General features: G+C 39.5%; 2 protein-coding genes and 2 non-coding genes across 7 annotated transcripts; 3 read left to right on the top strand and 1 right to left on the bottom strand.

Annotated features, from left to right (window-relative positions):
* Positions 1-6,002: 6,002 nt before the first annotated feature.
* LOC112317907 (U6 spliceosomal RNA) lies at positions 6,003-6,106 on the top strand. Its single transcript, XR_002976157.1, has one exon. It is a non-coding gene; the product is annotated as a U6 spliceosomal RNA (small nuclear RNA).
* Positions 6,107-14,821: 8,715 nt separating this feature from the next.
* Positions 14,822-41,372, bottom strand: HSD17B11 (hydroxysteroid 17-beta dehydrogenase 11). Its single transcript, XM_024574852.4, has 7 exons — positions 40,724-41,372; positions 39,012-39,119; positions 36,103-36,234; positions 34,890-34,996; positions 28,000-28,137; positions 18,217-18,333; positions 14,822-15,705 (listed from the first exon to the last, which is right to left on the bottom strand). Exons 1-7 carry the CDS (start codon positions 40,934-40,936, stop codon positions 15,615-15,617), a joined length of 906 nt encoding a protein of 301 aa, XP_024430620.1. The 5' UTR covers positions 40,937-41,372; the 3' UTR covers positions 14,822-15,614.
* A 21,168-nt stretch (positions 41,373-62,540) lies between these two features.
* LOC112317905 (U6 spliceosomal RNA) lies at positions 62,541-62,642 on the top strand. The gene has a single exon (XR_002976155.1). It is a non-coding gene; the product is annotated as a U6 spliceosomal RNA (small nuclear RNA).
* A 13,438-nt stretch (positions 62,643-76,080) lies between these two features.
* NUDT9 (nudix hydrolase 9) lies at positions 76,081-119,808 on the top strand. 4 transcript variants are annotated; one of them, XM_024574839.3, is made up of 8 exons: positions 76,081-76,494; positions 85,501-85,740; positions 87,991-88,086; positions 90,725-90,811; positions 97,291-97,402; positions 99,026-99,172; positions 100,770-100,854; positions 113,177-119,808. In XM_024574839.3, exons 1-8 carry the CDS (start codon positions 76,388-76,390, stop codon positions 113,353-113,355), a joined length of 1,053 nt encoding a protein of 350 aa, XP_024430607.1. In that variant the 5' UTR covers positions 76,081-76,387; the 3' UTR covers positions 113,356-119,808. The 4 variants fall into 4 exon arrangements, with proteins under 4 accessions (XP_024430607.1, XP_024430608.1, XP_024430609.1 ...); XM_024574840.4 differs by having other exon boundaries at positions 76,081-76,224; XM_024574841.3 differs by having other exon boundaries at positions 76,081-76,157.
* The last annotated feature ends 2,088 nt before the right edge of the window (positions 119,809-121,896 follow it).

The raw sequence follows: 121,896 nt of genomic DNA on the forward strand, positions 1-121,896 counted from the left end.
TTTGCTTTTAACTATTTTCTGATCTCTTCCACTGTGAAAATATTGTGACATCTTTACTCATCTCATCCCCATTTGCCATCCTGTCTTTCATCGTTTCCTGTCAAATTAAGCTACGGTGATTACCTCTACTTTCTGGCTACCCAATTCTTTGGGAGGATAGAAATCTGTTTCCCTTTTACTCTCTACCTGGTATGAAGTGCTATGACATTCCTAAATATAAGCAGCTACATGAACTCACAGGAAGGGCAAATCACCCAGCCCTGAATATGGGGGTGGGAGGCGAGCCATAAATGGGACCTAAAGGGTGAGCCAAGGTTTGCCAGATGATGAAGGGAATAAGAGTGTTCCAGATATAGGAAACTATGTGAGCAGGCACCGGGAAGTGAGAGATTGTGGCACATTCAAGGAATGGGAAGTTCTGTCTTAGAGAACAGAGTGTGGGGCAGAGAGAAAAGACAGGGGGCAGAGCAGAGGCTCAATCACTCAGAATCTTAGCATCAATGATATTGGTTAGTCTAACCAATGAGAGCTAGTAAAAAAAAAATTTAAATTAATTTATTTTTATTCAGTTACAATTGTCTGCATTTTCTCCCCATCCCTCCACCCCACCCCAGCCAGTCCCACCTCCCTCCACCACCTCTACCCTCCCCCTTGATTTTGTCCTTGTGTCCTTTATAGTAGCTCCTATAGACCCTTCTCCCCACTATCCCCTCCTCACTCCCCTGTGGCTATTGTTACACTGTTCTTAATTTCAATGTCTCTGGTTATGTTTTGTTTGCTTTTTTCTTCTGTTGATTATGTTCCAGTTAAAGGTGAGATCATATGGTATTTGTCCCTCACTGCCTGGCTTATTTCACTTAACATAATGCTCTCCAGTTCCATCCATGCCATTGTAAAGGGTATAAGCTCCTTCTTTCTCTCTGCTGCGTAGAATTCTATTGTGTAAATATATCATAATTTTTTGATCCACTCATTTGCTGATGGGCACTTAGGTTGCTTCCAGTACTTGGCTATTGTAAATTGTGCTGCTATGAACATTGGGGTGCACAGGTTCTTTTGGATTGGTGTTTCAGGGTTCTTAGGGTATAATCCCAGCAGTGGAATTGCTGGGTCAAAGGGCAGTTCCATTTTTAGTTTTCTGAGGAAATTCCATACTGTTTTCCATAGTGGCTGCACCAGTCTGCATTCCCACCAACAATGTACTAGGGTTCCCCTTTCTCCGCATCCTCTTCAATATTTGTTTGTGGATTTGTTTATGTTGGCCACTCTGACTAGTGTAAGATGGCACCTCATTGTGGTTTTAATTTGCATCTCCCTGATGGCTAGTGATGCTGAGCATCTTTTCATATGTCTCTGGGCCCTCTGTATGTCTTCCTTGGAGAAGTGTCTGTTCAAGTCTTTTGCCCATTTTTTAATTGGGTTGTTTGTCTTCCTGGAGTAGAGTCGTGTGAGTTCTTTATATATTTTGGAGATCAGGCCCTTGTCTGAGGTATCATTGGCAAATATGTTTTCCCATACTGTTGGTTCTCTTTGTAATTTGGTGCTGTTTTCTTTAGCCATGCAGAAGCTTTTTATTTTGATGAGGTCCCATTTGTTTATTCTTTCCTTTATGTCCCTTGCTCTATGGGACGCGTCTGTGAGGATGTTGCTGCGTGGAATATCTGAGATCTTCCTGCCAATGTTTTCCTCTAGGACTTTTATGGTATTACGACTTATATTTAAGTCTTTTATCCATCTTGAGTTTATTTTTGTGTATGGTGTAAGTTGGTGATAAAGTTTCATTTTTTTGCATGTAGCTGTCCAGGTCTCCCAACACCATTTGTTGAAGAGGCTATTTTTGGAGAGCTAGTAAAAATTTTTGAGCAGGGGATGCTATTACCAGATTGAGAAGTGCTGTCGGATGGAGAATGCATTGGAAAGAGGATGGGAGCTAATAAAGGGAGGCTAGTTATACTTTTTGGGGATCGAGGCCAGAGATGATGGTGGCCTGAATGAGGGTTGTGCAAAGAGATATTTAGGAAATAGAATAATAGAAGAAATGAGCATTTGTTTTGTGTGTGTGTGTGTGTATGTATATATATGTATGTGTGTAGGGCAGTTGGTATGCTTTAGGGACTGTTCCAGGTATTGGGGATATAGCAGGGAACAAAATCCATAAAAAAAAAATCATGAGAACCATCAGAAATTGAGCTGAATGGAAGTCCACAACTAAGGAATTAAAGAAGAAACCACATCCATCCAGACTGGTAGGAAGGGAAGAGATTTGGAGATGTGGAATGGGCAGATACAAATCAAGAGGAATATCTTGGGAGCAAGAGGTTCCAGCCCCACAGCACGTCCCCCAGTCCAGGGGTTCCAGTGTCAGGAAGATAAGTCCCTAAACTTCTGGCTACAAAAGCCACTGGAGGTTGAGTCAGATTCCCAAACAGTTTCTCTTAAAGGGCCCATGCACAGACTTATTCAGACTCACTCCCTCTGAGCTGCAGAACCTGGGCAGCAGCTTGAAAGGCACCAGTGGCATATAGGGAGGAATTGAGGTGTCTGGCATCAGGGCAAGAGCAGGGGACTGCTTTCTCCCAGACAAAACTGCTGGCAGAGGTTATTGTTCCTTTTCTGAGCCTTCCCCCACACAGAGCCACAGAGCAGCAGGCACCACATCTGAGACTCCATCAACCTGGCTCACACTGTTTGCCCCATGCTGGTAATCCCCTGAGGCTCTGCCCCACAAAACTTACAGGCCCACTGAAGCTATTAACAATGGCTTTCCCATAGAATAGCTTGTTTTGGCTCTACCTTTGGACCTTCCTAAATCCTCTCAAACAAGCAGCCTCTGGCTTCAGCAAGCCCTCATACCTCTTGCTAAGTGGCCCCAGGTCCAGCACTAGTATCACCTGGCCTTGGTTCACAGCCTGGCCTTGACTGGGTACTTCCAAACCAGCACAAAGTAGCAGAGATTTGAAGATGGCTTTGTAGCTTATGCCACGTGGCCCCAGAGAGAACACAGGCAATGGTTGACTTTGGCCTATGCCTCCTGGGAAAATGCAGAGTCTGTACACACAGCGGACAGTTCCAGCCCATGTTGGAGACCACCACCCAACCACCTCCACAAACAACACACTCAAAGGACAGAGTCAGTGGGCACCAGAGCCCTGTTGAAGTAAGTCCTGCTCTGTGGAGTGGGCCCGTGCACAGCTGATCCTCCACATAGGGCAGAGGTTGGTGGTCAGTGGTCACAGCCAGTCCTTGCAGTTAACTGGCATAGGCAAATCCCTCCCATTGACCTTCCCACAGTTATCAAAGCTCAACTATAAGAGAAGGGTGTACTCAGCCCACATAGAGGGTACACCTTGAGTACCCAGCTTGGGTGATAGGAGGGGCTGTGCCACTTGACCCTACAGAACACCTACTACATTGGGCCACACTACCAAGACAGGGAGTCAAGCAGCTTTACCAAATTCATAAAAACAAGCACAGGGAGGATGCCAAAATGAAGAGACAAAGCAACATGGCTCAAATGAAAGAACAGAAAAAAACTCCAGAGAAATAACTAAACAAAATGTAGATAAGCAATCTATCAAATGCAGAGTTCAAAACACTGGTTACAAGGAACTCAGTGGGTACTTCAACAGCGTAAAAAAGACCCAGGCAGAAATGAAGGATATACTAATTGAAATAAAGAACAATTTATAGGGAATCAACAATAAAGTAGATGAAGCCAAGAACCAAATCAATTATTTGGAACATAAAGAAGCAAACAAACAAACAATCCCCACCCCCTAAAAAAAAAACCCAACCAATTAGAATAACAAGAAGAAAAGAGAATCCAAAAAAGTGAAGATAGTGTAAAAAACCTGTGGGACAACTTTAAGCAATCCAACATTGCAATCATATGGGTGTCAGAAGGAGAAGAGAAAGACCAAGAAATTGGATATCTATTTAAAAAATAATGAGAGTAAACTTCCCTACTTTGGTGAAAGAAATGACATGCCAGTCCCAAGAACAGAGAACAGAGAGTCCCAAACAAGATGATGCAGAGAAGTCCACTCCAAGACACATCATAACTAAAATGCCAAAGGTTAAAGATAAAGAAAGAATCTTAAAAGCAGTCAGAGAAAAGCAGTTAGTTACCTACAGGGGAATTTCCATGAGGCTGTCTGCTGATTTCTCAAAAGAAACCTTGCAGGCTAGAAGGGATTAGCAAGAAATATTGAAAGTGATGAAAAGCAAGGACCTATGACCAAGATTACTCTACCCAGCAAAGCTATCATTTAGAATCGAAGGGCAGATAAAGAACTTCCCAGATGATGATGAGGAGCTTATCATCACCAAACCGTTACTATATGAAATGTTAAAGGACTTATTTAAGAAAAAGAAGAAGATCAAAACTATGAACAACAAAATGGCAATAAATACAAATCTACCAATAATTCTAACCTAAAAAACAAACTAAGCAAACAAGCAGAACAGAAACTGAAGCACAGATACGGAAAATGTTTTGATGGTTGTCAGAGGGGTGGGGGTGTCTGGGGCTAGGGGGAAAAAGGCAGAGGGATTAAGTACAAATAGGTAGTTACAGAATAGCTATGAGGATGTAAAGTACAGTATAAGAAAGTGAGTAGCCAAAGGACTTACATGCATAACCTGTGGACATGAACAATGGTGTAGGGATTGCCTGAGGGGGGCGGGTTGTTGGGTAGAGGGGAGCAAAGGGAGAGAAAGTTAGGACAACTGTAATAGCATGATCAATTAAATATAATTTAAAGAAAAAAACAAATCTCTTCCCTTGGGAAGCTTATGCTCTAGGTGGAATGAAGACAATAAAGAAGATAAATAACCAAAATATATAGTATGCTCCCTAATGATAATTGCCAAGGGGAATTGTAGAGAACAGATGAAGACATGGAATCTTATAGGATATGGCTGTGTAAACATGGTTGCAATTTTATGTATAAAGTGAGAAATTCTGAAAAGACCTAAGAAAAAGTACTAAACGGAAAGAGTGGGCTAGCCTTGTGACCATCTGGAGGATGAGCATTCTGGAGAAGAAAGAGTTCTTGAGTTGGGAACATGTGTGGTGGCTTGAGGAACATCAAGGGGACCAGTATTGCTGGAGTGAACCGAAAGAGGGTGAGGATGGTGTGGTGGTTACATTTAGCCATCACCATGATGAGGCTATAGTTCCCAGTTTCAATCAAAGGCTAGTTTAGGTGTTACTGCAGATGTGGTTAACATTGCTGTAATCAGTACTCATCAAATAAAAGAAAATAATTCTTGATTATATGGACAGGCCTCATCCAATCTGAAGGCCTTGAAAGCAAAGCTGAGCTTTCACTGTGCTGTAGACTGAATGTTTCTGTCCCCTCCGAGCTTTGTATGCCGAAACTCAACCCTCAGTGTGGTGGTATTTGGAGATAGGGCCATTGAGAGGCGATTAGGTCATGAAGGTGGAACCCTCATGAATGGAATTAAATGTTCTTATAAAAGAGACACCAGAGAGACCCCCTGCCCCTTCTGCCATGTGAGGATAGCAAGAAGACAAACTGGCTGGGCTGTGAACCAGTGAATGGAACAGTCTTTCATCCGCCAGATACCATATCTGTTGGTGGCTGGATCTTGCACTTCCAGCTTCCAGAACTGTGAGGATAAATTTCTGTGGTGCATAAGGCACCCAGTTTTATTGTGTTATAGCAGCCTGAATTGGCTAAGATACTCTGAATCAGAAGAAATTCTGCCTCAAGACTGCAGCATCAACTTCTGCCAAGAATTTCCAGCTTGCCAGTCTCCCCTACATTTCAGACTTGCTAGCCCCCCACAGTCATGTGAGCCAATTCCTCAATTCCTTGAAATAATTTCTCTCATGTATGTATGTAATAAAATCTACTGGGCCTGTTTCTTTGAGGAACACTGACAAATACAGGTAGTAAGGTAGTGGGTAAGAAAATTGGATTTCAAATGGCCTTGTAGGTCATGGTAAGGACTTTAGCTTTAAATTTTAGACGAGAGTGCTCACTTTAGCAGCACATATGCTAAAATTGGAACAATACCGAGATCAGCATGACCCCTGAATAAGAATGAAATGCAAGTTCATGCAGTGTTCCACATTAAATAAAAAAGTTTTAGATGAGAAGCTAGTGGAGGATTCTGAGCTGAAGCATGACATGATCTCATATTTTAAAGAATCATTCTGGCTGCTGTGTTGGGAACAGCACAAAGGGGAACAAGAGGTGACAGTGGCTTAGATCACAGTGCAGGTGGTAAGAGGTCATAGAATCCTGGATTATTTTCTAGGCAGTACAAACAGAATTGTTTGTATCATGGATGTGCAGAGTGAGATAGAGGAATCAAGGATGACACTAATTTTTTTTTGGCCTGAGTAACTGGCATAATGGGGTTTGGAGCAGGTTTGGGGTAACATCAATAGCTTAATTTTGGCAATACTACCTGGAAATGCCTGTTGGCCATAGAAGCAGAGATACCAGAAGGCATTTGCATGTGTCTGATGTTCAGAGGAGAGATTCAGCTGGAAATATAAATGCGGGAATAGTGACTGATACTGCACGTGTGTATGGTAGGGATTAGACAGTTTTGGTGGGTGAGGGATGAGGGTCGGGGGCAGGTACAACCCCAGGTTTTTAGCTTGGACACTTGTTAGAAGTGTCATTCTCTGTTAGGGAACGCAGATGGGGTAGAGAGATGTTTGGTTTTGCATGTGTTGATTATAAACATTTATTTAACTGGAACTGGAGATTACATAGTCTAAATTGATCTTTTTATAGATGAGGAAACTGAGGTTCCAGAACAGCTAGCTTGAATTAGATTGATTAGATTGTCCAGTGTTCTTTTTGCAGTACTGGGGTACTGGCATCTATAGAGAAGACTATAAAAAATAAAAGGTACGTCTCCCTAATTCTGAGGTTGATCAGCCATCCCTAGACCAAAAAAAAAAAAAAAAAAAGAAAAAAGAAAGAAAGAAAGAAAAGAGACTTGAGTGATCAGATAGGCAATAAGGTCAATTGGGAATTCTTTTCCATTTGAGGGAAGGATGTGATGGCCAGTAGATTAAGACTATCCCAATAATTTCAGGCTCAGAATTTCAGTATCAGGAAATTATACTGTGGTGACACTGGGCCAGGCCAGGCTGGACATTTTTTCAAGTGAAATAGTTGAGCATCTCCACTGTAGCACTTTATTTCACCTTAAAATAATTCCTATGTGAAATAGCTTTAATTGCCATTTTTGGCTGATTTAGGAATATTGTTTGAATATCAAGGAAACCTGGGGTAAAAGGAAGTGGAAGGTGTTTAGGGTGATGGTTCATCTCCCCCAAATTCCACTGAGGCTGTATATATAATGGTGAGCAAATAGTCAGCAAATTTGGGTTCAAATCCTCAGTTTGACCTCCAAGTAGCTGTGTGATTTTAGGTATGTTGAAACCCTTTCAGAATTGTCCAAGGGAGTAAATTATTAGCCTGCCTGGAAGAGGAGGTTGTTGATACTTGCTTCCCTTCACTACAGTAAAATCCTTATTAGCCATTTACTCACTAGCCAAGTTGGTATTGAAGATGCATTAAAGGTCAGTTTTAGCCCTTTTCGTCAGCCTGGTTCCCCGCTCTTTCTAATTCTTGTTTCCATTAAAAAGGGTAGATTTTTGGCAAGTGAGAATGGTGGCATGGGGAGGGGCAGGGAAGAGTGTTTCTGGAAGCAAGCATGGAAGGATTGTCAGCAGGAATAGAAGAGATGTCAGTGAGTCCTAGCAGTCCTGTGTCAGAGCTCCAGGGTGAGAGCAAGGGCTCAGAGGAATGCTGTATAGTGTCTCCCTGGAGGCAGGTTTCTTGCCACAGTCAGGATTTCTGTAACCCACAATAGAGAGAGCCATCTGTCGTTAGGGCCACAGAGTACCATGATAGCTGACATAGCACTCTCCCCCATTTATCCCAAGACAACATAAGCCTCTGATTTTGTTGTGACCTTCCAAAGTAGCCCTATTGATTGCTGACATGGATTTTTTTACTAACATGTTGGAAGGTGGGTTCAGAGTTAAGATTAACTTCATTCAAATGACAATTAAAAGTCTTCCAACGCAGTCACAGCAGTAATTGCTGATGTTGGTGAATTGAAGTAATTTTTTAAAAGCAAATAAAAATATAAGTTGTGACACCACAAAAGTCCTAGCAGAGAACATAGGCAGGAAAATTTCAGATATTCCATGCAGCAATATTTTCACTGGTATGTCCCCTACAGCAAGGGACATAAAGGAAAGAATAAACAAATAGGACTACGTCAAATTAAAAAGGTTCTGCACGGCTAAAGAAAACATCAACAAAATGAAAAGGGAACCAACAGAATGGGAAAATATATTTGCCCATGATACCTCGGAAAAGAGTTTGATCTCCAAAATATAGAAAGAATTCACACAACTCTACTCAAGGAGGACAAACAATCCAATTAAAACATCAGCAAAGGACCTGAACAGATACTTCTCCAAGGAGGACATACAGAGGGCCCAGAGACATATGAAAGAATGCTCAGCATCATTAGCCATCAGAGAGATGCAAATTAAAACCACAATGAGGTACCATCTCACACCAGTCAGAGTGGCCATCATAAACAAATCAACAAACAAGTGCTGGTGAGATTGTGGAGAAAAGGGAACCCTAGTGCACTGTTGGTGGGAATGCAGACTGGTGAGGCCACTGTGGAAAACAGTATGGAATTTCCTCAGAAAACTAAAAATGGAACTGTCTTTTGACCCAGCAATTCCACTGCTGGGATTACACCCTAAGAATACTGAAATGCCAATTCAAAAGAACCTGTGCACCCCAATGTTCATAGCAGCATAATTTACAATAGTCAAGAGCTGGCAGCAACCTAAGTGCCCATCAGTAAATGAGTGGATCAAACATCTATGGTACATTACATGATGGAATACTACAAAGCAGAAAGAAAGAACTCCTACCCTTTTCAACCACATGGATGGATCTCGAGAGTATTGTACTAAGTGAAATAAGCCACACAGTGAAAGACAAATATCATATGATCTCACCTATAAGTGGAACCTAATCAACAAAACAAACAAGCAAATAATATATATAACCAGATAAGTGAATAAAAATATAACCAGAGACACAGAAATAAAGAACTGACAGTGACCAGAGGGGTGGGGAAGGGGGCTAATGGGGGAAAGAAGGGGAGGGGTCAAGTCAAGGAACGTGTATAAAGGACCCATGAACAAAGACAATGGGGGCTGAGAACTGAATGTGGGAGGTGGGAGGTGGGTAGGGCAGGGAAGAGTAATGGGGAAAAATGGGGACAACTAATTGAACAACAATAAAATTTTTTTTTAAAAGCGAACAGCTAAATTCAGAACCTCTTCAGCATTCATTCCATCATCCATCATCCACCTTCCAGAAGAGTAGGGCTTCAGTCTCTAAGGTTCCTCTGGGTTTCTGCTTACTACAGTTGTGTTCACAGCTGTTTCAAGTCCTTCAACATTGCCTATTACACAGGATTGCTGGGGGATTAAATGGCAAACTGTACCTAGCATGTGGTTAGCACTGAATGAAAAGAACTGATTACCATTCTGTCAGCATAATATCCAACTTGTACTTAACCATAATGGTTAAGGCCAAAGTTCATACAAGTGCTGAACCAAGTGTTGAACCTCAGTTATCTTACTGAACTTTCATTATCAGCTTTCCCTTAGCTTTTCTCCTCACGGTTCCACTTGGCAAGTTGTAGCAGGTATAACTTAATTAAAAGAATAATCAATTACATCTATTTTAAAATGAGTTAGAAACCGACTGTACAGAGTTCCAGCCATGATGGAGGTGTAGGTAGAAACCCTTCACTTCCTCGCACAACCAAAAGGAGAATAACAACCAATATAAAATCAATAACCAGAAGTGCCAGAAAATCAAACTGCACGGAACTCCAACAACCAAGGAATTAAACATTCACCCAGACGGGTAGGAGGGACTGAATTGGGCAGCCAGGTGGGCAGGGAGGACCCGCATGACCACACAGGTGAGGCAGGGATGGCTGAGAGAACTGGGGGCAAGGTGGCAGACTAGGCAGGTGAGGTGAGGCTGGCTGAATGGGAAACTAAGCAAGCTGTAAACTACTGCAGAGGTTGCTATGGAGGGAGAAACTCCCAGTCTCACACGACACAACTAATTGGAAAGTGGGGTAGAGCTGAGCAAGCCAGCTGCATTGTTCCCTCTCTGACCCCTCCCTCACAGACAGTGCCACAATGCAGCAAAGAGGGTTGCCTTGCCTTGGTGAATACCTAAGGCCCTGCCTCCCTACAACATAACAGGTGCACTGACATGCTTGCTGAGACAAAGAAATATGGCCCAAATGAAAGAACAGATCAAAACTCCTGGTAAAGAGATAGACAACGTATCTGATGCAGAGTTCAAAACACTGGTTATCAGGATGCTCACAGAAATTATTGAGTTCACTTGCAAGATGAAGGATGAAGTCTACCCAAAGTGAAATAAAGCAAAATATACAGGGAACCAACAGTGAAGGGAATGAAACTAGGACTCAAATTAATTATTTGGAACAGAAGGAAGAAATTAACATCCAACTGGAATAAAATAAAGAAACGAGAATTCAAAAAAATGAGGAGAGGCTTAGGAACCTCTGGGACAACTTTAAACATTCCAACATCTGAATCATAGGGGTGTTAGAAGGAGAAGAACAAGAGCAAGAAGATGAAAACTTATTTGAACAAATAATGAAGGAAAACTTCCCCAATTTGACAAAGGAAATAGACTTCCAGGAAGTCCAGGAAGCTCAGAGAGTCCCAAAGAAATTGGACCCAAAGAGGAACACACCAAGGCACATCATAATTACATAACCCAAGATTAAAGATAAGGAGAGAATATCAAAAGCAGACAGAGGAAAGGAAAGAGTTATCTACAAAGGAGTGCTCATGAGACTGGTCAGCTGATTTCTCAAAAGAAAACTTATAGGCATGAAGGGGCTGGAAAGAAGTATTCCAAGTCATGAAAGGCAAGGACCTCCATCCAAGATTACTCTATCCAGCAGAGCTTTCATTTAGAATGGAAGGGCAGATCAAGTGCTTCCCAGATAAGGTCATGTTAAAGGAGTTCATCATCACTAAGCCCTTATTACATGAAATGTTAAAGGGATTTATCTAAGAAAAAGAAGAAAATCAAAACTACGAACAGTAAAATGACAACAAACTCACAACTATCAACAACTGAACCTAAAAAGCAAAAACAAAATAAGCAAACAACTAGAACAGGAACAGAATCACAGAAATGGAGATCCCATGGAGGGTTATCAGTGGGGAGTTGGAGGGGAAGAATGAGAGGAGGGAAAGGCACAGGGAATAAGAAGCATAACTGGTAAGCATAAAACACATGGGGAGAGGTTAAGCATGGTGTAAGAAACAGAGAAGTCAAAGCACTTGTACAACCCATGGACATGCACTAAGGGGGGCAATGTTGGAGGGTTGGGGGTGCAGGACAAGGGGGTAAAGAGGGGAAAGTTGGGAAAACTGTAATAGCATAATCAATAAAATATACTTTAAAAAGAGAAAAAGAAACTATACAAACTTCTATAGAGTGCCACTACAGTATGGCTAATGTACAGAGAGGGACTGAAGTTACAGTTTTCAAATGGAATGATGTTTGGAAAGTAGGCATTTTTACTGATATCTGTCTTTTTTTCCCCATTTATTTTATTTTTTTAATATATTTATTGATTATGCTGTTACAGTTGTCTTATTCCCCGCCCCCCCGTCACTCCACTCCATCCTGCCCACCCCCTCCCTCCCACATTCCCCCCCTATAGTTCATGTCCTTGGGTCATACTTATAAGTTCTTTGGCTTCTACATTTCCTACACTATTCTTACCCTCCCCCTGTCTATTTTCCACCTATCATCTATACTACTTATTCTCTGTACCTTTCCCTCCCTCTCCCCCTCCCACTCCCCTATTGACAACCCTCCATGTGATCTCCATCTCTATGGTTCTGTTCCTGTTCTAGTTGTTTGCCTAGTTTGCTCTTGTTTTTGTTTTAGGTGTGGTCGTTAATAACTGTGAGTTTGCTGTCATTTTTACTGTTCATATTTTTTATCTTCTTTTTCTTAGGTAACTCCCTTTAACATTTCATTTAATAAGGGCTTGGTGATGATGAACTTCTTTAACTTGACCTTATCTGAGAAGCACTTTATCTTCCCTTCCATTCTAAATGATAGCTTTGCGGGATACAGTAACCTTGGATGTAGGTCCTTGCGTTTAATCTTGGGGAATGTAATTATGATGTGCCTTGGTGTGTTCCTCCTTGGCTCCAGCTTCTTTGGGACTCTCTGAGCTTCCTGGACTTCCTGGAAGTCTATTTCCTTTACCAGACTGGGGAAGTTCTCCTTCATTATTTGTTCAAATAAGTTTTCAATTTTTTGTTCTTCCTCTTCTCCTTCTGGCACCGCTATGATTCGGATGTTAGAACGTTTCAAGATGTCCTGGAGGTTCCTAAGCCTCTCCTCATTTTTCCAAATTCTTGTTTCTTCATTCTTTTCTGGTTGGATGTTTCTTTCTTCCTTCTGGCCCACACCGTTGATTTGAGTCCCAGTTTCCTTCACATCACTATTGGTTCCCTGTACATTTTCCTTTGTTTCTGTTAGCATAGGCTTCATTTTTTCATCTGGTTTTCGAACAGATTCAACCAATTCTGTGAGCATCTTGGTAACCAGTGTTTTGAACTGTGCATCCGATAGGTTGGCTATCTCTTCCTTGCTTAGTTGTATTTTTTCTGGAGCTTTGAAGTGTTCTGTCATTTGGGCTTTTTTTTTTTTTTTTTTTTTTTTTTTTTTTTTGTCTTGGCACGTCTGTTACTTAAAGGGGCCGAGCCTTAGGTGTTCACTGGGGCGGGGTAACGCTGGTCGCTGCACTGTGACGCTGTACGTGGGGGAGGGGCCGAGAGGGAACAATGGCCCCCACTCCACTCTCCACCAGATCTCAGTCACTCCCTCTGCTACCCACAATTAAACTGGGCCCCTCTGGTGCTGGTTCCCAAGTGGGTGAGCTTGTGCACGCCCTAGGCCCCTGTGGGTCTCTCCAACGACCTGTCCTGTGAGGCTGGGAGCCTCTCCTGCTGCCGCCCCAACCCCCACGGGCATTTTCAATCAGAGGTTTGCGGCTTCATTTCCCTGTGCTGGAGCCCTGGGTTGTGCGGTCTGCTTTGATCCCTGCTGTTTGTCTGGTTTATCTGTGTGCACATGTGGGGCCTCGGGGTGCTACCCGCTGCTCTGCCTGCCCTGTTCTCCGCCACTCTGAGTCAGGTCCTCTCGGTTTATCTGTGCGCGAATGTGGGGCCACAGGGTCTGCTAGTGGTTGGACTGCCTGCGCCATTTGTCCCACACTCCGCCAGTCTCGGTCCCGCCACGGCCACGCGAGTCCTCTCTGCCCCGGTGCCCGTCTCCGCCCCTCCTAGCGGTCTGGATGTATGTTTCTTTTTTATCTACTTGGTGTCGGACTTCCTTGTCATTTGATTTTCTGTCAGTTCTGGTTGTGCGAGGAGGCGCGGTGTGTCTACCTACGCCGCCATCTTGGTTCTCCCTGATATCTGTCTTTACATCAACTAGATGTTCAGTACAGTCCAACAGCAATTCTATTTTGATTCTCTATATTAGAAGAAAGTATTGGGTTGGCCAAAAAGTTCATTTGTTTTTTTCCCAAAAGATGGCACTAGTAGCGCTTAGTTGTCTTTAACTTCATTTGAAACAATTTTGTTAGATTGTATTGTGACAGCTGTCATGTCAGCATGCATTTAAAAAAACATCAAAGTGGTGAATTTTTGTGTAGTCATTTTAATGTTGAAGATGAAAGAAAATATGCAACATTTTCAGCATATTATGGTATATTATTTCAAGAAAGCTAAAAATGCAACCAAAACACACACACACACACACACACAAAGATTTGTGTGGTGTATGGAGAAGGAGCTGTGACTGATAGAATGTGTCAAAAGCAGTTTGTGAAATTTCGTGCTAGAGGTTTCTCACTGGACGATGCTCTACCATTGGGTAGATCAGTTGAAATTGATAGCAATCAAAACAAGACGTTAATTGAGAACAGTCAATGTTATACCACACAGGAGATAGCCAATGTACTCAAAATATCCAAATCAATAATGTTATTGGTGAAAATGAAAAATATGTCTTTTACTTTATGGAAAAAATCATACAGACTTTTTGGCCAACCCAATAGTTGATGGAAAAGAGGGAAAAATTTATTGCAAGAATAATGGCTCCTGAACCTTTCTTTGCTATAGAACCTGTAGTATAACCTTCCTTAAACCGGCTGCAGTGGCATTATGAGATTACTTAAGTGGTTCAATAAGTCAAGTGTTTAGGGTAGCACCCAACACATGTTAAAATATAATTTCCTGCTTATAAAATGGATCAAAATCTTTTATCATGAAGTGTCTGTGCCTAAATGTGGCCCATTTGCTACATTTCACAGGGGCCAGTGACTCTGATTTATATGTTTATTGAGTATGAACTTTCTGATATAAGGACCAAAGTCCTTTACTTTATATGTATGTCCTTCATGTGTCTCGCAGAGTCTTGAAAATATTTTTCTTTAATAGAAATCCAACAAACCTACTTAGATTTTCATTGTATAGGTCTGAACTTCTATTACCATCTCAGTAAGTCTCACATCTGAGAAATTTCCAGACACTAAATAAATGAAAAAAATAAAGACCTTTGGGTACGTAATCCATTTTCCTTTAACTTGAAGGTTAAGCCATGTTCTGTTCAAAACAAAAATATGGAAACACCACAAGTTTAAGTCTGATCCATTTATTATTGTTGCCATCTATAGGCACACATTCCCAGATCTCTGCCTTACACCCCAATCACGCTTGTTCACCTGCAACACGAGTCCACTCCAGTTTCCTGTGCTGAACTGTTTGCACTGAAATGTGGGGTATCTCTCAGGAACAGCGGTAATGTGCAGGACAAAATGTTTGAATGACATTTCCTACATCATGTGAAATTAGGAAACATGTGAATTATATAAAATTTAAATGCAATTAAACATAAAAATGTATCTTAATCATTTATAGTACAAATCTGCAACACCTTCAGATGAGCCATGAAACCTTAAAAATTATTGTAAAACTTTTTATTCTTTTTCTCCATTTTCCATAAGGCAATTTCTCTCTTTGTATTATATGAAATTAGCTTTCAGCTAGAAAACAATGGTAATAAATGAGGATTGCAAGAGCCTCAAAAAGCGATATTGAAGAAAAAAAGATAATTAGAAAAAGCAGAAGTCCAAACATTAAAATTATGTTTAATATAAGATGAAATCAACTTAAACCTGAGAAATCAATTTTCAAAAACAACAAGCACTTATTGTTCTTTACCTTACAATTTTTTAAAAAATTTATGAATCTTAGAGAAAGAGAAAGGAGGGAAGATGGGAAGAGAGAGACAGAGAGAAACATAGATATTGCTGTTCCACCCATTGATGAATTCATTGGGTGATTCTTGCATGTGCCCTGACCGGGGATCAAACCAGCAGCCTTGGCGTATGGGGACAGCACTCTCACCAACTGAGCTACTGGGCCAGAGCTATTGTCCTTTGTTTTTATATCCAACAACTGCATCAAACTTAACATTGATCTTTTGTTTTAAAACTTCCATGAAATGCTCAGGAAAGATCCTAAAAGAAAGATACATGAACATAATTAGTAAATTAATATTAAGTGCATTTTAAGATATCTTCTCTTAAAATACTTATGTTTATCAGGTATCATGTCCATGTTCATTTTAAACACGATTAAGAATTTTAACACATAGTCACCACTATATGCTCTTTCCAATTAAATCCATTTCCTTTTCAAAAGGAAAAGGAAGGCTTAATTCTTTAGAATAGAATTGACTTGAAATATTTAGTTTTTAAATAAATGTACTCCATATTTTTTAAAAGATCTATGAGAGGATGTGTACAGAACTGAGCAGTTGAGATGCTAAAAGGCTTTAAAAAACAAAAACAAAAACAAAAGCTGACATTGGAAAGAAAGTGAGAATAGGAACTAATTTTATACTTTATAATCCGGTATATTATTAAAGTGTTCCACTTCGAGACTGGGGAAGCAGAATTGCTCGATGGAGATGCAGACAATACACTTGTTTTTGAGCATAATGCTGAACAAGTAATTTAACTTTGGAGTTTAAATTCCTCACATGTACACAAAAAATTATCACCTACCCCACAGTGCTATTTGAAGAATCAGTGTTAATATAAAATGCCTTAAATAGTGATAGGCATCTGGTAGGTCTAATTTTTTTTTCCCCACTCTATACTTAGGAATATTGAGGAACTCGTCACATTCCAACGAGTCTGAGAGAAATGAAACAGACTATGTAAGTCAGTGTAACTACATACAGACATCTGCCTAGATGGCATTAAAATAAAGTTTGGAAATTGAGCGCTGAACATTCATAGTCAGAGGAACATCAGGGCAATGTTAATGAGTGGTAATTATAAAAATAATAGTGTATATAACATTTATTGAGTATTTATAGTATACTAAATATTTTAAGTGCATTATTTTATTTATTCCTCATAGCCCTATAAAGTCTTATTGTTGTCTCCATGTGACAGATGAAGAAATTAAGCTTCAAAGAAGTTAAGTAACTCATCCATGTTCACATTGAAAGCCAGTCACACAAACATGGCTTCACCTAACTCCAGAGCACAAACATTTGGTCTCCATGTTAAAGGTCTAGGAAACAGAATTAATTTATTCAATCAGCAAACATTTTGATGCCTCAAATGTGTCTATCAGTTCTTCAAAGTGCAGGGGATATAGTGAGGAGAACAGGCAAAATTCCTTCTCTCACTGAGTTACCTGTAATCAGTGAGTGCTTACTTAGGTGACGTGACAAGTAAAATGCTACAGACCTGAGGTTTTAACTCATTTACTCACCAAAGAGATCCTTGAACTTTGCTACCTGAACTCAAAGTATGCCCAACCATAGTTCCTAGCAGAAGAGGCTAAAAAAACCTGACACAGGCTCTTATGTTTTTGGTTTTTCCTTTTTTTTTTTTTTTTTCAGTCTCTAGGTCAGTAGTTCTCAAAGTATAATCTTTGACCCAACCGCTTGTGGCAATTGTCTGTTAAAATTCAGATTTCTGGGTTTCAACTCAGACATCCTATACTAACATGTCAAGAGGTGATATCCTGGAATCTATTTTTTTAAATCAGCTTCCCCAGTAATCCTGATACCCTACCATGTTGGAGAAGCTTGATTCTAGGGACAGAAAGAAGCTTTTTTTTCTTTTTAACCTGAAGAGCCTCTTCAGTTTCCCCTCATTCACTCACTGGCTCGCCTCACTGCCACACAGCTTCCCGGGTGAGTGATGAGACAGTGTGTTATGATAGGCATTTTCTAAAGTAGGAGCTTCCCATCTTGGCCATACATGAGAGTCACTGGGGAAGTCTCTGTGTGACCAGCCCACACTCCGGACCAAATCAAAACCCTGGGGAGTGGGTCTGAGATATTAGCATTTTAAAACTCCCAGGTGAATTCCAATGTGCACTCAAGTTGACTGCTGCTCTAAAGAAATTATTCTAAATCTAAATATGCACACAAATCACCTGTGGATCTTGTCAAAATGCAAATTCTGACTCAGGAGGACAGGAGATTCTGTATTTCCAACAATCTCCCAGGTGGTGCTGATGCTGCTGGCCGTGACCACATCTGAAGTAGCAAGGCTCAAGGGTCTCTAAACATATCTCTGTGCTTCAGTATGATTTTGCACAAAATAAGAGCTCAGTGATTATCTGTTGTATATTTAAATGAATATATGAAACTTAACTATGGTCTCCTCCAATATTATTATCCTATGACTCCACTATGTACTAATAATGTTTAAAAACTGTCCTTCATATTCATTCATTTATAAGACAAGATTTCCAAAAATATACCAGTTTCTTTCTTTAAAAAAAACTTGTGGAAATGATTCAGTTCATTTGCCCAACTGCAACACCAATCTTGCTTCAGTCACTAACAAAGGTAGTTTAAAAATTGATGGATTCTTTAAGGCTATTATTTTTATTAACTTCATTCCATTTAATAGTACTTTACAAAAATTTGGTCTTAAATCTGAGTAAAAACATATAATAGATAAATATTTACAATACTGGCAAACTTAACTGTTGCTTACCTTTCCAACATTGTTAAAAAGCTTAAAGAAGATGGAATAAAAATCATTTTTTGGTCAGTCAGGATTCCCTTCATCAGCTTGTTTACCACCTCCTCAGGCTCCAGGGTGGGTCCCAAACTGGAATCAGAAGCAGTCTTTAGAAACAAATCATTTCACTGAGGCTTCAGCTTTAGTTCAGTTCCAAACAAATAAGTGAAATTACCATAGGAACCACAACATGACTGACCTGTAGCATCTAGCCCATCATAGATGCTCAAAAATGACAGCTGTTTTAGCATTAATAATATTAACAACCACCACCATTTGCTTAGTGCTGATCATGGGCTGCCCACCGTGCTAAACATTTCACACAGGTTATCTCCCTGAAGCCTTACAACAACCCTATTATGCAAATGAGTATAAAAATAACTAAGAATCAAAAATAATTTAGCTAGATTAACACATAAACTCACTTTTAAATCTTTAGAAGCTTTGAAAAAGAAGACAGGTACTATTATACAAGTGTTACTATATACTAAGATGTTTTAAGTGAACAATTTCTAGTGTCAGAGGAATTAAAATATAGGAATGTGCCTGGCTCTAGGTCCTTGATCTCTACATGGAACCCTAATATTATCTTTGATTATCTACCTTTACCACTTCATTAGGTCTTCATTTAATTTTCAGCTTTATTATTTAGTTTCATTTTACACCTGCACTGTGTAATCTCCCTGGTATATGCACTACAGAGTAGAAGGTAGTCCCTAAAATGTGACCTTTTTTATATGGGTGTTAGAATAAATGCACTTAGCGCAGAGTTGCTCAAGAGTTGGTCCTGAGTTTTTAATATTTTACTAATGATTTGGAAAAAAGATACATAATTAATTACATTTCTCAAATTTGCCAGTGTCACCAAACTGTTTGGGTGACTAACATTTTGGAGAGGCAGATTGAATATGTTGCGACTAGTTGAGAAAAGTGAGACAAAAAGAATTAAGGTGAGATTTCTTAGGAACAAATATAGAATAGTTCACTCAGAAAGAGAAAATATGCTGTAAAAGTAGAAGTGGGATGAATGAGAAAAGTGGTATTGTACTTTAAAGTGAGCATGCTAATTGGATACATGAAGGAGATCAGAGCTCAAATACAAAGACTGACTGGAAAAAGTCCAGCCATTTTTAATAGAGAACGGTTTGCCTGACATAATGGAACCTGGCAGCCAAGGAGAGTGGACTGGAATGCGCATGTGTGAACAATAAAACTTCACTGCACTGGTTAGTGGGGGCGGTAGATGCCAGTGAGTGAGCATGTGTACTGTGCAGCCATCACATTCAAAATGACTGAGTGAGTGGAGCCATGAATCTGCATCAAATTTTGTTAAGCTTGAATGTTCCTCTCTGGAAATTACTCCGATGATTCAGAAGGCTTTGCAATGCAATGGATGTAGCACAAATAAAAGTGTAACAAATGCTTCAAAGATGGTCAAGAATCTGTTGAAAGTGATCCACGTTCTGAAAGGCCTGCAATAAGCAGAACGTGTGTGGGCTGCAATCAGCCAAGATCGGTGACTGACAGTGTGAGAACTAGAAGTTGATCTGGGGATTCCAAAATCTATGGCGTCCAAGATTTATTTTTAAATATATTTATTGATTATGCTATTATAGTTGTCCCATTTCCCCCCCTTCACTCAACTCCATCCTGCCCACACCCTCCCTCCCACATTCCCCTCCTATAGTTCATGTCCATGGGTCATACTTATAAGTTCTTTGGCTTCTACATTTCCTACACTATTTTTACCCTCCCCCTGTCTATTTTCCACCTATCATCTATGCTACTTATTCTCTGTACCTTTCCCCCCCTCTCCCCCTCCCACTCCCCTATTGACAACCCTCCATGTGATCTCCATCTCTATGGTTCTGTTCCTGATCTAGTTGTTTGCCTACTTTGCTCTTGTTTTGGTTTTAGGTGTGGTCATTAATAACAGTGAGTTTGCTGTCATTTTTACTGTTCCTATTTTTGATCTTCTTTTTCTTAGGTAAGTCCCTTTAACATTTCATATAATAAGGGCTTGGTGATGATGAACTTCTTTAACTTGACCTTATCTGAGAAGCACTTTATCTTCCCTTCCATTCTAAATGATAGCTTTGCTGGATAGAGTAATCTTGGATGTAGGTCCTTGCCTTTCATGATTTGGAATACTTCTTGCCAGCCACTTCTTGCCTGTAAGGTCTTTTGGGAGAAATCAGCTGACAGTCTTATGGGAAGTCCTTTGTAGGTAACTGTCTCCTTTTCTTTTGCTGCTTCTAAGATTCTCTCCTGTTTAATCTTAGGTAATGTAATTATGATGTGCCTTGGTGTGTTCCTCCTTGGGTCCAGCTTCTTTGGGACTCTCTGAGCTTCCTGGACTTCCTGGAAGTCTATTTCCTTTACCAGACTGGGGAAGTTCTTCATTATTTGTTCAAATAAGTTTTCAATTTTTTGTTCTTCCTCTTCTCCTTCTGGCACCCCTATAATTCGGATGTTGGAATGTTTCAAGATGTCCTGGAGGTTCCTAAGCCTCTCCTCATTTTTCCAAATTCTTGTTTCTTCATTCTTTTCTGGTTGGATGTTTCTTTCTTCCTTCTGGTCCACACTGCTGATTTGAGTCCCAGTTTCCTTCACATCACTATTGGTTCCCTGTACATTTTCCTTTGTTTCTGTTAGCATAGGCTTCATTTTTTCATCTGGTTTTCGAACAGATTCAACCAATTCTGTGAGCATATTGATAACCAGTGTTTTGAACTGTGCATCTGATAGGTTGGCTATCTCTTCCTCGCTTAGTTGTATTTTTTCTGGAGCTTTGAGGTGTTCTGTCATTTGGGCCTTTTTTTTTTTTTTTTTTTTTTGTCTTGGCGCGTCTGTTACTTTAAGGGGCGGAGCCTTAGGTGTTCCCGGGGCGGGGTAACGCTGGTCGCTGCACTGTGAAGCTGTACGTGGGGGAGGGGCCGAGAGGAAGCAATGGCGCCCGCTTCACTCTCCTCCAGATTTCAATCTTTCACTCTGCTACCCACAATCAAACTGGGCCCCTCTGGTACTGGTTCCCGAGTGGCTGGGCTTGCGCACGTCCCAGGCCCCTGTGGGTCTCTCCAAGAACCTCTCCTGTGAGGCTGGGAGTCTCTCCTGCTGCCGCCCCAACCCCCACGGGCGTTTTCAATCAGAGGTTTGAGGCTTTATTTCCCAGCGCTGGAGCCCTGGGTTGTGTGGTCTGCTTTGCTCCCCACCGTTTGTCCGGTTTATCTGTGCGCGAATGTGGGGCCATGGGTTGCTACCCGCCGCTCTGAGTCTGGCCCTCTCAGTTTATCTGCGTGAATGTGGGGCTGCAGGGTCTGCCAGTGGTCAGACTGCCTGCCCCATTCGTCCCACACTCCACCAGTCTCGGTCCCTCCATGGCCACATGAGTCCTCTCCGCCCCTTCTGCCCGTCTCCACCCCTCCTACCGGTCTGGATGAATGTTTATTTTTTATTTCCTTGGTGTCAGACCCCCTTGCTGTTCGATTCTCTGTCAGTTCTGGTTGTGCGAGGAGGTGCAGTGTGTCCACCTATGCCGCCATCTTGGTTCTCTCGGCGTCCAAGATTTTGACACAGGATCTTGGCATGAAATGTGTTGGGTCAAAATTCATTCCTAGGCTTCTGCTACAGTTGCTAATGACTTGATTCAAACCACTACTCATGAGCCAGGTTTCTTCAAGAAGGTCATAAACCGGAGATGAATCGTGGGTCTATGGCTATGATCTGGTAGTGAAGACCCAGTCATCCCAATGGATGTCACCTGGTTCTATGCCCAAATAAGGTGCAGCAAAGTCACAGAAAGATCAAGACCACATTAACTGTTTTTTGATTGGGAAGGTGTTTTCCAAAACATCCCTCAAAGCCAAACAATTAATAAGGAGTACCACCTCAATGTTCTTTATGGGTTGAGAGATACAATATGATGAAAACAGCCACAGCTATGGGCAACTGGTGATTGGCAGCTTCCTCAGGACAGCGCACCCGCCCACACATCACATCTTGTGCAGCATTTTTTGGTGAAACATCAAATCACCCAGGTGACTTAGCATCCCTACAGCCTAGATTTGGTGCCCTGCCCTGTGACTTCTAGCTTTTACCAAAACAAAAGTCACCTTTGAAAGGGAAGAGATTTCAGGCCATCAATGAGATTCAGGAGAATACGATGGGGCAGCTGATGGTGATTCCAACAAAGGATTTTGCAGAGTGGTTTAAACAGTGGAAGAGATGCTGGGAGAACTGTGTGAGGTCCCAAGGTGCCTAGTTTGAAGGGGACTGAGCCGTCATTGTCCTATGTGCGTTTCTTTTATCTTGTGTCTTCAATAAATGTCTCTATTTTTCATAGAGACATTTACATGGCTGAATACTTTCTGGACAGACCTCATAGACAGGGTTGGGCAGAAGTAATGCCTGCTTGAGTGTGCTTGGTAGGGTAATAATATGGGTGTAATAATTTATAGTTTTAATTTGAACATTTCATCTAAAATGTCATATGGTGTGCTTGAGCATGATATTGTTATGTTACAGAATTACATGCTTATGATTTTGTAATAAAAATGGGTCATTATTTATACTGGACCTTGTATATGATCTTTCCTTTTTTATGACAAATTGGATATTTTGGTCAGGTAAATATGTCAAGGGACAGTTTACTGTCAATCTGAACCACATAAACAATTTTTTTCCTTTTTATTGAATTTATTTGTGTGACATCGGTTAATAAAATTATATAGGTTTCAGGTATGCAATTCTACATCATCTGTACATTGTATTGTGTGTTCAGCACCCCAAATCAAGTCTCCTTCCATCACCATTTATCCCCCTATACTCTCTTCCACCTCCCCTCCCCCAGGCAATCACCACACTATTGTCTCTGTCCATGATTTTTTTCTCCTTTTTTCTTCTTTTTTGCTCACTCTCTCCCAGCTTCCAACTCTGCCTCCCTCTAACAGCTGTCAGCCTGCTCTCGGTCTGTCTCTATTTTCCTTATTAGTTCATTTTGTTCATTAGATTCCACATATGAATGAAATCATATGGTATTTGTCCTTCTCTGACTGGTTTATTTCACTCAGCAATATGTTCTCCAGGTCCATCCATGCAGTCACAAATGGTAAAGCTTTCTTCTTTTTTACAGCCAAGTAGTATTCCATTGTGTAAATATACCATAGTTGTTTTATCCACTCATCTACTAATGGGCACTTGGGCTGCTTCCATATCTTGGCCATTGTAAATAATGCAACAACAGCATATTATCAAGTCAGAAGGGCAGCTTACAGAATAGTATGTATGTTTCCATGTACCAAAAAAAGAAACACATTAAATTAAGAAGTGTGGCCTCCTAAATTGGGAAGCTATAATTGGAAATATAATTTTCAAAAAGTGGTTATCTCTGGAAGAGCAATACCTTTGAAGGGGCTTTTCTCTATATTACTTAAATTTTGTTTATAATCATAACACGTTATTAGAAAACAAATAAAGGTATTTCCAATGAAATATTTAATATACATTTTTAAATGATTATTTTCAGAAAAAACTTTGGTTAAAATTTTGTTAAAAAAAGAAAGCTAGGAATAGTAAGGCATTTGGAATCCAGGACCTACGGAGGAATTTCAAGTCTGCCCCTTCAGGGCTGTATGACTTTGGGCAATTTTGTTAACTCCTCCAACTTTCTGTTTGTCAATAAAATGGGCATAGTAATACTTATCTTGCAGAATTTTTAGAAGGATTAGGGCAGGGGTAGGCAAACTGTGGCCTGGGGCCAAATCTAACCCTCCTAGATTAGACGTAATTTATGTAAGGTACCCAGACCTAGTAAGGTACCTAGTATTTGGTAGACTTTCAATAAATGCTTGAAAAAATGATTTCTTGAGAGCCAAGTTTACATAACAAAAATAATTCTTAACAGCCAAAAAATTATTAGAACACTTATCACACTTAATTCCAATAAAATCAGATTGTGCTATGTTATAAACTTTATAGTAAACTAGTTTCTTTGCAGTGTGTTACATGTGTAAATATAAAAGTCAATAAATTACACCCTTGTTGTGCCTTAAACAGAATATAAATTCCAGTATGAGTAAGACACAGATTATTTTGGATCAATCACTTAGAAGCTGGTTCAGTTTCCTTCTTTCAGAAAGGCTGCTGTCTGTGCAAAAAGGAAAAAACTTGGTCTGAATCTCAGTTCTGCTACTTACAGGCAAGTGACTTGATCTTTCTAAGCAAAGTACTGTTGCGAGGTTTTAAAAAATTGCAGATTTTATTTAGTGTCCGGAATACAAACAAGTAAGGTCTCTCTGCCCTCTAATTAGAAGAACTAAGTTTCTAGATTAAAACCAACTTCACTTTTGGCATCCACTCTAGTATCAGCTTATCTTCAAAGGGATTCATGTGGCAGGACCAACCCCAGACCCTTCCTTAGCCTGGTCATATTCCTGTGACTAGGCTAGAATCCTGTCAGCTTCTATTTACACTCCACCCATCCCACAGCAAGCTTCCCAGTTACTTTTCAATTGTAGTAGAAGAGCTTTGCCAGGAGAGGGCACCCCTGCCCACATGAAGGGTAGCTTTGGGCAACATCCTCTTGTGGGGAAGGGTAAAACATTCAATTATAATTAAAAAAATATGCTGTCTGATTTTAACTGCTGAAAGACAGTCTAAGTGAAAGAAATTGACTCAAATATATTATTTTAGTATCTAAATTCTGAAAATATGGAAAAATCGACAAATTCTATTTCTGGGGTTGGTACCTCTTTCTTTGACACCCCCTTTCAGTTTTAGTGAACTTTTAATTGACTAATTAATTTCTTTTAAGTATATTTTATTGATTATGCTGTTACATTTTTTTCTCCCCTTTATCCCCCTCTGCCCAGCACCCCTCCTCCCACCCCCATTTCCCACCACGCCCTTAGTTCATGTCCATGGGTCATGCATATAAGTTCTTTGGCTTCTCCATTTCCTATACTGTTCTTAACTGCTCCCCTCCCCCTGTCTATTTTGTACCTACCATTTATGCTTCTTATTCCCTGGACCTTTTATCCCTCTCTCCCCCTTCACCCTCCCTCCTGATAACCCTCCTTGTGATCTCCATTTCTGTGATTCTGTTCGTTTTATTTGCTTAGTTTGTTTTTGTTTTTAGGTTCAGTTGTTGATAGTTGTGACTTTGTTGTCATTTTACTGTTCATAGTTTTGATTTTCTTCTTTTTCTTAGATAATTTCCTTTAACATTTCATGTAATAAGGGCTTGGTGATGATGAACTCCTTTCACTTGATCTTAGCTGGGAAGCACTTTATCTGACCTTCTGTTCTAAATGATAGCTTTGCTGGATAGAGTAATCTTGGATGGAGATCCTTGCCTTTCATGACTTGGAATACTTCTTTCCAGCCCCTTCATGCCTGCAAGTTTTCTTTTGAGAAATCAGCTGACCAGTCTCATGAGCACTCCTTTGTAGATAACTCCTTCCTTTCCTCTGTCTGCTTTTAAGATTCTCTCCTTATCTTTAATCTTGGGTTATGTAATTATGATGTGCCTTGGTGTGTTCCTCTTTGGGTCCAATTTCTTTGGGACTCTCTGAGCTTCCTGGACTTCCTGGAAGTCTATTCCTTCATCAAATTGGGGAATTTTTCCTTCATTATTTGTTCAAATAAGTTTTCAACTTCTTGCTCTTGTTCTTCTCCATCTGACACCCCTATGATTTGGATGTTGGAATGTTTAAAGTTGTCCCTGAGGTTCCTAAGCCTCTCCTCATTTTTTTGAATTCCTGTGTCTTCATTATGTTCTGGCTAAATGTTTATTTCTTCCTTCTGTTCCAAATAATTGATCTGAGTCCCAGTTTCCTTCCCTTCACTGTTGGTTCCCTGTATATTTTTCTTTATTTCACTTTGGGTAACCTTCATTTCTTCCTTCATCTTGCAAGTGAGCTCAATCATTTCTGTGAGCGTCCTGATGACCAATGTTTTGAATTCTACATCAGATAGGTTGGCTATCTCCTCATCGTTTATTCTTTTTTCTGGAGTTTTGATCTGTTTTTTCATTTGGGACATATTTCTCTCTCTCAGCATACATATTATGTTATAAGGGGCAGAGCCTTAGGTGTTCACCAGGATGGGGCAACCCACCTCTCTGTGTTGTGGGGCTGTATGATGGAGAGGGGTCTGAGAGGGAACAATGCTGCTTGTTCTGCTCTTGGCCAGCTTTCAGTCACTTCCCCCACTACCCACAAGCAAATTGGGCCCTTCTGGTGCTGATTCCCAGGTGGGTGGGTTTGTGTACATTCTAGGACCCTGTGAAACTCTCCTGTGAGGCTGGGAGTTTCTCCTACTGCCACAATCCCCACAGATTTTTACAGCCAGAGGTTTTGAGGCTTTGGTTTCCCACGCTGGAACCCTGGGTTGCACAATGTGTCTTGCTCCCCAGTTGTTCCTCCTGGTTTATCCGCACATGAATGTGGGAGTGCTCAGTCCACCAGCAGCTGCTTTGCCCACCCAGTCCACCAACTTGCCACTCATCCTCTCCGCCCCAGCTGTCCCTCTCTGCCCCTCCTACCAGTCAGGATGAGTTTCCTTAACTTCTTGGTTGTCAGACTTCCATACAGTTCGATTTTCTGGCATTTCTGTTGTTTTTTGTTTTCAAATTTGTTGTCCTTCTTTGGTTGTACAAGGAAGCAAGACATTTCTACCTATGCCTCCAACTTGGCTGGAAGTCTCCTAATTAATTTTTATTGAGACATAATTGATATATCACATTGAGTAAATTTAAGGTGTACGACGTGTTGATATGGTACACTTACATACTGCAATATGATTACCACTGTAGCATGAGCTAACACTTCTATCACACCACATAATTATTATTTCTTTTTTGTGGTGGGAACAGTTAAAATGTAACTTCTTAGCAACTTCAAAGTTTTTAATACTGTATTGTCTATAAACATAATGCTGAAGAAAGTGAGTAGTTTACTTATTGTTTCCAGAACCCCATTGTGTAATGTATGTCAGTTACATAAAATTTAGATATTTAATCTGTACATAGGGAGATGTCTAGAAAGATGTTCATCAAAATATCAAGAGCAGTTTCCACTGGATAGAGGGTTTTAAGAAATTTTAAAAAGAACCTTTTTATATGTATGCATTGGAATTTTTTTAAAAGTATATAATATGTTTACAAATATATTAAAGCTATTCCCAAACAGAAGAAACATTAAAATTAACCTCAGAGCAGATCCTTACAATTTTATGTGCTAACCAAGGAAAGACCATGGTCTTGTACTCAGTTTGGAAGATAATCTCTAGATTACCGATGGAAAGTGTTTTTCACATTGTGGTTCTGATTTATGTCTATCAGAATTACCTATGATGGTTGTTAGACTTATGCATATATAGTTCCAAGTCCCTATACTAACTACCCTCTCCCAACCAAACCCAATAAAAACCAACATCCCTGGGGGTGGGTCCCCTATATGGTTCCTAAACTCTGCTGGTGAAATGTATATATACTTAAGTCTAAAAACCACGGCTTAGGGGAAGAGGAAAAGGGAGGATTAGCAAGTTCACCTGTCTCATTCATATTTACATTTATATACATTCTCTCCCTCTGTCTCTCCACCTGTTTTCCCACAATCTACAGAAGCTGAAACTGAGATGAGCTCAGGGCATTGCATATTAGGTGTTTTAAGGATTAAAATGCTGCAGAAAAGCCACAGAATGGTTCGTATTCATGCAGTCACTGACCCTTTTATCTCCATTTCTGTCTCAACTTACGCGGTACTTGGGTTTTTGATGAAGCCAGTGTTTATGAAATTAGGGCAGAGACATGATGTTTTGACTCCAGTACTTTTCAAAGCAGCCAGTTCGTCAGTCAAAGCTCTATGAAATCCAACAGCAGCAAACTTGCTTGAACTGAAAATAAACAGAGAGAGGTCACAAAATAATTCAAGAAAATTACTACATCTATTTAATTTGGACGGCTGTTTTCCTTAGTTAAGTGTGGTCCTCAGCTGAGAAACACGGGCAGCAGCTGAATCTCAATGCCCCGCCCAGGCCCACTGAATCGGAATCTGCATTCTAGGAGATCCTCAGGTAAATTTATAGGCGCGTTAAAGCTGAAGAAGCACTGACGGAGAACACTTACTGCATCACAACATCGTTTATTAGAGTGACAAATGAATACGTTTAAATGTATTGTTAGAAAAAATCGGTAGGGTGTTTATTTCGTTGTTTCTCTTTCCATAAAATTTTACAACATTGTAGACGGCTCATTATTTACTTGAATATGTTCAATGAATTCATTGGAAAATTCTCCTGCATAAAACCAATTCTTCCTTTAAGTCTCCGGGCGACTTTCTCAAAGAGGACTTTCCTGACCCCCAGTCTAAATTATTTCCCCATTATATAGTAATCTTCAGTTTTCTGTGACTGCACATTTTAGATTTGTAATTTAATATTCATCAGGGTGAATTTTTTGAATGTCTGTCCCTCATACCTTTGCTACAAGCTGCATGACTGTTGTGGTCTCCAGTGAATCCCCAGGGCCTGACACAATGCCTGGTCCATAACAGGTGCTCGGTAAATACTTGTCAAATGAATGAATCTAAATGCAAAGCTGTTCTTATTGTCCTCATTCCCTCATTTGGAAAGAGAAGGGAAATCAATCATATTTTAAGTGAACATCACACTTTCAGTTAGGTGTTTTAAAAAGCAACTTTATTGAGATATAATATTACATTATTAACTTTCAAAATTATGTGAAAGTATATGTAAGAAAATTTGAAATTTGAAATTGTGCAATTCAGTGACATTACCAGATAGATTGTTCTTCTATAAATCTGTATGGACTAGCAATTATGTACAGAGTACCTGTACATTCTTGCCAATGAACCTGTGCTTTGGAAGATACAAAGTTGTGAAAAGGAAAGTTCTCTTTCACCCCCTCCATTCTTTTTTTTTATATCTCCGGCGTATAATGAAGACTTAAAAAGAAAGATTGCGAGTTTCAATTATATAAAATGTAAATCTTTTATACCTTGAAAAAGTAAAATAAACAAAGATAATCATACCTAAGAAGGATTACTACATGCCAGACACAGTCCTCAGTTACTCAGACGCATTATGGCATTTAACCTGCACATCAACTCCATGAAATAGGTACCACAATGATCCCCACTTATTCAAAAGGAAACTGAGGCCCCGGGGTGGGAACAGAAGTTGCCCCAAAACACAAAGAGAGTGGTAGAATCAGAATTTAAATCTAGGCAATAACCAGGCCTCTATATGATACACTCTGAACTTTACCAGCTCCCAATCAAGTTCAGAGGCAAATAAACTGGTAAAGCATTTGCAACATGTAAGATCAGGATAAGGGTTACTGTATGGCAACTTTTATAAATGAGTAAGACAATACATACTCTAATGGATAAATGGCTAAAGGACATTAGCAGGAAATGTACAAAATAATACCAGCAGGCTTATGCATATTAAAATATTTTACTTCAAGAGTAGTTAATATTAATTGAAAAGAAAATAATTTTTGCTTAGCAGTAAGTGGTAAGGATATGAGGACATTTTTATTTGTTTAAGTCGTTTTTTAAAGTACATAATATTTTTAATTTTATATAATTGAATGAGGAATCTTTTCTTTTTAAGGCTTCAATGTATGTCTACGCTTAAAAAGATAAACCAAGAGAGAACTTTCCACAGTTTTCTATCTTCCAAAATACAGGTTAATTGGCAGCCTTTTGGGAAGGCAATTTAGCAAAAGGTATCAAATTCATTAAAATATGTCATGCCATAAATCCAGTAATTTCCCTTTTAAGTATTTATCCTAAGGACATCATCACTCATGTTTCCACAGATTTATTTAAGGATAGATAGTTCCTGAGGTACATAGTGCATAAAGGCAAATAGAAACAATATTCAATTAATTAAATTAATTCATTGAGGTAACATTGGTTTATAATGTACTATATAAGTTTAGGTGTGCAACATTATAATTCATTATCTGTATAGACAGCATCGTGTTCACCATCAAAAATCTAGTTTCCATCTGTCGCCATGGACCCTCCCTGCACCCACTCCTTCTCTGTTAACCACCAACCTGTTGTCTGCCTCCAGGAATTTGTTTTGTAGGTTGTTGTTTGTGGAGATGATTTTAAATATCTATAGTGAGCAGCTCTTGTTTTTGCTCATTGGCATTCATATTCCCTTATTCTGGCAACATCACTCTGATTTTGCCAGCTAACGCCCCTTCTCCCCCTACCCCTTCACGGGTTGGACCCAAGTTGGTCCAGTTAGAATGAACTCTAGAAGTAGAACAGTTGAACACATTACTGGGAAGTCATGGCTTTCCCCAATCTGCGGGACTTGGAGTTGAATGGATGTTACTCTGGAACTGCTGGCAGCTATCTTTTCTAAGAAAGAGAGCCTACATAAGACTTTAATCAGAGGCAAGAAAATTCCTCTTTTGGCCTGAGTCAGTTTAAGTTTTGTGTCCCTTGCAACTGAAAGAGTCCAGACAAACACATTTACCCAAAAATAATGGGTAAATTACATAAACAGTGGCATATATGTACAGTGGCATACCATGCAGGAATTGAAAATGATGTTGCATATACACTGAGGTCTGTCCAGGAAAAGTCCAGCTATTGTTAATAGCGAGAATGGTTTGTGTCATATCAATGTAACCAGGCAGCCATGGAGAGTGGACTGGAATGCGCATGTGTGAACAATGAGGACTTCACTAGTCCTCATTGTCAGTACTAGTCAGTGGGGATGGTAGACACTGTCGAGTGAGCCTGCATAGTGTGTGGCCATCCCATTCAAATGGCAGAATGAGTAGGGCAACAAATCTGAATCAGATTTTGAGTTAAACATTTCTCCACAGAAACTATTTGAATACTTCAGAAGGCCACAGCTATGGGCAACTGGTGACTGGCAGCTTCGTTATGACAAAGCACCTGCTCATGCATCACATCTTGTGCTGAAGTTTTTTGGCAAAACGTCAAATCACTCAGGTGACTCAGCACTCCTGCAGCCCAGGTTTGGTGCCCTGTACTGCTGGCTTTTCCCAAAACTCAAATCACTTTTGGAAGGGAAGAGATTCCAGACCATTGATGAGATTCAGGAAAATACAACAGAGCAGCTGATGGTGAGTGGGAGAACTGTGTGAGGTCCCAAGGAGCCTACTTTGAAGAGGACTGAGACGTCATTGTCCCATATACAATATTACTTGTATCTTCTTCAATAAATGTCTTTATTTTTCATATTATAAGGCTGGATACCTTCTGGACAGACCTTGTGTATTTAAAAACTGGCAAAACATTCATTTTAAATTTTAAAAAAGCAAGATTATATATGTAGATTTTTTTCAATGCATGACTATATATCTGCATTTAAAATGTCCTAAAAATTATAAAAAATGTTTGCCAAAGTTATTTCTGCATGGTGAGATTATCAGTAATTTTTTTTCTCCTTTACTAAAGTGTATTTTCTGATATTTTTAAGGGAACCAAAATGCAGCAATATATTTAAACTCAGAATTAATGATCTCGAGCGTGTTAAAAGAATTTTATATATTTTAATTTTAGGGTGACTTTGTTTTGAGATAGATAGATGACAGATAGATATAAGTGTCCAAAATTTGATGCAGATTTGTGGCTCTACTTGTTCAATCATTTTGAATGTGACCGCCACACAGTACACATGCTCACTCAACGGCGTCTACTGCCCCCACTGACTAGTACAGTGAAGTCATCATTGTTCACCCATGTGCATGCCAGTCCACTCTCCTTGGCTGCCAGGTTACATCGATGTTGTGCAAACCATTCCCATTATACTAACAATGGCTGGACTTTTTCTGGACAAAATAATATATATGCTAAAACTGATTTTAGCATATTTTGATTTGCTAAGATTTAGCATAAAGTTGATTTTTTCCTGCACTTTGTAACTTGCCAAAGGTCACAGAAGATTTCAATGGATTAAATCAAGATTCGGAACATCATTACTCATAGTAATAATATATTGTAAACAACTCAAAGGTTTTCATGAGGAGTAGTGTGGATAGTAAATTATTGTGTAGGCATGAAAATGATTAAACCACAGCTACCAACATGGATAAATCTTACAAACATAGTATGATTCCATGTATATAAAGATCAAAAATAGGCAAAATTAATCAATGGTGTAACAAGTCAATATAGGAGTTACCTTTGGGGAGGAAAGAAGGATTGGTGATTGGGAAGAATTCCAAAAGGAACTCCTGGGGTGTTGTGATGTTCTATTTTTTGACTTGAACGGTGGTTACTTAGAGGTGTCCACTTTACAGTAACTCATTGAGCTGTACACTCATGATTTCTGCGTTTTTACAAATGTATGCTATACTTCAATGAAAAGTTTGTTTTAAAAAGCAGCATCTCAGTGTAATTGCCCAATTATTAATAACAACAATGGATAAGCATTGCTTCCTCCTGCGTGAAGTCTTCAGTGTGACTCTGTGGAAGTCCTGCCATTGATCAGGTATGTAACCAGGGTCAACTGAACTGAAGATAATTGTGGCCAGTAAGGATGACAGACACAACAGCTCAGGCCGGTGAGAGCTGAGGGTCCAAACAGGAGTTCTTTGAGGGCTCACAAACCTCAGACCTGTCCCCTAGCAGGACGTGTACAGACCACTTGTGTAGTGGCAGCCCTGCCTTTTAGCCCAAGTAGTGGCTCTTTGTGAATTAGAAAAGGCCACCCCTCTTCTCAAGCTAATTCACTGCCATCTGCTGGAAAATCATTCAAGCCTAAAAGGACCTGAGCGTTGTGACCAGTGCCCCCTGGATCGTGCAGCACACAGTCTACACAACCGTGCATGTTGCTCCTGCTTTGACAACGCTCGGTGAGAATCTGTACTTCTCTTGAAAGCACCATTACTAGTCACCAAAATAAATTTGTTTCTCACACAAACATGTTCTTTCTTGATTTTCACTGTAAACCTCAGTGGGGGAGAATCAAATCAAAATCAAAAGAAGTACAGTATTTACTATATGGCAAGAGAAGGAGGGAGCACAGCAGGGTTGACAGGCCTGTTTAATTTTCTGATCCTCTTTGCTTACCTGGGGACTATGACAGAACTTGTCAGGGCAGTAGAATGTCATATAGCAGCTCAGCAGCAGCACCTGCAGCTATCTCTCATCATGGAAGTAAGAAAATGCAAAACTGTATTAGCCCCTGACAGCTAGGGGCCCACCGCCTAACTTAAAGTGGCTCTGAGGGAGTCAGGACAAATCTGGACACTATAGGTCTGTTCTGTGACTGCTTCAGCAGTCATTTCTTCTTTTGTCAAAACTCAATCCACATCTATATTTATTTTATACTACAAAGAAAATATATGTTCAGAAAGGAAGAACACATAGATGAACAAAAAGAACAAAATAAAAATCATTTTTACTGCTATTACCTAAAAATAGCCACATATATATATAAACAAGTTACCTGCCCATGCCTATATCTATACATTCGGTTGGCCTTAAAATTTTTTTTTTTTCTGTTCAATGGCTCTGGTAGTGCTGAGTTGTCTTGAACTTCATTTGGAAAATTTTTTGTTACATTGTATTGTGGCAATTGTCATATCAGCATGCTTTTAAAAAATCTTATCAAACTTGCTGAATTTTTGTGTAGCCATTTTAATATTGAAGATGGAAGAAAATATGAAACACTTTTGGCATGTTATGCTTTATTACTTCAGGAAACGTAAAAACGCAAAAAAAAACCCAGTTTGTGCAGTGTATGGAGAAGGCGCTGTGGCTTGCAAAGATCCCTGCTGGAGATTTCTCACTGGACAATGCTCATGGTCAGGTAGACCAGTTGAACTTGATAGCAATCAAAGATATCAATTGAGAACAATCAACATTCTACTACACAGGAGATAGCCAACATACTCAAAATACTCAAATCAATAAAGTTATTGGTGAAAATGAAAAACATGTCTTTTATGTTATGGACATTTTGGCCAACTGAATATTTAAACACATTATCTATATCTACATATACAATTATATCCACATTGTTTCTAGAATTTAGATAGTTAATTTCATAAGAGCACAATGTTAAAAAAATTATCATTATTTTTATGCATATTTATTTGCACAATCATAACTCAGAATTTTAGGAGTTATTATTTGCTAACGTACAGCCATGGCCAAGAACAGTTGGGGTGTATGCAACCAGCGGGCTCACTGGGGCCACACTGGCCTCACCAGTCAGTTCTTTACAGCGCACAGTGGGGCACACCGTGACTGTGCCCTGCTCGCTACAGTCAGTTCTTCAATTATTAACTATTAGTTATTTTCACAATTCCACTGTTTGCATTCAAAAGCATTCCCAGATTGCACTCTCTCTATCTTTTGAGTTTTACTTCCACATTACTTTATTTAAAATTATTAATATTAACTTGTGTTCATGGTATTGCTCTTGTTTTGTAATTCTTTGTTGCTAAAAAGAGATAAGAAGTGCCTGAAGCAGTTGGCTTCTAATTGGATAATTTCCCTGCACCCACCTCTAAAACAGTCAACAGAGGAGGGTATTAACAGTTGATAATGTTGATGCACAGGAGACTTTGTACAACAAAGCTAAGCATAGAACCAATGAAAAAAAGGTACATGTTCACTTACCAATAAGCCATTAAAAATGGGACTGTGATATGCCCACCTGCTGAAGCCACAGTGACAATATGGCCATGATTATTCTTCATCATTGCTGGAAGAAATGCCTTTGTAGTCTAGAAATAGTTTTTATAAGGCAAAAAAAAATATTTTTATTTCTGATTCACAAACCCATTGGGAACACTTTGAAATAAAATTGTATTTAGTAACATTGTTCCTGGCATAAATAAAAAACCTAGGTTAACTGCCAAACTTGGCGACATAAGGCAACTGGGTAGGGTGCCCAGATTAGAAAAATTAAGGTAAACAACAAACACTGAAAACTTTAAGAATCCATCTCATTTAAATTGTGAATAACTTATGTCCACTGACTCTCCACCTTTTGTCAATGATGTCTTCTATCTTAATGTAAAACTGTTGGAAAAGAATTTGGTTATGTCATCAAAACATTAAAGTGAATAGCAATCTTCCAGTAGTTACCGAATGATTCACACAATAAATATTTATTGAGTACCTACTATGTGATAGGGATTCAGAAACAAATAAGACAATACCCTACATCTCAACAGAGGCAGAAAGATGGGAAAACTCCTAAGTCATAAAAATACAAAGACAGATATGAATAACTTAGGAATGTAAACATAATATTGCATTTTCACCAACTAACTCCTATATTCTTTTGAGATTACTCATCCCAAACTCACATCCAAGAAAACTTTCAGGGACCCTTTTAGGAACTGGCTATGTGGGCAATGTTTCGGCTCCTCAGAAACTCTGGGCGTGTGTAAGTATTTAAGACCTCGAATGGCGAGTTTCATAATAAAGTTTGCATTAGAGGCCAGGATGTCGCAGGCGGCCTGGATCTCATGAGAGTCTGAAAGCAAACTGGGTTCCCCTTTTACAGAATCACAGATGACACAGATGGTCCCTAATCTCTCCTCCATCTCTAAACAGAGATATGCAAATCTAGCTTAGAATTAAGACATATATAACACCTTGTTTATTATTTATTAATATTAATATTTTTAACAGGTGGGAGGAAGAATAACTGATGAGATTTGATTGTAGCATGAAAAATGATCTTTTTGTATGTTATCCCTGGCACCTGGAGAAAACCTTAGTATGGAGTTGATATGTCCTTATGTCTCCCAAAAGCTTCACTTTTAACTTAGTCTTTGAGTCTTACAAAAGGAAATATTTTTGTAAAGGAAATCATACTTACCCAGAAGTGTGCAAGTACATTAACTTCAAAAGTCTTTTCAATCTGCGGGTCTTGTGTAGCAAACAGATCTGATGCATAGACAACACCGGCATTATTTACTAGAATACTAACATCCCCAATTTCTGCCTTCACCTTTAAAAATAAAATAAGAAAAACATCTACATCATGAAGAAGTATGAGGGCAGGCTTGCATGCAGTGACTATTAAAGAAGTGTGTATTTTTTATTTGCTGTGGGGAACAAAAGTAGTGTTGAATCTTTGTGCCAAAATGAAAAAAAGAACCTTTTAATTTTAGGTACTTTATTTCAAAATAGTTCTGCCTGAAAGCTTGCTAGGTAAAAATATTATTTTGCAATTTAGTCTCTTGACTTTGCTCTATTGATTATAGCTCAAGAGGCATTTGGCAAACAAAAACACCACCAGTGACAAACCAGCCAGGGCTATTTTTTAAATACTACTTGATAAGGTAAGCAAAAAAACCCCCAAACAAACCCATAAAACAAGGTTAATTAATTGGCAAATGCAGGGACTGTTATGAGGAGCTATGTAAAACTGATTACACCATTACACTGGATACAGCGTCTATGTATTTTTATGTTCACTCCATTCTATTGCTCCCATATTTTTATTGTTCTTTGAGTAACTAAGCTTCTTGGTTAGGCTACTTTAGGGATGGACCTTAATGTTACAATGCAGTTTGTTATACATTTGTTCCAAATAAAAGCTAGCCTCTACTCACAGAGTTGTCCTTTAGATAGTGCTGCAGTGTGCTTGGGGACTGACAGGGAGCTGGCAACTAGCCTATTAAAAGCTTTCCCACATGTAAGTGCTATGCATTTTACAGAATTTCATTATCTCACTTAACTCTCATAACAATTCTATGAGCTAGCAATTGTTAGTGTGCTCATTTTAACAAGAAATATGAAACATAGAATGGCTAACTTTCTCGCCAAAGGTCACACGGAGTTGGGACTCTCCCAGATTTTCTGACCTCAGAGATCAAGACAAGCCTTAAACCTCGTGTAGAAAGGAAGTCAGGAGGGGGAGGCCCGTCAGCACCCCAGGAGGGCCTCCATGTGCCATTGTGAAGGCTCCCCAGCCAGAACTGAATTTCATTGGGCTGTATGTACATTATTACAGAGACAAGCTAACTTATTTGGCCCTTGATCAACACACAATTTGCACCTGTATCTACATCTCTAACACAACAGGAAAACTGTTGTGCAGAATAATGCCCCTAAATTCTGAGAAAAACAGGACATTTTATGTGGTTAAATTGATGAAGCTTCTGTAATGGCTCCAAAGTAACATGACTCAAAATATAAATTACTGTTTTGTGTTGCCAAAGTATTAGCCCAGACCCTCTTGGCCCTTCCTTCATCCTCGAGCTCCCCATTGTCACCTGTTGTGTCCCCCAGGGGTGAGAATGTCAAATTGCACATTTCTTAATAATGAAAGCAAGCTGAGAGTTTTATTGTTTAGGTGGCATAAAATTGTCCTGATACCAAGATAGCCACATCAAAATAGCTACTTCAAAATATCTGATAATCATATGTAATTGTATAAACTCTGTTTAAGCATATAGTTAGTTCATCTTGGAAAAATTTCAGTAGAAAAAAACTGTTTAAAATACGTGGAATTGTTTCAAATAATAAAGTTATCTCTTCCAGAAAAGAGCCTATTCCCAAATGAATCTGGAAATGAATGTTTTCCATTTAGGTAACTAACATTACTAAATCCTCTTAATAATGGCTAATACAATTCTATAGATAATATCAGTGATTCTATCATAATACTAAGAACTAATTCTTACAGAGTGACTACTAAGCACCAGGTACTATTCTAAGAACTTTACATCATTACTTCACTTACTCCTCGTGACAACCCTATGAGGTAGATACTGCTGTGACCCCATTTTATAATTGAGGAAAGTTAGGCACAGAGAGGTTAGGTAACTTGCCCAAGGTGTTACAGCTAGTATTAACTAGAAGAGCACTCATCTCTATAAAAAGGAATCATTGTTAATTTAAGTAAAGAGTTATTGTGAAATGCAGATGGTTCTTACCCAAAGGCCTTGCTTGATCTTACAGCACCCCCTTCCAGGAAGACCCACCATTGGCCTGGGTAATTTCTACCTACTCTTTTGACTTAGCCTAACCAACAGTAGTAGCATCAGTTTGAAATAAAAGATTATAATTTAAAGCAGAAGTTAAAAATGTCCCCAAATTTAAAATTCCCTAAAATTCAAGAGGTTCTCAAGTCTTAGCTGAATCGGGATCTTTACACTACACTCAATCAGAATATGTAGGGGTGAGGTCCAGGAAGGTGTATTAAGAAATTTGTCCAGGTAATTCTACTGACCTTCCTACCATTACCAAATGTAGATAGCAAGTACATTGATGGAAGTGCTGAGAGGAAACCCCATTACACATAGCACATCTCCGTTGCCCATAGATGAGACAAATAATGCTTTATAAAAACAGGTATGTTTATGATCACAGCCTGACAAATGGTTAGGTTTACTCAATCTTCCTGGGTTCTTTGGACTTCAGAAGACCCTGTCAGTGATGTTGTAGTGCCATCCATGGTGTCACATGTGTCCGAATCGGATGGGTGAGGTGTGTGTGCACACAGTACTAAACATGCAAATTCCTGGGCCCAGACCTCGACCTACTGAAAGAAAAGCTCTCGGGTGCCTGTTTTTTAACAAGCTCCCTGGAAGATTCCAGAACACACTAAAGCCTGGGAACCTCAGTTCTGGGTTTTAGTTCTGGGTTTGCCACGAGCTAGCTGTTCAACCTTGAGCAAATCACAAAACTTCTGTTAGTGTGTCTGCATCGTGACTGGGTCATCTCCAAAATCCCTCCCAGCTCTGACACAATATGACTCTAAACAAATGCAAAATTCACCTTCTTGGCCGAGCTGTAAATATCTTCTCGTTTACTGCAGTCTACCACAAAGGCGTGAGCCTTTGCACCCAGCCTCCTGCACTCATCAGCTGTTTCCTCAATTCCATGCTAGAAAAAACAACACAGGGCGAGGAGAATAAAAATAAATGGTGTGAGCATTTATATCAACAACTGAAAATAATTAAGGGTAGTCAGATTCTTTGAACTAGGATTGGGCAAGAATTCACCAGACACATATTTTTGACGGGGTTATAGGTACACTTTGCTCTCAGTACTTTGAAGAGCTTCTTTTAGTTGGAACTGCATTTAAAGCAAGATTTGAAAAAGAAGACAAAAATTTAAAAATACTATTTTTATTATGAATTTTACATTGTGAATTATATGTATGTGCATGTGTATTCCATATCAGGCTTTAAAAAATTACATTAAACTTTTTTTCTCTGTCACTAAAAGCTACTCACAGACATCAATTTTCTGGCTGCAAAATAAGTAAATAAGGAGTTAACTACAATTCATTCATTCATTCCTCCAACATTTTAATGTGTAGGTCGTATTCAAGGTACATAGAAGAACCATGTGGACACAAATATGAATGCATCAGAGTCCTGACTTCAACGAGCTCACACTTTCTACTACTTTCTATGTAGTAGAAAGAAACATAAAATAATATTTAGGTAGGATCATATGAAATTTTTATCGCTTTAGAATAAAGGATTGAATATTGGCAGTTTCATATGGTTCAAACTGATATGTTGTGGTAAGTATAGTAACAGAACTATACAGAGAGAGTTACGGGAACACAGAGAAGGGGCATGCAGTGCAATTCTAACAGAAGAGGTACCTGAGCTGAATCTTAAGGGCGAGCAGAACAGCAATGCAAAGAGAGGGGCAGGGACGCCAAGCTGGGTGTAAGGAAAGGGACAGACAGACAGGAGAAAGGGACAGATAGGAGAAAGGTACTCCGGGGAAGCACGAGCAGATTGGTGTTGCTGAGTCATAAAGTTTGTGGATTGTTCTCTCAATCACCCATTCACCAGGTTGGTGCTGATCTAACTTAACATCCCATGAATTCCTGTTTACATCATAGGGTGTTGACTAATATGTAACGTATGGCATTTCAGGCCAGTAGGTGCTTTCCAGGAACCTCTCTGTACATTATTTACTGGCCAAATAAAAGGTAAGATTCTAAAGTCCTCTCTTCCTTAAGTCTATACCTATTCTGGAAAAAATTATATTGAAGACTTTTTTCTTTTTTATTGTTTTTAACTCTTGGAAATTACTATGGCATAGCAATTGTTGCTTTCTGTGGGGTATCTTAAACCCACTTACCTCAGTAACTGCGAGTTGGATTTTGTTTTCTTAATAGGTACAGACCTCTTACTCTTAATATACTAGCTAAAACTATTACATTTTCCGTATGATTAAGATCGAGGGATCAGTAAAATCAAGTTCAGGAGTATATTACAAATTATTTTCAGGGGCAATAGTGAGGATAAATTTACAATGTCAAATGGGTTACAACTGAGGTCCATTTACCACGTGATCATAAACACATTAATTAGTCCATGTTTTTCCCCCATCTGTAAAATGGCAATAGTAATTTTTTTCTACGCACTTTACAGCTATGCTGTAAAGGGTTGTTACCTGCAAAATAATGCATACGTGTCCACAAATTAAAGGTACCAGAAAGTAAAACAGTAAAGCAGTATTACCTTATTTATATCCCACAGAACCAGTTTGCATTTAAGTTTGGCAAATTCATACGCAGTCAGTCTCCCGATTCCATGTCCAGCCCCCGTAATCAGGACGATTTCTCCGGTGACTGATTTTCTCTTCTTAGCAATAAAAAGCTTCAGGAGAGATTCCAAGATGCAGAAGATCAGAAAGGGCAGAAGCAGGAGGCAATTCAGGATGAACATCACCATTTTTGCTGCTGCGAGAGTTTGGTATGTTTATCAATCACTCTAAATTGTTTTGAGCGTGGGAGGGTGGCTCCGTCACATCCAACACCAGAGAGAATAAAAGCAAAAGCAAGGACGGGCTCCTTTATCGAAGAGAAACAACTGTGAAACCGTTCCTTCCGCTGGGCTGGGCTTGGCTAGGTCCTTCACAATTGGCTCTGGCTCCAGTGCGGAGCGACTGCTGGCTGAAGAGGAAACCTGGGAGGGACAACGTCGGGAGGAGAGCGAAGGGCCCCGGTTCTGGTTTGCGCAGCCCCCGCGAGCTGCGCAGCCCAAGTCGTGTTTCGCACACTCTTTCGGAGAGTTCGTTGCCGCCTGTTTTCCTAAATTTGATAAATTTCTGTTAAAGTTACAATGATAATTGACAGTGTCCGCAGTCCAGATGCTTCTTTGAAACTTGACGGTCGTCCGTTACTAGTTGTGATGCAAATGTGGTTGCTTGTCCGGGAGACGACCAATTGTTCCGCTCCCTGCTGAGAAATGGTGTTACATCACATTGTAGTTTGAGCGAGGCACGGTTTTTGGAGGACAGAGGAAATTTCGTCCGTTCTGGGACAACGATAATCAAGCCTCAGGAAATATCTGATCGTATTAAAAAAGATTGTTTCCACAAGGAAGAGCAGTATATTTAGATGGCCTTTTCCACCCAACCTATTAGGATTTGTGAAAACCATATATTAGCCTTTAGCTATTGTATATTTATCCAACTTAATAAATCACCGCCTACAGAATGGATAATAAACATTTTTATCTAAAGATGGTAATTTTTGGTTTGTCGAGTGGGTAACTAACGGTTACCCTTTATAGTTAAGAGGCAGGAAAACCACGAGAAATGGAAGTTCACAAGTAATTTATACTCCTTCCTCTTAGCAGCTCTACACTGTTCCAGGGGATGAGGGGATAGTGACAGTCCTGCAAAAGTAGAACTCCACTGTGGCGTTCTGGAAATTTCTGATTCTCATCTGCAAATCTTTCTTATGGTCCCCAAATCTAAGTTTACAAAAGTACAAACACACCTAGAGAAAGTTTCCAGTTTCCACAGCAGTTTTTTCCTCATTTATTATTTCATTTGAATTTCAAAAAGCCTCCTAGGAAATACAGAAAAACAGTTTTCTCTCCTTATTTTATAAATGAATACATCAGGTTGACTTTTTAAAGTCCCCACAGCAAGTAAAAACTTGAAGCTAGACACAGGGTCAGTGTTTGTCAGACTTTTTTTGCCCAATACCTGTAGCAAGAAATCACATTTTCTATGGTGACCTGGTATATGTGCTTGCTTTTGTATATGTCAACTTTAATATATATCGAAGCTCTAACTCTATTTTTTTATTAAAAATTGTACTAAGGAAAAACTGGGTAGTACAGACTCACTACGTTGACTAAGGAAAGAACGCAGTGTTTGGAAGCATTCATACCTGAATCCCATATGTGCATATGGCTTCACCTTCCCGAGCATGTGCTCTAATTTGTAAAATTGGGATGTTTCTAATAATTCTCCTACAGGATTCTTGTGAAGTTCCAATGAGTTAACATAAAGCACCTTACTTTATCTACTATTAAACTCTATATAAATTATAATTAACGGGAATATAATTGCAGTGTGGTTTTGTGAGTGATGATTAGCTAATAATCTGATACAGTGGTGAAGTATGTGATTTTATACAGGGGTGAGCAAAAGTAGGTTTGCGGTTGTTCATACAGAAAGACAGGCAGGTTATGATCATTACAAGAGCTTTGTTAATGCAAAAGAATAAACTTTTGTGTACTTGCAGCTGTAAACCTACTTTTGCCTATTACCACATAGCTCTGGTTTAAAAAAATATCCTTTTCATTAGGAGAATTTAACATGTTTTGTAGGTGGAGCATCCTAATTTCATGCTGCCTTGCCACGTGTTGAAGTGGCATCAAAAGGAAAAACCAATAAGGGGGTCTTCAACAACATTTTGAGCACTTACTGTGTATGGCCAGGCACTGTGCTGAATGCTTCAGGTAACATGCAGGGTTCATTTTACTCTCTCAATAACTTGAAGCAGTAGGCTCAGTTGAGACCTCTATTACATGAATGAAGAAATAAAGGATTAAGAGAGATTTAGCAAATCATCTGAGGTCATAGTATAAATGGTAGAGTTGAATTTAAGCTTAGGCCATTATGACTGTGCTAGATTGCCTGCTTTCTTAAGGCCAAAAGAAAAGCTAAGCCAGTTCTAAATCACCGTGAATATCCACATGGATCAAAACTTCCTCTATTCATAACTGCAACAGCATTCATTACACTCCCCCCTCATATCATTAGATAATTAAGCTAACTAATTAACAGGCAATAGAGTGCAGCTGTTAAAACAATGAGTTTTAATTCCTGCCGCGGTTTTTATGAGCTGTGTGATATCTGGTTAATTATTTACCCTCACTTGAGGTCTTAGTTATTTCATCTGTAAAATGGATATAATAGCAGTTTGGCTGAGGAAATGAGACATTGAAACTGCACAGAGCATGACATCCTCATACAAAGGTACATAATGAATGACAGCGATTACCATGGCTGGACTGGTCATCTGTAAGTCTCTGGCTCTGCAGAATCCTAATAGAGTCAGAACAAAAGGCTCCATACTTAGCAATTACACGAGCTTTTCTTTTCCCCATTACTCTAGAAAATACTGAGGGAGAACATCCAGAATTGACTGCCAGACTGTGCTAAAGGAGATACTTCAAAGAATTCTCCTGTTATTCTGGGGTAGAAGTCTCCACACTTGGCCCTGGAGTCTGAATTTGAGAGCGAGAGGGAGTTGATAGCATGTCCAGCTGCATCTGGTTTTTGTTTTTTGGGTTTTTTTATAGTCTTTGGTGTTTCTTTCATTTTAATTTTTAACACTATTACAGATGTCACCCTTTCCCCCCCTCTCCCCCTTCACCAATGCCCCCCACCCCAGCTTTCACTACGTTGTTGTCTGTGTCTGTGGGAGATATATATATAGATACACACACACACACACACACACACACTCTTCAGCTAATCTCTTTCAGTCCCCCAAACCCCTCCTCTCTGAGATCTATCAGTTATTCCATGTGTCCATACCTCTGGTTGTATTTTGCCAGTTTATTTTGTTAATTAGATTTCATAAATGAGTGAGGTCGTATAGTATTTGTCTTTCTCTGACTGGCTTATTTTGCTTAGTACAATATTCTCCAGGTCCATCCCTGCTGTTGAAAAGGGTAAGAGCTCCTTCTTTTTTTACAGCTGTGTAGTATTCCTGTGTATAAATATACCACAGCTTTTTTATCCACTTATCTACTGATGGGCACTTGGGCTGTTTCCAGATCTTTGCTATTGAAAATAATGCTGCTATGATCACAGGGTTGCATATATTCTTTCTGATTGGTGTTTTGAGATTCTTAGGATACACAAGGGGCAACGCCGCCCAAAAAATGAAATTATGTTCTGGAAGGCGAGCTGCTAATAATACAGGCTTCCTCCAGTAGGTGAGTGTTTTAGAACCCGTCTGTATCAGTGTACCAGCATGTGTTGTGAGGGGCTATGTTTGGCTTCGGTGATTTTTTTTTTGAAGACTCTTTCAACATGATTTTCCATTTCATGATGGGTGAGTTATGAGCACACCTGCCCACACCTTGCTGAGTGTTCAGCAGTTTTTGACCAAAAACAGAATGACCTCCAATGCCCCACATTCCCTACTCACCCAATCTCTCCCTGAGCAAACTTTTTGTTTTCCAGGCTGAAAAAGGTCCTCAAAGGGAAATGTTTTGCCAATGTGGAAGATGTAAAACAAAAAAAAAACAGCAGAGGCACTAAAAGGCATCAAAATTGACAAGTTCAAAAACTGTTTTGAGCAGTGGAAAAAAATGTCTTCATAGGTGTATTGCATCAAATGGAGAGTACTTTGGCAGTGACTAAAGTTTAAACATGTAAGAATACATACATGTTTTTTATGAATAAATTCTGTTTATTTTGGCAATCCTCCCTCATAGTCCCAGAAGTGAAATCACTGGGTCAAATAGCAGTTCCATTTTTAGTTTTCTGAGGAAACGTCATACTTTTTTCCACAGTGGCTGCACCAGCCTGTCTTCCCACCAATAGTGCACTAGGGTTCCTTTGTGTCCACATCCAGCCAGCACTTGTTTTCTTGATTTATTGATGATAGACATTCTGATAGCTGTGAGGTGATATCTTTTTGTAGTTTTAATTTGCATTTCTCTGATGATTAGTGGCATTGAGCAATTTTTCCCATGTGTGTGGGCCCTCTGTATGTCCTCTTTGGAGAAGTGTCTACACAGGTCCTTTGCCCATTTGATAATTGGGTTGTTAGTCTTCCTAGTGTTAGTTGTATAAGCTCTTTATATATGTATTTTGGAAATTAAACCCTTATCAGAGGTATCCTTGGAAAACATGTTCTCCCAGAGGCTGGATTCCCTTTTTATTTTGTTGATGGTTTCCTTTGCTGTACAGAAGCTTTTTAGTTTGATGTAGTCCCATTTGTTTAGTTTTTTCCTTTGTTTCCCTTGCCCTCCTAGGAGATACATAGGCAAAAATATTGCAACATGAGGTGTCTGAGATTTTACTACCTATGTTTTATTCTAGGTTTTTATGGTTTTGTGATTCAATCTTTTATCCATTTTTAGTTTTCTTGTGCATGGTGTAAGTTGGTAGTCCATGTCTTTCTTTCTTTCTTTCTTTCTTTCTTTCTTTCTTTCTTTCTTTCTTTCTTTTCTTTCTTTTCTTTCTTTTCTTTCTTTTCTTTCTTTTCTTTCTTTTCTTTCTTTTCTTTCCTTCTTTCCTTCTTTCCTTCTTTCCTCCCTCCCTTCCTTCCTTCCTCCCTCCCTTCCTTCCTCTCTCTCTCTCTCTCTCTCTCTCTCTCTCTCTCTTTCTTTCTTTCCTCTTCTTTCTTTTTGGCATATACCAGTCCCACATTCCCCACACCATTTATTGAAGAGACTGTTTTTACTTCATCGTATGCTATTGCCTATATTGTCAAATATTAACTGACCATTAAGGTGTGAGCTGATTTCTGGGCTCTCTCTTCTGTTCTTTTGAAGTATATGCCTGTTCTTTTGCCAGTACCAACCTCTTTTGATTACAGTGGCTTTGTAGTATAGTATGATATCTGGTATTGTGATCCCTCCTACTTTGTTCTTCTTTCTCAAAATTGCTGCAGCTATTTGGGGTCATTTATGGTTCCATATAAATTTTTGAAATGTTTGTTCTATATCTGTGGAATATGTCATTGGTACTTTAATAGGGATTGTGTTGAATCTATAAATTGCTTTGGGTAGTATGGACATTTTGATGGTGTTAATTCTTCTAATTGATGAACATGGTACATGCGCTCATTTGTTTGTGTCTTCCTTAATTTCTTTCTTCAGTGTTGTGTAGTTTTCTGAGTACAGGTCTTTGACCTCCTTGGTTAGGTTTATTCCTAGGTACTTTATTTTTCTTGTTGCTATATCAAATGGAATTTTTTTTCCCTGATTTCTGTTTCTGATATTTCATTGTTGGTATACAAAAATGCCTTTGATTTCTGATTATTGACTTTGTATCCAGCTGTTTTGCCAAATTCACTTATTAGGTCAAGCAGTTTTTTTGTGTAATCTATAGGATTTTCTATGTACACTATCATGTCATCTGCAGACAATGACAGTTTTTCTTCCTCCTTTCCAATTTGGATGCCTTTTATTTCTTTTTCTTTTCTTTTTTGTCTGATTGCTGTGGCTAGGGCTTCCAATACTATGTTGAATAGGAGTGGTGAGAGAGGGCATCCTTGTCTTGTTCCTGACCTTAGTGGGAAAGCTTTTAGTTTTTGCCCATTGAGTATGATGTCAGCTGTAGGTCTCTCATATATGGCCTTTATTAGTTGAGGACTGCTCCCTCTATTCCCACTTTGTTGAGTGTTTTTATCATAAATGGGTGCTGTACCTTATCAAACGCTTTTTCTGCATCTATTGATATGATCTTGTGAGTTTTGTCTTTCCTTTTGTTTATATGGTGTATTATGTTTATTGATTTGCAAATATTGTACCATCCTTGCACCCTGGGATGAATCCCACTTGATCATGGTGTATGATCTTTTTAACACATTGCTGGCTGCAGTTTGCCAATATTTTGTTGAGGATTTTAGCATCTAGGTTTATCAGCAATATTGGCCTGAAGTTTTCTTTCTTTGTTATGTCTTTATCTGGTTTTGGGATTAGGATGATGCTGGCTTCATACAAAGAGTTTGGGAGTCTTCCATCTTCTTGGATTTTTTTTGAATAATCTGTGAATAGGGGTTAGCTCTTCCTTAAGTGCTTTGTAAAATTCTATGACACACTGTCTGGTCCAGGGCTTTTGTGTGTTGGGAGTTTTTTGATTGCTGCTTCTATTTCTATGGCTGTTACTGGTCTATTCAGGTTTTCTGCTTCTTCTTCATTCAGTTTTGGAAGATTATATTTTTCTAGAAAAGTGTCCATTTCACCTAGGTTTTCAAATTTCCTGGCATATGGTTCTTCATAGTAATTTCTTACAATCCTTTGTATTTCTGTGGTATCAGTTGTAATTTCTCCTCTTTCATTTCTGATTGTGTTTATTTGGGTCTTTCTCTTTTTTTCTTGAGGAGTCTTCTTCAAGGCTTGTCAATTTTGTTATCTTTTCAAAGAACCAGCTCCTGGATTCATTGATCCTTAGAATTGTGATTTTAGTCTCTAAGTCATTTAATTCTGCTCTAATCTTGGTTATTTCCTTCCTTCTACTTGCTCTGGGCTGTCTTTGTTGTTGTTCCTCCAGTTCTGGTAGGTGTAGGGTTAGGTTGTTTATTTGAAATATTTCTATCTTTTTTAGGTAAGCCTGTATCACTATGAACTTCCCTCTCAGGATTGCCTGAAAGTTTTGGGTTGTTGTGAGTTCATTTTCATTTGTTTCCAGAAAACTTTTGATTTATTCCTTGATCTCATTCTTGACCTATTCATTGTTTAATAGCGTGCTCTCAGTCTCCTTGAGTTTGAGTGTTTTTGAGTATTTTCCTTGAGGTTGGTTTCTAGTTTCAGTCCCTTGTGGTCAGAGAAAATGCTTGATATGATTTCAATTTTCTTGAATTTGTTGAGTCTTGTTTGTGTCCTGTCATGTGGTCTGTCTTTGAAAATGTTACATGTGCATTTGAAAAGAATGTGTATTTTGCTTCTTTGGGGTGAAAGGCTCTCTATATATGTATCAGTTAAGTCCATTTGATCTAGGACATTGTTCAATGCCTCAATATCTTTGTTGAAATTTTGTTTGATATCCATTTTTGACAGTGGGGTCTTAAAATCTCCTACTATAATTGTGTTGCTGTCAATATCTTTCTTGAAGTCCTCCAAGATTTTCTTTATGTATTTGAGTGCTGCTGTGTTGGGTGCCTATATATTTACAATGTTTATGTCTTCTTGATGGATTCTTCCCTTGAGTATTATGAAGTGACCTTCTGGGTCTCTTTGTATGGCCCTCCTTTTGAAGTCTGTTTTGTCTGATATGAGTGTTGCCACCCTGGCTTTTTTCCCCCTACCCATTTGCTTGGCATATTTGCTTCTAGCCCTTCACATTTAGTCTGTGTAGGTCTTTTGTTCTGAGATGGGTCTCTTGTAGGCAGCATATGTGTGGGTCGTGATTTCTTATCCATTCAGCTATTCTATGTCTTTTGATTGGAGCATTTAATCCATTTACATTTAAGGTTACTATTGATAGATACTTATTCATTACCATTTTACTTTCTTCATAGCTGTGTTCCTCTCTCTCTCACTCTTTTTTGTTCCCTTTTCTTAAAGCAGACCCTTTAGCATTTCTTGCAAGGCTGGTTTGGAGGAGGTGTATTCTTTGAGGGTTCTTTTTTCTGGAAAACTCTGTGTTTGGCCTTCCATTTTAATTAAGAGCCTTGCTGGATAGAGTACTCTTGGTTGCAGGCCATTGATTTTCATTACTTGGAATATTCCTTGCCATTCCCTTATGTCCTGGAGCATTTCCATTGAGAAGTCAGCTACTAGTCTTACTGGGGCTCCCTTGTATCTTCCTGTTTCTCCCTTGCGGCCTTCAAGATTCTTTCTTTGTTTTGGAATTTTGCCATTTTAATTATGATGTGTCTTCAAGTGGGCCTCTTTGGGTTCCTCTTGATTGGGACTCTGTGTTTCCTGGATATGTGTGACTTTTTCTCTCATCAAGTTAGGGAAGTTTTCCATTATTACTTTTTCAAGCAGGTTTTCTATTCCTGGCTCTTCTTCTTCTCCTTCTGGTATCCCTATTATATGGATATTATTACGTTTCATGTTTTCCTGTAGTCCCCTTAACACCTCTTCATTCTTTCTGAGTCTTTTTTCCTTTTCCTGCTCTTTCTGGGTGTTTTTTTATACCTTTCCTTCCAGCTCGCTGATTCAATCCTCTGCTTCATCTAGCCTGCTTTTGATTCCTTCTACTGTGTTCTTCAGTTCAGAAATTGTATTCTTCATTGTTGATAGTTTCTATTTCCTTTTTCATGGTGATATAGTTTGCAGTGAGTTCATTGTAGTTTCCCTGTAGTTTTTGGTAAGTCTCAGTGAGCTCATTAAGCTTCCTTTAACCATTGCTTTGAACTTAATATCTGATAGTTGACTTGCCTCCATTTCATTTAGCATTCTTTGTGAGTCTTCCTCCTTTCCTTTCATTTGGGGTTTGTGTCTTTGTCTTCCCATTGTTTGTGAGACTCTCCTTGTTAACCTCTGCTTCTTAAATTGATCTGCTCTGACTCCCTGGGTTTATGGTGTGAACTTCTATGGTAAGGGACCTGTGAGATTCAGTGGTGCAATCTCTTTGATTTCCTGAACTTGCTGCTCTTGGGCTGTCATTTATGTTGGTTCTCTGGATGTATTTGGGTTTTGATTGTTGTTGGGCCTTTCTTTGGTGGGTCCTTCCCTCCAGCTGGTTAACTGAGAGTCCCTCAGCCCACCACATGTTATATGCCTTTGTGCAGATGTGGACAGGTTGTGTTGAAGCTGGTTCTTCTCTCTGTCCAAGGTTTTGAGGCTTCTCTCTCGCTATTGTTCAGTGTTTGTTCTGGGTAATTTCTCCACCATTAAATTGTAATTCCTGATAGGTCCTGGGTGGAGGTTATTGTGGCTTCCACTCATTCCTTCACCATCTTCCTTTATTATCTGTTGGTGGTTCCTTTGTTGGTGGTTTTGAAGCAGGGTGCAGCCAAGAGGAGGGACCCAAGAAGGGATTTGTGATGGGGTCCAGGACTCGGGGTGTCCAGGAAATATTAGAAAAATGTATGTAGGATGTCCTCACCCCCACAGGCCTGAGCCAAGGGGGATGGGACACATGGAACAGGGCCATTCAGAGCTGTTTTGGGTAGCAAGAGCTTTGCAGCCAACCCCTGGCACAGTCATTTAACATATCTATAACCTTTAACTGGTTTCATGGATGTGTTAAGTAGCTGTGGCCATGCTTTGAGCTAGGGGGATGGGACCAAATTCCACCCAGGATGGGACTGGGAAGTAACTCCCCCTGGTTACAGGGCCTGTGAGAGCATGGAGATGATTGGCTCCACGCCATGGGGCCACACCTGCCCAGACTTACTATGGCAGCCCAGTAAAGCTGGAAGAATACAGGGATGCTGGCAGGTGTAGCTGACTGTAGGAGGAGTCAGAAATGGGGCTGCAAAGGAAGATGGGCACTGGGATTTAAAACCTAGGCCCGGCAGCCATAGAATAAGAAGAGACCACGCGGCTCCAAAGTAAATGGGGAGGAGACCATGCGGCTCTGAAGGAAGGAGTAGACCACGCGGCTCTGAAGTAAATGGGAGAACCACGAGGCTCTGAAGCAAGTAGATAGATAGAGGTCCATGTGGTTCTGAAGTGGGGAAAAGGACCACGTGGTTCTGAAGGAGAGTAGAGAGGACCACGAGGTTTTGGACTGCTTCTTCTTGCCACGCGGCTTAGGCAGCAGGAGAGACTTTGCAGCCATAGAGAAAGGGGAGAAAGGACTCTTGCTGCTGGGCCATGAGAAGGTGCCACATGGCTTTGGATTAACTGGAGATTGCAGCAACCACACAGCTGATGGTGCCGGGAGCCTGAATCACGGACTTCTACTTCCTTTCCTGAGACACAGTACTCTGGACTGGGCACAGGGAGAGGGAAGGACTGTGCATCTGTGGGTATTCTAAAGGACTTTAGTATCTTATTGAAGACATTAGGTCATTATTCTAAGTCTGTGTAACTTTTAAATAAACAATTCCTTTCCTTTTCACCAGTCTCTGGCATTGAGAGACGTCTTTCCTCTGGCGGCGGGCATTTCGAACCTGTCAGGTGGGCATGGGGGAAGGAACCTCCAGAGACAGAAAGGGGGAATCCTTTCTGTAATAATTTATCGTGAAGGAACCACCCCCTCCCTTGCTCTGTAACAGTTTCTCTCTTCCAGCAGGTATACTGGTGTTCACAAACCCCACCTACTCTTTTTGTGTGATCGGTTGGAGGGGGAAGGCAAAATGGATTAAATCAGCTTCGGAGTGTATTCCATGGGATTTAAAGTACCAACCCATTGAGAAGAGATAGGAGATCCTTTGGATAAGTATAGTGTTAACCGGGATATTTCACCCAACTAGCCATTTTTTAGAAAGAGTGGAAGAAAGATAAGACTCTTGTTAGAGGGGGGAAGGATTGTGATTTGAATCCAGAAAACAATGAGCTTCTGGGAGGTCAGATTATGAGATATAATGAGATTAAATGATAGAAAATAAGTGTAGTGTGTGAGACAAAAGAGTTAACCACAACAGTAATAAGTTCCAGAAGACAGTGAAATGGGCTAAGGTCCAGGGGTGGGGGGATGCTGTGTAGTATTTACAATCGTATGGAACAACAATTATTTACAATGATACTGGGACAGCAATCATATGACAGAATCTATATGATCTGAATAACGAGACTAGGAAGTGCACGACCTAGCGTAGTGTGCTATTGGAACATAAGTGAAGAAAAAGAAAGAAAATTGAAAATACCCTATGAAAGAGAAAACAAGGAAAACCAGCTAAACAATGCAATTAAACAAACAAGTTAAATGAAGAAAACTAAACAGAAAGAAGATAAATAAAAAAATACTAATAAAATAAAAGTAAAAATAATAAAAACTAATAATACAAATAAACAATAACATGCAAGTTCTCTGGGATAGTAAAGTGAAATTTGTCTCAGTTTCTCAATTGATAGGATTAGCCTTGTAATCTTTCTTTGGGTCTTACTCTGGTCCTTTCACAGCCCCAGGTTTCATTGTCTCACTTGGGGGAAAATGAAAAAAATAAAATAAATAAAAGAAAAAATATATATAGAAAGAAAAGCCTCCTGCTGACTTTAAACTGGCCAAGCGAGTTCTGCTGGTCTTCCTGGCTGCAGCAGTTTGAGGGGGGTTGGGTTTCACTTTTCTCTCTTCCTATGGTTTTGTGAGGATGGGGGCCAGGGGCCGCACTCCTCACAATTACCCAGCCTCCAGCCCAGTTCCTCAGTTTGCTGCGGGGGGGCCCCCCAGTCCTCTTATGCGCCAGGTCAGAGCCTTCAATCCACCAGTTGTGCTGTCCTTGAGGTGCACCAGTTAGTGGCAACTCACACACCACCTTCTCTCTCTTTGCTGTCCTAGGTGCTAGGCACTCTCAAAGTCTCTTCAGGGAAGATCACCTCCCCCACTGATTAAGTCTTTCTGGGGACTGCTAACTCCTTAAGCCCTGCTGTTCTCCTTTTTGGAGGGCGCCTCCTCTTTTCTCTTAGCAAGACAGACCGGCTGCACAGGGCAGGGACACCACTGTGGCTGCAGGGGCAGGGGCGTACCAGCTGCTGTGGTGGGAGCAGGGCCTAGGTGGGGGGGGGGGGCAGTGCAGCTGCTGCAGTGGCAGTGGGGGGTGCAGGGCCAGGCTGTGGCCAGTGAGGACGTGGCCTCTGCCGAGGCAGTGCGGGGGGGAGGGGCTGCAGTGGCTGGGGCAGCCACCCTGGGAGAGTTTCCTAATCAGCCACCTAGAGCCTCTTTTTCAAACAAAATCCTCCTGTTCAAGCCTGCCACTCCCAGCAAGCACCCAGCCTCTCACACAGCCCAACTTTCCAACCAGAGTGGAGACTATCCAGGTCAGGGTCCAACATGGCCCAACTCTTCTCCTTTCTCCAGGCGGCACCTGGCTCCCCAATTTCTCTGGTAATGACCCAGCCAGTGTCCACATTCTTAGTGGGTGAACACTGCCCCTGTGTGTCTGCCACAACATCTTTATTCCCCACAGAGACTTCAAGCATGCAGGTCCATCCTGTTGCTGCTCTGTCCTCTCTGTTTGGCAGGGGAGGGAGCTGTTGACCTGGCTCTCTTCCAAGACCCTTGAGTCAGGCCTGGGAGGCAGCGGGCCTGGGACTGCAGCAGCCCTGGTCCCTGAGCTGTTCAGTTGTTTGTTCTGGGTAATTACCATTTTACCCTGGTTGCCCAATTATTTTGGCATGTAGTTTTTCATAGTATTTTCTTATAATCCTTTGCATTTCTTTGTTGTCAGTTGTTATTTCTCCTCTCTCATTTCTGATTTTATTTATTTGGGGCCTCTCTTTTTTTCTTGATGAGTTTGGCTAAAGTTTCATTAATCTCGTTTATCTTTTCAAAGAACCAGTTCTTGGGTTCATTGATTTTTTGAATTGCTTTCTTTAGTCTTTATGTCATTTATTTGATCTCTGATCTTTATTATTTCCTTCCTTCTACGTACTCTGGGCTTTTCTTATTGTTCTTTTTCTAATTCTTTAAGGTGCAGGTTTGGATTGTTTATTTGAGATTTTTCTTGCTTCTTGAAGTAGGCCTGTAATGCTCTGAACTCTCAGGACTGCTTTCTCTGTGCCCCGAAGATTTTGGATTGTTGTGTGTTCATTTTCATTTATTTCCAGGTAGTTTTTGATTTCCTTCTTAATCTCATTGTTTCCCACTCATTGTTTTCATAACATGCTATTCGTCCTCCATGTGTTGCAATGTTTTTGAATTTTTTTTTTATTGTAGTTGTGTGTTGCAGCCTTTTAAGACTGGGCAGGTTCACACAGGATTCGGTCAGATAGAAGAAAATTCATGAAGCCATAGGAATGTCTGGCATGCCTTTATTCCAGGGTGGGGTGATACACACATGCCACAAGCGAGCCACATGTCATGCCAGCAGGAAGTCCCATCTCCCTTATTACTACATGCACACCAAGCTGGCAGGGTGCCAAGACACTGTACCCCATAACACAGTGTGATGCTGTGCATGCAGGCCCAGTCAAGGCTATAGGAATACTGCTTATTGGGCCCATTCTCAATGCTATGGGAAAACTACTTCTTTTAGTTGCCCAGACATCGGGATGAAGGAGCCTGAGAGACTCCATTTATCCTACAATCAACCCCTTCAGGGTTCCTCACCATACAATCTACTCGAGGGTGTCTTCTGCGAGAGTCCCTTGGCGAGGAGGGCAGAGCCCTGCACCCATATGCCACAGCAGCAGTACAAGCAACAGCAGCAAGCAACAAATAAGGCCACCCCTATGTATAATGGCCAGTCCAATCCCTGTGCAAGTGAGGGCACCCATGTGAGCCACACAGCCAGAGGTCCCCTGTGGGAACCTCAGTGCACACACTATTCCATGCCTCCCAGGAATGTCCAGGAGGATGAGTCTTTGATACAGACTCTCAGGAGTTCAGCTGACCTGGACCCATTCCTTGAGGCTCTTAACACAGAGAGAGGCTGGCCCAGCCAACTCCACTGTCCCAACTGTGAGCCAATCTTGATCCACCCCACATGAAGCAGCTGAACAATGGCCAGGGCCAGTCACACTGCTGCTCTGCCCCGACGCAGATTACAGTCCAGGTTGCATTCCAGAAGGAATATGCACTATTCCACTGGTGCTGTAACCACGTCCAATTGGAAACAGAAGTCAGAGAGATGCACCATGGGAGGCCAGCAGCTATGCTCAGGGAGAGTTCAGTGCAGACCCAGCATGCTGATTGGTAGCCACTGAGGCATAGGTATGTACCCAGTCCAAAGGTGTTACTTTGTGCTCTAGGGGCGAAAAGACAAAGCAGTTATTGGAACTAACAATGGAAAATCATGACCCTCAAGCAATATACAAGCAAATTTCTGGTCAGCCAATAAGACAGTGGCTGGCAGAAGGGGCCTCCCTGGGCACAAATCACCTGGGCACTACTTGCAAGCTTCTCCCAACCCCTTGTCCCCAAGAGACAACAAGAACCACCCAATGTATGTGAGGGGCTTTTATTTCCCATGGCCACGTCCAGGTGGCTGCCTGTCCTTGCTCTAGGCCCTCAGGTGCAGGCAAGAGAATATTTCCTTGTTTTCCCATGTCTGGTTTCAGCGAAACACCCTCAGTCTGTACCTGCAGCTGAATGAGAGCTGCGGCCCAGTGGAGCAGTGCTTCCACTGGAGCTGGGCCCCCTCTCAGACTCCTCTCATTTAGAGTTCAGAGGACAGTTCATAAGCATTTTGCCCACCCCTCTAGCATTGGAATGGCAGCCATGGCTCACAGGCCTTGTTTTAAGAGACCGTTGTACCATTCAATCATCCAACAGCTTGGGGGTGATAGGCCACGTGCAACGTCCAGTCATTCTGCAGGTCTCAGGCCCATTGTTGCACCAAGGCCCCAGTGAAACGCATCCCCTGATCACTTTCAGTGATCAAGGGTCACCCACAGGCAGTGCGTAAATGATCTAGTGCAGTGATTGCCGCATTCTGATCTTGGTGCCGTGCAGGGTATGCTGCTAAAAGTCCAGTAGCCATGTCCACGCGTGTGATTGCATACTTATACTCCTCTAAACTAGGCAGGGGCCCAACCACACCAACCTGCCTTTGGGTCAGCAGTACTCGTCCCCACACCGCCTGCCCAGTAATTTCCACAGGCCTTCAGGGATGCTCTCGTGAGCAGACAACATATGTCTCACAAGCTTCCTGTACTTCTAAGATGACAGGTAACCCCCAAACTTTTATAGAGGAGCACATGGTCTTTTGTCCACCATGTAAGAGGCAACGGTGTAGCCACTGGGCTACTTCCCTTCCTGACGGGTCAGTAGGTACCGTTTCCAAGCATCACACCTTGGTTAATGTATCAGCCTCACCACTCCCAGGAGAAGCAAGGGATGCATGCCTGGTCACATGATGTATCATGATGTGTTTCTGGTGATCTGGTTCCCAGAGGTGTTGCCATAAGGCCTGTCCCCATAATGGCCTACCCATAACCATGCATTTATGTGCATGCCATGTGGAGATCCACAATGTCAGCCCCCAGTACACCACCCAGCTCTCTGTGCAGACAGTCGGACAGGGCTTCGTTAGCAGCCACGAGCCACAAGGCTCTCAGTTCATCTCACTGGCTACTCTGCCCTGCTCCAGTGTCAAACCAGATTGTCTGTTTCTGGATGAATTGCCACAGCAGTCGGCATGGCACGCTGGCCCCTGCTGGGCCCATCAGTGTACCAGGCATCTGTGGGAATAGGTGCCTGCCCTTCATGGAAGAGTCTAGCTTCCAGTTCTTCCACAGGTGCCGGAGCATCTACATTTCATCTACATAGGAGACAGGGCCTCACGCTTCCTGAAACTGGGCCTGTAGGGGCTAGTTGACAGAGTGCTCCTTTGTTGCAGATAAGCCACCACTTAGCCAATGTGGGCATCTGAGCCATCCCACTGGGAGGCTTGGCCATCCAGTCCCAGACCCACGCTGCAACCAGATAAGTGGTCCTTACTGTCACGGGGGCAGCTCCTGTTATGGCCTCTGTGGCCCACAGGGCAGCACACGGTGCAGCCAGTTGCTTTTCAACCAGAGGGTACCGCACCTCTGTTCCTGCCATAGTTGGGACCAGAAACCTAAGGGTTGATGTAGCTGTTTCGATCTCTGCCACAGACCCCACCCAAAGCCTTCCTGTGTGACATGCACATCTAGCTCACAGGGTCTAGCAGGACCCAGGGCGCTCTCCAGTACCCCAGCAGGCCCAAAACATTTGGAGCTGTTTCACAGTGGTCTACAGCCACAATTCTTGGAGCACATTAATGCCCAAGATATACTCAGGAATGGGGGACACATACACAGTATACTCATGGGGGTCAGTCACCACTACCCAGGGCGAGTTTCTTGACCTTCACCTTTTCTAGTCCCTGCCCATCCCTTATAGATGGGGTCTGGCCCTTCCCCCATTCAAATGGCCAAAGGATATTTCCTCCCTCTTCTCAGGAGGTTGACACAGCTAAATGATCCTCCAGACACACAGGATCATCCTCTCTGGGCACACTGCCTGGTTTTTTCCTTCACCTCCAGCCACCTTCTTCTTCTGGGGCCACAAGAAACATTGTTCAGCTCACAATCACATGGGGTTGCTCTTCAATTGCTAGACAGAGGGAACTCAAGACACCATCCCTCCTGACTGCTGCTTCTTTTCCTTGGGCTGCCGCACTGCCACTGCTGCTTCTGTGGCTCCAGTTGCCTCTGTCTGCTCTGCTACCACCATCTGTTCTGATCAGCGGGCTCAGAGCAGAGCTTTCTGGGTGCCAACGCCACTGCCAGAGCACCCAACCTGGGCTGCAGTCTTCTGGCCCAGTTGCTCTCGGCAACTGTGTTCCATATGTGTGTGGGGCTGAGGAGGGGAAGGGGGTACAGAAGTGCCAATTCCCCTCCTCTTCTAACAAATTGTTCACTGCTTTTGGGGAGGGGGATCACTGAGGCTTTGCTCTTCGGAGGTCTTCCTCCAGGGCACAGATTCGAGTCAAGCCTTTGAGGCTTTCTTTCTGCCTTGGTGTTCATGTAACTTTGCTGTATTGCGGAGTGCAGTCTGTCTCAGCTCGCAAAGCTGGAACACTCAGAGCATGGCCTCTGCAGCCACTAGGCACTTGGCTTCTCCAGGGTCTCCCCTACCACCTGCAGGGCCTTCTCTACTATGTTGGGTGCACCACTAACATTGGGCCAATTCTGGGGAGGAAACCCATGCTGACAGGAGACTCACCACCAGATACCACATACTGATGACCATCCACCCTTCCAGACACCCCACCAAGGAGGTCGACAGCTCCTCTGCAGTAATACCATACTATGATGAATCCTGCTGATGGCACCAATTGTGTTGCAGCCTTTCAAGGCCAGGCAGGTTCACACAGGATTTGGTCAGATGGAAGAAAATTCATGGAGCCATAGGAATGTCTGGCATGCCTTTATGCTAGGGTGGTAAGATCCACACACACCACAAGCAAGCCACATGTTGCACTGGCAGGAAGTCCCCACTCCCTTATATACTACATGCACACCAAGCTGGCAGGCTGCCAAGATATTGTATAACACAGTGTGTTTCTGTGCATGTGGGAATACTGCTTCTCTTAGTTGCCCAGACGGCTGGGTGAGGGAGCCTGACTGACTCCATTTACCCAAGTTGATTTCTAATTTCATGCCACTGTGACCTGAGAAGATGCTTGATATGATTTCAATCTTCTTGCGTTTGTTAAGGCTTGTGTTGTGTCCTCACATGTGGTCTATATTTGAAAATGTTCCAAGCGCACTTGAGAAGAATGTATATTCTGCTGCTTTGGGATAAAATGTTCTATAAATATCAATTAAATCCAACAGATCTACAGTGTTGTGTATGGTTGCTATTTCCTTGTTGACATGTTTTGGTCTGGAAGATCTATCCATTGATGTCAGTGGGTTCTTAAAGTTCCCTACTACCACTGTGGTGCTGTCGATCTCTCCCTTCAAGTCCACTGAGAGGTTTTTATAAAAATATGTTTAGGTACTCTTATATTGGGTGCATATATGTTTACCAGGGTTATATCTTCTTGCTGGATCAATCCATTTAGTATTATGTAGTGACCTTTTCTGTCTTTTGTTATGGCCTTTGTTTTGAAGTCTGTTTTGTCAGCTGTAAGTATTGTTACTGAAGGTTTTTTCATCCATTTGCATGGAATATTTTTTTTTTCATTTCTTCATTTTCAGCCTATGTGAATCTTTTGTTTTGAGGGGGGTCTCTTGTAGACAGCATATACATGGGTTATGTTCTCTTTTCCATTTAGCTCTCCTTGTCTTTTGATTGGAGCATTTAATCCATTTACATTTAAGGTTATTACTGGTAAGTATTTATTTACTGCCATTTTGATTCTTTATGCCTATGTTGTCCCCTCTCTCTATTCTTCTTATAGCAGTCCCTTTAATATTTCTTGTAATGCTGGTTTGGTAGTAATGAACTCCTTTAACTGTTTTTTGTTTTTGTTTTTGTTTTTGTTTTTTTTGTCTGAGAACCTGTCTATTTCACCTTTAATTTTAAATGGTAGCCTTGCTGGATAGAGCATTCTTGGTTTCAGATCCTTGCTTTTCATTACTTTGAATACTTCATGTCATTCGCTCCTGGTCTGTAGTGTTTCGGTTGGTAAATCAGCAGACAGCCCTATGGGAACTCTCTTGTAGGAAACTAACTGCCTCTCTCTTGCTGCCTGCAAAATTCTCTCGTCTTTAACATTTGCCATTTTAATTGTGATGTGTGTTGATGTGGGTCTCTTTGGGTTTATCTTCATTGGACACTCTGTGCTTCTTGATCTCGTATGACTTTTTCCTTCACCAGATTAGGGAAGTTTTCTGTCATTTTTTCTTTTTTTTCCCCGATATTTTTAGTTTTTTAAATATATTTGATTGATTATGCTATTATAGTTGTCCCATTTCCCCCCCCCCTTCACTCCTCTCTTCCCTGCACACCCCCTCCTGCCCACATTCCTTCCCTTTAGTTCATGTCCATGGGTCATACATATAAGTTCTTTGGCTTCTACATATCCTATACTATTCTTAACCTCTCCCTGTCTATTTTCTACCTACCATTTATGCTACTCATTCTCTGTACCTTTCCCCCGTCTCTCCACCTCCCATTCCCCCTGCTGATAACCCTCCATGTGATCTCCGTTTCTGTGATTTTGTTCCTGTTCTAGTTGTTTGCTTAGTCTGCTTTTGTTTTTGTTTTAGGTGTGGTTGTTAATAACTGCGAGTTTGCTGTCATTTTACTGTTCATAGTTTTTGATCTTCTTATATTTCTTAGTTAAGTCCCTTTAACATTTCTTATAATAAGGGCTTGGTGATGATGAACTACTTTAGCTTTACCTTGTCTGGGAAGCACTTTATCTGCCTTCCATTCTAAATGATAGCTTTGCTGGATAGAGTAATCTTAGATGTAGGTCCTCGCCTTTCATGACTTTGAATACTTCTTTCCAGCCCCTTCTTGCTTGCGGGGTTCCTTTTGAAAAATCAGCTGATAGTCCTACGGGAACTCCTTTGTAGGTAACTGTCTCCTTTTCTCTTGCTGCTTTTAAGACTCTCTCCTTATCTTGAATTTTGAGTAATGTAATCATGATATGTGCCTTGGTGTTTGAACTCTGAATCTGATATGTTGGCTATCTCCTTGTCACTTAGTTCTTTTTTGGAGTTTTTAATCTGTTCTTTCATCTGAGCCATATTTCTTTGTCTTGACACACTTGTTACGTTTCTGGGGTGGAGTCTGAGGTATTTGCCATGGCAGGGCAACCCTCTTGCATCATTGTGGTGCTGTGGGGGAGAGGTCACACAGGGAACAATGCTGCTTGGCTCTCCCCACACTTTCTGTCACTTCCCTCACACCCCACAAGTGGATCGTGCCCTTTCAGGTGCTGTTTCTCAGGTGGTTGTGTTTGTGTACACTTTAGGACCCTGTGGTCCTCTCCAATTGACTCTTGTGTGAGACAGGGAGTTTCCTCTGCTGCCACAACCCCCACACCCCCACAGATTTTTTAGAGCCAAGCTTTTTTTTTTTTTTTTTTTAAGATTTTATTTATTTACTTTTAGAGAGAGGGGGAGGAAGGGAGAAAGAAAGGGAGAGAAACATCAATGTGTGGTTGCCTCTCACAAGGCCCCCAGCTGGGGACCTGGCCTGCAACTCAGCATGTGCCCTGATGGGGAATTGAACCGTCAACCTTTCCATTCACAGGCTGGTGCTCAATCCACTGAGCTACACCAGCCAGGGTCAGCCAGAGGTTTTGAGTCTTTAGTTTCCCACTCTGAAACCCTGGGTTTTGCGGCCTGTCTCACTCCCTTGTTGTTCCTCCCAGCTTATCTGCACACGAATGTGGGGTCTCCTGGGTGGTCCATTGCCTTGCCTTGCTGGGTGTCCTCTCCATCCAGGCTGCTCATCTCCACCCCTCCTACCAGTCTGGATGAATGTTTCTTTAACTCCTTTGTTGTTGGACTTCCATATGTTTTGATTTTCTGGCAGTTCGGTTGTTCTTTGTTTTTAAATTGGTTGTTATCCTTCTTTCGGTTGTGTGAAGAAATGAAGTATTTCCGCCTACGCCTCCATCTTTCCTGGAATCTCCCAAAAGGTAAGAGTTACTTCTTTCCTATAACTGTATAGTATTCCATTTTGTAAGTGTACCAGAATTTGTTTATCCACTCATTTATTGATAGTCACTTGGGCTCTTTCTAGATCTTGGCTATTGTAAAACTGCTGTGAACATAAGGGTGCATATATTCTTTCTGCCTGGTGTTTGGGATTATCAGGATATATTCTCAAAAGTGGGATCACTGGGTCAAATGGAAATTCTATTTTCAGGTTTTTGAGGAATTTCATACTGTTTTCCACAGTGGCTGCACCAGTCTGCATTCCCACCAGCAGTGCACTAGGGTTCCCTTTCTCCACATCCTCACCAGCACAAGTTGTTTGTCAATTTGTTAATGATGGCCACTCTAGCAGGTGTGAGGAAATATATTTTTGTGGTTTTAATTTGCATCTCTCTGATGATTCGTGACATGGTTAGTGGTCATCTGTATGTTCTCTTTGGAGAGTGTCTGTTTTAAAAAAACAAGGGATTAAGCAAAAGGGAAAAAGGACTCATGGACATGGACAACTGTGTGGTGATTGCTGGGGGGAGAGGAGTAAAAGGGGATAAATGGTAATGGAAAAAATATAAAAAGATTAAATAATTAAAAAACCAAACAACCTCAATCATGTGGGGAGAATTTGGGAACACAAATTTCAGCTGGTTGTGAAGTACTCCTTGGGGGGAAATTAAACTGGAAAAGTGGGTGTTCATGCTGCTCGTCACCTACCAGACCCAATAAGCAGAGACAGGGATCGAATATTTATGGACAATTTATTCACGTGGCCAGTGATCTAGAGGATGGCAGGTTTGCATCCTAACAGACCATCTTAAAGTTCATTTTAAAATGGTCTGTCTTATAAGGAGAAAAAATATATAGGTAAGGGGTTTGGAATTCAGGGAAAAGTTAATAAGATAAAAAAACAACAACACTGCAGCATTCTCACCCAGGGTGGTCATCTGACCCTGGAGGACAATGGCTCAGATACCATCTTGATTTCTTGCAGTCCTCCTGAGGCACGAAGGTGGAACTGCTTCTGTTCTCCTGGAGTCAGGGTGGGTCATACCTTCAGTTCCTGGAACAAAAGCTTTTACATGCATTGATTACTAAGCTTATTAACCATTACTTAAACTGAAATTTTCCAACTTTGGAATCCCCCATCAGAAATTTCCTATGGTGCTTCTTTTCCCACTCTCTGAAAGGGGCATGTCATCCTCTCTCTTGGCTGCTTTGGCAGCACATGTACTAAAACTGGAACGACACAGAGAAGATTAGCATCACCCTGTGCAAGGATGACACACAAATTCATGAAGTGTGTCATGTTGTCCTGGTTCTTCAAACCATCTCTGTTCCCTTTCCTACCTCACCCTCAGCTGATGAACCTATCTCAGCTGACAAAAATAGAAGCAATCCCAAGGACTGTCCTCATTGTCTAACTACCATATCAGACTCTACACATGAACTCGGACTTTCCGTCTCCTCTCCCATTCCTATGGGTGAAGCTCCCTGTTCCTGTATTATCAGGGAAACTCCCCTGCTGGGCACTGGATCTCATCCCTTCCTGCTGCTCCTGCCCATCCAGCGCTTTGAAGAACTTCGCTTTTGCGATTACTACCTCTTCCTCCTGTTGGAGCTGATTTTTAAATTGGAAGTAGTTCTCTGCCTGGAAAGCAAATACTTCTCCAGAGGCCTAGGGGTCAGCTCTGTGATATTTTTATTATATCATTTTTCTAGCCATTGAAGAATAAACATTTTTCTTCTGTGTTAGCTAATTGAGGTTCTGTGAATTAAACTGACCAAAATAAAAAGAAAGAAAGAAAGAAAGAAAGAAAGAAAGAAAGAAAGAAAGAAAGAAAGAAAGAAAGAAAGAAAAGAAACCCCATACAGATTAGCAAGAGAAAAGACAGGAGACCACACAAAAATGTGATTCAAGGAGATTAGAAATAGGGGCTTGTGTACCATTTTAATAGGAAAAGGGATGGGGGAGAAGGGCACTCCTGGGTTCAAAGAGTTGAACTGAACACACAGTTTATAGCAGAGGGCATGGGAGTAGGCCAGCTCCAAGCAGAGATTGACCTCATGGGCTGGAGGGGTTGTATTCTTATTGGGTGGATCCTTCCTGGCTAGTTTTGGCGGGCTTTTATTGCACATGTACAAGTAGTTGTATTACTTTAAAGCTACTGCACATGTGGTCTCCCATGATTTTCCTTGATTGGCCATCAGAGAAGGGGTTGCACAATGTTACCGAATGGACACCCCCTTCTCCGCAGGTCCCCCTGTACTAGGTTCGCCTTGCCCGCTGCCAGGGAATTATAGCTCTCCGTATCAGAGATTGGTGAAAAGGAAAAGAATTATTTATTCAAAAGTCATACAGACTTAAGAGTAATGACTTATTATCTTCATTAAAATCCCAAAGTCCCTTAAAACACCCACAAACACACAGAGTCCTTCCTTCCCCCTCTTTGCCTGATCTGGGGTACTGTATCTCAGGAAAAGAAATAGAAGTCTGTGGCTCAGGTAGCCCCTGGTTCTTCCCAGTAATCTGCTTGCCTGGTAGGCCTCCCTCGGTTTCCAGCACCATCAGCTGTGTCACCAGGATCTCCAGTTCTTAATCCAAAACCACATGGCACCTCCTCATGGCCCTCCAGCAAGAGTCCTTTCACCCCTTTCCTTCCTGCAACGTCTCTCCTGCATTCTTCCAAACTGCTAAGAGAGCGAGCTCTGCATCACTGCTACGTCTTGCTTTCCAGCTTCCTACGCTGCGTAGCAAAGGGAGACCCAAAGCTGCATGGTTCTTCTTGTCACAGCTGCCATGCCTGGGTTTCAATCGCAGCACCAATCTTCCTCTGCAGCACCATTTCCGACTCCTCCCACAATTGGCTACACCTGCCAGCATTCCCATATTTTTCCATCTTTTCTGGGCTGCCATAGTAAGTCTGGGCAGGCACGGCCCCATAGTGAAGCCGAGCATCTCCAAGCTCTTACACAGGCTCTGTAACCAGGGGGAGTTGCCTCCCAGTTACATCCTGGGTGGAAGTCACTCCCATCTCCCTGGCTCAAAGCATGGCCACAGCTGTTTAACATATCTATGAAACCAGTTAAAGGTTATAGATATGTTAAATGATTGTTCTAGAGGTTATCTGCAAAACTGTTGCTATTCAAAACAGCTCTCAATGGCCCTGATCCAGGTGTCCTATCCCCCAGCTCAGACTTGTGGGTGTGAGGATGTTGCATATTTTTAATATTTCCTGGACACCCTGAGTTCTTGACCCCATTACAAATCCTTCTTCTGGAGACCCCCTGGCTGCACCCTTTTACACTCCCACAATTGTTGTGAATATACCAGCTGCAAACCCCAGAGGCATTGTTCCTCTTTCTTAGTGGTGGAGGCTATCAAGTACAACTTTTACCTAGAATTTTACCACCACCTAGATTTTACAATTAATGTTTACTATGTCACATTTTTTAAGTCATTCATCCATTTATTGTTACCTTTTAAAAATCTGCAGACATAAGACCAGCACATACTTATGCTCAAGATTTAATGGTAAAATTTAATGTGTTATAGGTACAATAAACATAAAAACTATATACCTGCACACTATTTGAATGTGGATTCCTCAAAGTAACTACCAGTACTTTGTCTATTCTCCCAAATAGCCCAGCACGTGTAAATCGAGGGTGCTTGTGAATGTGATGTGCCCACACAAAATCTCCTGGACCGAGAAGGGAGGAGGACAAATGGCCAGCGTCTTGGGTCTCATGAATGAACCCTAGTCTCTGCTTCAGCCTACCCTTAACCAGGACGGGAAAAGCTTGATGGCATGAATGGGGAATCCTGTCTGGTGTTTCCTTCAGAGGGAAGAAAATTGGGGTTGTTCTCCAGAATTGGTGGACAGTGTCTATATGGGGCTTATTTGGGCTCAGGGAAAGAATATGGCCTGGAGTTCCTTGACTCTGTCACAGGGACACTGCCACATTACCCACATTTTCCTAGCTCTTTAAAGTCATGATCTGGAGTTTTATTTTTCTGTGTGCTAGTGTAGGAGACCGTCCTGCGTGGAGTGGGCCCAGCTCCCACTCGGAAAGGCCAGTGGAAAGCGAGGTCCAGCACACAGGACTCATGCCTGATTCCCTATCCCTCCTGTGGGGAATCAGGCCTGCATTGTACCTAGGCCACTTTGAGACTTGCTTTTTGCTAAAACTCCCTCACCCTAAATTGAGGCAGCAAACGTTTACTGCATATCTTTAAAGTAACTTCCTAAGATCTATGCTAAACCTTCCAAGGACGAGTGTAACCAGTTCAACCACTTTTCCCTTTACACTTGCAAATATCCTTCTTTTTTGATGTAATTAGCAACATCCTCTCCTTTGTTTTCTGTAAAAGGTAACCACCTAAAGTGAATCTGTGCATAGTAAATGAGGACCATCCTCAATGTAATGTGCCCAGAAAAGCAATAAAAGCCTGTAAAGGCAAGGGTCGGGGTGCTCTCCCTTTCAGAGAGGGGCTGTGCCATCCATTTTCCTCCACAGGACTTGGTAGTCCATGTGAATTTGTCTTGTCTCAGCTACAACACCGCAGACACTGCAGGCCAGCGTCCACCCGCATCATGCTAGTATGGCACTTTTAATTTATCCCCTCATTAAACACTGATGTCCCACTTTGGACATTGTTTCCTAAAAATCCTAGCTCAAATCTACACAGGGAATTCCAGCTTTCCGACAGGGTTTTGAATGCTGCACACATAATCTCAATAAACGCTTTACTAGTGAAACCTGTGTTGAGACTGGGTAGAGACTTGGCCATTAAAGACATTTACATTTGCAAAGGGCACACAGCTTCTGAAATGGGAGCAGGGATCTCTTCACAGGAAGAATAAACTTTTAATTTATAATATGCCATTTAATCTGAATTTGCCCAGTGGTGTAGGTCAAGTGGTTGAATCAGTGAGCTAGCAGTCTGCCAAATCTCTTTAGCAAGCTATACACAAACACAGATTAGTCAACCACATTCAAATCAATTTTCCGTACCAAAAGGAGTGCCCTTTTGGAATGCTGCTTTATTTGGGAGTGTAGCTTTCTTGTGTGCACACGGTGGTTGCCTAAGCTCCCACTCTAAAGAATTGTGCCATTTTACATTCTCACAGTATTTTGTGTTGATCTTTTCCCCTCGACCCCTGTTAACTTTAGGTGAAAATGACCTACCTGTCCCTTTTGATGAATTCAAGTTAACTCTTAAAATGAACAAATAAATAAACAAGATAACGTATTCAATAGATGCCCTACCCAAACTAGTAACAAATGAAATGCACATATCCCCCCATAGATAGACTAAACGGAAGGTGGAAAGACAGGGATAATGTTGCAGGTATCTCCAGACAGCGCTTGCATCACTGCTACTGTATGCAGTCGTTCCGATTTGATGTAAACCCATGTTTCTAAGTTCTTTCTCTAGCAATAAATATTGATGACAGGTTATGTGTGCAAAATTATGGAATTCACAAAAAGGGAAAAAAAATACTGGCTTCAAATGTGGACACAAAATGTGGTTTGTTCTTTAACTAGTTGTTAAACAAGCTAACTTTGTTTCTTTCACATAACACCTCTAACAGAACATCAATGAAAACTTTGGAAAGTATGTATTTTCAATGACAAAAGAACATCATTTGAAATCTCTTTCATGTAACATCTAGTAACATTTGCAAATATTGTCCTTGAACAACTTTCTTTGTGATTAAAAACTGGAGAGTCAAGGAGGCCTTCTTTTTCATAAATGTTCTGTTGTAGGTGGGTTGTTTTTTTTTTTTTTTTGCTGGGGCGGGCGGAGGGGGGGGGGGTTGTTGCTTTGTGAACATCCTGATCATGTCAGCCCCACCCTGTAATGCTGACTGCATTGAGAACATGCTTAGGTCTTTGTACGATAGACTGAGTTTGATTCCTTGTTCCTGCCTTGCTGATGCAAGCTAATCAATACATTACAGCTATATTTATTATTCAGCGTGCAAGCTACATCACAGGTATATTTATTATTCAGCTACAAATGAACTATAACTTTGTGAAGGCAGTTAGTGTGTGAACTATTGCATAGAGTGTGGGTTAGGAAGATTCTTAGGGAAACCTGTGCAGGTAGTTCTGTATCGCTTTGAATAGCCCTGTAGCTGTACTAGCAGATTCCCTAACGAAGGGAGGGGGTTGGGAAGAGAGAACTTGATTTACTGAGCACTTACATGTGCCAAGTATTCTGCAAAATGGATTGTATAAAGGTTTTTATCTTTTTCTCCACCTTTTGCCTAATTGACTCCTTTTTTTCCTTCAGATGGCATCTCTAGTATTACTTCTTAAGTGGAGCTTTCCCAAAGTTGAACAAATCTCCCTCTCATAATTCTCAGAGCATCAGGAACCTCCCTCCATCACATTGATCTCTGTTGCAACTTGACATTTGTTTTGTGGTTATTTCTAATGTCTGTCTTCCCAAGTAGCCTGTAGATTCATGAGGGTGGTGCTCTTGATTGGTTTTGCTCATCATTGTGCTACAGTAGCTACCACAGTGCTTACACACATGAGGCGTTTAATAAGTATTTACTGAACAAATGCATGGTTAAGAATTTGAGATTATAGTCAGACAGACCTAAAGTTGAGTCCTGCTGTGGTAGGCTGAGTCATGATCCCACAGAAAATCAGGACCTAAACCCTGCAACCTGTACATGTTACCTAATGAGGGAAAGGGACCTTTGTAGATGGTATTAAGGATCCTGAGATAGTGAGATTATCTATACTGCTGATCACTAAATGAAATCACAAGTGTCCTTTTAAAACAGAGTCAGTGAGAGAATTGACAGAAGAGGGGAAGGCAGTGTGACCTTTTGGAGTGCTGCCAAGAGCTGTGGCCACAAGCCATGGTACGCCAGCAGCCTCCAGAAGCTGGAAAAAGCAAAAAAAGGGATGGTCCCCAAGAACTGTTAGAAGGAGCGTGGTCTTGATGACAACTTGATTTGGCATGAGAAACTGAATTACCATTCTGGTCTCTGGAACTGCGAGAGAATAAATTTCTATTGTTTTACACTACTAAGTTTGCGGTAAGTTGTTCAGCAGCCCTGGGAAATGCATACACCTGACTTTACAAATTATTGGGTAGGCTGTTTGATCTTGGGCAAGTTATTTAACTTTCTGGAATTTGCATCCTCATCTCTAAAGTAGGGAAAATACATAAGCCCTCTTGGGGTTATTGTCAGGATTAAATGTGGTAATATGTGTAATATGCATAGCAAATAGTAGCTCCCATGTTTTAAATGGTTGAAAAGAACAGTTGTTACAATTTTGTAAGACATTAACAAAAGTTATCTTCTTTAATTCTCATAGCTCTTATGATGTTGAGTAGCATATCCCCTCACTTTACAGGTGAAGAAATAGGCGTAAGGAAGTTAAATAATTTGGCCAAATTACATGGTCAAAATAAAAATATTATGAGAATAATACTTTTGAAATATTTTTTGATGTGTTTTTTTACATTCTGTGTATCTTAATGCACTGGGACACACCATCCATTGACATAATGGTTTCAGTGTTTCAGGGGGAAGAACAGATACAAATTAGAACAAAGAAGTGACTGTCAAACGGGAATTCCGAGTCCATTACAGGATTAACCTTGAAAGCCAGGCTTTGTCAAGTGAATCAGGGTTTTAAAATATCCTTCAACATGCATTAGCTTATTAAGAAACCCAACTGGTGGGTGTGTAGTCCCCCATGATTGAAAGAACAAAAAAGATGTAAACAAAATTTTTGCCGTAAAGGAAGAGAAAGAAGGAAGCTTGTTACTTCTGATCCAGAGGACTATGGGAAAGAACAGAGAAGACAGTAGTGGAGGGGAGTGTTCAGAATCCATAATAGTTAACCTGACTTTCCATTCTAACCGCTGTCCCATTGTTGCTGTTTGTCCAGTTCTAACTTTTAGATTATCTACCTCTCTACATTGTGAGGAATGAAGTTTGGTGGGCTATTAATGGCTTTTCATTGGACTTGTGATAAACTCCTAATTCTTTACCATGGCCTAGAAAACATTTTATGAGTTGGCTCTTGTGCAGAGATTTTTGTGTAAAATAAACCCAACCACAGTACCTTAGCCAGACAGGGGCTTATTTTCCTCAGTCCAGAAGCAGGCTATCATGACTGGTACCAGTACTTGAGCAAGTCATAAAAGACTCAGGCTCCCTCTTGCACTCTATTCTGCCACCCATATGTGTGGCTTTTGTCTTTGTGGTCTCAATATGGCTGGTCCTTCAATAGAAATTGTGCCCTCATTTCAAGCAGAAATAAAGGAGGGAGGGAAAATGGCAAAGGATTAATAGTTCCTGCCAAATAAACCAGTCTCTTTTCACCAGAAAAATAATAGCCTTCCTAGAGACCAACACAAGTATGCTTTTACTTTCATTTTAGGATTACCATGGGGGGTCATAAGGCCCCTTTAGCTTTAGGGAGCACAGGGAGATACATTTTTAACTGGACATATTTCTACATATGACATAGAAGAAGGGAGAATGGGTAAATTGGTATTGGGAAGCAGTGAGTTGTGTCCATTGTGCCTCATCACGCAGATCAGGATTCCCCCAGTTTTCTACATACTATGCTTTAAGCACGTTGACCTTTCTGTTCCTTGACTGTGGCCAAGCTCTTTCCTGCCTCAGAGATTTTGCACTTATAGTCCCCTCAGCCTGGAATGCTCTTTCCCCAGCTTTCCAATGGCAGGCAGCTTCATGTCTTCAGGTATCTCTCAAATGTGATCTCCCCAGAAAAGCCTTCTCTGACACCCTTCCCCTATAATCCAACGTAGTGACTCCTCCTTAAGTTATTCTTTTCCACCAAAAGTTGTTTATTTCCTTCATAGCACTTCTCCTCATCTGCAATTACTAGTATACTTATTTATAGTTGATGTCCCTCCCCTAGAAAGTAAGCTTCGTGAGAGCAGGACCTTGTCCATCTTGTTCACAACTGTGTTCCTGACATTGAGGGTGGTGCTTGGTAAATAGTGAATAACCAATGAATATTTGTTGTATAAGGAAATAAGTGGGAAAAGGGGGAAATGGTTGGAGTTCTTAGATGCTTCTATTTTTACCATCTCTATTAATTCCAGTGATCCCATACACTGCTTTCCTGTTGGGAACCGCCCTGACTGGTTTCAGAGACTGTAACCCTCCACGGCTAAGGCTGAGTGAGAAACCTTGAGACCCTAAGCCACTAAGGAGACAAAGCTTGTCTCCCTGGCAGGAGCACCGCCTCTGCCCACTTTACTTCACCCTGCCTGGCCTCCAGTGCATGACCGGTTAGCCAATGATGGGTAAGATTCCTCAAGGGAGGGATGACCTAAGACAGGCACGATCACGAGTGGCCCCTCAGGGAAGGACTTGGGGGGCTATGGAGAAAGGAGGTGATGGACCCTCGCCTCTCAGCTTTGACATGGCCCGAGTCCTCATTCTGTCTGCAAGAAGTCTCCTAATCTCTTGGCTGCCTTACTTCCCCTGCTCTACCTAAGCCTGAAACAATGCTGGAGGTGGGTGCAGCCCTGTGCTAGAAAGGGTGGGCTCCCTGGGGCGATCAGGTCTGAGAAAGAATGCATAAAATACTGTGAAACCTGCTTTGCTAATACCCTCAATTTAAATGATAAGGGTCCAAGCATGACATGAGTTTGTTTCCCCAAAATTTTATGGTCCTTTAGCTAAATGACCCTGACTCAGAATAAGCCCTCAGAGTTCTTGGAATGTTATCTATTTGATTATTACTGCCTGACAATGATTGATGTGCTTTCCACATAGGCCCGTATTCCTATGCAAACTAAGCAGATAAAAGCCTGTCAAGGCAAGGGTCAGCATGCTCTCCCCTTGAGAGAGTGGCTCAGCCATCCCTTTCCCTCCACAGGACTCAGTAGTCCATGTGAATTTGTCTCGTCTCAGCCACAAAGCCATGGACACTGCTTGCCGGTGACTGCGTCACTTTCCTACTTAAAAATATTTACTTCTCAGCATCTTTTGCTTGTCTCACCAACTATTTTAAGATGTCCTTAAAATTACCTGTGGTTTCTAAATAAAAAAATAAAATAAAAAATGAAAGTTTTCACTTAAATTCCGATGACACCCACTTAATTTGGGGTGTAAATGGACAGCTATACGAAATTTTGGTTCTGCCCACAAGTTGGCTGCAGCACACCCTCTTCAATTCTAGCCAACCTGGGAGTACAGTTCCTGAGGGGAGGAATCCGGGAGACCCAGTTGTCTGCACTGGTGCAATCCTAAAGCCATGGAATTGGTTTTCTTTGCATAGTTGTGGGTCCTTAAACTAAGTGCCCTCCAACCTCCCTTAAGGAATGTGGAGTTAGAGCACGTGGGTTCAAAGGGCTTCCCATGAGAACTCCTTCCTGTTTGTCCCATTCTTTGATCAGAGGTTTTGTGACTCCCTGCCTTATTCCTTTCCTCTCTGAATGACTAATTTATGAGCAGACTTTAAAATCAGCCAATTTTTTTAACAGAACCTGCCTTTGAGAACAAAATTTATCTGACCAGGGAAGCCAAATCCAGACTTTTTTTAAAGAAAGCACATTTTAATGATGGTACTTCACTACCCAGAAGAATTGTTAAAGCTGGGCGTTAGGTAAAGCTGTAGACACATTTTATTCAGTAGCACTACTGCATGAACTGAATTCAACTTCCCTGAAACAGAAGGCTGGAGAGTATTTTAAAAGAGAAGAATGTGATAAAGAAAGGGCACTGAGGGGTGTTGAGAGGATGAGTGGGTGATCCATGTGACTAGGCCATCTGGGTTTTTAATCAGAGCTCATTCGATGTCAATGTAAGAGAAGTCCAAACCTATAAGAATTTTTATGAGTTTGTTTGAGTCAAACTGACAATAATTGCCAGAAAGCAAAATCTCAACAGATTGAGAAAATGCTCCAGAAAATGGCAGTTTTATCACTTATTTTATTAATTAGAATTAAAGAAGGAGGTGTGAATTACATGAACTCCATTGGTGATAGAGTAGGGAGGCTGGAGAAAGCAAAGTAGGGAAATCTCTGGGATTGGATAAAAAGTAAAATGGTAGACACACACTTCTTTTACAGTTATGGGTATAGAATAGTTAACAGTCAACAATTAACATGATAACAATAACAATGAGGAAATTTGTGGTCTTTGGTGTGGTGGTCATGTCACAGAGCAGGAGGGGGGGGTGGTTCCTTCACGATAAATTATTACAGAAAGGATTCCGCCTTTCTGTCTCTGGAGGTTCCTTCCCCCCACGCCCACCTGCTAGGTTCGCAATGCCCGCCGCCAGAGGAAAGACGTCTCTCAATGCCAGAGACTGGTGAAAAGGAAAGGAATTGTTTATTCAAAAGTTACACAAACTTAGAATAATGACCTAATGTCTTCAGTAAGATACTAAAGTCCTCTAGAATACCCACAGATGCACAGTCCTTCCCTCTCCCTGTGCCCAGTCCGGGGTACCGTGTCTCAGGAAAAGAAGTAGAAGTCCGTGATTCAGGCTCCCAGCACCATCAGCTGTGTGGCTGCTGCGATCTCCAGTTAATCCAAAGCCATGTGGCACCTTCTCATGGCCCAGCAGCAAGAGTCCTCTCTCCCCTTTCTCTATGGCTGCAAAGTCTCTCCTGCTGCCTAAGCCGCGTGGCAAGAAGAAGCACTCCAAAACCTCGTGGTCCTCTTTACTCTCCTTCAGAACCGCGTGGTCCTTTTCCCCACTTCAGAACCACATGGACCTCTATCTATCTACTTGCTTCAGAGCCTCGTGGTTCACTCCTTCCTTCAGAGCCGCGTGGTCTCTTCTTCTCTCCTAAAACCTTGTGGTCCTCCCTACTACTTTGGAGCCGCGCGGTCTCTACTCTTTCTATGGCTGCCGGGCCCAGGTTTAAATCCCAGTGCCCATCTTCCTTTGCAGCCCCATTTCTGACTCCTCCTACAGTCAGCTACACCTGCCAGCATCCCTGTATTCTTCCAGCTTTTCTGGGCTGCCATAGTAAGTCTGGGCAGGTGTGGCCCCATGGCATGGAGCCAATCATCTCCACGCTCTCACGCAGGCCCTGTAACCAGGGGGAGTTGCTTCCCAGTCCCATCCTGGGTGGAATTTGGTCCCATCCCCCTGGCTCAAAGCATGGCCACAGCTACTTAACACATCCATGAAACCAGTTAAAGGTTATAGATATGTTAAATGACTGTGCCAGGGGTTAGCTGCAAAGCTCTTGCTACCCAAAACAGCTCTGAATGGCCCTGTTCCATGTGTCCCATCCCCCTTGGCTCAGGCCTGTGGGGGTGAAGACATCCTACATACATTTTTCTAATATTTCCTGGACACCCTGAGTCCTGGACCCCATTACAAATCCCTTCTTGGGGCCCTCCTCTTGGCTGCACCCTGCTTCAGTCATGCTTTGAGGGGTCAGAATAAAGGCAGTTACTTTGATATTCCAAAGGTATGTCATCAGGCTCAGTTATGGTGAAGACAGACCTTTGTCAGGGAAGATTCTAGCCTAGGACACGACTACCTGCCACAGAAGTTTAGTTAGAAAGTTTTAATTTCAGACCATCCCATGTGTTTACTTGGGTCTCTGAGTTTATCAGGCTGCCACACAGGCCTCCCCTGGAGCTTGTCAGGTTTAGTACATGGCCTTTTCGTTTACATGGAGGAGAAAAAATTTTCTATCTTTTAAAAAAATCCATCTTGAGAGTGAGAAAGACACCAGTCCTTGTATATGCCTTGATGGGGACATAACCTGCAACCTCCTAGTATCTGGACAATGTGCTAACCAACTGAGCTACCTGGCCAAGGAAGAAATTTCTATGTTTATGGCAGGAGGCAATAGTGCAAGTTGAAGAAAGGCACCCACTGAAATCAGGCCCCTATGCTTCCACAGGGACTGGGAGCTAGCACACAGGACTGTTGCACCCACTGACGCAAGAAACAGATGTTCGGAGACTTTCAGGACGTTTTCAGAGATGTTACTTTAATGGCCAATTCTTTTAACCTGCGCAGGGGCGGACTCTCGTCGTGTCCCGGAGACACGGTGCTCTGAAGAGCTGCAGATGAGAGCCGCGCCGAACGCTCACAGGCTAGCTCTTTTATACCGTGAGAAGCAAGCAAGCAAGTTACAAAAGCGGGAGTTGCTGTTATCTCTGCATAGCTCTGAGCTCTGGAGGAGTTTTGCTCTGGGTTCAGGAGGAACTATCTGTCCGTCTCCTGTTGATAAGCTTATTTCGGATGACGATTTGTTTCTCTTCCTTATCCATTCTAGTGACCTTCAAGAGGTTTTCTGCTTAGCAATGCTTATAATTGTCTAGCCCTCTTTCCTAGCTCTCAACAAGGACATACCCCTGAATGCCTGCATTGCAAAGAAAGGGGCTCTAAAGTCTTTGAGAAAACAGTTCTGGTTGGTACATGTATGTCACCAATGGCAGATAAAGGATTTATAATTGGAAGCTTTCTAAGGCTTTTCTGCCTATCACCAGGTTTTGCCTGCAATAAACAATCAATCCTCTTGGCACTGTCGAGCTTTTCCATGCTAGCACTGTAAGTGGGGGTGGAAGAGGTGGGGCCTTTGGGATCATCCTAGGGATAAGGCCTTAAGCAGCTAGAAGCCTTGGGAGTTGGGTCAAGTCTCCTGGTGCAGTGGTTCAGATGGAGTCTTTATATGACCAGGGTTCTGCAATCTTCAGACCTGTACTCTTTAACATTTGATTAACCTGGCTTTTAAAATGTTGAAAGTTTCATAATGTCTGTGTGTATACCAACTGTTGCACCCACTAACGCAAGAAACAGACGTTTGGAGACTTTCAGGACGTTTACAGAGATGTTACTTTAATGGCCAACTCTTTTAACCTGCGCAGGGGCAGACTCTCGATGTGTCCCAGAGACACACTGCTCAGAAGAGCCGCAGATGAGAGCCGCGCCGAACGCTCACAGGCTAGCTCTTTTATACACGCGAGAAGCAAGCAAGCAAGTTACAAAAGCGGGAGTTGTGGTTATCTCTGCATAGCTCTGGGGTCAGGAGGAACTATCTGTCTGTCTCCTGTTGATAAGAACCATCTGTCTGTCTTCTGTTGATAAGCTTATTTCGGATGACGATTTGTTTCTCTTCCTTATCCATTCTAGTGACCTTCAAGAGGTTTTCTGCTTAGCAATGCCTATAATTGTCTAGCTCTCTTGCCTAGCTCTCAACACCAACCACACCACTGTAATATCGCATTATGCACTTAAAAGTTAAATACTTTCCATGGTAATAATATAAATACTATGTTTTGGGCAGTTTGATTTCCAAATTTCACTTTGGCAAATTTTTGCCTTGAGTTTGCTGGGTATTGCCCCTTTGTTCCTGCTCCAGGCTGCGTGTCTAATTCACAGCTGGTAGACCAGGCAAAGCCTTGTGAAATGTTACAGCTGCAGCAAACAACTTGGTAAAAAAGGAAGAGAAAACCTCGGCTCCGCTGATTGTCTCTCTTGCCCACCTCCTTTTCCTGCAACCCTTCACTCAGATATGACCAGGACACGCGGGGCTCAGCACATCAGCTGTTTTTAACCTTTCCTGCTTAATAAAACAGGGTAACAACTTCTAAACTCCTCCCTTTCTTTCCCTTTCTTCCACCTTCCAGCTCCTTGCCTACTTGCCCTCTCACTAGTGCCCTCCAATTCGCCCCTAGAACGCCTGCGCAGACTGGGAAGTCGAAGAACGCACGCGCTACAAAGCCCCTACAGTCTTTGCTTTGCGGCATAGCCGTAAAGCACCGTCACGCACCAGGGACGTCTCCGGCCCGTTTCGCTGTTCCCACGGCTGCTGGGGTTGGGAACTTCGACGGCCGTGGGTGATCCGGCTTTATTCACCGCACTGGGGGAGGCTCTGGACTGTTACTTTGGGAGCGGTCCCGGTCCGTGTGTTTCTGAGATTAGACCTGGCTACGCCCTCGTGAATGGGAGGGCGGCCGGGTCCTAGTGCTCGGTAGATCCCCAGGCCCGGGGCTGGGGGGCGGGCGGAGGCGGTGGCTCCGGCTAAGAGCGAGTTCGCTGCGTGAAGCCGTTCGCGGGGCGCCGATGGCCGGGCGCATCCTGGGAAAGACTTTAGCCGCCGTTTCTCTCTCTGTGGCCTTGGTCTCTGTGACTGTCAAGTCCTCGGGCTTTCGCAGCATCCCGGAGTGCAGGTATTCCTCCTCCTAGTGCTGGCTCCTGCTTATTCCTTAGGTTGCGGGTGGGAACTAGCTTCCGGTCCGGCCGATTCCGTAGGCTTTGTTCGTGTCTCGAATGTTTGTATCCGTAAACGTACACGCTTTCAAAAAGGCTCAGAATGCTTTATCTCCCCTTTGAAGAAAACCAGTGATAGTGACCTTTTTGGATCTCATATTGACATTTGCTATCCTCCATAAGTCACCAACATTATTGTCTCCAGAGAGTTTAAATAGCACTCCAGTGACTGCGTGTCGTGTTGTCCCATGCCATTTTCTTCTGGTAAATACTTAAAACATTATTAAAATTAATACATGTACATAATTTTAAGATGTATACATTACAAATGGTGTAAAATGAAAAGTGTAAGTTCTCATTCTTCCTCTGAACCTCAGTGTAGATAATGTACTTATTATCAACCTCTTTTTCTTGATTTATCAATTCTAGATACCTTTAGGGATTACGGTAATTTTATCTCACTCTGCCTCCTACTTTTATTTTCCCCTTTTCAGGTTTTTGTTCTCTTGAGTCCATTGTTCAGGAAACAGAATGGTGACTGAATTACTCATTTAAGCTTAAGGCCCGTGCATTCTGTTAGTCATCTTTTCTGTGGAATTAAAAATTTTGACAAGAACCTTTCTTTCTCTAATTGCTCTCTTTAATACCAGCCTTTCCTTATTTTATGGACATAGAAGGTCTTTTGAATCTATAAACATGATCATGTAATAAAAAATTACCTTCTGTTTCCTGAATTATCTGTCTCTTTTGGGTCAGTAGTTTTGTTATTTTTTTGGTCCTTTTCCTGTAGTTTTTTTTCTCAAACATCTGGTGGACACCGATTATCCTTTTATATTTTGATTAATGTAGATAATAAACATTGTTTTCTCTAAGTGGGAAGACTGATTGAATATTGGCACCATATACCTGAGCGCCTAGACTGAAAGTTTTCAGTTGAGTGTGTGTGAGCAGGTGGATGGGCTGGGACCCCTTTTCCCCAGACTTCACACTAGTGGATCAACTTCTTTGCTGAACATAGCTGCCTTAACTTGATTTTCTCTGTGTGAACTGTAGAGATAGTAAGCTTAAGTTTCTACTCTGTCTCTCTAACACCAGTATTCACAATAAAAGACCGAGTTCTTCATTTTCTTTAACTTTTGGCTTTATTCTGAGGGCAGACAAAACTGTTCCTACCTTTTGTTCGCAGGGTGGAGAGGGAGGAGGACTAATTGCCATGGTTACTGTCCTACTGCCCACTTAGGCACTTTGGGCCCACTTATTTCAAGCTTGAAACCTCTCAGGGTCTTCTTGTAGGAATGGCATCTTTTCCTCACCCTCTTGTGCATATTCTCAAATATAACTTACTCTACTTTGGTGTGTAGGTCAGTATGTTTCCACCTACTTTGTACCTTTTTGAAATTGGTTTAAATCTCATTCACTGGTGGCGTTTTATTCTCTCACTTGCTGTGGATGTTGTTACCTTTTATACATCTGTCTATCTCTTCCGTGGGATTTGGCGAGGGCAGGAATAAACATCTGTGCTCTCTGGAAGTCGCGAATACTGTTTTTTATAGATGCCAGTAGAACAATATAAAATTGCTTGGCAGTTATTCTTCATTTCTATAATGCTGGGAACTCTAGGTGAAGCAGGTTATATCTAAAACCAGTGACTGCTTACTGGCTTAGAAGAAAAAGCCAAAGTTAAGCCAATAAGTATGTATTGAGTAACTTGTGTATTATATTGCAAGGTGTCCTGGAAGAGGCAAAATGAATTTATTATCAAGAATTCTGCGGTCCTTTAATAATTTGGGTAAATCCAGAAAGTCATGGTTTTGCAGTTGGTTTTTGTAATTTGACTAGAAAGTTGCAAATGCCTATTTTCTAGAAAGAAAAATGATGGTACGTAAAGATATAGTGACTGTTCCCAAATTTTCCAGCAGTATCTAACAGCAATATGTGGAGAATGGTGTTTATTTTATTCCTGTGAACACATGAATACATGTGTGAGCCAAAAATGAAATTGAGATAGTACAGTGTAATCTTAAGAGACCGGAATTTGGACCCAGCTTGGCTGGGATTGGATCCTGATTCTGCTATCAGTTTTGTTACCTTGATAAATTTAATAACCTCTCTGGGACTTAGTGATCTTATTTCTAAAATAAGGACAGTAGTACCTAATGTTAGAGTTGTGAGGATCAAATGAGCTACTGTAGCATAAGAACACTGTCTTGCACATAGCATGTACTACACACAGTTAGTTATCAATATTATTGCAGATTTGCTTTATCTCAAAGTACCACATCACTACTGCATTTCCTCAAGTGTGACTGTTTTAGGAACTGGTTTTTGCTTTGTAAAATGAACTTTATCAGCTACTTAATTCCCATTGGCATGGTCAAATGTATTTTTTTGTACCTGTTCAGTAATCCAATAAAAGAAGCTAGGCTGTGTATATGTGTATTATACATACTCTTGTTCTGATCCCTTTCAGTGTATCACATTTAAGCAGCAGACATAAGTACTTCTTAATGTGGTAAGATACATAGTTTTTGAATTTTGCTTTTTTTTGGGCAAAATTAATTTTTTGGAAAAGTAAGCAGGTGTGTAAGTTTATCTTGTCAGTGGGTAGCGGATTTGTGGAATTGCACATGCTTACTGCCAAACTACACGGGACAGAGGCTCATTCTTAGAGAAACATTTTTGGTACTTGGTTAGGGTAGAGTGGAACAAGATCAGTGTTTCCTGTTGGGCATATTAATAATACCTTTGACTTTTTTCTTACCCAATTCCTAAGCCATGAAAAATAACTCTAATTTTATAATAGAATTCAGTTAGAGACTAAGTCTCCATATTTAAAATTTTGCTTTTCTGAACATACATACCTGAAATCTATTTGCACACATACATTGCATTTATGTTCATTTTTATTGAGTATGGGTTTAGAATGTGCGATGAAGAACTTATTTTGAGTGTTCATTATTTGGATTTCCACAGCTATGGCAACTTAGGCAAGCAAAAATCATCATAATATGAAAACAGTGACTCTACTACTTTTAATAAAATCAGTCACATGTCGTATACCATTCTCCTACCTTATACTTTGAAGAGCCCCTTTGTTGTTATTAACTTTTTTTATCTGTCAGGCTTTTCCTGATTAGTGGGTGTTTGATAATATCTTACAGATGCAAACTGAGTGCCAAATGAAATAGCAGTTGTTTCAAAGTCTTGAAGTAGGATGAGAGGGAACAGCTTGAATTCCACATAAAGGTATTGACAAACAAGAATAGGAAAGAATTAAGCCAGTTAAGAATTAGAAGACAGTTTGGCAGTTTCTCACAAGACTTACATAATGATCCAGCAATCTCCCTCTTTGGTATTTACCCAAAGAATCGAAAACTTAATGTCCACACAGGAATTTATTTGCTTTATTCATAATTGCTGGAACTTGGAAGCAACCAAGATGTTCTTCAGCAGATGTATGGCTAAATAAACTGGTATACCTGGACAATGGAATATTGTTCAGCTCTAAAAAAAAGTGAGCTATTAAGGCCATGAAAAGACATGGAGGAAGCTTAGGTGCCTATTACTAAATGAAAGTAACCAATCTGAAAAGGCTACATACTTATGATATCAACCATATGACATTCTGGAAAAGGCAAAATAAGGACAATAAAAATATTGATGGCTTCAGGGGCTGGGGGGGCAGGTAGGAGTGAACTGGTGGAGCTCAGAGGATTTTCTAGGGCAGTGAAACTACTCTGTATGATACTCTAATGGCTGACACATATCCGATGTATAACACCAAGAGTAAATCTTAATGTTAACTATGGACTTTGCATGATAATGATGTGTTAATGTAGGGGCATCAGTGGAAACAAACGTACCCCTCTGGTAGGGCACGTTGATAGTGGAGGAGGTGCTGTGTGTATTCGGGTAGCGTTAGGGGTATATAGGAACTCTGTACTTTCCAATCATTTTGGCTGTGAACATATCTGTTCTAAAAAATAGTCTTACGTCTACTCTAAAAAATAAAGTCTATTTAACAAAAAAAGTGCAGGTGAACCTTGGCTACTTTCTTCAATTCACAGAGTCAGGCATGTGGAAAATAAAAAAATACTGCTCTTGTTAAAAAAAAAGTTGCCAAGGCCAAGCAAGGGTAGTGTTTCAAGAATGAATGATTTGAGTGTCAAAGGATTAAGGGAGATCTTGGAAAGGTTTTAATGCAGGCTTCTAATATTTTTGCCAAAATCATCCCCTATGATCTATGAAGGAAAAAAGAAAAGTGAAGGTTGCTGTATTATGCAGTTATCCAAGTTTGTTGAAAACAAAATAATACTTGAGTAATTCTTTGTTCTAAGACAGTATATGTGTGTGTCTGTGTGTGTGTGTACTTGTTTATAACCTAGCTTATTTAACTAATGTAAAATTAATTTTTGTAATTTTAAATGTCATTTTTTAAAGATGAAGCCATAAATTCCTTTCCACTAATTAAAATGGAATTTTGGTCTCTACTTACATGGCCTTTTTCTGTTACTTTCAGGAAAGGACCTCCTGTATCTATGATTTGCATGTATTATGCCAGACCTAGCATATTATGTTATGTTGAACTACAATAGATATGCTCCCTGTTCTCTGTTTTCTTAAAATCAGGTGGTACCCTAATAAATGTAAAATCACAATTGTGGTAATTCCATGAAAAGTATAATAGAGCTCTGATAGCATGTAGCACGGGGTACTTATTTCTCCTAGGGAGTTAGGGAGGAAGACCATCCTGAGGAAGTGAACTTTGAACTGATAACTGATATGAAGGATAGGTGTAAGTGAGCTAGGTGGAGGAGGAGGTAAATAGGATGTAGGCAAAAAGAACAGTATGTGGCTTCCCATATTGGGAGGGAACATGGGAGTTTTTATGCACAGACAGGTCAGCATGGCAGAATTACACAGGGGTGAGGAGGAATGTGGTAGGGAGTTCTTGTAGGTCAGGTTAAGAATTTCAATATTTTTAAAGGAAATTTCTTCATGAAAATGTAATTACATAAATTGACCAAATACATAAATATGGTCATTCATACCTCCTTTTATTTGGTGTGTGTGAGTAAGCCTTTTTCTTTTTTTGCTTGCTTCCTTCTCTCTTTTTCTTCTGTTTCTTATCCCTTCTTCAATCCTCTTCCCTTTTCTCTCTCCTTCTCCCCTTTTCTGCCACCCGCCTTTCCCCCTTACTTTTGGCTTCCCTTTTCCCATTTTCTTTTCCCTCAACTTCCCTTTTTCATCTCCTTCCCTTTCTCCTCCCCCTTTCTTTTCCCTCCCCCTTCTCCTTTTCCTTCTCCTTCACCTTTCCCTCACCTCTTCCCTTTTCCTTCTTCCTGTATCTGCACTATATTCTCTAATCCATGTTTAGAATTTGATGATGTAGATCTTTCTACGTTTTCCTCATGCTCACATAATAAATAGTATAGACATTTGGAGTAGGCTGAATAATGGCTCTCCACAGATGCCCACATTTTAATCCCTGAAACCTGTGCATATATTGCCGTACATGGCAAAAGACACTTTATAGATGTGATTAGGATTAAGGACTTTGAGAAGAGGGGGGTATTCTGGATTGTCTAGGTCGGCCCAGTTTAATCATAAGTCTTTAAAAATGGAGGAATGTTCCCAGCTATGGTCAGACAGGGCTGTAACTACTGAAAAAGGGTCAGAGAAAGATTTCATTGTTGCTGGCTTTGAGGATGGAGGAAGGGGAACATGAGCCACAAAATGGGGTGGCCTCCAGAAGCTGGGGAAGGCACAGAAATGAATTCTTCTCTAGAACCTTGGAAAGAATGCAGCCCTGTCAATATGGCATTTTGTTTTTAACCCAGGGAGACCTGTATCTGACTCCTAACTTATAGAATTACAGTAAATTTGCATTGCATTTTTATTGAGGTATAATCGACATTTATATCACTTTTAGATGTACAACATGATTCAATATTTGTATATATTACAAAATGATTATCACAAGTCTAGTTAACATCTGTCACCAAAGAGTTATAGGATTTTTTTTCTTGTGATAGGAACTTTTGAGAGTTACTCTGTTAGCAACTTTCAAATATGCAATACAGTATTATTCACTATGGTGGCTAAGCTGTACATTACATCCCCATGACTTATTTTATAGCTGAAAGTTTATACCTTATGACTCCTCTTATTCATCTTGCAGCCCCCTCTCCCCCACCCCCTTCAGTCTCACCTCTGGCAACTACCAATCTGTTCTCTATGTGAGCTTGGGGTTTTTTGTTTGTTTGTTTGTATAAGTGAGATCATATGGTATTTATCTTTCTCTGTCTGACTTATTTTAGCATAATGCCTTTAAAGTCTATCCATGTTATAGCAAATGGCAAGATTTCCTTTTTGATGGCTGAATAATATTCCATTGTGTGTGGACTATTTTCTTTATGCATTTATCCATTGATAGATACACAGGTTGTTTCCATATCTTGGCTATTGTAAATAATGCAATAATGCTGCAGTGAACATGGGGTTGGGTATACCTTTTCAACTCAGTGTGAATACCTAGACATGAAATTGCTGGATCATATGGTAGTTCTATTTTCAACTTTACGAGGAACCTCCATAGTGTTTTCCATAGCTTCTGCACCAATTTACATTTCCACTAACAATGTACAAGGGTTCCCTTTTCTCCATATCCTTGCCAACACTTGTTATTTCTTGTGTTTTTGATAATAGCCATTCTGACAGGTGTGAGGTGATACCTCTCTTGATTTTGATTTGCATTTCCCCGATTAGTGATGTTGAGCATCTTTCATGTATACGTTGTCCATCTGTAGGTCTTTGGAAAAATGTCATGAAATTTTTCTTGTATGTTTTCTTCTAAGAGTTATATTTTCAGGTCTCATGTTTGGGTTTTTGATCCATTTCGAGTTAATGTTTGTATATGCTGTCAAGTAAGGGTCCGTCTTCAACCATTTGCATGTGGATATCTAGTTTTCTCAGCACCCTTTGTTGAGAAGACTGTCTTTCCCCATTGAATGATATTGGCATCCTTGTCGAAAAACATGTGACCATATATGTTAGGGTGTGTGTCTGGGCTTCTGTTCTATTCCGTTGGTCCATATATCTGTCTTTATTCCAGTATTACACTGTTCTGATTACTATAGCTTTGTAGTGAGTTTTAAATCAATACTTGAGAGACCTTCAACTTTGTTTTTATTTTTCAAGATTGTTTTGGCTATTTGGGTTCCCTTGTTCCTGATCTGAGAGGAAAAGCATTCAGCCTTTCATCATCAAACCAAAAAGCTGTGGGCTTTTTGTATATGAGCCTTTATTATATGGAGACAGTTTCCTTTTATTCTTAGTTTGTTGAATGTGAATTTTGATCAAGACTTTCCTCATCGATTGAGATAATCATTTTTTTCTTCATTCTGATTAAGTGGTGTATTAAATTGATTGATTTTTGTATGTTAAACTACCTTTGCACTCGAGGAATAAATCCCATTTAGTCATGGTGAATAATACTTTTAAGACAATGTTGAAGTCTCTTTGCAACTACTTTGTTGAGGATTTTTGCAATTGATATGCATCCAGAGATATTGGTCTGTAGTGTTCTGGTTATGTCTCTGTCAAGTTTTGATATCAAGTTAATAATGCTGGCTACACAGAAAGAATTTGGAAATATTTCCTCCTCTTCAGCATTCAGAAGAGTTTGAGGAATGTTGATTGTCCTTTAAATGTTTAATAGAATTTACCAGTGAAACTATGTGGTCCTAAGCTTTTCTTTGTTGGAAGGAAATAAATAAGGTTTTTGTATCACCTTTTAAAATTAATTATACAACCCTATTCAAATTTCACCACTTGTCTTCACCACTGAAATTTTATTTTCCTTTATGGTTCAGGAACTGATCCAGGATCATTGATTACACTTAGTGATATTTTCATATCTCTTTAGTCTCCATCTATATGTAAGAGTTCATCTAACTTCATCTTTTATGACCTTACCAATTCAGAGTGAACATTTTTATTCTATAAGATGTCCTTTACCTGGGTATGTTCTGTAGTTTCTTATGTCTCGACTCTGGTCAAATACTCTTGTAAGGAATATGTCAGAAGTGATCACCGTGTACATCTCACTGTGTGGTATCAGGAGGCACATGATGCCGACTAATTTCATGACCCCATCAGGTCAGTGTTTGTCCCATTGGCTGTTTGTCTCAGGAAGGGCAAGTTGGTATTGAGAGAGCAGGGGCAGGGAGCTGTCATCAGTTTACCGTGTTCTCAGAATTCCCTTTTCCACTTGAGATGTCCTAATTTAGGGTCATTGGGAATTTTAATCTTTATTTTAAGAATAATGAGAAGGAGGAGACGTGAAAAATTTTTGTTAATGCTATGAGATAAAGGTTAAGGCTCGGGGTTGTTTTTTTTTGTCTGTTATCTAATTATTTCGGATTTATGTCTCTCAATTTTACTCTAAAGTTTACTCTAAAGTTTGTATATTTATCACAGCCAGACTTTACGTTACTTCATGTACAATGTAAGACCCTTATAACAGTATTTCTATTTTCCAGTTATTCTTCCTTTGTGCTAATTTTGCCATACCTTTTACACATGTGTGTTAGACTGTAGAAATGCATTCCTTCATGCAGGCTTAAACAGTCTTCTGCATTTGTTTTTGTGGTTGAATTTTCATAACAAATTTTCCTTCCCCAACTTTTGTGCTAATCAAAGTTAAACTTCTGTTCTTTTTTCCTCCAATAAAATAAATTCATTGTAGGTTTCAGTTAATAAGGCTTAGCAATATTTTTCAAATTTTTGTATTTGAAAATAATCTTTCATAGATGTTGGGCCTGTATATTAATATGCATCAAATTTGAATTTTCTGAATTTTAAGTCTTTGGAATGGAAAAGTGTGTTTTTGGTTTTTGAATTAGGTTTTTTACTGTTTTCTTTTTTGGTACTTACTTAAATATTCTTCTTTATTCCCCTTCCAGAAACTCACTTTCATCCTGTGGATTTCATTGTAACTCCAACATCATGTCTGCTTCTAATGGTGCCAAAGATAATTCCCACAACAAGGCTAGGACATCTCCTTACCCAGGTTCAAAAGTTCAACGCAGCCAGGTTCCTAATGAGAAAGTAGGCTGGCTTGTTGAGTGGCAAGACTATAATCCTGTGGAATACACTGCACTCTCTGTCTTGGCTGGACCTAGGTGGGCAGATCCTCAGATCAGGTGAGCAAATTAGCTGGCATTAGTTGGGTGTAAGACTTTTACAGAAAGTAATGGTAAATTATTTGTAAATTATTATTTTGACAGCTGAAATATTTTTATCTAGTGCTTGATTTTGTTATAACTTAGTTTCCATATTTGCTTGAACTCTTGCCAAACCTAGACAGTCCATGCTCGTTTATTCTTTTTGAGTTTTAAGATGATTGTTCCAAATGGGTATATTTATTTTGCTATGGAGTTTCTTGTTTTTTGAAATGACGAGTGGTATCTGTCTGGGTTATCAATAGAACATCTTTTGTGGTTGTTTTCCAACATAGCTGGACTGGTATTTGAAGTAGTGAAAATATTTTTCAGAAATATTTTTCAAATTACTAAGAACAGGGTGATGAAAAAATTAGACCAGTGTGAAAAAATAGAAAAGGGATTGATAAGAAAGAGGAAAACAAAAATATCAAGCAAAAAATGCTTTGACCAAAGTCATTAAAGTGCTGCATTGATTTACATTTTATATTTACATTCCTTTTAGTAAATATAATGTTCTGCCTATGAGCTAGGCACTGTCCCAAATGTTTTATAAACATCATTTTATTTTATTGTAAGTATTATGAAAGGCAAACAGGGTTGGTGTTTCTACTTTATAGAAAAACAAAACACAAAAAATGGAAGCACTGTAAGTTTGTCCTTTGCATATGGTCACAGAGCTAGTTGACGGTAATAACTTGGACTTGAACTCATTCTCACTCCAGAATTTATGGTCTTAAATCCTCTGCTTTTAAACTGCCTAGTTTTAGAACCATTGAGTAAGTTTCTTTTAACTGGGTAAATTTATTGTAAATCATAGTCCTTTTAAGGAATTTAGTCAGTTAAGTAAAAAATTTCACTAGTTGAATAGATCCAATATTAGTTTATTAGGTTATTAAACTTTACCATGAACTTATTCCTGTCACTTGATTTTGACCCGCAGTGTCCTTATTTTATCTAAAGATGTGTTGGTAACTTAGTGATAGTACTTGGATTATTAATTAATCATGCAGCTAAACTGTGGAGAAATTATTAACTTTATATGTTCCATTTCCCCCATTTTAGAGGATGTACATATTTATATAATTATAAATACACATTATGCACAATTAAAATTAATGACATTGGCAGGGGTGCTATATAAGAGTAAATAGAGGAAAATTGAATATGTTTTCTTATTTTTCATTCAATTTTTTAACATTTAAATATGTATCACCATCTAAATCAATCTTTATTACAACAGTAATGCTTTAATTATAATTACATTTGTGCTTTTTTATTTTAATGGTGAATTCTGGATTCCCAAGAGCATTGTAATTCTGGTTTTATAATTTCATAACTTTATCCATTTACTTCTTTTTATTTGTGTGTTAGGTGGAAGATTGGTTAGAAGTCTTGAGAGAATGTGTAGATTGTTCAAATTGGAAATTGTTTCCAAAACAGAGCACAAATACTTCTATGCTCAATTTCTGGAGTTAAGGAAAGGAAAAAGTGAAACTTATGTCAGAATTAACCATGAACTATCCAGTGCTATACAGCTCTTTATTCACTGACAGTGCAGTTATCTCAGTAATTTCATAATGGTGAAGAAAGTAGTTGATCTGTTTTAAAAATATTTTTATTGAGGTCTGACATAAATGCAGAAAAGTGCATATTTAAGTGTGCTGGTGTAGTCGAGTAAAATTTTATGTTTATATAGCTTTGTAACTAATACCCAGATTAAGATCTAGAACATTTTCAAGCAAATTATATCTGTTTTAATTTACCTTGTGTTTATTATGAACTTTCTGGGTTGAATTCACTGTTTCGTGGTTTACTTTGATAAAAATTATAATAAGTGTACATTTGAAGAAATTAAAATTACTTTGAGATGATAGAAACATCAAGATATCCGAAGGAATCTTATTTTTGGAACCGCATAAGAACTAATAATTGACATAATTTACCTGCAGACAATTCCTTCTTGCTAATAATAATATAAACTTTTTGTAGTATGTGGAAGGAAGTCCAGTTCTTCTGCCATTATTTCTTTCCAGAGGGGTTATGTACCTATCCTTAGGGTGTTTTGGTTAACAGATTTTTTTCTCAGAAACTGTTTTGAAGGGTAAAATGGATGTGTAAATGAAAACTATGCCTTTAAAATTTTTAGTTTCAGGGGCACAACAGATTGACATTATTAGTTGGTAGTATTGGACCATTATTTCTTATTTTTTATTGGTATTCTCATTTCAGTGAAAGTACCTTTTCTCCCAAGTTTAATGAAAAAGATGGGCATGTTGAGAGAAAGAGCCAGAATGGCCTGTATGAGATTGAAAATGGAAGACCTAGGTAGGTACTGGGAGTGGAACATCCTACAATGATGAGTCTTCAAAAGGTGGAAAATATAATTAGCACTTATTGAGTGCTTGTATGTGCCAGACATTGTACAAAAGTAATTACATATATGATGTAATTAATTCATTACAATAACTGTGGGTAGATATTTCTAGTTCTATTTATAGATAAAGAGAGAGGATGTAAGCAATTTGCATGTATTTCATATGTGGCAGAGGCAGGATTTGAATGCATCTTTTGGTAACCCCACCTTGAAGGTAAAAACAATCAATTGATTAAGTTAACAGAGAAAGGAATGAAAATTGTATGTTAAATATTTATTTATCAAATGTGACAATTCCTTAAATAAGAATTATCCATACATAAATGCAACACTAAAAATAACTCAATTATATAATACCAAGAATCTTTCTATACTTTTAAAGATGATTTTTCTACATAACTCCCCAAATTTTCATTTTCCTTAAGAAGACATTATAAAAGTTTGGAAGAAACATAAAAATTAGCATGCCCCAAATAAAAGAAAGGAAGGCCCACAGATTTGTAACCCTGGTTCTTATCTTGTAAAAATGTTTCAGTTTATTTTCTTAGTTCCTCTGGGACAAGGAGATTGACACTACTCATCTCACTGCAACCTGATCATTTAGTTTTGCTAAATTCTTTCTTTGTTGATAACTTATTCACCTTTCTGTGTTATTGGATCTTTTTAAGTCAGACTGTCCTTGTATTTGACTTATTCTTAGATTCTTTCATTGGTAAAATATATTAAAAGATATATACGAATATAAAAGGATAGGCAGCAAAGGCAAGATAGCATATTGCTTTAGTCCAGACTCTTGGACCAATAGAGACCAACTCTAGCTTGCCTAAAGCAAAAAGTGAGGTTTATCTGTATTCTAGGGCTATGGGGTCATCTCAAGGAGCCCAAAGCAGAAATTTAGCTAACTTTAGGAATGGGTGAAATTGGAAAATCATCAGGACTCTCCTCATCTCTGCTTTTCTTTATATGTTGCCTTCATTTCTCCTTCTCTGCAAACAACTGGCCCTGCTTCTGAGGCTACAGGATAGTCTATATGTCTTTTTCAAAACCTCTGGTTTACAAGTTACAGGTGTAGGTATCTCAAAAACAAACATTCTCTTTTTAAAAATTTTTATTACTACTATTTTCTACCTCTCACCTGAGGATATGTTGATTGATTTTTAGGGAGAAAGGATGGGGTGCGTTGAGGGTTGGGGGTAGAGAGAGAGAGAGAGAGAGAGAGAGAGAGAGAGAGAGCTGTGAAAGAGAAACATCGATCAGTTGCTTCCTGTATGTGCTCTGACTGGGGATTGAGTCTGCAGCCTAGGCATGTGCACTGACTGGGAATTGAACCCACAGCCTTTTGGTGTATGGGTTGATACTCCAACCAACTGAGCTACCCAGCCAGGGGTGATATTCTGTCTCTTAATATTGGCTTTGATTTTTTGTGTTCAGGGGTAAATTGTTACATGGAATAAGACATAGTTACTGGCCACCCTGCCCCTCCTGTGAATTTCGAAAGTAGAATTATTGTCACCTGGCCAGGTGCCTTGTCTTTCTGTCTTTATTTGAAGTCTTGCTGAACTATTTCCCTCTTTTCTTTAAAATTGAATTTATTGGGGGGACATTGGTTAATAAAATTATATAGGTTTCAGGTATACAGTTCCACAGTGCTGAAATATTTCTAAGTCCAGTACAAAACAATTTAAAAATTCATTTAACTTTAATAATAGTCATGTGGAAGATCAGAATAAAAAGCGATGTCTGAAAGAAAAATTTTGGCAAATTATTTACTTTTACCTACTGAGATGACAAAAGATAATGTTAAATAGGTAAGGTTGCAGATTGGGGCATTTTACTGATGATTGTCTGACACATAATGATGAAAGTTGAACATTTAACAAATACTGATGGAAAGAAAAACATTCAGGCGTGAGTCTTATGTTTACCTGCCAGACTTTTTAATGTTGGATTATGGCATTAGATTAAATAGCAAGTTGGCATTTTTATATAAAATTGTTTTCTTTAAAAAGTGAATACTTGAAATACTTGAAATCTTACTACTACATCATTATATGCTACAAAATATATATTATTGATTATAAAAATTCAAAATCCACTGAGGAAAAATGGACTGCAAAGTGTAACAAACAATATTTTGATGGGAAGAGTTGTAGGAGAGTGGAGTAGAAAGAGAGGGTGATGAGAAGGTGAAGAGACGTGAGAGTGTCTGGAATAAATCAGCACTGTTGTAGAGATGGATGATTAGGTGCAGAGCATCTTATCTTTCAAGATTTGGGAGTCCAGTAAGGCTTTAGTTTGTGTGTAGGAATACATGCGAAAACAAATGAATTCTTAAATTGTAGAACAGCTTTGGAAATGAGATCCTGCTCTTGGATCAAGCCCAGAACTTAAGACATGCACAGAAGAAAAGTTAAATAACAGTAGAAGGAAATACGTGCTTTCAGTGCTAGGTATGTGTTCGTGCTACTGGATTTGGGTGAGATACTCATTTCTTTTATTGATATTACTACCTTTTATTCGGCCACATCAAGTTGCATTAGAAAAGATGAACCCATTCAGTTGATTTTGTTTTTTGTTTTTGTTTTCCAGAAATCCTGCAGGACGGACAGGATTAGTTGGCCGAGGGCTTTTGGGGCGATGGGGCCCAAATCATGCTGCAGATCCCATCATTACTAGGTAAGAACTAAGAAACCCTTTCAGTAGCAGAGAGCTAAGTGATTGGAAGAATACAGGCTGTAACCATGTGCTTACGTATATACATAAAGATATCAGTATATGTACCTGCGTATACGTGTATTATGTGTTTATACATATATACATGTTTATATGTCTGTATACACACATGTATTTATATATACACATAGAGACATCTATATATACCTATGTATACACACAAAATCTATATGTTGGAGGGACTTTATGTGAAATTATAGTGATGGGGTATGTGTGAAGCTGCAGTTTTTGCTGTATGTAGTATTTGCCAGTAAATGTTTGTGAGTGGACAGAGCCATGGTTCACCTTCTTATCCCTTCTCTTATCCAATTAGTATAAATATTCTGTTTCTTTGATTTAAGTAAAATAGTGTAATGATTAAGAGTGCAGATTCTGGAACCAGATCTCCTGGGTTCAGATCTTGGTTTACACAACTTATTCACTCTGTAATCCTGGGCAAGTGTCACTTCTCTGTGCCTCATCTTCCACATCTATAAAATAAAAACAGTAATACAGCTACTAAACAGGGTTATTTTGAGGCTTAAATGGGTAAGTACTTTAAAGCACTTATTACAGTATCAGGTACATTATAAATACTATATAAATTATCTTTAAAGAATGAAAGTTGCTCTGGCTGGTGTGGCTCAGTGTATTGAGCACAGGCCTATGAACCAAAGGGTTGTTGGTTCAATTCCCCATCGGCACATGTCTGGGTTGTAGGCCAGGTCTCTAGTAGGGGGTGTGCGAGAGGCAACCACACATTGATGTTTCTCTTCCTCTCTCCCTTCCTTCCCCTCTGTTCAAAAATAAATAAAATCTTTACCTAAATTTTTAAAAATGAAAGTAAAATCTGCCCTCTTTCCATTCTCTCCTTGTCTGCCTTCAGCTCTGTCCCTCATCATCTTGTATCTGGATCGTGGCAGCAGTCTTCCAGCTGGTCATCTTGCCTCCAGTCTTGCTTCCCTCCAAAACAACCTACACACTTTTGTCAAAGGGAGTGAGCTTTCTAAAATACAAATTGCTTATGGCTTTACCCAGCTTAAAGATATTTTCTGGCTCTCCAGACAGATGAATTTGATGAATTCTTTGCCTACTTCTCCAGCTTCTTCACTCATCTTTCCTTCACTGATGCTCATATTGCCATACTTCACACACACATTCGATTTTTAACCATATTTTATTTTCTGTTTTCATTCAGTGAGAGGCACTGTAAACACATAATTTTTTAAAAGAGCAACAAACTAGGAACTCTGTTGAACACATCATTTTATGTTACAACTTTGATCCTCACTTAATGATTTTTTCCATCTGGAATCCTTAAAAACAGATGTTGTCTTTTCTTTTTAATTATAATTTTGTTGATTATGCTATTACAGTTGTCCCAGTTTTTCCCTCTTTGCCCTCCTCCATCCACACCCCCTATTCCCTCAGGTAATCCTCACACCTGTGTTTATATCCGTGGGTCATGCATATAAGTTCTTTGCCTACTCCATTTCCTATACCTTACTTTACATCCCCATGGCTATTCTGTAACTACCAATTTGTACTTCTTAATCCCCTCAACTCTTCACCCATCCCCCACACCTGGCAAGCATCCCCCTCCCATCTGGCAACCATCAAAATGCTCTCCATTTCCATGATTCTGTCTTTGTTCTTCTTGTTGCTTAGTTTCTTTATTAGATTCAATTTTTGATAGATATGTATTTTTTGCCATTTTATTGTTTATACTTTTGATCTTCTTTTTCTTAAATAAGTCCCTTTAACATTTCGTATAATAATGGTTTGGTGATGATGAACTTCTTTAGCTTTTTCTTGTCTGGGAAGCTCTTTATCTACCCTTTGATTCTACATGATAGCTTTGCTGGGTAGAGCAGTCTTCACCATAGGTCCCCACTTTTCATGACTTTGAATATTTCTTGCCACTCTCTTCTAGCCTGCAAAGTTTCTTTTGGGAAAACAGCTGACAGTATTATGGGAATTCCCCTGTAGGTAACTAACTTCTTTTCTTTTGCTTCTTTTAAGATTCTTTCTTTATTTTTAACCTTTGACATTTTATTTTATTTTATTTTATTTTATTTATTTTTTTCTCTGTAGGAAAGTATCTTTTTTTATTATTAATTACAGTTGTCCCCATTTCCCCCCCATTACTCTCCCCCACCCAACCCACCCCCACGTCCCACATTCAGTTCTCCCCCAACACTATTGTCTTTGTCCATGGGTCCTTTATACATGTTCCTTGATGACCCTTCCCCTTCTTTGTAGGAAAGTTTTAAATTATAGATTCAATTACTTTGGTAGACATATAGGACTGTTGAGATTTCCTATCTTGTGTCAGTTTTGGTAAGTTTTTAAAAAACTTGTCTGTATTATTTCATTGAAATGTCTAATTATTGGCTTAAATAATTTCTAATATCTGCTCATTAAATTTTTAATGTCTGTAGGCCCTAACTTGATGTTCCCTTTTCAGTCTTACTATTAGTAATTTGTGTACTCTCTTTGTTTTCTTGAATAGGCAATATTTTAAAAAAAACATCCTCTTAGGTATTATACAGCTTTTTTTATTGATTCGTGCCTCTTTTTTTCTCATATTTATTTGGATTTGATTCATTGTTCTTTATTCTAGCTTCTTTTTTAAAAAATTATTTTGTTGTTGTTCAGTTATAGTTGTCTGCGTTTACCCCCACCACTATCCCCCCACCCCAGCCAAACCCACCTCCCTCCCTTCCACCCTCCTTGGTTTTGTCCATGTGTCCTTTATAGTTGTTCCTGAAAACCCTTCCACCCCTTTCCCCCATTATCTCCTCCTACCTCCCCTCTGGTTACTGTCAGATTAAAAAGTTTCTGCATGGCTAAAGAAAACAGCATTAAAATGAAAAGAGAACCAACTATATGGGAAAACGTATTTACCAATGATACCTCAGACTAGGATTTGATCTCCAAAATATATGAAGAACTCAACATGACTCCACTCCAGGAAGACAAACAACCCAATTAAAAAATGGGCAAAAGACTTGAACAGACATTTCTCCAAGGAGGACATACATAGGGCCCAGAGACATATGAAAAGATGCTCAGCATCACTAGCTATCACAGAGATGCAAATTAAAACCACAATGAGATATCACTTCACACCAGTCAGAATGGCCATCATAAACAAATCCACAAGCAAGTGTTGGAGAGGATGTGGAGAAAAGGGAACCTTAGTGCACTGTTGGTGGGAATGCAGACTGGTGCAGTCACTGTGGAAAACAGTGTGGAATTTCCTCAGAAAACTAAAAATGGAACTGCCTTTTGACCTATGATTCTATTGCTGGGGTTATAATCCTAAAAACCCTGAAACACCAATTCGAAGGAACCTATGTACCCCAATGTTCATAGCAGCACAATTTACAATAGCCAAGTGCTGGAAGCAACCTAAGTGCGCATTAGTAAATGAATGGATCTAAAAACTATGGTACTATATAAAACTATATGATGGAATCCTAGGCAGCAGAAAGAAAGAAGGAGCTCCTACCTTTTGCGACAGCATGGATGGAACTGGAGAGCATTATGCTAAGTGAAATAAGCCAGGCGGTGTGGGACAAATACCATATGATCTCACCTTTAACTGGAACCTAATCAACAAAAGAAAAAAACATGCAAAATATAACCAGAGACATTGAAATTAAGAACAATTTGACAGTAACCTTTGACATTTTAATTATGATGTGTCTTGGTGTGGGCCTCATTGCATCCATCTTGTTTAGGACTCTCTGTGCTTCCTGGCCTTGCATGTCTATTTCCTTCACCAAATTAGGGAAGTTTTCTTTCATATTTTTTTCAAATAGATTTCCAATTTCTTGCTCTTTCTCTTCTCCTTCTGGCACCCCTGTGATGTGAATGTTGGAATGCTTTAAATTGTCCCAGAGTCTCCTTACACTGTCCTTGTTTTCTTGGATTCTTTTTACTTGTTCTGATTGGTGTTTTTTTGCTTCCTTATGTTTGAAAACATTGAATTGATTCTTGGCCTTCACCCACTCTACCGTTATTGCCCTGTAAATTTTTCTTTATTTCAATTAGTGTATCCTTCGTTTCTGATGGATCTTTTTTATGCTGCTGAAGTCTTCACTAAGTTCCTTGAGCATCCTTAAAACCAGGGTTTTGAACTCTGCATCTGATAGGTTGCTTATCTCCATTTTGTTTAGTTTTTTTTTATGGAGTTTTGTTCTGTTCTTTCATTTGAGTCATGTTTCTTTGTCTCCTCACTTTGGCAGCCTCCCTGGGTTTGATTCTATGTATTAGGTAGAGCTGCTATGACTCTCTTTCTTGATAGTGTGGCCTAATGTAGTAGGTGCCCTGTAGGGTCCAGTGGCACAGCCTCGCCTGTCAACCAGGCTGGGTACTCGAGGTGTGTTTCCCATGTGGGCGGAGTACCCCTGTCTCTTGTAGTTGAGGTTGACTGCAGATCAATGGGAGGGGTTTACTCAGGCCAGTCAGCTGCAAGCATTGGCTGTGACCACTGACCACCAACCTCTGCCCTCTGTGGAGGATCAGCTGTGCAGGGTCAGGTTGGTCTGCAGCTGCCCATCGGGTGCTTAGGCTTTGGTGTTTCCCAGGTGGTGCAGGCCAAGGTCAACTTCCACCTGTGTTCTTCCTGTGGCCACCCTACATGATGAGCTACAAAGCAATCTGTGGATGGCTGCTACTTGTGCTAGGCTTAGAGGTTCCCAGTGAAACCAAGCTATGAACTTAGGCTGGTTTTTGCTAGTGCCAGGCCTGGGGCCACTTAGCAAGAGGTCTGGGGCTGAGGGCTCACTGAGGCCAGCTGTTGCTTATTTGAGAGAACTTAGGAAGTTGTGAAGCATGAGTCAAAACCAATGTTTCATATGTTAAAGCCATTGTTAACAGCTTGGGTGGGCATGTAAAGTTGGTGAGGTGGAGCCTCAGGAAATCCCCAGGGCGGGGCAAACTGTGTTAACCAGTTTGATGGAGTCTCTGATATGGCAACCACCTGCTGGTTGTTTGGGGGAGGGTTCAGAAAAGGAACAGTGGCCTCTGCCGGCCTTTCTGTCTGGGAGAAAGCTGTACCGTGGCTCTTGACTTGATTCCAGGAACTTCAGTTCCTCCATGTTTGCCACTGGTACCTTTCAAGCTACTATCCTGGTGCTGGAGCTCAGAGGTAATGAGTCTGAGTAAGTCCCTGTGCGGGGTCTTTGAGTGGAACTGTTTGGGACTTCAGAAGTTTCTTCCACTGACTTAATCCCCACTGTTATTTGTGGGGCCAGCCCATTCATTGTCACTGTGTCTCTGTCCTTCCTACCAGTCTGGATGGATGTAGTTTCTTTAATTCTGTAGTTGTCGGACTTCCATTCAACTTGATTTCTGATGGTTCTGAATGATGGTTGTTCTATAGTTGAGTTGTAATTTTGATGTGGTTGTGTGAGGAGGTGAGCCATGTTTGCCTTCGACTCCAGCTTGACCTGAGTCCAGATGTTGTCTTCTTGTACTGATTATTCTTTCATTTCTAATTACTGTACTTAAAAAACTGTCACTGTAGCTTATAATTATTCACTTACATGTCTAACTCCATTGCTAAATCATAAGCTCTCCCAGGGGAGGAGTTATGGTTTAGATATGGTAGTCAGCCACTATATAAAGAAATTTGGAAACTCATCTAAACTAACTTATTTTGAGTCTCCTTCAGATCAGTGATTAGATCACAGGCTTTCTTTTTTAGTTTAGTATTGAAGGTTGAAAATCTTTAACTTTGCTTAAGAGAGTTGTTAGAACAATACTTGAAATTTGATGGAGGGAGGTATATGTGGTGGGAGTAGGGAAGGGGAAGGGGAGACTTTTCAACATCTCTGGGAAAGAGAATGTGTGGTTAGAAAAAAATACATTCTGAAATTAACATCACCTTGATACTTTTTTAAAAAGCCATATGCAATTTAATTCAAAATTTAAAATTAAACTAAGGATAGAATGAGATATTTTTCATTGAAAGAGGGCATAAAAATTGAGAAGCACTACTTTTGAGAACTGCTGTACCTGTATCATATAATCTGCTTTTTGATAACACAAAGTGAACTGTTGAAAGCAAATATTACCAGATCTATTACACAGCCTTAATTCTTAAAAAGGATCAGTGGACCTAAAAAAAAACCCCACAAACCTTTTGTGACCCTTCTTTTAAATTTTGTCCTGCTTTTAAACTTCTTATTTGGTTGTATTTTAAAACTGTAAAAACTGTTTATATTTTGAATTTTCATCCGGAGATTACAATATCTTTTATGGAAAGTAGACATATTTGTGAGACAGGACATTTTTTTGGTAAAAGAACCTTAGGTAAATTTATATGTACCCTGTGATAAAGAAAGATACATCCTTATAACTTTGGCTCAAGCTTGAGATAGAATCTTGGTCTTTGTTCTAAGTTGGTTATGATCTTACATTACTATTTACAGGTGGAAAAGGGATAAAAGTGGAAATAAAATCACCCACCCCATTTCTGGGAAAAACATCTTACAGTTTGTTGCAATCAAAAGGAAAGACTGTGGAGAATGGGCAATCCCAGGGGTGAGCATTAAAATTAAATCAAATTAATGTTTTAGGTTCTTTTTAGTTGCTTTATTTACTACAAGATTATTATGTGTAGGTCTTTTCTACTCCATTTATCCCCCTTTCCTCAGCACTTGAATTCGTAATTCTTTTTCATCACTGCAATGACATGTCACTATTGATAACTGTAGGACAATGCGAGGCGTTAGATGAGTCTGAATCTAAAACACTTGGGAAAGAACATGGATTTTGGAGTTAGACATAGGTCTGTCTCCGGGCCTTTCCATTTGAGCTGAGTGATAGGGAGTTCTGAACCTAATCTTTACAATAAAGATAACCATATCTGTTTCTTAGAATTACTAGAATTAGCATACAAAGCCTCTGGTATAATGTAGGTAGTCATTATGTTGGGTCCCATCTCATAAATCAGCCCCTATCCTAAGCCCAAGGTAATATTTTTAGCATTTTTTGTTGAATTCTGATAACTTCAGACATGATAAAATAGATAACTTTTGTTACTATTTCTTATAGTTTTTAAAATTCCATAATATTATCAGGAAGAGTGTACTTTTGTTGAATCATGTCAGTGGTATACATGTGCTTTAAGTGGCTTTTAAAAATATGTATGCGTGTGGCAGATGGTTTCATATTTAATGCCATATTGTGAGATGGAGGTAGTTTTGACGAGAGGATGAGTTTTTATATACTACTCTCTGCAAGAATGGCTTTTTCTTTGGTAGATAACAGTGGAGTGAAATGAATGTATCAGCTGACTATGATAAAGCCTAGGCTAATTATTATGAGCCAAGCAGTCAAACTTCTCATGCTGAATGTAAAATGTAATAATAATTTTGTCATGGGATTTTATATTTTTATTGTCATTTGAAATTCTGATCATTCAGGAAACTTCTCACTTGGTATTTTGAGAGTCATTCATCTAATCAGTATATTTTGTGAACTAATAATTTAGACATTGAGGATACAACAGAGCAACATGAACAGATATCCCTGTTTCTTGGTGCTTACATTTTAGTGGGGGAGACAGATAATATAAATAAATAACTATATGTTAAAAGGTGATAAGTATTAAGGAAGAGGACTAGGAAGTGTTTGAGAGTTTGCCATTTTAGATGGGTGTGGTTAGAGAAGGTCTCCCTGAGAAGGTAACATTTGAGTAGAGATGTGAAGGAGGTGAACAAGTGAATGGGTAGCTACCTGGGGAAAAGCATCTTGGACAGAAGTAGTAGTAGGTTTAAAGGCCCTAAGTTGGGAGTATGTCTGGCCATTTTAGGAACATCAAGGAGGTCAGTGTGGCTGGAATACAATGAACAATGGGCAAAGTGTCAACTTTCTCTTTCTTTCTTGCCTGTAGGAGTTCCTTCCTTAGCTGGAAAGGGGTCTAATTGGCTCAGTTTACCATAGGCTGACTGGACCAATTACTGTGGTCAGATATTTTTGAGACACCTGAGAGGCTGCTTCTCATAGAAATAAATGGTTTAGAGAATATGTGACAGAAGAACGGGGATCATGATTATGAAAAAATAGAACAGTAACTGTCCACTGCATCACTTGGTAAATATTTGTTGAATGACTTAAAGCTTGTTACTTTTTTTTTTTTTTAAACAAAAATGCGACTTTCAGGGGATGGTGGATCCGGGGGAGAAGATCAGTGCTACTCTGAAAAGAGAATTTGGTGAGGAAGCTCTCAACTCCTTACAGAAATCCAGTGCTGAAAAGAGAAAATTAGAGGAACAGTTGCACAAACTCTTCAGCCAGGAACATCTAGTGGTGAGAAATGATGGTTCTTAGGAGGGATTTAGTTCTGTACATTAGTAAGAATTACTTAAAGTTTACCCGGAAATCTGGTACATTATTCTCTGAATAAAGTGATATCTTTTATATTTGTGATGCGTATTCATGAAAACATCTTAAATTGTAAATCTTCACTGTACATATATTTCTACTTCAAGCTTTATAACCCAACTTCAGGTCAATTATGTAATTTATTATAATACAGTTTTTTCCTCTTATTTATTTATTTTTTTTAGACAAGGTGTGAGCTGTGTGAGGCTGAGCTCTCCCATCCAAAAGAAAACCTTTAAAAAGTTTTTTTTGCATAAATTCAGCTCTTTTGGAAGAACGTTTACATTTGAAATTAAGTTATTCAGAGTTTCTCTGGTTTATAACCACTTAAATCTCATTTCTGTGTTGTCTACCTACCTTTGTTAAGATTTAAAAATCACCTTATAAAGTATATGTATTCATACACAAATAATAAGGAAAAAGTCAGATTTTCTTTTCTTTTTTGTTGGCTTTTGTTTGGATTGCTTTCTTTTTCTTCACATTTATATATTTCATTAAAAATTTTTTTTTGTCTATTTTTCCATTACCATTTATCCCCCTTATGTTCTCTTCCACCTCCACCCACCGCCCACCCCACTGCAGTCATCACACTGTTTTCATTGCTTTGTTTTCTTTCTGGAGTTAGGAGTCCTTCATTATTTATTTGTATTGTCCAGTTTTTTGGCTTATATTTATGTTAGATGACTCCATCCAAATCTTTTCTTGAATTAATAGCTTAAACATTAGTTTTTACTAACTTTGTTTATAGATCTCTTTCGTTTATAAGAATCTATCTTTGTATGTCTGAAATGAGAGTCACAGAAATTATTAAAACAGAAGAATACTTAAATTATAAAGACTTCAAAAAACCACATGGCCCAAGAATTATTATTATTCCCACTCTATTCATCAGTGTATTTTTTCAAATAGAGAAACATTCAAACTAAGGAATGCACGTATAGTCTATTATATGACATGTAACCTAAAAGTTCCTAAAACCTATGAGGAAATTGTGTCCAGAACAGTCTGCCTGTAGTCTTCAGTCTCTTTTTCATTGTATAAAACCTGTAGTGAAGTGTTTGAACACTCTTAGTCTTGATTCCCACCAAGCAGGACTTTTGCTAACTTTTCAGCAGAGGACATAATCATTAAATGCAACCTCTTCTCACTATGTAATGAATATTCGTGACTTGAAAGTACTGTTATTAAATTCTGAAATTAGAGTCTGAGGTGTTGAGGGTTCTGTGAATTTTAATATTGCCTCAAAGGTTCTTGAGAATATTGTTCCCTGAGAAATTTAAAATAAGTACAAGGGATGCTATGTTAAAGATTTTATAGTATTTATATTTCTTTTTTTGTGATGGTAAAAACCACATAACATATACTTTACTATCTTAACCATTTTAAGTGTACGGTTAATTACATGCACATTTCTTTGGAACAAGATTTTACATTGCTAGTTCTAATGAAGGTAACTTGCTTCTGCCCTGCCCATTCCTGTTTTATTCTACATATTTTTCTTGTCTGCCTCCTTTAAAAATAGATATATAAGGGATATGTTGACGATCCTCGAAACACTGATAATGCATGGATGGAGACAGAAGCCGTGAACTACCACGATGAAACGGGTAATTATATTTATTTGACTGACTAGTTAGAGGATCAATTTAAGTCAAGCGGCCTACTGGGGCAAATTAAATCTGGGCTATTTTAGCATGTTAAGCCAATCAACTACTGATTGTAGGACTATATTCATATGAAAAAAAAATTGTTGATATTAAAAGAATATTTAGAAAAAAGCCTTAAAAGTATGTTACAGTAACTACTTTTTTTAATCCATTGGTAGCATATAAAATTAAGATTGAATTTATGTATTAAGATTAAAATGATGTCTTTAGGTTGTATAATATGAGTCCATTTGTATAAAGTAAAAACAGAAGCTCTTGAAGATTTGGGTAGAAGTATGGCTAGAATAAAAGAAATGAGATTTATACCTGTCTTACTGTTTGAAATAATTTTAGAACATGTATGCACTATTAAAACAAAAAACAATAATAATCCAGATATTGAAAAATTTTTAAATGAATGCTTTTTATCATCTATGGATTTAAAAATTTGGAGGGATTGGCAAAATAAAGTCTGTTATTACAAAAAGAGAGAGGAAATCTATCTTAAAAATTACTATGATCTTTATACATTGAATGACCTCTTTAGGAATATTTTATTACTAAATTGGAGGGTATTTTAAATATTTTATCATCTGCAGCATAATGAAATGAGGGTACCATTCAGAGAACTGAATGCCCTCCTCATGGCTCTTTTCTGAGATGTGTGACTGTGCAAATCACTTGTTCTTTTGAACACACTTTTTTTCTTATAAAATTGGCTGTAACTAGAAGATCTTTCACTTTTACATTCTTTACTTTTGCTTCTTGAACTTGGGACTACTCCCAGCACCATTTCCATTATTGCTATACAACTACCCCTAACCAAAGTATTAGAAGAGTTCATTCTGCTATTGAGAACTTAGAAGAAATATTTCAGAGGGAGAAGTATGCAAATGTAACTTAGAAGCAGGCCTATATGACTTAAGATAAATTGTTAACTATTTATTTTTGGAGTTAAAAACTACGATCCTTTAGAGGTTGATTATATAGTTTTACTTGTTCAAATTACTGTCTTCACCCTTCTATTCTCTCTTTAAACTTCAAATATTTCTGGTCTGAAAATTCCCAAATCTCTGCTCTGAGTTCGATTTGGATACTTGCTTTGTCTCTTCAGACTGCTTTCTGCCTTTTAGTATGCCTTTGTAATGGCTTTGAAAGCTTGACAGGATGTATTCAGTAAACGGGTTAGGAACTGAAGCAGATAGGCCCTTCATGTGAAGTTTCATTTGAGTCAGGCTGTGCTTATTATTTGCGGTAGTTGTAGGTGTCAGAAACTAAAATTTCCTCCAGTGTTCTTTTTGTCTCCTCTGTTGTGTTTGAATTTCCCTAAAGGCTTGTTTAATAAGGTCTGAGCCATGTTTTTCTTTCAGTTGTAATCCCCTGTTACTATACAGAAGCTCTATTGATGTGATGCAAGGTGTGGGAGAGAAGAATCAGCCTGTGCCCCTGGGCTATGAATTTCACAACTACTTCTCAGCTTTCCCTCTCCACCTTCACACTCCTTAAGAAAGAGGAAAAATCCTTGCCATAGCTAAAATTGCTTAGTCCATATTCTCTTAGACACATCATTTTTCAAACTCAAACTTCTAAGTTTCATCAGAAAAGAGCACATTACACTAGATGCAAAGTGAGTGACTACTAAGTCATATTCTAGGGATATGGTGCCATTATTCACCAAATTAGCAACCCATATGTTTTTGGTTGAAGAAATAATCTTGCAGGGAAGGGAGCACTATTAAGATACCATAGACTTTGAATGATTCTTTGGCAAATTATAAAGTAGTTTACTCTAGAAACTGTATCTTCCTTGGAGCCCTAGATCCTACCATTTGACTTGTAATGAACGTAGTTCCAGATAAATAGACTACCTTCACACACACACAAAAATAATAATAAAGACAAAAAATCTAGTCTTGGGTTTTCTCTTCCCTCAGATTGGCTAGGCCATGGTAAATAGTTTCTCTTGAGGGTAGAATATTTTGGGGTTATTTCAAAATGATTACTTTGCTCCTCTCTCTGCTGGAAGCAAGTGGGGATTTTTTACTAGTATTTACCCCAAGGACCTGGTGGCATTTTGGGAGTTAAAACTCAAGAAAATGTGACCCCTACTACATTCCATGACTGGATCTCCAGGAGATTTTCTCTCTCAAGTTAGTCTAAAGATCAGTTTCCAGAAATTAATCAGTTACGTTTTGAATGTTCCTACTACTTTGCTGGCTCCAATGGTGGGCTTCCATTTCTGGTAAATTTTGATTCTCTGTATTTCAATCTAACTTTTAGCATCAGGTTTACTTTTTAATTCTGGTCTCCATTGATGGTTGGATATTGTAGTTGCAATGAGGCTATGCAAAGAGCTGTCATTTTAGCGTTGGAATTTAGAAACTTGTGAGTTAAAATATTTGATATTTTTTTAAGAAGTAGCTTTATTATTTTATTATTATAAAGGTAATTGTTATAAAGATAAAGGTAATATGAGTTTATAGTAGGTTATTTAAAAATAGGTAATATAAAAAGAAAAAACTTTTTTAAAAAAACAGTTATTTCATTTCCTAAAGACAAACAATGTTGTGATTTTACTTTTTCTTCCAAACTTCTTATTGCTGTTTTTAAAATATATAAAAATGAGCTCATACTATATATTCTATTCTGTTAGTTGAATTTGGGTCATTATTTTTTCAAATGGGTTCTCGATCACTTGCTCACTCTCTTCTCCTTCTGGTATTTCCATGATGCAGATGTTGTTACCCTTCATGTTGTCCAAAATGTTTCTTAAGCTCTCTTCATTTTTTAATATTCTTTCTCCTTTTTGCTGCTCTGGGTGTTTTTTTAAACCTTGTCTTCCAAATCACTGGTTTGATTGATCCTCTGTTTCATCTAACCTACTGTCTATTCCTTCCAGTGTATTACTTATTTCAGATATTGCATTATTTCTGACTGGCCCTTTTTTATGGTTTCTATATCTTTCTTAATGCTTTTAAGTATCCTTGTAGTCATTACTCTAAACTCTGTATCTGATAAATTGCTTGCCTCCATTTCATCTAGTCCTTCTGGAGGTTTCTCTTGTTCTTTAATTCTCTTGTTCTTGTTCTTTTAAGGTCGGTTTCTTTGTCTTCCCATTTTGGCTGCTTCTTTGTATTTGTTTCTATGTATTAGGTAGATCTGCAAAACTTTGGTGAAGACCTTTGTCAAATGCTGCTTGTGACTGGCCCTGGGCAACCTGTTTGGAGCTATCAGTGATCTGTGGCATGTTGCTACCTCTGCTGGGCCTGTTTGTATGCAGAGAGAACCAGGTTGAACCCCAAGGCCAGCTTTTACTACCAATGGGCCTGCGGCAGGTTCAGCTAAAGTCTCAGAGCTCCAAGAGATCTGCCTTAGTTGTTCAACTTAGTCAGAGATATAGCCTCAAGATGTACTCAGCAGCCCAGCTTAAGCTCCACAGGATGTGGCAGAGTAATTCCTGCCAGTGTAGCTACTACTTCCCCTCAGGCTGATGCCACATGGAGGGAAGTACTCCTTCTGAGAAAGATGGCCTCTACAGTATGGGGAATGACACTGCACAGGGATCCTGGCAGCTGTTCCTTTAGTTCTCTTCTCAGAGTCACCATCACCAGATTCCCCTCATGCATCTCTGGTCCACTCTGCCCTCCCTCTGCTGGAGCCCAGGGTTAAGTGGCTGCAAACAGAATTTTGTGCGTTGGCCCTTTCAGAGGCTCTCTGCTTCTCCAGACATCTCTCCCTGGTAGACAGGTACCCTGCTGCTTTTCACAGCTGGATGTTATCTGGCTTCCTTTCCTGGCTCTGGTGCTATAGGCTGGGAAGCCCAGCTTGGGGTTAAGACCCCACACTTCTCAGGGGAAACATCTTGTATGCTGAAATATCCCTTGGGGACTTCAGCTGCTGCCCAGGGGAGCCCAGCCAGCCCTCTCACACCTCCTCTGGACTCTCTACCAGTCATGTTGTGATGAAGTGGTTTCTTCTGTTTGTCCTTGATTATAAGGCTTCTCTCCAGCTACTGTTCATTTGGTTTTTCAGGATTATTTCTTTACAATTTAGTTGTGATTCCAGATTGGTCCTGGAAGAAGGTTAGTATAGCTTCCACTTACCCACCTTTATCTTGGTTCCTCTTGGATTTCCACTTAAAAATACATGGACGCCCCTTGAGAGGAGTGAAGGCTGGCCACCAGACTAGCCTTGCAGGCACAGACTTCCAGAGCTTGGGTCAGCTGCCCATGTAGCATCCAGCAGTGAAAGGCCATGGGGTTTCTGTCTGCCAGGGAGAGACAGAGCCCACTGGGGCCTCTTGTATACATGTCTACATGTGTACATATACACACACATACAAGTATATACATACATATTTTTTTTAAGGGGCCAGAGAACAGGGTTGTCATTCGCAGCCATTCACGTTGGGCTCTGGTGAAGGGAGGGTGGTGTGAATTGGTGTGACCTGAATCTGGAGTGGAAGGCATTGGGGAGAGGTGTGGGTAGTGTCTGCTGGGATCCCTCTGCTGGGGCATCTCCCAATATCACAGCAGCCATTTTTTTTTAGAAGAGCAAGCTCCTACCAGGGGAAAAAAATTACCCCACCCTGTGGGACACCACTCACCCCATCTTCTAGAATCCTGCTCACCCTGTCATCTGGAATCTTGCTTGCCTCACCCTCTGGATTTCTCTTCACCCCACCTTGCATCATTTTCCCCCCACCCTACATCTTAACCCCTGCTGAGGAGACAGCAACATGGGCAGACTCAGGGAGTGTTAGAGACTGGCTTTAGGGCATGGCCATTCCATACATGTTCCTGGAAATCAGGCTAGTACTTCCTCCTCATGGGAGAGCCAAAGAAATACCCTCCTGGTTTCCAGCAGACCCAAACTCTGGACTCTGGAGGCCCCACCTGCTTTCCTACTCGGGGCCTGGCTCTGCTGTTAAGGGAAATAATCTGGGACAGAGACAGATGTATGGCTTGGGTGTGGGGGAATGCACCCACCATCTTCCTTGAAGTCTGAATGGCACATGCCCTCCTCCCCGCCCCGCCCCCATAGAAGATCCAGGAGTCAGTGACTAAGCCTGAGAGCCAACGGGCAGTAAAAGGAATGTGGAGGCAGATTCTGTGGCCTTGGGATGTTTGCTGATCCAACCCTGGGCCCTTTGCTGATAAAAGCCAGCCTTGTAGCACAGTGTGGCCCATCCAGTGTGCAGCCAAGCCCCGAGGAGAGAACCACAAACTGGGGACTGCTTGTAGCCTTAAAAAGGCTGCTGAGAGCTAGACACGGAAAGCATCTGACATTGGCTTACACCAGCTTCAGACAACGTAAGAGCTCTATTGAAAGGGAGAAGCTAGCATGCAGGCATTAAACTCTGCTGAGACAAATTCAGCTTTGTTCTTTTTCATAGCCTTTTTATTATTATTATCCTTTTTTGCTATTCTTTATTTTTTTCTCTCATATCTCTTATTTACTTTTTCCATTTCTCCCTCCATTTTTCCATCTTCCTTTCTTATTTTTATTCTTTCTTTGTTTTTTTTTTTTTTTTTTTTTACCATTTTCTTCTTTCTGTTCTTCACTCTTATTGTTTCTCTTCCTTCCCACATCTCATTATCATTTTTCTTTCCTTTGGTCTTCTCATATGTTTTATTTTCTTTTAATATTCTATTTCTCTTTCCTTTTTTGTTATTCTTTGCTCTTTTATTGTTGATTTTGTTGTTACTATTGGGGTTTCTTTGCTTGTGTTTGTTTTGTTCTGTTGGCACCTGTACAACAGCACACAAGACATGGTTGGGGCTCTCAGTCAGCCAGCTTGAGGGGAGATCCCACCAACAAATGGGTCAAGAATAGTCAGGACCAAAATACGAGAGAGCCCATATAACCTACACTAGAAACATTCCTAAAGCATTCAGCTGAGGAGATCAAGGAATCTGCATCACTGGGTCTCATAGGACTCCAGCCACATAAGGCAATACCACAAAGACAGGGAGTCAGAGCAGATCTATCAAATACAAAGAAACAAACAAAAAGAGGCAGCTTAAAAAGGAGACAAACAACCTCCAAACAAAAGAAAAGGAGGAATCCCCCAAAAAGAGCTAAGTGAAATTGAGGCAAGCAATTTATCAGACGTAGAGTTCAAAGTAATGGTTATAAGGATGCTCAAGGAAAATAGTGAGAACTACAGGGAACTTAATGACATCAGCATGAAAAAGTACATAGAAACTATGAATAAGAATCAGTTGGAAATGACGATTGCAATATCTGAAGTGAAGAATACACTAGAAGGAATTAAAATCAGACTAGATGCATCTGAGGAATGAATCAGCGAATCAGAAGATGTAGGAAAAAAACACAAAATCAGAGCAACAAAAAGAAAAGACTTAAAAAGAACAAGGATAGTTTAAAGGAACTTGGGGACAACATGGAATGTAACAATATCTGCATCATAGGGATACTAGAGGGAAAATAAAATGAGCAAGGGAGAGAAAACCTGTTTGAAGAAATAAAGACAGAAAACTGCTAATCTGGGAAAGAAAAGTCACACAAATTTAGGAAGCAGAGAGTCCCAATGAAGACAAACCCAAACAAACCCACACCAAGACACATCATAATTAAAATGGCAAAGGTTCAAGACAGAGAATCTTAGAGGTAGCAAGAGATAGCAAGTTAGTTACCTACAAGGGAGTTCCCATAAGACTGTCAGATAATTTATCAACAGAAACACTACAGGCCAGGAGGGTATGGCATGAAGTATTCAAAGTAAAGAAAAGCAAGGACCTGCAACCAACACTATTCTATCCAGCAAGGCTATCATTTAAATTGAAGGCGAGCCCTGGCTGGTTTGGTTCAGTTGGTTGGAGATCATCTCATAACTAAAAGGTTGTAGGTTCCATATCCATTCAGGCCACATACCTAGGTTGCAGGTTCATTGGCAGTACGGGTGTGGGCACATGCAACCTTCAGTCTGGATGTGTGTGGTCTCTGGTTTGGATGTGTATGATCCCTGGTTCGGGAGGCTACCAATTGACACTTCTCTTCATGTGTTGATGTTTCTCTCTGCCCCTTCCCCTCTCTCTAAAAGCAATGAAAAATAATGTCCTCAGGTGAGGATAAAAAAAACAAAATAAAATTGAAAGTGAAATAAAGAGCTTCCCAGACCAAAAAAAAAGGGGGGGGGGTATGTAGTTTATTACCACCAAACCAGCATTGCCAAATATGTTAAAGGGACTGCTTTAAGAAAAAGAAGAAATAGAGAGGAACGTAGGTATAAAGGGAAAAAAATGGCAATTAATAAGAATCTATCAATAATAACCTTAAATGTAAATGCATAAAATGTTGCAATCAAAAAACATAGGTTACCTGAATGGATAAGAAAACATGACCCATATATATGCTGTCTACAAGGACTCATCTCAGAACAAAAGATTCGCACAGGCTAAAGTGAAGGGATGGGAAAAAATACTCCATGCAAATGGAAACAAAAAAGGCTGGATGGCAAAACATATCCAACAAAATAGACTTCAAAACAAAGGCCGTAATAAGAGACAAAGAAGGTGTCCCAACTATAGAGGTAGTGACCTTCTTTGTCGCTTCTTATGGCCTTGTAGGTCAAACAAGAAGATATAGCTGGTGAACAATATAGGAGCACCTAAATACCATACGTGTGTGTGTGTATACACACATACACAATCTTGGTAGACTTTAAGAGCAAGTTGGACAGCAATACATTCAAAGTAGAGGATTTTAATACCCCACTGACACCAATAGATAGACCTTCCAGACAAAAAATTAACAAGGAAACGGTGACCTTAAATGACACCCTAGATCATATAGATTTAATTGATATTTACAGAACATTTCTTCCCAAAGCAGCGGAAAACATTCTTCTCAAGTGCACGTGGATCAATCTCAAAGTCAAACCAGATGTTAGCACACAAATAAGTCTTAAATTCAAGAAAATTGAAATCATACCAAGTATTTTTGGATCACAATGGCATGAAACTGGAAACCAACCTTAATAAAAATTCAAAAACATTTAAATACATGGAGGCTAAATAGCATGCCACTAAATAATGAAGGGGTTTTCAGTGAGATCAAGGAAGAAATCAAGAAGTAACAGGCAACATGAAAATGAACACATAACTCAAAACCTGTGGGTCACAGTGAAAGCAGCCCTAAGAGGGAAGTTCGTAGCAATACAGGACTACCTCAAGAAGATAGAAAAATATCAATCTAACCCTACACTAAAAGAACTAGAAAAACAACAAGAAAAGCCCAAACTAAGTAGAGGGAGGAAATAATCAAGATCAGAATGGAAATAAATGACCTAGATTGTAAAAAATACAATTCAAAATATCAGTGAATGCAGGAGCTGGTTCTTTGAAAAGATAAACCAAATTGATGAACCATTAACCAAACTCATCAAGAAAAAGAAGACTCGAAGAAATAAAATCAGAAATGATAGTGGAGAAGTAACAACTGATAACACAGAAATACAAAGGAATGTAAGAAAATACTATGAACAACTTATATGCCAAAAAATTGGACAACCTAGATGAAGAGGACAAATTCCTGGAAACATACAATCCTCCAAAACTGAGTCAGGAAGAATCAGAAAATCTGAGTAGACTGATAACAACTAATGAAATTGAAGCAGTAATAAACTCCCAGCAAACAAAAGTCTTGGACCAGATGGCTTTGCAGATAAATTTTACCAATCGTTCAAAGAAGAATTAACACCTATCCTCCTCAAACTATTTGAAAAATTTCAAGAGGAGGGAAGACTTTCAAACACTTTCTATTGTACAAGGCTAGTATTAGCCTAATTCCAAAACCAGGTAAAAATACAACAAAGAAAAGTACAGGCCAGTATCCCTGATTAACATAGATGCTAAAATCCTCAACAAAATATTAGTAAACCGGATCCAGCAATACATGAAAAAGATCATACAAAATGACCAAGTGGAATTTACCCCAGGGATGTCAAGGTTGGTACAATGTTCACAAATCATTAAATATGATACATCACCTAGACAAAGTGAAAGATAAAAATTGCATGATCATATCAATAGATGCATTAAAAGCATTTGATAAAGTCCAGCACCCACTTATATGATAAAAACTCTCAGCAGGGGTTAGTGGGATCATACCTCAACATAATAAAGGAAATATACATAAAACCTATAGCTAACATCTTACTCAATGGGCAAAAACTAAAATGTTTCCATTAAGATTGGGAATAAGACAGGGATGACCACTTGCACCTCTCTTATGCAACACAGTATTGGAAGTCCTAGCCACAGCAGTCAGACAAGAAGAAATAAAGGCATCCAAATTGGAGAGGAGGAAGTAGAACTGTCACTATTTGCCATCAACATGATATTGTACATAGAAAACCCTATAGTCTCCTTCAAAAGACCACTAGACATAATAAATGAATCTGGTGAGGTAGCAAGATACAAAATACTCCAAAATTTATGGCACTTTCATACACCAATAATGAACTATCAGAAAGAGAAACTAAAACAATCCGTTTTACTATTGCAACAGAAAGATAAGGTACCTAGGAATAAATTTAACCAAGGATGTAAAAGACCTGTACTTGGAAAACTATGAGACACTGAAGAAAGTAATTGAGGAAGATACAAATAAGTGAATACATATAATTTATGTTCATGGGTTGGAAGAATTAACATTAAAATGTCCATACCCAAAGCAATCTATAGATTCAATACAATTCCTATTAACATACCAATGGCATATTTCACAGATCTAGAACAAATATTCCAGAAACTTACGTAGAACCAAAAAGACCCTGAATAGCCAGCCTCAGCAATCTTGAGAAAGAAGAACAAAATTGGAGGAGGGGTCATAGTACTTAATATCAAATTATACTGTAAGGCCATTGTAATAAAAACATACTGGTATTGGCATAAGAACAGACACATAGATCAATGGAGCAGAACAGAGATCCCAGAAATAAACCCATGCCTTTATGATCAATTAATATTTGACAAAGGAGACAAGAGCATATAATGGAGTAAAGACAGTCTCTTCAATAAATGCTGTTGTAAAAACTGGACCGGGACATGCAAAAAAATGAACTTGATCAACATACACCATACACCAGAAAAAACTCAAAATGGATGAAAGACAAATAAAAATTGTGATACCATAAAAATCCTAGAGGAAAGCATAGGCAGTAAAATTTCAGATATCTCTCACAGCAATATTTTTGCTGATTCATCTCCTAAGGCAAGGGAAATAAAGGAAAAAAACAAATGGGACTACATCAAATTAAAAAGCTTCTGCACAGCTAAAGAAACCATCAAAATGAAAAGGCCAACTGTATGGGAGAACATAATTTGCCAATGATATATTGGACAAGGGTTTAATCTCCACTAAATACATAAAGAACTTTTATGACTCAACACCAGGAAGACAAATAATCCAATAAAAATGAGCAAAGTACCTGAACAGACACTTCTCCAAGGATGACATACAGAGGGCTCATAGACATATGAGAAAATGCTCAGCATCACTAGCCATCAGGGAGATGTAAATTAAAACCACAATGAGATAATCACTTCACACCTGTCAGAATGGCTATCATTAATAAATCCACAAACAAGTGCTGGTGAGGTTGTAGACAAAAGGGAACCCTAGTTTACTGTCGATGGGAATGCACACTTGTGCAGCCACTGTGGAAAACAGTATGGAGTTTCCTAAAAAAAATTAACAGTGCAACTGCCTTTTGACCCCGTGATTCCACTTCTGGGAATATATCCTAAGAATCCCAAAACACCAATTTCAAAGAATATATGCACTTCTATGTTCATAGCAGTATTATTTATAATAGTCAATATGTGGAAACAGCCTAAGTGCCCATCAGTAGAAGAATGGATAAAAAAGGTGTGGTACATTTACACAATGGAGTACTATGTAACATTATAAATTGTAACTACGTTTTATAATGCTACATAGTACAGCATGGATGGAACTGGAAACTTACGCTGTGTGAAATAAGCAAGTTAGTGGAAAATAAATACCATATGAGCTCACTTATAAGTGGAATCTAATGAACAAAATAAAGTAATGAGCAAATTACAATCAGAGGTATAGAAATATGGAACAGACTGACAGCTGTAAGGTGGGAGTGGGGAAATGGGGACTGGTTGAAAGAAGGTGGAGGGATTAGTCAAAGAACATGTATGAAGGACTAGGGACGTGGACAGTGGTGTGGGGAATGCCTGTGGGAGTGGGGGGTGGGCTATGTGGTGGGGATCAAAGGGGGAAAATTGTGACATCTGTAATAACAAACAATAAAATATTTAAGAAAATCGTAAAATAAAATATTTACAAAAAACCAAATAAACAAAAAACCCCCGTAAAAATGTAACTTTCCCTGGATTTGAGGTCCTCTTTCAAAAAAAAGTGGAAATCTTTCCCTATCAATTTATACCTATTGGCTTCATTTTTAATGATTATATGGGGGTCCATTGTGTAGCTTTCCCATCATTTAATCTGTACCCTATAGATGGAAAGTTTGTTTATGTCCATTTTTTCCTTCTTGGTTAGACATAATGTCTTGAATACTTGAATAGATTTGTCTTTTTATTTCCTTAGGATAAATTCTTTGAAGTAGAAATGCTGGATTGTTTATTGTATCCTCAGTGTCTATCTGGTACATAAGAGACACTCCTATTTGTTGCATGAATGCTCACTAGAGAGCATTTGCTTTTCAAAAGCACTTGTTAAACGGTGCCAAATTATCCTATAGAAATATGCCATTTACATTCCTAACAGATTGAGAGCATTTATTTTTCCATAATTATAATTATATTAACGAATACAGTACATGTATTCGTTAATATAATTATAAATACTTTCCTTTATGATTTTTAATTTGGTGTCATACTTAGAAAAGTTCACTTACCCACCTCTAAAACAAGTCACCAATAATTTTTTTTTAATATTTAAATCTCTAATCTGTCTGGGATTTATTTTCATATAAGGTTTTATGCTTATTTACATATGAAGTTTTTTTTTTTTTTACAATAATATCCTTTCTTTCCAAACAGAAAAGCTTTCTTACTGGCACCTCTACTTAACATTTAGAAACTTAGTTAAAATTTGGAGATTTGGAAAATTTGGACTATCCTAGTTTTTAATTCACTTGGCTACCTACAACAATGATTGTTTACTTATTTTTGGTAAGAATACTTGAAGACAGAGAGTTATATGGAAAAGAAATCAATAAATGAACTACTTTTCCTTGGTTATATTTTTTGTTAACCAGGTGAGATCATGGATAACCTCACCCTCGAAGCTGGAGACGACGCTGGAAAAGTGAAGTGGGTGGACATCGATGATAAACTCAAGCTCTATGCGAGTCACTCTCAGTTCATCAAACTAGTTGCAGAGAAGCGAGATGCCCATTGGAGTGAGGACTCTGGAACTGACTGCCATGGGTTATAGCTCACAGCTTCCGTGTAAGCCGAAGTTCAGCCAAATAGCACACACTGAAAAGAAGGCACTACCAACAGAACTGATACTGGCAAGAGGGCAGGGTTGATGACTTGGAAATAATTTTATTCACTTTTGAAACGATTTGCATTTAGGAGGTTTTACATCAGAATAAAACTAGGTAGATATGGTGAAATCCAACATGGTATTTTTGGCTTTCTAGTCAAAAAGAAATATAAACATATTTTATATGTAGTCTATTTAAGCATGCCTTTAAACCAGATTAAACAACTTTGATGCTCTTTGGTTTTTTGGTGGGGGGATTTAAGTTTGATTTATTGAAAATCATTGAAATATATGTAGTCAGGAGATGCTGTGTTACACATAGGTGGTGTCAGTTCTGGTAGTTCTGTGTTCTTCGTTCAGTGCTGGTTTCAGCATGACACCTGTTGCCATGCCATGTAGCAAAGGGACATGTTAAGTACACTGACTTATTTTCAAAACCAAATTAACCCATTAGCTTCTATTGAAAGTTTGAAATTTTTTTTTGAGACTCTAACTCTGTTTTTTGAGTTACAATCTCTCATTGGTGAAATATAAAAAATGTAGCATAGCCTTAAGGACAAAAAAAAAAAAGAAAAACTACAATGGAAAAACAGTCCTTATGCCATTGACACTCCAGGCCTTCCCTCACACATGAACAAGGGGCTGTGAAGGTAGAACATTAGGTGGCCCAGGTCCCAGGGGTCCCATGGCACTGAATAATGTGTACCTTTTGTCTGTATGCACGTTCTCGCTCCACCTTAAATGCAGCTGTCCTGCACTGCCTCAAGTAGGTTGGGATTTGATGTTCTCTTGCAGATAAGTTTCTGATCAGCCACAACTTCTGCTTTCCATCTGGTTCTTGTCTGTCAGTTCTTTTTTGTTGTTCCCCTTGCTTTTCTGTGGTCTGAAGGATGTTTCTGTCGTATCAAGCTCCATTAGGAGGAGCACCACCATTGTGTAATCTGAGTTATCTTTTAATTATTTGCTTCACATTTTGCTTCATATGATCTTGTTGAAGCTGATTTCAAAAATGGGAACTTTATGTATTCTTGTCTTTAGAGGCTTCAGTTATGAGGAAATTTTAGCCCTCTTAGTCAATAAAGATCAATGAATGAGAGCTTATGTTCTCATTTTCAAAAATTCTGAAGTAAAACTATGTCCAGAAAATTAGTAATTTATGTTTATATATTTATTTTATTCTACTGATTGTAACTATATATATTATAAATGAATTAAACTAGGTATTTAAAAAGGAATTAGAATCAGAGACAGTGGGAGGCCTTGGGGGGTCAGTGCTTTTATTAGGGCACATTATGGATTGAAATGGGCTTTTGAGGGACTCACTGTTAATATTATAATTCCCAGAGAAAAGGAATGCTCTTGGTAGCAGGGAGAAGCAAGGAAAATACAACTGCCTTGTCTCAGTGGGCGTGCGTCTCATATCCTGGCTAAGATACCCATTGGGAAAGCACCCTGCTGTCAACTCCTGCTGACCTGAAGGGGGGTCAGTCTTAATTCCATCTTCATTCCAGTGGGACTACAGATGGGGTATTTGAAGAAAAGGAGGTTTAGAGGATATAGACCTGGTTGTTGCTTTTTCTTTAGACATTTGAAAACAGTATTAAGCTTACTGTGTAGCTAGAGGACAGAACTAGGGCTCAGGTAAATCAAAAGGTTTTTCTTTTTTTTTTCCCCCTTTTTTTTTTTTCTGAGTTAGTGTCAAAACTCTTTTGGTGGTAAAACTGAACTGAACTGACAGGGAGCTTTTTTTGCCCTTAGTGTGACTGTCAGTTTTGCTGAGAAACGTTAGGATGTTTCCCTTGAACCCCTCTGGAAGAATTACAAGGTTTACATGTGGTATTAATTTTCTAAAATCTGTAAATTCCCGGCTTGGGGTATGTAATAAGGGACTTGTGCTTGGAAAGGATGGCATGTGCATTACGTGGCAGGTAGGATGACCTTCTCCCTGCAGGAAAGTCTGATTTTACTTTTTACTGTTTTGCAGGAAGAAATTGCTTCTTTCTGGCACTGAGTAGAGTACTTCAAAATTGAAGCGCCTTACAAAAGGTCTTGAGAAAGTTTGAGCAATGTCCTTAGGAATGACATTTACTTTTGCTTAATATTTTTATACATTTAAACTGATATTGGTAAAGATACTAGGTTATATTTAAATTTTATTTAAAGAATGACTGAAGCACAGGGTCTGTAGGTAACAAATTCTTTGTGGCACTTTGGAGTTTTCGCTGGAACATTTAAGAAGTATGCAGAGTGATAAAATGCTGCTGTAAACGTGTAGGCAGATAATCTGCTAACCCTAAGTACCCAGCACCACCTAGAACAGAGGAAAAAGCAGGTTAAAATTTTAGTTTAAGACATCTCACTAGGTGATATTGCTTATGTAATTGTCTGTCTTATATGTTAGATATAAAGAGTTTTTGTTTTTTAGAGACATTTAGTAAAATAAATAGTAATAATAGATACTATTTGTTGAGTCTACATTATCTCACTTAGCCCTCACAATCCTGTCAGGGGGTGGTATTCCCACCTCAAGGGTGAAAATGGCATTTAGAAAGGGTGCCCCACGGTATACTCAGGCAGGGACAGAGGAGGGTCTGAGTCCTGGTCTGCCGGGTTCCCTGCTAAGGTCATGAAGCTGTCAGGATTTGTTACTTTAAGTTTGCAGTTTGGAAGATTATTTATTACTTAATAATAACATTACCTGTAGTAATACATTTGTTGTTTGTGGCTTGAAATTAAAGGCCATATCTGATTTGGGTAGTAGTGCTGAAATGGTTTGCATAACTTGGCCCGAAGACCATTGATTTGATAATATCTTAACCTAAGGATAAATAATCAGTGTTTGTCTTGCTACTAGGTACTCTTGAGATTTGAAAGAGTTTCAGACTCAAATAGAAGCATATGCTAAACTTGCATAAGAGCATAACTATCTAAAAATCTAAATATTCAGTAGCTAAAGAGGGCGCTTGAAAATTCTAACCACTTTTAGAGGCTAAATGTTACTCTCTCTTACAGTATAAGGACTTAATGTGATTGGTATTTTCTAAAATATTTGTGAAGTTTTAATAAAACTGGTTTTAAAATATATCCTTTGAAGAAAGCATTTGTATTAATTTGGTCTTGTTCACACCTGTGTCCATCATATTATTAATTTATCAATGTACACAATCTGAAACTATTAAACAAGATAAAAATATTTAAAATGTATACTAATGCTTGAAATCAGATTTTACTAACCTTCTATAACTTCTGATACAGTGCTGAGAGAGTTATTTCTGCTGAAATAAATGATACAGATTATAGTTTTTATTTGAAGGTATTTTTCCATAATTTCTTCTCTTCCTCCACTGATGCCTCCAATATTAGGGTTATTTTATTGCTGATGGGTTAGTGTTGGTATAATCATGTATATTAGGAGGTAGAGAATAATGTGGTTCTGTTATACTTAAATGCTGATAAATTGAATCCTCAACTGTCTTCTGCAACATAGAGCTTTAATTCCTCCCATTTGGCCCTTGATGGTCTGATGAGAATGTTTGAAGTGGTAGGAAGCACTAAATAATCACTTGAGGACAATGAAACTTGTCAGAAGGAAAACTCGGGTGAAATCCAGTTCCTTTTTCAATATTGGAATTAAGAGGATTTGATTTGTTGGATTGTCTCTAAGTAGATGAGAATAAATACATGCTATGTATAATTTTAATTGACATTAATTCAGATATTTTTAAAAGGGGATATGTTTTCATATATTTTAAATGGAAGCACACAGGTGGAAATCAAAATGGAAGTCTCAGGTTTGTAGCGTTCTGTCCAGTGAGCTGATGTTTTGTGCTGAGATGTGCTGCCTTGGGATCAGGCCATTGCTGGCTTCGGTGGTTTCATGGCAGGCTTTGCTTACTGCTCTGTGAGTTGTCCGCAAGGCAACAGTAAGTTTGAGGTGATATTTACTGTTTGAAATTCTTAACCTAATATTGCCTCTATTTCTGTAAACTGAAATTTTGTTAAATACCATGGGCATTTATGAAAATACTTTTTTAGACCTGCAGAAATTCTGATCTAAAGATCTTGGAGGAAATTGAGCTTATAACTCATAAGCTCTAAATTGGGTACATCAGTTGGGTTCAATTCTGCCATATATTTTTATGGTTCCCAAGAATTATTCTTACCTTTTCTGAGATTAAATGTCACTTTTATCAATATAATCATAGAAATGAAATCTTACCCTAAGGAGGCCCTAAAAATAAAAAAATTAATAACATTATCTTCAGTTTATTAATAGATTTGTAGTTTATAATAGCTTAAAAATTAATGTGGACTCACCAGGATTTGGTTCAAAATAGGAGTGATTAACTGTGGGAGAAGAAAAGTCAACAGTCAGTGCTGTCAATGGATTTATTTTTTTAACTTACTTTTAACTTAGTTATGTAAGTTAAAATATTTTCTATATAAAAATCTTTGTCTTTAATGAAAGATTACTTCCATTTTACTGCTTAGTTTTTTATGATATAAGATTTTTATTTTTATTTATTTATTTTAAAGATTTTATTTATTTATTTTTAGACAGAGGGGAAGGGTGGGAAAAAGAGAGGGAGAAAAACATCATTCAGTTGCCTCTCACACGCCCCCAACCAGGGACCTGGCCCGCAGCCCAGGCGTGTGCCCTGACTGGGAATCTAACCAGCGACCCTTTGGTTCGCAGGCCTGGTGCTCAATCCACTGAGCCACACCAGCCAGGGTGCATGATGTAAGATTTTTAAATGACTATACAATATATAGATTTAAGTTCTCTTAATTCTGTCAACTATAATTTAAAAATGGAGAAATTGGTAAAAAAAATGTTACCTGTAATACCAGAGACAGTTTAACATCTTGGTTAACAGAAGGCTGTTTAGTGACTTGCACGTTTCACTTCATACTGTTCGTGTTAATAAATGGTAATAAAGAAAAAAACAGCAAACAAAAATAGGCATTTTGCAGCCAGTTTCACTGGAAAAGCATTGCTTTGTACCTTCCATATGGTCCTTCTCCTTTAAAAGACTGGCAGTTTACTCAAGAAATTGACCTTTCTACCAGGAAAGCAAATCTCTCTGTTTGTAGTGCTGTCAGGTTAAACACTGGCCTGACTTTTTCTTGATCTGAGACGCTGTTTGTTCTCTTAGGATGCCTTTCCCAGCTCTCTGAGTGAACTAGGATCGCTGGGAGAAAAAAATCTTACGATCATGAAGTTACAGCAATTCTATACATTTTTCTGTCAGGATTCTTTCCAGGATGGGCTGTAGCCAGCAGCACTTTTAAAACGTTAAGAGAAAGTAAAACATGAATAGGTATTGAGTGTGCAGATCTGGGTAATTTGAATGAGTCATGTGTCTGAGGAGTCAGGATTTTCAGTGCAACGGAACTTGGTGCTAAATACATATATTTACCCAAGGTCACACAGATAATTTAATTGTAACGAGATTAGAATTTGGGCTTTTCAACCACAGGCTAGTGTAGTGCTCTTTTAGCCTCATTTTGATGTAAGGATGAGCTTGCTAATTTTGTAGTTACCAGTCGTCATTGAAGGTGGTAGTTGCTTAAAACATTTGTAGTTAGAAACACAGAGAAGTTTTCATTTTCCTTTTGGAGTTGGACTGTAATGCTGATTAAATAGAACAGATGGTAGGAAGAGGACTTAGCTGTTTGAACTCAAAAGACTTAGGTTCTTAGTTAGGCTTGGAAGCCCCTTGTTCGACCTTAACGTTTCTGGGCTGCTTCAGTATTCTTCAAAATGGTTGACTTTAAATAGTCTATTGAAGAATCTTGAAAATTTTATCTTAGGCACACAAATGATTTAGGTCTAACTTTCTGACATTTTTATAAAATCTGCATGTCCCTGCTTCTAAGATACCATAGTTGTATAAAGTGTACCATTTAGTTAATGGTAGTAATTTAAAGAAAAAGGAGATCTAGATGAAATGTATGTATCTGTTGTGAGATGTATCTTGATTTCAGAAAAAAACATTTTTTCAAGTGTGAAAAGTGTTTTTTAGACTCGGAAATAGAATTTTTTAATGTTACCTTTTGTAACTCCATTGAAGTATTTCTCTTGTGTTTTTGTAAATTGAGATTCTGAATAACTTACTGTATCAATAAAAGGCCTCCTCAAAAAGTTGAATGATGTGCGTGTGATTCAGTTAAAAAATTATCTGTTGGGGTTTAGACGTGATAATCTTTAATGCATTATATTTATGTTAATGCTTTGTTAGAGAAGAAATAGTCAAGTCTATTTCACCTTTCCTACAGCAATTTATTCTGTAACTCTTAAGTCTTTTGATTCTTCGCTTTCACACTCATCAATGATACAAGAGGTTGTTTTGTTGATTTATAGTTTGGATGAATTGAATAAATAAATGTAGAACTGTTTGCAGGCACTGAGTTTTTTTTGTCTTTAAATTTATAGCTGTGCTTTGTTTTGTTTCCAAATGAATTGAAATAATAAAGATAGTAATTTTCATAGTGAACTGGCTAATCTTAGGAAGGGTGTGGAATGTAATGTTTTTATCAACTTTATAGATTGACAGTCTAGAATATATTTATTTACCTGTATAAGATCATTAGGTGTCAGGACCTAAAATAAAGGAAATAATCAAATAATCAAGGAGGTATAATTCAGCATTTTATCTATTTTATGTTATACATTTTATATTACCTTGATTAATAAAAACATGCTTTTTAGAATTCTTAGATTTCTAAAATTATGTCATTAAGATTCACAGTCACTAAACTTTTAGGTAAACCCCCACAGCTAACTCCCCTGTTTTCTCTCATGGGCTCCAGACAGCAGGGACCTCTGGAAAGATCAGTATACTTATGCTTACTGGGTTGGAAAAAGGCTGTATTTTGGGGTCACTTGTTTATGAAAGAAAGCTTCAGTGTGACTTTCTATGATTTTAGGAAGAATTGCTGTCATATACACAACTTATTTTTTGGTTTGTGACTGAGTCAATCTTGTCATATGTAATTATTCCTCATTCAATAAAGTTCCATCAAAAGTAAAACTTCAATAATCCTTTTATACCATGACCATAACCTTAAACCTAGTTCAGAGGCTTCTAGAACAGATTCCATTTTAGCGTGAATGCATTTCCCCCCAGTCCATTAAAGGCAAATGTAAGCATAAAATTTAAGAGGTACAATAGACTAAAAATAAATAATTTTCACTATTTTATATTCAAGAAGAAAGTAAGGCTCAAAGGAGTTTGAGATTAATCCAAAGTAGTAACTGCAGAGCTTGCACCCCCAGGTTATGTATCTTAAAATGCCTTTTCTACTGGTCGATTGGATTCTCTAGATAATCAAGGGAATTTCAGGTTATAGGTAGTTCAGTTTTCAAGGGTATGTGAGATTTTTACATCAAAGGACTCAAATCAGACAATATGCCCATAACTATTTAATGATCCCCAAAAGAGAATGATAACCACTAATTCTTGATATCATATTTTCTCTGATTAAATCAAAAGAATTTTCAAATTTTATATTCATTTAAATACTTTTAAAAAGGGAACTTTATAATTACCTGATTTGGACCATTTGGAAAAGGAAGGGGAAGGGGAATTGGAATCTACAAAAAAAAAAGAAAAGTGAAATTGTGAACAAAAACGTGAATTGTGAATAAAATAAAATGTGAACATGTTGTTTTGGCGTGTTTTTTCATTCATCTATCCATTCATCCAGTATGTATTGAGCAGTTATGTGCTCTCAGGGAGCCCACCCTCTAGTTGTGGAGGTTAGATTCTAATGGATTTTAAATGACTTTTGTCTTTCAAGAGGTATTCTTAGTTTGCTTAATTAGTCAGACCTAAAGCCCAGGAATCTTTTCTATATGTTGGTAATTCTTGCAAATCTATCAGTTGCTCTACAGGTCATTCTTTTTGCCTGATACTTAACGCTATGCTGCCACCTGGTGGAAAGAAGAGTTCCATTTCAAATACTAGTGATTTCTTTTTTCACATAGATTTACATATTTTTTTAAATAACAGACATTCCGAAATTCTTTTTTTTTAAATCTTCACCCGAGGACAAGCTTATTGATTTTTAGAGAGAGGGTACGGGAGGGAGAGAAACATCAATTTGATGGAGAAATACTGATTGGTTGCCTCTTGCATGCCACTGACCGGGGACTGAACCTGCAGCCTCGGCATGTGCCCTGACAGGAATCTAATTTTTCTAATTATGAACTAAGACTCCAGGATTTTGCATTAATTTAAAAACAAATCTTACTGCGTGTCAGCCCTCAAAAGGGAAATGATGCACCTGGATTTAACTAGAACCAAAATAATTAGCAATTAATTAAAATACAAGTACTTAAAAACTTAGTGGCTCATAGTCAGTTAGGAGGTGAAAATATTAAGAAGAATGTTTCCCTGAGGACTGTAACTTCAGTGACAAATTTACAAAAGCCTACTTAAAGTTGAAAAATAAACTGTTTGAAATTAAACACAAGCAAAGGGA

This window comes from Desmodus rotundus, chromosome 4 (genome assembly GCF_022682495.2).
Source record: "Desmodus rotundus isolate HL8 chromosome 4, HLdesRot8A.1, whole genome shotgun sequence".
Taxonomy (NCBI): Eukaryota; Metazoa; Chordata; class Mammalia; order Chiroptera; family Phyllostomidae; genus Desmodus; species Desmodus rotundus.

Bases quoted from the DNA above. Each gene is read 5' to 3' on its own strand.
- HSD17B11 (XM_024574852.4), bottom strand. From the start codon at position 40,936: ATGGTGATGTTCATCCTGAATTGCCTCCTGCTTCTGCCCTTTCTGATC. The intron at 39,120-40,723 runs GTAATACTGCTT...TGTTTTTTCTAG, and splicing joins TTCTGTGGGATATAAATAAG to CATGGAATTGAGGAAACAGC. The intron at 36,235-39,011 runs GTGAATTTTGCA...TTATTTTTAAAG, and splicing joins TTTACAGCTCGGCCAAGAAG to GTGAAGGCAGAAATTGGGGA.
- NUDT9 (XM_024574839.3), top strand. From the start codon at position 76,388: ATGGCCGGGCGCATCCTGGGAAAGACTTTAGCCGCCGTTTCTCTCTCT. The intron at 88,087-90,724 runs GTAGGTACTGGG...TTTGTTTTCCAG, and splicing joins ATTGAAAATGGAAGACCTAG to AAATCCTGCAGGACGGACAG. The intron at 100,855-113,176 runs GTAATTATATTT...TTTGTTAACCAG, and splicing joins GAACTACCACGATGAAACGG to GTGAGATCATGGATAACCTC.